Source organism: Mixophyes fleayi, chromosome 5, assembly GCF_038048845.1.
Source record: "Mixophyes fleayi isolate aMixFle1 chromosome 5, aMixFle1.hap1, whole genome shotgun sequence".
NCBI classification, from domain to species: Eukaryota; Metazoa; Chordata; class Amphibia; order Anura; family Limnodynastidae; genus Mixophyes; species Mixophyes fleayi.
The window spans coordinates 194,813,939-194,958,117 of record NC_134406.1 but is presented as its reverse complement, the minus strand read 5'-3'; the positions used below and the strand labels follow the sequence as shown (position 1 = coordinate 194,958,117).

General features: G+C 40.4%; 1 protein-coding gene across 1 annotated transcript; it reads right to left on the bottom strand.

Annotated features, from left to right (window-relative positions):
- Window positions 1-41,859: 41,859 nt before the first annotated feature.
- On the bottom strand, window positions 41,860-119,231 carry DIPK1C (divergent protein kinase domain 1C). The gene is made up of 4 exons (XM_075213231.1): window positions 119,053-119,231; window positions 86,883-87,560; window positions 53,967-54,131; window positions 41,860-43,527 (listed from the first exon to the last, which is right to left on the bottom strand). The coding sequence occupies exons 1-4, from the start codon at window positions 119,227-119,229 to the stop codon at window positions 43,342-43,344; spliced, it is 1,206 nt and encodes a 401-aa protein (XP_075069332.1). The 5' UTR covers window positions 119,230-119,231; the 3' UTR covers window positions 41,860-43,341.
- Window positions 119,232-144,179: the final 24,948 nt, after the last annotated feature.

The following is a 144,179-nucleotide window of genomic DNA, read 5'->3' as shown; positions in this document are numbered from 1 at the left end:
GTTAAGGGGTGTACTCCTCTGGCTCCTGTTATTGCTTCCATCTTGTTATTCGTTGGATTCAGCAACCAATCTGCAGATCGTTGCACATCTCCTGTGATGCTGTTCCAGGGCTTCCAGGTCATCAGAACCTCAGCACTTCATCATCCTACAGCCTTGCTCTTTTGTGCATACCTGACTCACCTTTTCTGCGGTCTAGACACTGCTGTCTCTCTCTGCAGACCATTGTGCCTCTCCTCAGATCCTACTCCAGGGTCATCCTGTTCACCAGAACCTCGGTGCAGCAGCACTCCATAGACTCTCTGGGGGTAGTGTCCACCTGAGCAGACTTCGAGGCCCATCCTGAATCTGATTTTGTGACACATATGTTCAGAGGATGGAACTCCTTGCACAGTTCACTGGCATTACATCTCTAGGCACCACATGTAATATACAACGTTCTCGTGTCCCCTCACTCTCCTCCTGATTAATTTAAGGGATAATCCAAGCAGTATTTTCTCCTAAAAACTGAAAAGTGGTGAAAGGTTGTACTTTCAATGTGAGATATACACGTTTGCACACTGTGCCTGCAGTGTGCAAAAATGCAGTGCATTTCTAGCTTTTAGAGATGTCTCCTGTCAACAGAAAGTAGACATGTACCTTGATGTGTGCTGGGTGGTCCATCTAGATGCACTAGGGCTAAACCAAGGAGTGCTGTGAACGAGGTCCACTTAGTAAGCGAGGACATATGCACATTACTGGTTTTTAACACACCATTCCAATATTTGACAGAACAAGGTAGGACAGATGAATACTGTTATAGTGATCATTGATCTATATGGAAAGACAGTCTTACAGTGCACACTGACACTTTACAGAGGTAAATGACAAAACGGGAGGAGTGTGCTCTTTTCTCCACCCTTCCTATTTTGCCATCTATAAACATCTTTTGTGTGTTAAAGATCTGCATAAACAAACAGACATGTTGCAAAAATTGAATGTAGAAACAATTTTTACATAAGTTTCCAAAAATGCAAATGTGCCAGTGAATCTGATAACACTATAATATTTGTATAAACAGTAGCAGTTTCAATACAGTACAGGGGCAAACGCAGGATTTGAGGAGGGGGTTTTCCTCGGCACACCATCAGTGGGCGTGACCAGCATGCATGGGGGCGTGACTATAATTTTAGACAGTGCTAGGTAGCTCTCCAACTCTTCCAATCCCCCTTTAAATACACAAGCAATGCTGCGTGCACTACTGTTAGGTGCATGCAGCTCCCCCTTCATGAGCAGAGCAGTGTGAAGTGGGACATACCTCCCAACTGTCCCTGTAGTCGGGACAAAGTCATGACTGAGTGGGTTAGTCCCCAAACTCAGGATTGCCGCACCAGAATCAGGACAGTTGGCAGACTGTCCTGCTCTCTCCTATCTGTTCTTCCAGCTTTCAATACTTGATGCTGCTGCTCGTGTCCTAAGCTCAGTTGTGCTTGTCTGGATCCTGGAATGTTGGGTCCCTGTTTGGAAACAGAATAGGTACATGAGATATAGAAATACCAGCAATGAGTGAACACAGCAGGCCTCCCTGCCTCTATGCAGTCCGATATTAAATCAAAGTAACTCATGTTTTATTATTAGTGCCCCTTTCTTGTAACCAGCCCGACTGTAAAATAATTGTATTCACCTTTAATAAAAAGACCTATTTCCCCCAAACAACCGCAAAATTAATTGTAATCACATTTATTAAATAAACCTATTTCCTACCATATATTAAATAACTTGCATTCACTTTTAAGAACTAGCAATCCTTTTTCCAAAACTCTGCCACACATTTAATTAATAGCACCCAAACCACCCGACATTAAATGAATCATCCCACCCTACATTAATAAGTCTGCAGCAACCCACTATTAAATTAAATTGCCCCACCATAACCACACAAACAAAATAACACCCATTAATTAGACCCACCTCACACTACATGCCACAAAACCTCTTGTGCCATCACACACTCACTATATTACCACAAGCCCCGTGCCATCACAAACATACTACAGTGCCACAAGCCCCGTGCCATCACAAACACACTACATTGCCACAGGCCCCGTGCCATCACACACACTACATTTCCACAAGCCCCCTGTGCCATCACACACATTACACTGCCAAAAGCCCCCTTGTCAACACACACACACACCTCTCACTTACCTTTAAGTGCACTTCTGCTGCATCCCTCCTCACTGCTCAGACAGGAAGTGAAGTGAGCACTTCCTGTTTGAGGCCAGACAGCAACAGGCAGCCTCACGATTGGCTGCCTGTTGCTGCCACTGACCCCAATAATTTGATTATCGCCCCCCCCCTGGTCGTGGCAGACCCACCCCCCCTGGTGGAAACTCCGCTCGCGCCCCCCCCCACCCCCTTCCTCCAACCGTGCCGGGTGAGGGGAACAAAAAAAAAGAGTCAGGCACACTAGGCAGGACAGGGGGTTCCAGAGACTAGGGAACCCACCTTGTGTGCGCCCCTGCAGTATATTAACTTGCTAATGCAAAGTTGTTTGCATAATAAGCATAAATTGCTAAAAAAAAGAACGCATAAAAAAAATACCCATATGCAGAGCCGTATACATCTCGAGATGCATCCATCTCTACTTCTGCAACATATGTACCTAGTATACGGAAAATTATCATGATCAGTGTATTTGTAGCAGGTGCAAAATATACATCTCCTAACAGGTGTATATGAGTCTCATTTGCATAAACACACCATTACTGTACTCAGCCTATGTTAGAACGCCTATTCTCTACCCTGTCCCGCTCTCCAGATGCATGCGAGTGTAAGTGCCAGAATAGAAAATTTGCATAGGCACATATGCGTACACTTTCTAGGCATACATAGAGGAGAATGTAATTCGGATCAAGGTACCACTATGTATCCCTGGAACAGGCCGGAGAGACACATTGCGGCAGAGTTTTTACTCAAATCTCTACTCATTTTCTCTTGCATCTCACAGAGATGTGAGAAGAAAATGAGCAGAGATTCTGTGCCGTATTAGTCGGCAATATGAGCAGTCCGGCAGCAGATAATTTAATTCACTCATTGAGTCATTTACTGGCAATCAAGAACATTTTCTGCTGTATTATAATATTGTATTTAAATTTCTCTAAGTGTAGTATTACAATCAATGTGGGGAGAGGGATTATAAATAAAAAGGTTTCAAAATGTCCCAAAACCTGTACAATCAAAAGCACCAGTTTGGTGTATATACATGTAATATAGTAGTATTTATAAGGAACTTCTGGATGTGGAGATTTGGTGAACTATCTTCCTTTTACACCTGGATGGGAGATACTGGGAGTTTTGCAGTAGAACAGTAGAATTTACAAAGAAGGGAAGAAAAATACTAATGGCAATCTCAGCAGATCATCTTGTTCTGGTCTCCCTCTGCCTCTAGATATGACATTTCAATTGGTCTTGTTGTGGAATCTGTGTTTAAAGTTCTTAAATGTTCAGAAAAAAACCACAAAGAATCAGTAAGATATTTCAAATGAATTTTATTTTATCTTAATTTCAGCATACATTTCTAGTTTTATATTTCTTAATTTAATAACAGGGTCAATTATGGCGCTTGCTTCATTTCATGTCTCATCCCCGCTTTTCTGCGGTGCTTTCGAATTCTGGTTGGTAAATGTATATGATAACAGTACTTTGAATGTTTATGTTTTGTAAATGAATGAACATCCTCAATATAATGTTTTAAATAATAAATAAAAATATAGTAGTATTTTAAGAATTTCAGATTTTTATTACCCTCTATTTCTCTTTCGTACTGACAGATCTAAATTTCCTATATTTTACTACTGACTGTCAATAAATGTACTAATGGTTGGAAACAAACTATGATGGTTTAAGGAAATTAGTAACATTAAATAGGACCAGGGATAATAATTATGTAATTAGTGCAAACTACTACTGAATGGTACAGTCATAAATAAAAATAATGACAAAACAAATTTAGCACAAGAAAGAATTCTGTTTTCTGTAGCTTTCATTCTGATTGATTTTTATAATGCAGAAAAGTCGTTAGAAAAATATTTTTATTATTTTTGTATATTCCTTATCTAGGATATATTGCAAGTAATGTTCTGGGGATGCAAAAGACATATTATTTATGAAGGATCGTAAATGCTGATAATATTTTTTTCAATGTTATTTCCATTAATTCCTATGTTTGTTTCCATTTTTCTCCATCTTGTATCAAAACACAGCTTAATAAACCTTTTTGCTCTTCCGAATTTATTAGAGGATTGATTTATATATTTTTTTAAAATAAAATGTGTGATCTTTTGTCTGAGCTGCAGTTTCCAAATTGGGTCTTTTAGCTTTTATTAAAGCTTTATGTTGACTGGTCAAGTGGATTGTCCCCCACAGCATTTGTCCTACAGATTCTGCTATCAAATAGTGTTGTGATGTGGGATGAAAATATAATTTCCATCAGAAAATACAGGAAACGTGGTACTGAAAACATCTTTTGTGTCAGGATAGTGTGCACCAGGCATCAATCACTACATAAAGTATGTTTCACCTTAGCTAACAACTTGTAAGGTAATGTTGCTATACATATTGAGATCTCTGTAGTTTTCAGTGTCATATTCATTTCTCCTCCAACCACAAATCTGAATACATGTGTCTTTCAAATCTGAATACATCCTTAGACTTTTGTGTTAGGTTTCAACAATCAGTTTTGGTATAGGATGCTAATGGAGGATAACTTCTTAATTTAAAGTGGAATCAGATGATTTTAGAAATTGTCGGTTCATGGGGCTAAATCTTTCTACTTATGAATTCTATAGAATTAATCAAATGTGCTATGACCATTTCTGTTTTTATTAATTTTATTACATATACTATAACATTTTCTGTATGTCAACATTGTGACATTTTGTCATATTACGCTTCACCTATTAACATCTTGTCTTTGTATTCTTAAAACTTTAACATGTCAGATATGCTTGGTTTTTATAGCGCTACATGTATGCAGGGAATTGTTTGGTTTACAGCAGGTGCTCCAATTCTCAAATAACTCTAACAGATCATGTTTTCAGTATTTCTTTAATCATGTGCAGATGAGTTAATCTACTTTGCTGGGTCAGTGATTATCACACTAGTTTACACAGACAGAAATCCTGAAAACATGATGTGTAGGTGGTAATTGAAGATTGGCATTATTTTACAATAACTGATTGAATTAAGTTGTGATTCCTAAATCTTAGTGGTGGCAAAACTAGGCATTTAATAGTGAGTAATTTCCAGGGATTTTACACAGTCCAGGTGGATTTGTTTTGATATAGCTTTTTATACCTACATCTCATGCATGCACAGTTGGGTCTTTTGTAGCACCTGGTTTTTAGTGTGTCCACATCACTGTGAATGATTGATATTGCTGCCCATCATCTGTCATCATCTTTTAAAATGCAATATCAAGATAATCTGTTTTCAGTATTTCTTGACATAGGATTGTATTGAATCTTCTATATCTCTATAGTCTTCGGACTTGCCTGGTGATGACTTTTTGTCTTCCACCTATGGATCTGATACCTCCGCACCCAACTGTAATTCCACTTTAGGTTAAGATCATGTCTACATCCAGAGGGTCCACCTTTGATAAATTACAGGTTGAGCATTACTGAGGTATGTGTCACGAGCCGCGGCAGTACTCACAGCCGCCGCGGCTCGCTTCCTGCCCGCTCCAGAGTCCCGGCCGTCACCATGACGACCGGGACGTCATTTCCCCTCAACCACCGACCGTTGCCAAGGCAACGGCCGGACGCCTCTTCAGCGCCGCGTCCCGGCAGCCGGGCGCGCACGCGCATGGGGGCAGGTAATTAGATTCAGCCTGTGGCTGAATTAGCAGGCATTAGCCTGCAAGTGTGACTCCAGGACTAAGCCCTGATTGGTGGTTTTAATATCTAGCAATTAGGCTGCAAGTGTGCTCTGTCTAGGGGTAGGTTCTGATTGGCTGTTGGCTGTATTTAAGGCAATGAGGTCTGCTGCCTCATTGCCGGTTATAGCTTCTGTTTGCCAGTCTGCTGACCTGCTCTGTGCCTTGTTCCTGTCTCTTGGAAATTCTATTGACTACCCGTGTATGACCCCTTGCCTGGATTTGGACCCTGCCTGTGTTTCTCGTGACCTTGACCTCTGGCTTGAATACCGACCACCCTGTCTGCTCGTGACCCCTGACCTCGGCTTGTTTATCGGATCTGCTATCTGCTGCCGGCCCTTGACCTCTGCTTGGACTCCACTCCGCTTGCCTGGGTTCTCCCCAGCCGGTACACACTTCACGACCCTCTGTCAGTCTGCAGCCCAGCCTTTCCCCACCATCAGGGGCTCCAGTGAACACCTGACTGGCAGAGTAGACTCCGGGTTGTGTTGTGCCGGCTGGAGGAGTTCCTAACAGTATGTTGTGCTTCTGTGGCTTTATGCCCCCTTTTTGGACATCTGGGGTAAATGCATCAAGCTGAGAGTTTTTTGGTGGGTTTAAAAAGTGGAGATGTTGCCAACAGCTGTTTATAGCTTAATATAGAACTGGTGTCTGGAGCACGTCATTTTATCTTTTTTTCTTTTTTTTTTTAAACATGATTTATTTTTGTGTAGTGCTCAATTAATCTTTGTAAATGTGTGATAATTAAGATTTGACAACAATGAATAACTTATGACAGAGACATTTTTTTTGTCAGGCATGTTTATACAAACATAGGTTAGCCTTCCATAACAATGATGCAGTAGAGTAGAGAATGTTTAAATATTATTTTATGGTTCAAAGGAAAAATCGGCACTGAGCCAGATTATTTCAGAAATAACAACATGCCACTTCTGAATTACAATTTGTTGACTCATTTTGTTACAATTACTGCATCTGCTCATTCATATTGGCACTCAGCTACAGTTTGGTGAATAGCAACACATTTTCTTGTCAGACATGATGCATTGCAGCAAAAAAAATAAGAAAAAGAAACTGTGTAAACTGTGGCCTGGCTGTCAAACCTGCACAATTCACTAAAAACAATCCCTGCTGCATATACTGAAATACAAATATCAGACTAGGGAAAATTGCACATTGGTACTATATTGTGCAGTGTTTTCCGTTTTCCCAAATCACTCAACTGATTGATAGGTCGGTGATACTTAGATCTCTTATGCACAGTAATACTAACAATGATACCATTTTTCTCAGGAAGAAGGGCTGCAAAGAAAAAAAATCATACTTTTTGTTGAAATTAGACTCACAATATTACTGCTCCCATTTAGCATGTTATTATTGATTGTGGGAAATATAGGGTTAAGAGAATGCTTGTTTCTTAGAACTCATTGTTTGTTAAAAAAACTGAGAATGTTTCCACAATTTCACTGTGTATTGGTAAAATATTAAACAAACATAATATCCATACAGTGGACTAAATAACCATGCTTGTGAAATGCTCGTGTAAATTTGCTGTACTGATATATCTAGGACTCATAAATAATCCAGCAAACAGTACCTTTCATTTTCTATTAAGAATAAGGTTAAATAACCAATAATCTTACTTTCTGTGCATAGTTCTATTATGTAATGCTTACTGATTTTTTATATCAATATAATCAGAAATCATGTTTTATGCATATCTACTGCATAATGCTTATGTGTTTGTTGTATAAACAAATAAGAGCCTTGTTGTATTTGTTTACTATGTAATGTCTATATCATTTTGTGTTGTGGTACAAATAGGAGCCTTACACTTCACACTGGCAGCCTCATCTTTGGAATGATGAGCAGTGTCAAAGGCTAAATGAAAGACTGTCAAACCTGCCAGGACCTGTGTAAGGTGTTGGGGATCCCTAATAACCATTTGTACCCCTAATCATTGATTCTTCCCCAAAACTAAGTATATAATATTTTATATTAACCTTTTTATTATTTAATTGTTGTGGTCTCATTACGTTAACTTACAAAAGTCCTGCTTCGGACACTATGAAAATAAATGCCACTTATGGAAAAGACTGCCAATAGGTTTAATTATAGCATTCTATAGGACTAAACGAAACACAAAATGATTAGCACGGTGGCTAAGTGGTTAGTACTTCTGCCTCACAATGTTGGGGTCATGAGTTCAATTCCCAACCATGGCCTTATCAGTGTGGAGTTTGTATGTTCTCCCTGTGTTTGCGTGGTTTTCATCCAGGTGCTCCGGTTTCCTCCCACACTCCAAAAACATACTAGTAGGTTAATTGGCTGCTATCAAAATTGACCCTAGTCTCTCTCTCTCTCTCTCTCTGTCTGTGTCTGTGTGTCAGGGAATTTAGTCTGTAAGCTCCAATGGGGCAGGGACTGATGTGAATGAGTTCTTTGTACAGTTCTGCAGAATCAGTGGTGCTATATAAATAAATGATGATGATGATTCACTACAACAATGAACGTTTAATGTGATATGCATGGTGCACCAAACTATTTCTCAAATTGTAAAATGTTTGTGTCACATATAAATGCATTAATACATTGAAGATAACATGTCTCAATCTTATAGATCTGATGGTGTGTGATATAAGGGTGAATGCACTGTCTGTTACCACAATAATGTTTGAATACATGAAAACATGTCCTTACATAAAAACAAAGTATATTTCCCCTCCAAGCAATTCCAAGCTCAGAAATGGCACCGGGAGTACACATCCTGGGGCATTATATAGATCTGGCCAGTGTTATAGTACAGATAAACCAATATATTTAAAATAAAAAATACCACAAATGTGTCACTTGAAATACTCCCTCAGTCCTCTTTCTTAGCAGTAACTACCTAATGATGGTTAATTTTAAGTTCAATTCAATTACAGTTCTTTTACCTAACTTTTCAGTTTGTGTGCAGAGTGCACATACCCAAGGCTCAAGAATAGAGCACAACCCTCTGGGAAAACATTCAGTTTAATGCAAATTCAGATCCTTCAACAAAAGTTAAATGACATAAATTCTTCAAAATGTTGCACAATAACTATAATGGGTAGAATAACTCCTAGTATATGTATAGAATAATGAATGGTAAACTGGTATTCCATTTTTCCCCTGTAATAAAGAGGATCCCTCATTCTTGCTTTGCAGGCTGTGAACTACTGGAGGCAACAGGAATAAAATTAAATCCCAAAGATGTGTGCAGAGAGATAGCAATTGTTTGGCAACAGAATCTGTCCAATCAGGTATCCTTTTCACTGCCCACTACTCTCTGACAACCATTTCAATAGCAGCGTTCAGGCTAAAAAAAATGTGTTGGTTCCAATAAAGATTTCCATGTGGAATACCCAGAGGAGGACCCCACCTCACAACTGCTTGGCCAGGACATGGGAGCTTCCTAAGGTTCTTTGAGTCCAAACATTTTAGTTAGGAAAAAACTGTGGAAAATCAGAACACATTGGAGCCATGGTAAAGAGATACAGAAACAATTCAGATGTATTTAACCTTTAACAATATTTCTTAGCCAAACAACATGCAAATCCAGAACTCATGACGTAAGTTCCTGCTTTCTTTAGATGAAACAATGCACATGCACAAATTTTCAAGTTTCCCAACTTTTATATCAACAGATGTGTGAACACTAAAATTAATATGCAGGTGCCAGGAATAAGATTCAGAACATTTGTTATATAGCAAAATATAGTTTTCTCTGAGACCTCAAGCTGAAAAAATGTAGAGGGAGAGTTGACAAATGACTGCTAGGAAAAGCCCTGAAAACTTCATGATTGCTGAGGTGTCTGAGATTTATGAATCCATATTTTACAGTCAATAATGAACTTTACATTTTTTGTCAGTTAACTTTATGGCTCGACAGTTAGTGAATGTACTAAATAGTCCTCTGGTCCAACCGAGAGACTCAGGTGTAACAGGGCATCTCAGTTTAGGTGTTGTAAATAGCTGCTGCAGATATAATGGCAGAAGGAATGTAGAAAGAAATAAGGGCACCAGCAATTTTGAGGTAGTCTTTAAATTCTTTACTAACAATACTGCAATATCTGTAGAGAAGAGTTCATCAGATTCTCTCTCTGGACCTCCATCCTAGCAATCTTTTAGGATCCTTACTCAGAACTGTTCTGTGTTGCACAAGGGCATTTTAGGAATTGCCTGAAAGCCAGCCCCTAGACTTATACATACAGGGACAGATTAAGGGAATAGAGGCCCCTGGGCTAAGGGGGCCCCCATTCCCCCCTGAGGCCCCCTACTGTTAGTTGCCCGCCACCCCGCTCAAGTGCTTACCTTCTCCTGTCACTATTGCCCTTCCGTGGCGCGCTGTAAGCTCCTTACTGAGGAAATCTCGTGACACTCTCAGGATATCTCCTCAGTATGGAGATTACTGAGCGCCACGGAAGGACAACAGTGACAGGCTCAGCAGCATTGATTGGGCTCGGGGGCACCCCCGACCCGATCAATAATGCTGCTGATCTCTGTCTAGGGCCCCCTGGTTGACCGAGGCCCCTGGGCTGCAGCCCAGTTAGACCTCGGGTTAATCCGGCCCTTTATATATACAAGGTTCCCTGCAACAGCTGTAACTCAAGCATGACTAGGCCTGTTTTGCTCACAAACTGACAGGACCCTGAGCATCCTCTGTGGCAAACAGACAAAACAAAAACGCTGCTGATTCCATAAGGGATATCTATCTGACATGGGTGAGTCACATTAGAAGAGTTCCACCTTGACCACCTATAGTAGTAGTAGCCAGTAGAGTATATTCCAGGAGCTTCATATGTGTCTCAAGGTTCATATTGAATTTACAATACATGTTGGAACAAAGTCTTGGAACAATATTTCCAATTGCAAATACACCCTATGGGACTCTACTCACTCGCTACTTACTCTATATAATATGTAGAAAGAACATGATCCTCTTACTATCTGATCTACTATGATCATTGCACATATCAATGGGGTTTATGTTAGTGTAAATGGGAGCTGAGAATGAATGTATTTTGGAGGTAACTAATATACCTAGCTGCTTCCTTGAATAGTGGAGACATTTCAACTCCAGTGGTCATAAATATTCCAGTAGGATTAAGATATATATAGTGCACATGCACAAGAAATCCTGGAACCAGACTAATTAAGAAATAAGATTATTCCACTAGCTTTAAGATCTAATAATTTTCGAGCTATCACTGAATACTCCTTTATATGGAACAATAAGGAGACTACACTATGACCACATAAACAAATAGTTGTGGATTATTAGCTACTATGTATCAAGATGTAGCAATAATAATTAAAGAAACAGCATTTCAAGCATTTATATCCTCTCCTAGGACATGAATTAAGAATTGGACAATCCGTATAGTTGCCAAAATTCTCCTGATAAATTATTATTGAAAATTACATCTCATTATAAAAACAATAACAAATTATATCAGGGGATTGAACTCATTGGAATGTAATATCCATTAATGAATTTTGGATATTAGCCAACGAATACTGAATATTTAATTGCACTATCTCAGTTTATGCCCTAGCATTAAATACTACACGAGTGGTGTTACTGGAATTTATCAGCGGTGTGAACATTTTTAGAGGATCTACATTCAAACATTTGATGTATGGAAGTAGTGGCATGGCTAGCAGTTTAAAACTGCCTTTTTTTAACAGTTTCCATGTATTCATGGTTGCTACTGTCAAAGTCGAATAATTGGATGAAAGAAAGTATATTGATTAATATTGTTTTACCGTGCAATTGCGATCAGTACGCCAAGTGTCACGACGCAAATGCACGATAAATAATGCACGCATACACTTACACATTCACTTATATATATTTCAAACTTACAATAGTTCCAATCCACAGTCGTTTATGAACAAATTGTCACTCACCGGACTGTGAGTGCCACTTCCCGTGTATTCAGGAACCGTGGCCGTCCGCCATCCTGAGGGTCTGCGCATGTGCAGCCCTTTCAAACCTTCAGTACCTGTTGCTTTTTATTGATTGGATGATCAGGCAACCCTTCCTATTTAAACCACCTGTGATCATTACCTGGTGGCCTGATCTTGGAGTCTCATTCCTCATGAGCCTCTGAAGGTGTTCCCGTGTTCCTCGTGTATTCAGCTCCTGCTGATTCCTGTTTGCTGCTATTGTGGTTTCCAGACCACTTCAACTCTCCTGTGTTCATCGTGTCTGCACTCAGCTGATTCCTATCCGCTGCCTCCGTTGCTTCTACAGAGTTCCTGCTCACTTCAACTCTCCTGTGTTCATCGTGTCTGCACTCAGCTGATTCCTATCCGCTGCCTCCGTTGCTTCTACAGAGTTTCTGCTCACGTCAACTCTCCTGTGTTCATCGTGTGTGCACTCAGCTGATTCCTATCCGCTGCCTCCGTTGCTTCTACAGAGTTCCTGCTCACTTCACTCTCCTGTGTTCATCGTGTCTGCAATCAGCTGATTCCTATCCGCTGCCTCCGTTGCTTCTACAGAGTTCCTGCTCACTTCAACTCTCCTGTGTTCATCGTGTCAGCGCTCCGCTGCTTCCATCTCTACTACTGGATACCAGACCGCCTCAACTCTCCCGTGTTCTTCATGTTTCCAGTTCCACTTACTACTGCTTCCTGAGTATTGCTTCGTTCATTCTGGTTAACCTGCCGTGCGCTGCACCAACCTGATTACTGCTTCCACCCTCCAGTGTTCTCTCCCCCAGCCGGCCTTCAGCCGTTCAGGTATCCCTGCACGCCTCTCTGACAGCCTGCTCTCCTGAACCGCGGTATGCATACTTCCCATTGACTTTGCTTGTGTATTGCATATCTATCTGGACTGAGTTGTGTTCTCCTCCGGAGCCTCCTATCCACTGAGGCTATTGTTACCATTGACTTTGTTTCCTATTGCCTGGATTGTTATTGTGACTTTGTATACTTAAGCAGTGCTGGTCAGTTATCGTTGTATTGTGGATATCATCGTGGGATCAAGTTCTGTGTGCCCCGTGTATACTCTGCATTACATTCATCTCCTCGTGCCCCTCCTCACATATATATAGCAGTGGTACAACTTGCTGACGCAGACCACTGACTCCTGTTCCCTGTGACACCAGTTTCAAGTATCCTCTCACATAGCAGTGGTACAACTTGCTATACGCAGACCACTGACTTCCCTGTTACCTACCTTCACCTGGATTCCTTTCCTTCACCTAGACAGCGGTACAACTTGCTATACGCAGACCACTGACTCTCACTACCTCCTCGCTACTCCTGGACATTCCACTTCACTATAGCAGTGGTACAACTTGCTATACGCAGACCACTGACTTTCCTCACGTTCCCTTGTCCATCTGGTTCCTCGTGTACAATCATTTACTCATTACCAGTTGCTGCTAGTCATAGACTTTCCTCGAGCATTCTCTCACCATCTGCTGTTTCTCCTGTTCCGTTGTCACCCTGCTACCAGAGAACCATATTACCAACTGTATTACTCTGGTAAGTCCATCATCTGGTGACATTCTGGGTAAAGACTCCTAGTGCCCGTGACACAAATGTAGCAGAGTTTATGGTGAAATATTATAATGTTATATGCACTTTAGTGAGATCTAAGGTTCAGGTCACAGGAAACATATCATGTCTGATATCATTCTAATCCCCTATTTATCCGCAGACGTCCATTTTAATCGCCTAAAGGATTGCACCTTGCGTATGCTAGATATGGAATACAGGGAATAAATGAATCAGAAGGGTATTGTCTGTGTAATGTAAATAGATCAGTTTGAACTAGTTCTTGGCGCGAAGATTAGTATGCATCTTCTGGAGAGCTGATCTCCACCCTTGGATGGCATCGTTTGAACTAGCCAATGACCTGCATTACACTGGACCTTCCTGAAGCCTGACCCTATGGAAACATGCCAAATCATCTGTATTGTTTTCACTGTATCACTGAGTGTATATAAGCAGCACTATAAGGGACGAAAGAAACAGAAGTCTTTGAAGTGTTTTAACTGCCTTAAAAAGGCACACATGAGGAAGGATTGTAAAGAAAAAATAAGAGCGAAAGCAAGGAGATTGGGGCCACATAAGGGTAACTATTAATCTGAGACAAGAGTCATTGTTCAGGGTTAGAGAGAAATTAACTTAAATGTATACTTTCTTGTTGTTACTTGTTTGTTTTATGTTGTCTTATGTTTACTTTCCTGTCGCTGGTCGATGATAAGGAATGAAAATGTTTGTTTTTCTTTGTTATATAAAACTAACTTTGTTTTGCTCCTCTCTTCACAAAGAAATATACTTAGTAATTAATGGGATTGATAGAGGAGTACAAAATTTCTCTTGAAAGACAAATTAACAATGGGTCATTGTAACACTCTTTCTTCTATTTGCACTGCAGTGTCCTATGATAACATATTTGGCTGAGATTCATTATTTAAAATGAAGTGTGCACATACTTCGCTCTAATGTTGGTTTAATGTTGGTCTAATGTATTTCAGGAGGACACACATGGGAGATACAGAGTATGTGTTACAAAGGGTTAATTTTGCACTTCTCCATTATAGTCATGAAAGTCTATCACAAAGGTATATAGTTAGTGTGATCAGAAAATACAGAGTTCCATACGAGCTAAGGATGGACAACACTGGATTGGATGGGTGACGTAACTCCCAGTTAAACTTGAGAAGAATGAGGAGGGGTCATAGTTTAGTGAATAGCTAAAGGGGATTAGTGGAATAGTAGAACCATTTTCCATAGTGTTCAATCCAGCTGTCATTTTGCTGTAAAATCTCCTGCTCTGCTTTTCTACTTTTCTGTTTGTCTGCAAATCCTTTGTTTTATTATTCTTTACTCTCCTATCTCTCATCCTTTACATCTCTGTCAGTATCTCATTCTTTTCTTATAAAGAGATACAAAAACACGTAGACATAGTCTCACTCATGGGGCTAAGACATTTGTGACATCAGACAGAATCAGAGCCACACACACTACATTGACATAGTCTTGGAGGTAGCTAGGATTTGTTTTTATGTTTATAGAAGCTGCTGATTTTATGCAGGAGTTTTGTTATGGAAATATGATTCATGTTTTATAGATTGCATGTGGTATCTGCCTTTTTGTCTCTTGTGTAAGGTGTGCCTCTATATGCACAAAGGATGGAGACAGGAAACTCACTGAAGGTAAAGTAGGTGGACATACAGATATGCATCTCTGTGTAGAACACTGGAGTATGATTTTTTGTCACAAGACTTGACATAAGTGAAACCCTAGAAAATGTAAAAGTTTCCTATTTTTAGATTTTTCACCGTTAGACAGACATGTACTGGATATTGTTATAATTGACGGAAAGTGTTATAGAAATGGACCCCTTTGCCCTCCTCACTTAGCCAAGTAGCTGAATGTGTGGGATTGAAAATGGCATGTGAATTGACAGAGGGTAAATCAATTGATATACATTGGTCTTCAGTATTTTTCTAGTATAGGGAGCGACGTTGAGGCGACTGAAGAACTGACAATGGCAGTACATAAGTAGAACACTCACATTACATGTAGGACTTGTGACAGTGACACAGTTACCAACTGAAGTAGCTGTTAGTTAACACTTACACACATGACTGTACATGACTTTCATAACAGGGCGGACATAGCTGTCAAAAGGACAGCAGGGTTTACGTGACTACAGACAAATCAATGTTTTGTTTTTCTTTGTATTGTTTTAAATTGTACACACACAAATTAGTTAATATATGAGATTTGTGTTACCTGAGAAATAAGCAATCTGGAAGGTGAAGAGATGTGGTCAGGAGTCTGCTGCACGCTGGAGAGATGGACAAGGTAGGCCTGTGGCTTCCAAAGTGTATTATCCAGGCCTAGCTGAAGCAGCACCTGGTCTGACTCAGCTGGGCAAAGAAGGTATGTGCAAGCGGGTAAGAGAATATAGGTGTGCATCAGACGTTTCTTCTCAGGCTAGTAGGAAGGCAACATCCTATCTTACTTGATTGAAAGAAAATGTCAGGAAGACTATACCAATAGAGCCATCCCATACCCCTCCTACAGATGGACTTTCTCCAGGTAAAACAAATCCACTATATCCAATTACCACCTTGCATGATCCTCGAATATGTACTGGTGTACCGATGAAATATATCTGGGTAAAGGTTTATTGAAATGTTTCTAATGCATTGCTGTGTCATACTCAGGGTTTTTTTTAGTAGATGTGGTATCCCTAGAGTTAATGAAAGTGATAAGTGATAGGGGTATTCAGTTTATTCATAATGACTTTATAACGTATGAGCAGTAATAGCAAATTGCATACTTTTCATTAGCCACAAACCAGTGGGAATATAGAGTAATGGTACTAGCCAGAACAAATTGAATAGAATGAGGGTTGAAACTTGATTGGAGTGGCTGGTAGCTTCGGCCACTAGTCTTCCCCACTATAAAAATCACTCCTAAATTTAACCTGTCATCTTTTGAAATGTTTTTGACTTTTCTTGTGATGACTTTGTAACGGAGAGACTGTTCTAGATCTTGAAAGGAAAAGTAAATATCGAGACAGGAACAAAGAACGTTCAAAACACTGTCTCCTGAGGTGTTATGCTAACTGTTTTGATGTTGGATTGGGAGAGTATGTTGTGGAACTGTAATTTCCTATGCTCAGGTTGTTTGACAGACAGGTACCAACTGTTGACGACCAGCATCACATCCTTAGGGGTAGCAGAGAGACACTGCAGAGGAGTAGTAGAATATTCTATATTGTTGATACATGTCCTATCACACCCTTGAGGGACATACAAAAGGGTATCTCCAAGCTCCAGAGGTATATGTTCCATAGTAAAAGTAAACTGTTTCTGGGATTGTGATTCACTTTTATGGTAACCTGACTGATATCTACAGACAGTGTGGTCATACGCAAAGGGGGACATACATTGCAGAACAATGAAACATACTACTGAGATTTTGCAATAAAATCTTTAAGGTGACAGTTTTGTGCAATATCCAAGGGTGGAGCTGTCAAAGTCAAATAATTGGATGAAAGAAAGTATATTGATTAATATTGTTTTACCGTACGATTGCGATCAGTACACCACGTGTCATGAGCCAATCGCACGATAAATAACGCACGCATACATTTACACTTACACATTCACTTATATATATTTCAAACCACAATCCACAGTCGTTTATGAACAAATGTAGCAGTGTTTATGGTGAAATATTATAATGTTATAAGCACTTTAGTGAGATCTAAGGTTCAGGTAACAGGAAACATATCATGTTTGGTATCATTCTAATCCCCTACTTATCCACAGACGTCCAGTTCAATTGCCTAAAGGATCGCACCTTGCGTATGCTAGATATGGAATATAGGGAATAAATGATCAGAATGGTATTGTCTGTGTAATGTAAATAGATCAGTTTGAACTAGTTCTTGGCGTGAAGATTAGTATGCATCTTCTGGAGAGCTGACCCCCACCCTTGGATGGCATCGTTTGAACTGGCCAATGACCTGCATTACACTGGATCTTACTGAAGCCTGAACCTATGGAAACATGCCAAATCATCTGTATTGTTTTCACTGTATCACTGAGTGTATATAAGCAGGCGCTCTGGGACCAGCATGCAGTCACTTTGACCACAGACTTCAGGACTGAATGACTGCATAGCTGAATCCAGCAGAGCGCAGCGTATGTATCGGCTGTACTTATTGTTGAAGTCGTATAATTGGATGAACGAAAGTATATTGGTTTAATATTGGTTTGCCGTGCGTATTGCGAAGCGTACGCCACGTGTTACGTAGTGTGGTGCGTTCGCACGGTAAAATACGCACACACTCTCATTACAACATTTAGTTATTCATATAATTTCATATTGGTTCTGTTACACTGTAATTCAGGAGCAGATAGTATTCGGTTTATTATTAGTCTATATACATATATATATATATCGCGTCGCATAAAGCAGGAAAGAACGTAATACATTTAAGACCTGTGGTTCACTGTGTGTTGCGAAACCGAATGTCCGTTGTTGCATAGACTGAAGGAAGGCTAATTAGAATCTAGGGACAAGAAAGAAAAATGTTTCTTTTTATTGTCGTTTTATGTTTTAAAGGGTACTGCATTGCCTAGTGTATGTGTGCTTCCTGTTTAGTGTGTATGAACTTCCGGTATTGTTGCCACGTGTGTAAATAGTCATGATCACAGTCTATTAGCTATGCATAGTGTAATCACTTGGTAAAATCTCTGAAAAGATAGTGCCATTGTTTGGGAAATTTATTTTCTGTACAGAAAACAAAGGTTATGTGTGTGTATGTGAATGAATATATAAAGGCAAAAATATACTGGTAACTATAGGCAACTATAGGTTTTTACACGTGTGCCTAATACTAATCACGATGTTCACAGATAACTGGTATCTCTGAGCAGTGCGGTTGGACCGCATGGCAGGGCCTTGATTAAGTATTGGGAGGGCAGTGTGGAACTGTTGAAAATTGATAGCGCTTTTGTTCAGGTGTGTCTGACGGGGCATGGTACAAAAGGTGACCTGACAACAAAGGTTCTGTTCTAGGGCTGAGCAGGATATAAAGAAACCTTTGTGTGAGTGGTGTTCTGTTCTAACAAAGAGCAGGTGATAAAGAGACACCACAGAGTATGCATGGCATACTCGAAGCGAAAATAACAGGTTTTAGCAGCATTCCCAAATATTAATCGCAAGGCTTACTGATAGTTAGTATCCGTAAGCGGTGCGATCGGACCGCATGGTTGATTTAGTGCAGCCGTGATTGCGACTTGGGAGATGTGGGAGGAAATACGCTGCAACCACTGATATTCTTAATTGATATCGGGTGCTAACAGTGGTAAAGTACTCAAACTAGGAAGGGCATTGATATCTTTAAGGGGACGTGCCTGTTGAAAACGTCCATGAATAAAAAAATCTCTAGTAAGTTCTGTTTGAAAGGAGAACAGGTAAAAAGTCTTTTTGTGTAGCGTTGAGAAATAGGTTGTTTTCACAATGGATACGAAGCAAACGCTAGAGATAGTTCATGCTGTGCTGCCTAATGAATGGCTGGTTGGTTCGGCAAAATATGTTATGTATAATAAATACGGTGCGTATGCTACGGCATATTGCGACAAATGGGTCAAGATGACCCGGGAGTGTGTGAAACCTTTCCCAAACATAGGTACTCTTGACTCAGAGGTGTTAAATAATGTTAGAGATAAAGTGCGATTGATTAACAAAAACGAGAATTGAACATGATGACTGTTTAAAATTGTGGCAACAAGAAGGGTACACGTGGCAAGGAAGCACGCGCTCAGCGGAAGTAAGCGTACCGGAAACAAGCATTCCGGAAGTGTGCATTGCAAAGCGTGGCGAACTGAGCGCAAACACGCCCCCGAAAAATTCGGTCGGGGCGGGAAGTACAGCCAATACCAAAAATGTGAAAACTGTAACTAGTAAGTTGTATGATGTCTTAAGTAATGTTTTAAAGGAAGAAGATGTACCCACAGTCATTTCAGCCATTGCCCATGCCAGTAACATATACAGACAAGGAAAGGGAATGGTTCCAGCAGGGGCAGTAGCGGAAATTGGTAAGAATAATGAAAAGGTTATCGAAGGGGGAGACATTCATTATACTGCAACAGCGATTCCAGCAACTAGGTCAGAACAGAGTGATTTGGTAGGCTTATATCCTATCCGCAGAACAGCAGTTCCCAATGGGAAAGCGGACAGAGATGGTGTAGTTCCCATGAAACAGGTAGCAATGTATTCTCCATGGACTAAGACGGAACTATTTACAATTATGTCTGATTTCCCTGATCCTAGAAAAGATTTGGCCAAGTGTCAGAAATTTGTTAGACATTTAGGTAATGCACATGAACCTACTAATAAAGATTGGCGAGTGTTGTTTAGAGCTTGTCTTCCTCTCGATACTGATATACAGAAGTTCATTGAGGGTTGTAGTTTGGAGAAGGATAAACCCTTAACTGAGGATAACAATCAGGATAATATTGGACGTATAATCAAAGAGTTGGCCGTATATTTTCCAGTGACTATGGAATGGGGCAAAATATACAACATCAAACAAAAAGGTAATGAGAATACAACTGATTATTTTTCAAGGGCTCTAGAGGCCATTATTAAGTACACAGGAATATGGGATATAAGGGTAAATCCACATTACAGGGAGGTAGCTGTTGCAGTACTAATGGACGGCCTCCGGGAGGATCTAAGGACCTGGATACAAACCTCTTTTCCTAATTGGAGAGGTCTCACGGTAAATGATATTAGAGAGCATGCTATAGAACATGATAAAAATATATGTAAAAAGGAAAAAGCACAGAGTGATAGGTTAATGAATTTGAGTATCCAGGCATTAGAAAAACTACAACCACAACCTCAGAATTATAAAAACCACTATAAGGGACGAAAGAAACAGAAATCTTTGAAGTGTTTTAACTGTCTTAAGAAGGGACATTTGAGGAAAGATTGCAAAGAAAATATTAGAGCCAAGGCTAAGAAAATGGGACACGAAGCAAAGAGACTTGGCCCATCTAAGGGGGAATCACACAGACACCCACAGAGGCGGTGCACACAAGTCTCAGATATTTCTCAACAGTTTCCTGTGCACCTCATAGCAGCCAATGCCTTGAGAACCATAGCCAGCCCTAGAGGTTAGGTCAGACCTGTAGTCCTACAACCAGGTGGGGATTAAACTGAGGTAAGTATTAATGTGCAAAGTGTAGAAAGAAACTTATTTTTAAAAAAATAATCTTTGTTGATTTTGTTTGTTTGCTTTATGTTGTCACATGTTTGTTTTCCTAAATCGCTGGCCGATGACAAAGAATGGAAATGTTTGTTTTGTTTGCTGTTTTAAGATAACTATCTTGTTTTTCTTCTCACAGGTAAAGGGGACACAAAAGGAGTATAGACTTAGTGATAAAAAGAGGGGAGATAGAGAAATAGAAGAATCACTCTTGAAAGACAAATTAACAATAGACAATTGGAACACTCTTTTGTTTTAGGCTGCAGTGTCTCATGATAATTTGTTTGGCTGAGAATCATTATCCAAAAATGAAGTATGTACATACTTTGCTCCAAATTTTTCATTTCTCTATCATAAGTTAGAAAAGTCCGTTGAAAAGGTATGTAGTCAATAAGATACCGAGTTCTTAATGAACAAATGACGGACGACACTGGATTGCACTGTTAAGACCCCCTAGTCAAGTATGAGGAGGGGTCATAGTTAGCAAATAGCTAAGGGGAGCAGTGGAATGAATACAGCCATTTCTCCATAGAGTCAGAGTCCAATCCAGCTGTCATTTTGTTGTAAAAATCTCCCTTTCTACATGTATGTTTGTATTCAAATCTTTGTATTCCCATCATTCATTGCTTTCCTATTTCCCATTCTATACACAAACGCTAGTATCTCTCTCTCTCTCTCTCTCTCTCTCTCTCTTTCCCACCTCTCTCCCTCTCTCTCTCTCTCTCTCTCTCTCTCTCTCTCTCTGCTCTGGTAGAGATAAAATCAGACACAGTCTCAACAATGGGGCTAAAACATATTTTATTTTTTTACATAATCAAATTCAGAGATACACACACTAGATTGACATGAGTTACAGAAACAGTTAGGGGTTTTGTTGTGGAAATACGATTCATGTTTTATAGATTGCATATCTGTTTTGTTTTATGATTCGTGCCTCCTGTGCAAAATTGTGCCTTTATATGGATGCACAAAGGGTGGATAGGAGATTGCTGGAGGTTAGGCATACAGATATGCATCTCTGTATAGAACATTGGAGTAGGATTTTTACCACAAGATATGACATAATGTGAAACCCTAGAAAATGTAGAATTTTCATGTTTTATATTTTTTTCACTGTTAGACAGGCATGTACTGGATACTGTTATATTTGAAGAAAGTGTTATAGAAATAGACCCTTTCCCACTTAGTCAAGTAGCTGAATGTGAGGTACTGAGAATGACATGTGAGTTGGCAGAGGGAAAATCGATTGATATACATTGGTCTTCAGCATTTTTCTAGTCAAGGCGGTGATGTTGAGGTGACTGAGAAATCGTTTTATAGCAATACCAGCACATGATTAGGACACTACATAGAGGACTTTATACAGTGACACAGTTACCAACTGAAGTAGCTGCTAGTAAAGTCCACACTTACACACACGACCATACATGGCTGTCACACCAGGGCGAACATAGCTGTTAAATAGACAGCAGGGTTTTATGTGACAGTTAACAAATCTATGTTTTGTTTTGTTTTTCGTTGTATTGTTTTAGTTTTAAAATGTGAACACACACACACACATGCACGCATACACATATTGGTTAATATAGGAGGATTTGTGTTACCTGAGGGATAAACTGTCTGGAAGGTGAAGAGATGTGGTGAGGAGTCTGGCGGACTCTGGAGAGATGGACAAGGTAGACCAATAGAGCCATCCCATATCCCTCCTGCTGATGGGTTTTCCTCCAGGTAAAACAAATACACGTCATCCAATTACCACCATGCAGGATCCTCAAGTATACACTGGTGTACCAATGAAATATGTCTGGGTAGAGGTGTATTGAAATGTGTCTAATGTACTACTGTATCATACTCAAAGCTTTTGTTATTCAATGTGATAGTCCTAGAGTTATAATAGATGATAGGGGTATTCATGTTATTGATAATAGAGGTATAATGTATGAGTAGTGGTAACAAATCACATACTTTCAATTAACCATAAACCAGTGTGAACATAAAGTAGTGGTACTCGGTAGAACGAATTGAATAGAATAAGAGTTGGAACTTGATTGAAGTGACTGATAGCTTCGGCCACTAGTCCTTTCCCGCTACCAAAAGATCACTCCTGGGCAGACTCCTAACCTGTCAGTTTTTGAAATGTTCTTGACCCCTCGTGAGATGAGATTGTAACTGGGAGGCTAGGTTAGATCTTGAGAGAAGGTAAATGAAACGTGGTACTGAGATCCTGCATATAACATCTTTAAGGTGATAGTTTATTTTACTATCAAAGGGTGGACTGTTGAAGTCGTATAATTGGATGAACGAAAGTATATTGGTTTAATATTGGTTTGCCGGGCATATTGCGAAGAGTACGCCACGTGTTACGTAGCGTGGTGCGTTCGCACGGTAAAATACGCACGCACACACTCTCATTACAACATTTAGTTATTCACATAATTTCATATTGGTTCTGTTACACTGTAATTCAGGAGCAGAGAGTATTCGGTTTATTATTAGTCTATATATATATAAACATATATATATATATATATATATATATATATATATATATAGTGATTATATGTACATTGTAGTGTTATTAAAGGTTTAGGTTATAGGAAAGGTGTCATGCCTGATATCATATTGAAGCCCTAATCATCAGCAGCTGTCCGGTGCAGTCAGCGAAGAGATCACACTTTGCATACTTTAGTTATTGATATTAGAGAGTAAACCTTTGTATGATACTGGCTATGAAAGGAGCAGACCCCCTGGAGAGAAGACCCCCACCTTTGGATTCCTTAGATTGAATCAACCTATTACCTGTTTGGCCTGGACCCACCCAACGTCTGGACCTATAGAAACAATCTACGTCACCTCTATTGTTCAAGTGTAACACTGTACTGTATATAATATAGCTGCGCTTCCTTTGGTTCTCAGTCTACTCTGACCACAGTTATCTAACAGATACACTGTTCCATTGGGACCCATGGAAGCGCAGCGATTGCAGCGGTATGTATGTATGTATGTATGTAACTTTTGGTATTGGCTGTGCTGTACTGTTGTCACTCACCGGACTGTGAGTGCTTCTTCCCGGACATTTAGGAACCGTGGCCGTCCTCCATCCTGAGGGACTGCGCATGCGCAGCCCTTTCTAATCCTCCAGTGTATGTTCCTTTAACTTAATTGGCAGATCAGGCAACCTCCCTATATTAAGCACCTGTGGTCAACACCACGTTGCCTGATCTTGGAGTCTCATTCCCCATGAGTCTCTGAAGGTGTTCCTGTGTTTCCTCGTTTATTCAGCCCAGCTGATTCCTGTGGTTTCCAAACCACTTCTACCTCTGTGGTTTCCAAACCACTTCTACTACTGTGGTTCCCATACCACAGTTACCCTTCTGTGTATCATCGTGACTGTGAGCTGATTCCTATCCGCTGCCTCCGTGCACTACAGTCTTCTAACCACTTCAACTCTACCATGTATTATTGGGACTGTTAGCTGATGCCTATCTGCTGCCTCCGTGCACTACAGTCTTCAACCTGCAACTCGTCTGTGTTTCATCATCGTGACTGCTAGCTGATTCCTATCCGCTGCCTCCGTGCACTACAGTCTTCAACCTGCAACTCGTCTGTGTTTCATCATCGTGACTGCTAGCTGATTCCTATCCGCTGCCTCCGTGCACTACAGTCTTCAACCTGCAACTCGTCTGTGTTTCATCATCGTGACTGTTAGCTGATTCCTATCCGCTGCCTCCGTGCACTACAGTCTTCAACCTGCAACCCGTCTGTGTTTCATCGTGACTGTTTGGCTGATTCCTATCCGCTGCCTCTGTGCACTTCAGTCTTCAGTCCTTGTCTACTCTCCCGTGTTTCCTTGAGTCTGCTGCCACTATTGCTACCCGCTACTCTCCGTGATCAACAGTTCCAGTTCAACTCTGCTCTCCCGTGTCCCATCGTTACTGCACCTGCTGGTTGCTATTGGCTACCTCCGTGTTCCCGCAGAGACCCGCTGCTGCTACTCCTCAGCGCTACTCATCCATCTACTGCTGATCCGCTCTCCACGCTTTCCTGTGTGCCCTGCTGGTCTACCTACCTGTGCGCTGCACCTACTAGATCACCGCTTCACCCATCCAGGGACTTTGCATCCTGCCGGCCTCCTGCCGTTCAGGTATCTCTGCACTCCTGTCTGACTGCCTTCTCCTGAACCACGGTATGCATACTTCTCATTGACTGTGCTGTGTATTGCATACCTTGCTGGACTGTGTTGGTTCTCCTCTGGAGTTTGCTATCCGCTGAGTCTATTGCCATCATTGACTGTGTTATCTCGTGCTGGATTACTTCAAGAGACTTTCTATATTGGCAGTGTTGTTCAGTCATATATACATTTATATTGTGCATATTACTGTGGATCAAAGTCAAGGTGCCCGTGTATATATTGTGTTGCAGTCTCTCCCCGTGCACCTCCTCACATATATATATTCAGTGGTACAACTTGCTAGTGGCAGACCACTGACCCCTGTTTCCAGTTTCACCTGTTCCAGTATCCTCTCACATAGCAGTGGTACAACTTGCTAACGCAGACCACTGACTCCCCGGATACCTCCACTTGGATTTCATTCCTTCACTCAGACAGCGGTACAACTTGCTATCCGCAGACCGCTGACTCTCATCACCTCCTCGTTTCTGTTGGACATTCCTCCTCACTATAGCAGTGGTACAACTTGCTACCGCAGACCACTGACTACCTTCACGTGTCCTTTGTCCATACAGTTCCTCGTGTATTACTACCTCCATATTGCCAGTGCTGCTAGTCATAGACTTTCCTGAGCATCTCATCATCTGCTATTTCCTGTTCCGTGATCACCCTGCTACCAGAGTACCATATTACCACCTATACTGCTCTGGTAAGCCTATCACCTGGTGATCCCTGGGTAAAGACTCCTAGTGCCCGTGACAGTAAGATCAGGCCATGACAGACCCAGATACGGAACCTACCGCTAAAGAGATGCTGCAGCATCTGGTCAGCCGTGTGGAGCAACAGGATGCTCGCCAACAGCTGTTACTTCAATGTTACCAATCATTAACCTCCCAAGGAACATCTGGACAGACTGTTACAGCTAATATTGAAGCTCCTGTGCTTTCCTCCGTTTCCCCAGTGCCATCCCAGGTGTCTACAGTTCCTACGCTTCACCTGCCTACTCCGTCAAAATATGACGGGGACCCCAAAACTTGTAGAGGTTTCCTTAACCAATGTTCAGTCCATTTTGAACTCCAACCTCAAAATTTTTCTACCCATCGTTCTAGAGTGGCCTATCTTATCTCATTGTTTTCTGGACAAGCCCTGGCTTGGGCCTCCCCTCTGTGGGAGAGAAACGATCCAATTCTACAAGATAGTGCCAAATTCATTTCCACGTTCCGAAGTGTGTTCGATGAACCAGGTCGTGTGACCTCCGCTGCTTCCAGCATTCTTCGTTTGCGACAAGGCTCCCATACAGTAGGACAGTATGTCATTCAATTTAGGATCTTAGCCTCTGAACTTCAGTGGAACACTGAAGCATTAGTTGCCGCCTTCTGGCAGGGGCTCTCCGATAAAATTAAGGATGCACTGACTACCCAAGAGCTTCCTTCGTCACTAGAAGATTTGATCTCTCTTTGCCATCGTGTAGATATGAGATTTCGTGAAAGAGAGTCTGAGAAAACAACGGCTGTCAAAGCACCTCTTCGTTCAAACCCTCAATTTCGTCCAGCTCCATCCTCTGCGATTCCCATGGAGATAGGACGTTCCAAATTATCTTCAGAGGAGAGGAAACGAAGAGTAAAGAATAGACTCTGTATCTATTGTGCTGATTCCACGCATATGCTCAGCTCTTGCCCTAAGAGATCGGGAAATGCCAGGCCCTAACTAGTTCTGGAGAGGTGAAGTTAGGGTCCCTGGAGTCCTCTCCATTGTCTATGAAATCTAAAGTCTGCGCTTTTGATGTTACGATTTCCTTTGCTACCAAATCCTTTGAGTCACAGGCATTGATTGATTCCGGAGCAGCAGGAAATTTCATTTCTAAATCACTAGTGAATCAATGGTCCCTACCAGTGATCACTTTAAAAACACCCATTACTGTGACGGCTATAGATGGATCACGTCTCATCAATGGTCTCATCACCCAGAGTACGTTTCCAGTAACCCTTCAGATTGGTGTACTACACCATGAAGAAATTTCGTTTTTAATTCTTCCAGTTACGACAAGTCCGATTGTCTTAGGCCTTCCATGGCTTCAGTGTCATTCTCCCCAGATTGACTGGCGCACCCCTCAAGTTACGTCTTGGGGGTCTGAATGTCACCATCGTTGTCTTTCTCAAGTTATTCCTCTTAAAGTACAGCAATCTTCCATCTCATCTTCCTCCCCGGGACTCCCTCCTCAGTATGCTTCATTTGCCGATGTGTTTGATAAAGCTCAGTCTGAACGTCTTCCTCCTCATCGTTCTTGGGATTGTCCGATCGACCTTCTACCTGGCAAGACTCCTCCCAGGGGTCGGGTCTATCCTCTCTCGTTACCTGAAACTCAAGCCACATCTGAGTACATACAGGAGAATCTCCAGAGTGGGTTCATTCGACCTTCCACCTCTCCCGCTGGAGCTGGGTTCTTCTTCGTCAAAAAGAAGGATGGATCATTACGCCCTTGTATAGATTTTCGTGGACTTAACGCCATTACTATCAAGAATCGGTATCCCATTCCGCTGATCACTGAGCTATTTGATCGCATCAAGGGAGCTCGGATATTTACTAAGTTGGATCTTCGTGGTGCCTACAATTTAATTAGAATCCGTTCCGGTGACGAATGGAAGACCGCGTTTAACACCAGAGATGGGCATTACGAATATTTAGTAATGCCCTTCGGGCTGTGTAATGCCCCCGCTGTTTTCCAGGGTTTCATCAATGAGATCTTTCGGGACTTATTATATGTATGTGTCGTTGTCTACCTGGACGACATATTGATCTTCTCACAGGACCTGCCTTCTCATCACCAACATGTGGCAGAGGTCCTCTCCAGACTACGGAAAAACTCATTGTTCTGTAAATTGGAAAAATGTTCATTCGAGTTACCCCAGATTCCATTCTTGGGGTATATAGTTTCCGGAGTTGGCCTGAAGATGGATCCAGACAAAGTAAATGCTGTACTACATTGGCCTCAGCCAACTACTCTTCGTGCCATCCAGCGTTTTGTAGGTTTTGCCAATTACTATAGACGCTTCATTCAAGACTTTTCATCCATTGCATCTCCTATTGTGGCCCTAACTCGGAAAGGGGCTAATACTAAGCAATGGTCATCTGAGGCTCTCCAAGCCTTTCAAATTCTCAAAGAGTCCTTCTCGTCTGCTCCCATTCTTCGACAGCCTGATGTGACACTCCCCTTCTTCCTAGAAGTAGATGCCTCTAATGTGGGCTTAGGAGCCATTCTCTCCCAACGCTCGGAGCAACAAAAATTACATCCTTGTGCCTTCTACTCTCGGGGTCTTCTGCCCGCAGAGAAAAATTATACTATCGGGGACAAGGAGTTGCTGGCCATCAAAGCTGCATTAGAGGAATGGAGATACTTGTTGGAAGGAGCTCGCCATCCGGTGACGATCTTCACGGATCATAAGAACTTGTCATATTTGCAATCTGCCCAATGCTTGAACCCTCGTCAAGCAAGATGGTCTCTTTTCTTTTCCCGTTTTGAATTAATTATAACCTTCAAACCAGCCGCTAAGAACAAGAAAGCTGACGCTCTATCTCGAGCTTTTGTGACGTCCTCTGACGTAGAAGAGGTTCCCAACCATGCTATTCTAGACCCCAAATGTATTTCTCTGGCTGCTTCATCCACCAAAATGCTACCATTTGGGAAGACCCTCGTGCCTCCTACTCTGAGGAGGAAAATCCTTTCGTGGTTCCATGCCTCTCGTTTTTCTGGACACGCCGGTGAACACAAGACCTTTGAGATTCTCTCTCGAAGTTACTGGTGGCCTTCAATGAGGAGAGACGTCAAAGAGTTTATTGCTTCCTGTGATTTATGTTCTCAATTCAAATCCTCCCGCAGAACTCCAGCAGGGTTGCTGCGACCACTACCCATTCCGTCCAAGCCTTGGACCCATATTAGTATGGATTTCGTTACTGATTTGCCACCAAGTAAGAATCACAATACTATTTGGGTAGTGGTAGACAGATTTTCGAAGATGGCCCATTTCGTCCCTCTGTCCGGTTTACCTTCCTCGTCTACTCTGGCTGAACATTTCATTAAAGAAATCTTTCGCATCCATGGATGTCCGTCTGAGATTGTGTCAGATAGAGGAGTACAATTCGTTTCCAGATTCTGGCGGGCCCTTTGTAAAACCTTGGGCATATGATTAGCACTCTCATCTTCTTACCATCCGCAATCTAACGGACAAACGGAACGAGTCAATCAAGATCTTGAGACCTTTATTAGGATGTTCTCTTCAGCCAACCAAGACAACTGGGTAGAATTGCTCCCTTGGGCTGAATTCGCCCATAACAACATGTACCATGAGTCGTCATCCAAAACTCCATTCTTTGTGGTCTACGGTCACCATCCGTCTTTTCCGGAATTTCCTGCCCTCCCGCCCACCCAAGTTCCTGCTGTGGAGACTGCTTGTCAGACCTTCAAAAATATCTGGTCTCAGGTCAAAACCTGTTTAAAGAAGACATCTAACAAATATAAGTCTTTCGCAGATAAGAAGAGGCGGGCTATTCCACCACTAAAAATTGGAGATCGTGTCTGGTTATCTACCAAAAATATTCGTTTGAAGGTTCCATCTATGAAATTCGCCCCTCGTTTTATTGGTCCATATAGGATCATTCAAGTTATCAATCCAGTATGTGTTAAACTTCTTCTTCCTAAGAATCTTCGGATTTCCAATGCCTTCCATGTGTCCTTGCTCAAACCTCTCATCATCAACCGTTTCTCGACTCCTCCCTCAGCACCGCAGCCAGTTCAAGTTCATCAGGAGGAGGATTTCGAGATTACTGAGGTATTGGATGCAAAAATTTCGCGAGGAGTCCTCCGTTTCCTCGTTCATTGGAAGGGCTTTGGTCCTGAAGAGCGTTCATGGATCAAAGCTGAAGATCTTAATGCTCCTGCCCTTCTGAAGAAGTTTTATTCCAAAAATCCGGACAAGCCCGGTTCCAGGCGTTCTGTGCCCACCTTTAAAAGGGGGGGTACTGTCACTCACCGGACTGTGAGTGCTTCTTCCCGGACATTTAGGAACCGTGGCCGTCCTCCATCCTGAGGGACTGCGCATGCGCAGCCCTTTCTAAACCTCCAGTGTATGTTCCTTTAACTTAATTGGCAGATCAGGCAACCTCCCTATATTAAGCACCTGTGGTCAACACCACGTTGCCTGATCTTGGAGTCTCATTCCCCATGAGTCTCTGAAGGTGTTCCTGTGTTTCCTCGTTTATTCAGCCCAGCTGATTCCTGTGGTTTCCAAACCACTTCTACCTCTGTGGTTTCCAAACCACTTCTACTACTGTGGTTCCCATACCACAGTTACCCTTCTGTGTATCATCGTGACTGTGAGCTGATTCCTATCCGCTGCCTCCGTGCACTACAGTCTTCTAACCACTTCAACTCTACCATGTATTATTGGGACTGTTAGCTGATGCCTATCCGCTGCCTCCGTGCACTACAGTCTTCAACCTGCAACTCGTCTGTGTTTCATCATCGTGACTGCTAGCTGATTCCTATCCGCTGCCTCCGTGCACTACAGTCTTCAACCTGCAACTCGTCTGTGTTTCATCATCGTGACTGCTAGCTGATTCCTATCCGCTGCCTCCGTGCACTACAGTCTTCAACCTGCAACTCGTCTGTGTTTCATCATCGTGACTGTTAGCTGATTCCTATCCGCTGCCTCCGTGCACTACAGTCTTCAACCTGCAACCCGTCTGTGTTTCATCGTGACTGTTTGGCTGATTCCTAACCGCTGCCTCTGTGCGCTTCAGTCTTCAGTCCTTGTCTACTCTCCCGTGTTTCCTTGAGTCTGCTGCCACTATTGCTACCCGCTACTCTCCGTGATCAACAGTTCCAGTTCAACTCTGCTCTCCCGTGTCCCATCGTTACTGCACCTGCTGGTTGCTATTGGCTACCTCCGTGTTCCCGCAGAGACCCGCTGCTGCTACTCCTCAGCGCTACTCATCCATCTACTGCTGATCCGCTCTCCACGCTTTCCTGTGTGCCCTGCTGGTCTACCTACCTGTGCGCTGCACCTACTAGATCACTGCTTCACCCATCCAGGGACTTTGCATCCTGCCGGCCTCCTGCCGTTCAGGTATCTCTGCACTCCTGTCTGACTGCCTTCTCCTGAACCACGGTATGCATACTTCTCATTGACTGTGCTGTGTATTGCATACCTTGCTGGACTGTGTTGGTTCTCCTCTGGAGTTTGCTATCCGCTGAGTCTATTGCCATCATTGACTGTGTTATCTCGTGCTGGATTACTTCAAGAGACTTTCTATATTGGCAGTGTTGTTCAGTCATATATACATTTATATTGTGCATATTACTGTGGATCAAAGTCAAGGTGCCCGTGTATATATTGTGTTGCAGTCTCTCCCCGTGCACCTCCTCACATATATATATTCAGTGGTACAACTTGCTAGTGGCAGACCACTGACCCCTGTTTCCAGTTTCACCTGTTCCAGTATCCTCTCACATAGCAGTGGTACAACTTGCTAACGCAGACCACTGACTCCCCGGATACCTCCACTTGGATTTCATTCCTTCACTCAGACAGCGGTACAACTTGCTATCCGCAGACCGCTGACTCTCATCACCTCCTCGTTTCTGTTGGACATTCCTCCTCACTATAGCAGTGGTACAACTTGCTACCGCAGACCACTGACTACCTTCACGTGTCCTTTGTCCATACAGTTCCTCGTGTATTACTACCTCCATATTGCCAGTGCTGCTAGTCATAGACTTTCCTGAGCATCTCATCATCTGCTATTTCCTGTTCCGTGATCACCCTGCTACCAGAGTACCATATTACCACCTATACTGCTCTAGTAAGCCTATCACCTGGTGATCCCTGGGTAAAGACTCCTAGTGCCCGTGACAACTGTACTGTATTATAATATGTTAACGTATTGAATTGTTGACTATTTACATCTGCTAAAATAAACCACCATGTGCTTTGGACACACATACAATTGATTGAGCAATGCTTATTTTAAAACAATAAAATTACTTTAATGTTATTTATTTAATTGTTATTCTTTTGCTTTTGCTAATAATTTGCTTTGTGCTTTGGAATCACATAAATCGCGTTGACAATGATTATTGGTAAACGATAAAATAACTTTAATACTACATTTCATTTCTCTTTTTTAATATTTCGCTAGTATATTTGATATTAACTAATATGACATTTTAATGCATACCAATAAAGCAATAATGTAAGTTTTATTCAAATGGTCTAGGAGTGTCTCAAGGTTACACATTTTTCTTTTCTCCTTCTTTGTATTTGCAAACATTAGCGACCAGTCCAGACAATATCCAGGCAAATCCCTCCAGCTGCAGCAGCTCGTGACCCTCCAGCTCCTGCAGTAGGGGCAGCTGCTTCCACTTTGAGGTTACCGTCTCCACAGAAGTTTGACAGTGAACCAAAAAATTGTTGCGGGTTCATTAACCAGTGCTCAATTCAGTTTGAGCTGCTTCCACAGAACTTCCCCTCTGGTTGCTCTAAAGTCGCCTATATCATCTCCCTGCTCTATGGACAGGCGTAAGCCTAGGCATCCCCACTCTGGGAATGGGATGATCCCATTCTTCAGGACTCTGCAGCCTTCATCTCATCTTTCAAGAAGATCTTTGATGAGCCGGGCCGTGTCTCCTCTGCATCTTCTTGCATACTCAGACTTTGCCAGGGCTCCCAATCAGTCTCTCAATATGTCATCTAGTTTCGGACCCTGTCTTCTGAACTTCATTGGAACAATGCGTCCTTCTGGCAGGGACTTTCAGATCGAATAAAAGATGTTCTTGCGTCTCAGGAATTACCTACAACATTGGATGCTTCGATCTCTCTTTGTCATCAAGTAGATACTTGCTTCCGAGAGAGATGTCCCTTGACATACTACGTCAGATTGGCACCTCGGTTCCTACCTCCAACTCCCACCGAGGAGCCAATGCAGATCCACTATAAAAGGCACCCCCTGCAATAGAAGGGTGTCAGATCTTCAGGTCTCTCCTCCTGGTTAGACATGTCCGAATCCTGGCTCCTGTTCTCTCCTGGTATCCTGTTGTGCAGTCTCCAGAGCCTTACGACATTGTACAGCAATCAGCTCCACAGGACCTCTTTGGCAGCCGCTACTGCAGAACATCTTACTGCGCTGTGTCCCTGACTCATAGGTGTTTCTCAGCTCCAGAGGACCTTTTTGTCAGCCGCTGCTGCAGAACATCTTACTCTGCTCTGTTCCTGACTCATAGGTGCTTCTTAGCTCCACAAGACCTCTCCGGCAGCTGCTGCTGCAGAACATCTTACTCCGCTGTGTTTCTTATTTATAGGTGCTTCTTAGCCTCACAATTGAATTGTTATTAAAAGCAATTTTATACATACTTTCAATGTTACAACTCTAATATTGTACAAAAACGAACAAAAATATAGAAGAGCGCTGGTTATGGTGAAAAGATTATTAACTCTCGTATTTATTAAAAATAAACATTTTATAAAAATGTATATTTAAATCTCATAAAAATAGTTTAATAAAATATATACACCCTGATTATGGCAAATTAAAATGTCAGTTATAGACAAATCCAGACTCCTATCTTAATAAATAAGTACAGCCGATACTTAGTAGTGGAAATTAAAATTATTAAGTGGGAATCAACATGGATTTTTGAGGGATAGGTCATGTTAAACTAATCTAATTAGTTTCAACGAGGAAGTTAGTGGGAACTTAGACCAGGGCAGGACAGTTGATGTGATCTACTTAGATTTTGCAAAGGCCTTTGATACAGTGCCACACAAGAGGTTGGTTTACAAAATAAGGGAACTGGGTCTTGGAATCAACATTTGTACTTGGATCGAAAACTGGTTAGAGAATAGGGAACAGAGAGTTGTGATAAATGGAACATTTTCTAATTGGTCAAAAGTCTTAAGTGGAGTAACTCAAGGTTCCTTGCTGGGGCCACTCCTTTTTAATATATTTATTAATGACCTTGGTGATGGTTTAGAGAGTAAAGTTTCTATTTTTGCAGATGACACTAAACTCTGCAAGGTAATAAAAACAGAGCAAGATGTAGCTTCTCTACAGAGGTACTTAAATAAACTGGTGGATTGGGCGGCCAAATGGAATATGAGGTTTAACACAGATAAATGTAAGGTTATGCATTCAGGGAGCAAAAACAAGAACGCAATCTATAAATTAAATGAAATTCATTTAGGAGAATCTATAATGGAAAAGGATTTGGGAGTGCTCATAGACAGTAGACTTAGCAATAGTGCTCAATGTCAAGCAGCAGCTGCAAGGGCAAACAAAGTATTAGCATGCATAAAAAGGGGCATAGATGCAAGGGAAGACAGTGTAATTTTGCCACTGTATAAATCGTTGGTAAGACCTCATTGAATATGCAGTACAGTTCTGGGCACCACTCTATAAAAAAGATAATTTGGAACTAGAAAGGGTTCAGAGAAGGGCAACAAAATTGATAAAAGGTATGGAGTTATTAAGTTATGAGGAAAGGTTAGCCAGTTTAGGCATGTTTACTTTAGAAAAGAGGCGTCTAAGGGGAGATATGATTACTATGTACAAATACATTAGGGGTCAATACAGAGAGCTTTCATGGGAACATTTTACCCCAAGGACCATACACAGGACACGTGGTCATCCCCTAAGGTTAGAGGAGAGGAAATTTCACAACCAGCAAAGGAAGGGGTTCTTTACAGTAAGGGCAGTCAAGATATGGAATTCATTGCCAGGGAAGGTTGTGATGGCAGATTTAATAGATATGTTTAAGAAAGAGTTAGACAAATTTTTAGCGGAAAGGTGTATCCAGGGATACGACCGTTAATTAAAATGAAGGATAGTAGTGGATATAGGGTAAAAATAGGACTGCAATATTGAGTCTGGGGGGATTTTCACAATTGAAACAGATTGGCGGTTGCTTACTCTGGATCAATTTCAAATATAAGTGCAGGATCGCAGGAGATCCAAAATAGGTTGAACTTGATGGACTGGTGTCTTTTTTCAACCTCATCAACTATGTTACTATGTTACTATGTATGTAACACTATTATTAACCAACTACAATTAATAACCCTTATGTGCACATATACACGTAGCCACAAGTATTCAATACGTGGTTCAAAAAGTTCTATAACAGTTACTATTCATGTAACCAGGACAATATAGACCCCTAATCGATTTTGTGGTTACGATGCATTGTTCAAAAACAATTCCATATAAAACAATCCAGTATTATGCTGAGTGTCAGTAAGATTGTTTAATCAATATTTAAATAACTGTCCACAGTTATTATCTTAGATGAAAAAATAAATATGACATAATACATCAATTAGGCAACAATTCGAAGCCAAGAAAAATTCCACTGTAGATAGATGTACTCACTGTCATACCTTGATTCCAATGGAGCGCTCCAAATTCTGTGCAGTTCAATTCAATAGCCAGAAAAATTCCACTTTACTGTTGATATGAGTTCGAAATTTCAGTCTATTTGCCACTAATATCACCTGACACCTTTCTCCGCCTCTAAAGGGGGCGGTTTCACCAGAGGTCTCTCTAGGTAACTCTAATATTGGTTTGCACTGGAATACTCAAGCACAAAATATAACTTTTGCACAAATTTACAACTTGGTAACCATTGTTTTTTCACACAATGAGTAGTCATGTAGCCAGACAGCAGCTGAAAATGTACAAGAGGACTGCTATGGCATCGTCTGAACTGTGGCACAATGGATTGGAGCAAAACAATCCAAACATAACTAACAATCCTATTTATTAGAGAACTGCAGTGTCAAAGAAAAGCCAAAGTGTACACAAAAAAATTGGGTTGTGACAAAATCATATTTACGTGTTCATTCTATGTTACTTAGATTGTTAAATGTGCCTGCTGTACGAAGGGGCACTTAACACGATGATGGTGATTAAAAAATATAATACTCTCCAGCTATTATAATGCAGTGGAATACTTGAGACAACATTAATAATCATCATCTTCAAGTTGATGATGATGAGTGATGATGAATAGCCATTTAAGGTGTAAAAAATATTTTGTGCTTGAGTATTCCAGTGCAAACCAATATTAGAGTTACCTAGAGAGACCTAAATGAGGTTTTCTTTTTTTTTACTGGCTAACTGCAATGATTTTTCAATAATTTTGGAAGTGTATGAACATAATTGTTTTGTTTTTGTATTACAAATGTTTTGAATCTGCAAATAAAGGTGTACATTTTGCTGTAATGTTTATTTTATGTCAATTATCCCACTTATGGTTTTTGTACGCCTTTTCAATTATCCATCTGGTGTATTATTGCCTATGCGACGTTGAATATAAAATAATAAAATATTAATCTTTTGTTTCTTTTTTTACAGGTTATGTGTATTTCAATTCATATCAAGAATTTCAATGCTTTCTATACAGTTAAAAAATATTCTTCTAAATCCACCTTTATAAAAAAAGTGATCACCACTTATGCTTAGGAATTTTCTAAGACTCCAGTTGTAAAGCAAAAAAGAGAGCAAGATAATGAAGGGAAAAATAGCGATACTGTTGGATATGTATGTGGTGCAAACCATTCTGGTATAGGAGAAAGTGCAGTGTGCAAAACAGCGGAGGAGGTGGGTAGCACCATAACTGAGGCCCTTCTTACCCATATTGTGCAGTTCAGGAACATATAGTACATTACAGCTGGCTATGAGCCACTATAGAGTTGCTACATTGAGTGTAATTGATGGTAGCCATGTGTCTCTACAAAGGCCAGATAAGGAGAGTGAGCATTATTACTGCAGTAAAGAATATACTTTTATTTGGTACTTCAAGCAGTTGTTGATTCCAAAGGGTTTTTTGCAGATGTATTAAGGTTATCACAGCAAAACTGAACAAGACTGCACAGCTCCTCTATTTAAAGATCAGGGACCTTTTCAACCAAAATCAGAGACAGTAATAGAGAGGGTCAATGTCATACCTGTAATTATTGGTGATCCAGCTTAACCAATTCCACTTGTTAAGGTGTATCCAAAGAGTTGTAATCCTTCCACTGGGTATTTCAACATCAGATACTCACAATGCAGTCAGTTAGTAGAGAGGGTCGTTGGCAGACTTCAGTCAAAATGGCAGAGCATTGAAGAAATGATAGTTACATGCTGCATTTTACATTGTTTGTGAGGTAAATGATGAAGCTTTCACTTGGCAAGAACCTATAACTGCTGATTCACCTGATACTGATATAGCCATATAGCCATATAGCCATACTCAGGGCACGTGAGATAATTAGATAGGTTTATATTGTCAGGTATGCTTACTGCTCCTTTCTACAACACTTCCCCCTACTGTTTAAATGTTTAAATGTTTAATTTTGATAAATTTTCCTTTTGATGATACTTGTGTACATGCTTGTGATGTGTACAAATAAGCATGCAGCGTGTTTCAAAAAGATGGACCCAATTTGAAATTGCAAAGATGACTTGCCCATGAATGAAACTAAAGGGGCATAGAGTTTCAAATAAATACCTCTCGATGCCTCTCCCAGTGCACCAACAGCCACTAGCCTCAGTCATTCGCAAGATGGCGACCGCGCAACAAAAGGTGTTTTGCATACTTCTGTTCAGCAAGACTGAATCTGTAATTGCGGTACAGCGTGCATTTCAACAGCATTTTGGCATTAAATCCGCCAATGCCAAAAAGCATTCATCATTGGTTCTGAGGCTTTGAGGAAACAGGATGTTTATATAAGGGGAAGAGAAAAGGGTGACCACGCACTTCAGAGGAAAACATGAGAAGAATTCAAGAGAGTTTTCTGCATAGCTGGCCCCAAGATCCCGGGACATTACACCCTAGAACTTTTTCTTGTGGGGACATGTAAAGAAAAACATGTTTTTGTGCCACCATTTACGACTAATCTGAATAACCTCAAAAACAAAATCAATGCAGCGGTGAATTCAGTGGAAGAAGACACTCTGAGAGGTGCTTGGGACGAATTCAACTATCATCTCGATGTTGTCCGTATAGTAGGTGGAGGGCACATAGAGCATTTATAAAATAGTAAGTAAAATTTGATAACTCGTTAAACTGTTTGTAACTTTTTGTGAAATTGTAACATGTTACCATTGTATAATATATTGCTTTGAAATTGGGTCCATCTTTTTGAAACACCTTGTATTTTTCAAAAAATGGTACCTTTATTTACAACACCAAATGAATATATTTATTGTAGTTATTCCTAAGGCGTTCTTGTTGCTTGAGAATAAAATAGTTTACAATGTAAGCTTTACATATATTAACTTATTTCTCAGGTCAACTCTTCATGTTTCATATTTGCATAAGAAATAGGAAATTAGTTTGATATTTGTAAATATAACTGTAAAATCTGCAACTGCAAATATCTTACAAAATGACAGTATATATTGTCATGTACATTATCTGTTGCCCCACTTTTGATTTTATCCTTTAAATGAAAGAATAAGAGAGCTTTGAATGAGAATGGGAGTATAAAATAGGGGTAGAGGAATGGTAAAAGGAAGAGAGGATATACCGAACCGTAAAAAATATTGCAACATAAAGTGATCCAAACTTTTCCTCACTTGCTCCAACTAAAAAAAAAAAAAACATTGTTTTAAGCCAGCTAAATGTGTGCTGAAACTTTCTATTGCCTAAATTACTGTTTCCAAAATCAGGAATCCACAGAACTCTTACTTAAAAGTCATCTGTGCTAGAGCTCGTGTTGACTGAAATACTTATACTCATGCAATGATATTCTTAAAAAACACTGAACAGCAGAAGTTCAGAAAAAGGTCGTTTTGTACATTTAGTGCAGTGGTTTTGATGGTTGGTCCTTAATGGTAAATAGTTGTAAAGTAAATTCCTGCTACACAAAAGGTGGTTCACATACAATTTATAAGTATAACCAGCCTAAGTCCGAACAGGGATATCTTTGCAGATGCATGTGAGTAATATGGGTTCCTAATTTGAGTTTATGCATTATATGTAATACTGATTTTCAAAACATTGAAAAGATAAAAGCATCATTGTGCTTGTTTGACAAAATTTAACACCAAAGAGGAGCATCAAAATATAAAATATAAGTGTAACCATGTTTACACTTTTTAATTAAATAAACTTTTTAATTAAACTTAAAAAATAAAAATTACCATTGTCTCAACTCTGTAAAAACAGCATTGTAAAAATAAAGCTTAGATGTTATTTCTATTTTAAAAGTAATCGATCTGATTATTTTTATATTTTCATGAATAGGTGGTATTTATATAAATTCCTTTTTTTAGAACATGAATTCCAAAATGGTAAATGACTGAATCAATGCAGCTTACTTAAATGTTCTGTGGATCACATATTTTTTAGTGCCAAAGCACACTCAGAATTATCATAAGGCAATCTTAATTACTGTGTAAGTGCAATCCATTTATGTTAATAGAGCTAAATGTAATTGACTGACAATTTAACTTTTGGGGGCTATTGAATTTCTTCGCACTCCAGTTTTTTATGCAAGCTCAGCAAAGGTTTATACAGACTTGTTCTTCTTTATCATTAAAGGACAGAACCAAGATGCAAGACTTCCCTTGTTCTTCATTAAGAAATACAACAGTGGCAGTTAGAGATGGCTACACTCTAGGTCAGCTCTTTGCTATACTTCCGACATCATTATTGTGACATAAATATAAAAACATTTAAAAACAAATGTGAGGCATATCACACCAAGGACAGGGTACTGGAATATCCTCTCAGTTCAGCTGCTGGACCCAGAGAGTTCAGCTGTCGTTGCTTATGCCATTTTAGCTCCTTCTTTGGTGAACTCTGCAGCCTCCTTGGTGGCAGCAACTACTGCCACATCTTCTGTAAACATGGGGAACAAGCCAACATCTGTCCTGGCTCAGTGTCCAGCAGTGAACATGTCACCAAAGAAGTATACCAGGCACGCTGATATTCTACAGCAGCAAGAAAAGAAAGTCTTTTCCAGAAGCACAAGAGGAAGAAAGTTTGGTTAGTATAAATGGTGAAGGACAGTTGCGGTTGCCACCAGCTGACTGTTTAGATTTCTACACTGACTAGTTCATCTTTCATGTCTCCACTTTCCACTGTCACCCTTCATATGAACAATACCCCACCACCGGTAGCTGCACAATAATACCTGTTGCCAACAGCTGCTTTAATATCTATGGCTAATAATGCATTTGCCTTGCAGCAGCCACACACACTTTCAGGACCGGATTAAGGGAATGGAGACTCCCGGGATAAGGGTACTTTGAGCCCCGCCCCCTCCCCCCAATATATATAATACAGCATAATATAATAGCTCTGCTCCGTTCCTCCTGTGCCCCAGAGCGCTTACCTCCTATTCCTTGTGGTCCAGATTTGTCCTTTCTTCACTGCGGGCTGCAGCAGGCGTTCTTTTCTTTTTTTTAATTTCTGTGTACCCGCTCATTTCTGGGCACATAGATATTGCACCCCCAGTAATAATAGTAGTTCCACCCCTGAGAATAGCTAAGCATTTTATGAACAGCGTCAACAATAATATCTATATTTGTCTCTCTCTCTCTCTCTGACTTCCCTCCCTCCATTTAGGAATTTGTTTGACCAATATAACGGGGAGCCAATTTTTGAGAAGGTACTCTCAACTTAAGGTTACGTGTGGATAACCATACTTTGTCCTGAACCTGTAAAAGAGGAACCAGTCTCCGATGATGGTCAGCTGCTTGCTTATAGCGTTGGGAAGTCTCTTGGAGTCTAGCTTTCGTGTTAGACCAAATCTGAGAAAAGTTCCGCATGACATCCTCCACTGCGGGAACTGACGAGGAACCTTGGCTGGAAAAATCTGGGAGGGTGGGTTGGGAACCATAAACAATAAAAAATGGAGAGGCACCAGTGGACTCGTGATGATGAATATTGTGAGAAAACTCCGCCCAGGGTAAGAGATTAGCCCATTCTGCTTGGTTATCTGAAGAAAAACATCGTAAGAAGACTTCGAGATCTTGGTTAACCCGCTCTGTTTGACCATTGGTTTGCGGATGATAACCTGATGAAAACTTGAGGTCATACCCAAGTATTTTACAAAAGGCCCTCCAGAATTTGGAAACGAATTGCACTCCACGGTCAGAGATGATCTCACGAGGACATCCATGAAGTCTAAATATTTCTTTAATGAAGATAGAAGCTAACTGAGAAGCAGATGGTAGAGCAGACAAAGGTACAAAGTGGGCCATTTTAGAAAATCTGTCCACAACAACCCAAATAGTGGTGCATCCATTGCTGGGGGGAAGATCTGTGATGAAATCCATGGATTTGCCAAGGGAAATCTGGAATGGGAAGTGGTTGAAGGAGCCCAGAAGGGGCCATTCTGGGGTTCTTACAACGGGCACATGTATCACAAGAAGCCACAAAACTTCGTACATCTGAATGTAGTGTCGGCCACCAATATCTCCGACGAAGAAATTCAAGAGTTTTCTTAACACCAGCGTGTCCTGCCAATTTAGAGGAATGCGCCCATCAGAGAGCTTTAATTCGTAAATTAGACTCTAAAAAGGAATAGCCCCTTGGGGGTGTCTTGGCCGTGGTTTTGGTAAGGGCGATAACCCTGGTCGCAAGAGGTGCGGAGTCTAACGTGTTCCTGGTTTTCACCAGGGACCCCCGCAAGGAAGTGCAGGTAATACACAGGAAGCACTGGAAACGGTACACAGGAACGCTGGAGCTAGGATGAGACCTAATACTCTGGCACTCTCCATGTGCCAGAGTGAGGCTTTTATACAGATGCAGTCCAATCATTGGCGGTGGTGACGCTAAACACCACCGCCGGAGTTACTAGGAAGCGTTCCGTTGCTAGGCAACGGAACGCGCGACCGCTGACCCGGAAGTACGCTCGGTTGCCTGGCAACCGAGCGCTCTGTCACAGAAGCAGATGTCCGTCTCTGTGCGGCAGGCATAGCACGGAGACGGCATCTGACAGTACTCAATCTGTCCAGTGCTCTTTGAAATAGCTAAATAGTGCTCTTCTGTTCAGCCTCATTGAACAATGACTAGATGTGTTGAGTACTGCTGTGCCTATAACCGCAGAGCAATATAGGAGGCAGTGACTTTTAAATGTTTGAGGACAGAGCTGCATGTGACAGTGTCATGATAAAAGGAGAGGAGTGGAGACAAGCTGGAAGCCACAAACTGACAATTATTGGGGTGGAAGGTGCGGGGTCCCCAACACAAAGTGGTGATGTTAAGCTCCTGTCATTCTTATGCAAGAAAATATAGTGTGAAATGTGCATCTGTGGGAAGCAAAGTTCAAGTATCCAACCTGTTGTAGTTATAGGTGGACTTTGCCCCAGATTATCCAAGACAGTAATCTTTAATTTGGAATGTTTATTTCCCTAGAATTAACATTACTGATCCATTTGTCTTAACCAGATTAGTAGCGATATATACCGACAGCTGTTTTAATGCACATGAACAAAGATAGGAGTGACTTGGATTGCTGCAGTAAAACATGAGCCATACTAATAGGTTGAAATAGGTGGAGTTGTTATTGTTCCAGTCTTGATACAAAGAAAAAAGAAGGCAATAAGAATCTGTATAATTCAGGACACATGTATTGTAATTATACAGCTGTATGTGAAAATAAGGACTTATCCTGTTTGAGTGCATTGTTTGGTGATGGTTGCCTAGCTTTTACATGTGATGTTATGATAGGACAAATTATGAGCTCATACCTGCACAATTCTCCATTTTGTTCCTTAAAGGTCCACTAACCCTGTGTGGAATTTTATTAAATCAGTAAAATATAATCCCAATCCTATAGTTCTAACCAATTAATTGCTATATATAATCTCTGGTAGAATGTACATAGCACTTAAATCTCTTGCAGCTCCTGCCATCTTTTTTGGACCTGTCGTGCTGAGTCCTCTATCTATGGAAGGACAGCACAACATCGGCTTTGAACAGAGAAGTGCAACTCGGTACTGCAAGCCCATTAAATATGACAGGAGCTGATGATGTAAATGCTATATGCACTCAGTGCACTGTAAAAAGCAACTGGATACAGGGATTATATATTTAAAAATAGACCTTTTTTGACTATCTTGCACAGATACCCCTTAGACAAAAGCCCACAAAAGTGGACTTAGGGTTTAAAATGACAGAATTTAAAATGCAGACCAAGACAGTATGTAATATGATTAAACTGTATGAAGTTTACAATTTTTCTGAGTGCAAATTATAGACTGCTTTTATCAAATAGTACATAATAAGTCGCATTTGTTAATCTTTAGTGGTCTTTCAAAGTTAACACCCATTAATGCTTACCAACTACAAACAAGCGAGATGAACATATGAAACAAATGTAGCAAGATGTTTTGCAAGTAGGGCTTTATGATCCGGTAGTAAACATAAGATACTTGTTGTTTCCACCTTTTTCAGAGGTCCTTCAAATATTTCTGCAACTGCACATTTCATATCTGTAGCTGTTTTTGAATAGCACTTAATAAACTGTATAATTCTGAAAACAGTGTTTCCTTATTGGTAGACTGAGCACATTGTTTCACAGCTTTATGCAGCTCAACTTGATGGGGAAAGGGACCAGTAGACTCCATAATGCTCAGAGTGAACCAGTGACGGAATATCTTGTCACAGATAACCTAGAAAAAATGAACAGGAATTATTGTCTCTGCAGAAAGGTAGCAGTGGTTTTGGACAAACACACAAACTGATCTGGCTGCTGGTCCTTGTATATATATGTGCCATACTTACCTGTGTGTAATCACTCATTTTAAAAATGTATCTTTCAAGATGGAACCCAAAACAGAAAATAGTCACAAAGACACCCAATTATGGAGATTTGTTTCCTTTTCTCTTTAGGATAATGTTTATGAGGCACAGATTTAGAGAGCTTTTGTCACTTTAATAACTGGGTTCCACAGAATAATAGGATAGAAATTATTTCTTTATCTGACAAGTGTCAGTCCTCTGCCCTTGTCTCTTCAAGTTATACAACTCCACCCCAGGTAAACTAATTAGCTTCTTTGGTCTGCAGTACCACCTTTATGCCGATGACACCCAAATGACTCCAGTACCACCTCTATGCCGAAGACACATAAATCTACCTGTTCTCCCCTGACCTCTCCCCTTCCCTCCTCTCTGGCATGTCCTCTCTGCCACCTCTTAATGGATGTCTCAATGTTTTTGTAAATGCAACATGTCCAAAATAAAACTCATCTTCCTCCCTCATTCTACAGTCTCCATACCTCCCCACCCCTCCTTAAAGGTTGACAACACTACTCTCTCTCTTTAGTTCTCTTTTTCCACAAGCAGGGTGTCATCCTCGACACCCAGCCTTGACTCCCTCTCCTACACTGCCCCCAAGTAGTCCCTCTCCCAAACATGTCGTTCCCCCATTTGCAATATTTCCAGGATTAGACCCTTCCTCACCCATGATGCTACCAAAACTCTCTTCCACTCTCTCATCTTTTGCCTTGACTATTGTAACCTCCTCCTGACTGGCCTCCCTTCACCTGCCACTCCTTTTATAATCCATCCTCAATGTCGACAAGATTTTCTTCTCTCGCTTATGACTCCCACTTCTGCCAATCCCTTCAATGCCTCCCTATCCCCTATAAAATCCAATTCAAACTCAACTACAAAGCCCTCAGCTGTTCCTCTCCCCACCCCTACATTTCCAAACTCATCTCCATTCACATTCCCTCCCACCCTCTCCACTCTGTTAATGACCACTTACTCACCTCCCCACTGATAACCATGTCATACACTCACCTCCAAGACCTCTATCATGCTGCTTCACACCTATAGAACATAATCCCATTTCCAATCAGATTCTCCATAAGCCTCCAATATTTCAAAAGCTCCATATAAGCTCACCTGTCCATTAATGCCGGCCAGTCCTCCCCTAAAATTCCTCCTCCACTACCCACCCTCCCTACACAAACATCCTCACTCCATGTCACCATCTCTTGTATCAGCCCCTCCCCTTTAGACTGTAAGCTCTCAAAGCAGAGCATGCCTTCCTCTTGTCTTCTTGTTGGCTCAAATCTCGTTCACCTGTGAGTCCTTATCATGTAACTCCTGCATGTCTTCTGTGTCACCTATTATTCACCTCACCTATTATGTCTTATGCACTGTATTTTGATTTTATTCTTCAAGTTTTTATGCTGTATTATGCTGTTATCTTTCCAGTATGTCCTGCTCTTTTCTGCTTGTTATATAATTTATGTTATATATGCTTTACTTCCCCATTTTATGTACGTGTACGTGTAAATGTTCAAATAAGTTCATGGTTTTTATGTTTTTTTCAAACAGAAAACTGTAACATAAAAGTTATATATATATAAATATATATATATATATATATATATATAAATATATATATATAATATTTTTATATTGTGTTAATATATTATAGATATACTATATATTATATAATAATATATATCTATAGCAGGAAAAATGGCACTCATTATATTTAGGGGTCCATTTATAAACCATTGCATATTGCTCACGTTAATTAGCATTTCTTATTGGAATGATAAGAAATGAACTACTGTTGCAATTTATTAAAATTGATTAGCTGGGACAGTGGCTCCAGACTGCAGTTTTCGGGGAATTTACAATTATAAAAACCATAAATAGGCACAGACATAGAAAATTGAACACTATACAAAGTCACTCCTTGTGGATTCTTCAATCCTCAGATCATTATGTTATATATTATGTGGTATATTATATAAAAGAAAAGAACACATCATAACATAGGCACAATTTGTATTACTTTCTTTCTTAAAAGACACCATGTGGAACCACCGCAACTCAAAATGAAACAAAGTTAAACAAGGGACTTATTATTTTAATTAAAATGCCTTTTCTAGGTGTCTTTTTTTTTCCATTCTATTAGGTAATATTGTGTGAGAACATATACCAGAGGGCCATGGCTGACAAAGCATGCTGTATATTGTAGCTCCACAAGTTCAAGTTGCACTTGCATCCACTGGCAGCCATGGGTACACTGTACTTGTAGTTTCATAAGTGCCAGCATGTCCAAGCAGTCAACAGCTGCCAGGTTACTGGGACTTGTAGTTCCACAATGGTATTTAATTGATTTACACTATTATTCTGACACCCACAGGCAATAAGAAGAATACCAGTGCTATTTAGCATGAGGCTGGATAACCATAGAGGGCTTCGTTTTTCTTTTTTGAACAACACTTTTTATTGATTTTTACAAGGCAAGATGAGGATACACAGCAAGTCAACAGGTACATGGGTGTTACATTACTTAAAAGTCAAACAAGCCTAAACAATTAGATAAGCAGATGTGGTGAACCTATGAGTACCGTGGGAGTATCTTGATGCCATGGATTAAGGGGCAGATATACAATTGGGGGGAGGGGTGGAAGGCAACGAGGAGGGGGAGGTCATTTAGGTAAGGAGTGAGAGAGGCAGGGTAACACTAGGTAGCTTATAACTTGTTATTGTTGCAAGGACGGATGGGGAGAAGTTAGCAAGTGGGAACATGTTGTGGTTAAAGGAGGGGCAGCTCTCTAGTGGGTAGTCCATTGCGACCAAACAGCTTGGAAGGCAGTGGGGGTATTGTGTAACGTGGCTGTTATGCTCTCCATGCGGTATGTGTCCCATACACTCCTCTTGTTTCAGCTGTGCCCTCTTCCACTTAGATTCTAAGCTCTATAATGAGCAGGGCCCTCCATACCCTTTGTTTTCATGTCTGCATTTATTTTGTCTGCCTTGTATGTCCTTGTTTCATGTATGTCTTGTTCCCCACTGTACAGCGCTGAGAAGTACTGTGGCGCCTTACAAATCTACGATAATAATAATAATAGTACTGGACATGTTAGGTGGGACTGTATTTTTCCAGTTGGCAGCTATGAGCAATTTGACACATTTACTATGTGTCGGATCAATTTCTGTTAGTGGCGAGGGGCATCGGGAACGGGTCTGGACAACAGCGTATATCATAAGGAGGTGGGCATACGAACTTCAGCGATGGACAATATGAGTGAGCGGATTTCTGACCAAGGTTGGGCTGGATTCACATTAGGACAGGGGGACCTCTCACTGCAGGTCTACCTGTTACTGCTCATGTTTGTTGCCCCAACTGCTTTAGTGGTAACCAGCCCAGGCTACATTAAAAGACTCATTACATGAGCAACAGTACTATATTTTTTAATTATTGTATCAATGCTGTAAAACTAGTGTTGATTGACTTAGGCTCTTAGTCAGGAGGTTTTGCAGAGGAGCAACCAGTGAATTATGTACCTTTCCCTTCTGAGTGGGCAGTACTTCGAGTTTGACTAATAGGGCAAACGATTACTAAAGGAGGGAGACGCTTGTTATTAGCTAATAGTGCAACAGCCCGAAAAGCGATCCTTCAATTATGGATCCAAAGAGATACCCCACTTTATCTTTGTTTAAGGACAAACTATCCCATATTTTCCATATGGACTGGGTAGAGACAGCATTAGAGAAAGAAAAACAGGCCAAGCCATTGTTTAAAATGTGTGTTATATCAACACCCTTCCACAGTCAACTAGGAATCGGATTGAGAAATGCCTTTAGCATACAACTTTTTTTGAACTCTGTAATGTCTCTGTGACCCCCCCCCCCCCCCCCCAATGCAATTTTGAAGTGGAATTTTTTCTCCCTCCAGTTTGGAGCTGTGGTACACTCACGCATGATTCTAGGCACCCACTGTTTAGACAGCCCACCCCTCAAGGATAAAAGGGATCAAAAGTAACTAAGACACAGCAGACTGATTCTGAACCAATTCCGTTAGTATAAACTGATGTTAAATACAGATTTTTGAAGTTCTTCTTTAATCGAATCTCTTTACCAGTGGTTAAATGACATGATATTACATCATCGCTATATCATGTGTTAATGTATTTTTATTTTTTTTTCAATATTCCGTGCTTTCTGATTGGACTTTATATTTTACCTATGCATTGTGCATATTCTAGAGTGTGTGTGTGTGTCTGTCTGCATATGGCAAGTACTGTATTGGCAAAGTGTACTTCAATTGGAAATGTTTCTTCATATTCCCTTGTACTTGAATACAGGCTTAGATGTGGGCAATTTCTCTTCATTTTAAAAAAAGGCAAATTGTGTTTATCTTGTGTTCCTTCATGAATCAGGTCATAGATGCTCATAGTCTTCAGTGTCTTCCCAGCTCAGAACACTAATTGGTTCAAAGCAGGAAGGGATCCGTAGCCAGTAACTAGTTAATACAACTGAGAATCCTGGTAAGAAGAAGTGAGGTGCACTGCTTATTGCTCCTAAAGTACTGCCAATCAAGCATTTCCTGTCTGGCAGCACTGAAATGAATAGTAAGCAGGCCTGGGTCATGTGACCAGTATACACTCTCTCTCTTCCTGAACATTGTGGATGTCACCACTGAGGGACTGCTTGTGTTGTGTGGACCAACAGACTGTTACGACTGAGAGGAGGACACTAGCCAGTATTGGCACTGCTGAGCAGGAGGTGCGGAGTCTAACATACCCCCGGTATTCACCAGGGACACTCGCAATGGAGTTTGGGCTTTGCTGTAAGGGGATGCGTAGGTCGCGGTTCTCCAAGACACCCACCAGCGTAGTGACAGAAGAAGACAGGAGAGGTCAAGCAATCCAGGTCAGAACCAGCCAGGTGGAGAGGTACACAGGGATAATCCGAAGAATAGTCAAAAACAAGCCAAACGTCAGTAACCGGAACAAGCAGCAAGGTAACAGAAATGAGATCCAAAGGAAGGTCATGAAGAAGCCGGGTCAGTAACTAGGTAGTAGCTGAATACAGGAACAAGTGCTGAAGTTGGTGTGAAACAGATACTCTGGCACCCTAGTGGTGCCATAGGCTTCCTTAAATATACCAAGGTGTCCGTGCCTGACCGCCGAAAGGTGAGTGGCAGAGCTTCCCGTTGCCTAGCAACAGGACGCAACAATTCTATTGCGCATGCGCGCACAGAGTAGCCGGGAGAAACATGGAAGTGCCCCGTTGCCGCTGGGGAGTTACAGGCGGCCGTCTCCTGCACACGTAGGGAGTGCGGAGACCACGCCTGACACAGGCAACCTAAAGTGTATGAGTTAACTTGTTATAGGGGATACCATCAGCCATTGGTCCATATATTATGCAGTCCTGATCAAGGGTTAATTTCTTAAGAGGTACATACTTTCTCCAAACTTATGCATTTTAAAAACAGCATTTAATCGCTCCTAAATAGGGATATAGTAATGTACACAATTAGAAAATATTCCGTTTTCTTCTGTTTGCTCATTGAAACAAATACCTCTTTACTAAACAAGCAGACAAAAACAAACAAACATACTTTGCCATGATTGTCCTCATAGTTACTTTCAATCAGCTAGTACAGAAATTAATCCCACATTGTTATTGGCTAGCATTACTGAGTATAGTAAACCCAGTTATATGTAGTTATTGGTGGTCCTATGAAGTCATGCTATCCAAGAACAAAGTAACTTTTTTAGTTTTAAAAGTTTACTTTCCCCGCTATTGGTATGCCCCATCATCACACACGTACGTTTGCAGAAATACTTATTCTCTTCTCCCCTCTCTCCCATTGCCTCAACCGGCTCCTCTTGTGCCTGGTCTGTCAACCCTCCCTTAGGATGTAAGATCGAATGAGCAGGGCCCTCTTCCCTCCTGTCTCCTCACCTGTTCTTCGGCTCCATGCTTATTGCAGCAGCCTGCCTGGAGTTTCTGAAGTATTGGTATTTTTGTTTCTTGTTCTGTACTGTTTCACCCTGTATAGTCTACTGTTTGTACTGTGTACGGCGCTGCGGAAATCTTGTGGCGCCTAACAAATAAATGATAATAATAATAATAATAATACTTAGGGTGCGAAAAATAGTAGGCCAAGGGGTGAGCAGACACAAATTTGTTGGGATGGTGAATTAGTGATCACATGTATTTTGCATGTTACATTCTTACATGGGCTACTGTTTTGTCCTAAATATACATTTAATTATTTTATTTCCAAACAGCATAATATTTCAACTAATATATTTTATAATATATTTTACCCTCATAACATTGTTTATGCCAATGGCCTGATTTCGTCTCCTTTATCTGACTTTACCACAGCTTTTTCTTTCATCCGTCACCTCTATGCTGCTGTCTATTCGCATCTAGTAAAACATTATTTATTAGTTACATGTTTAAGAAGCATCACTTCCCGCCTGAGAGGGGCCTGCAGATCAATGTTGAGCCTCTGCATAAAAGTAGAAATTAACCTTCCAATGATAATATAGTACACACCAATGCACAGCTGGTTTAAGTCTGCAAAGCAAAATGTACTGAGTATGTGTTATACCTCACACACAGATAAAATAGCCTAGGGTCAGCTTGAGGAATATAGCGGCTGGAATGCCAACCATAAACATAACTAATGGCATTTTAGAGAGACAAATTATCGATAACAGAAAAATCTGAAATCATATTTTTATGGTCTGTTGGATTTATGTCATACATAAACTTACACTGACACAAAACATTTAAGTATACAAACAGGGAATGTGGCCTAAGCAAGAGCTTGGTTTTTAAAAAAATCAAATACAATATAACAAATAATAAATGTTAGCAATTATAGAAAAACAGATATAGTTCATTATTTATTCATTTTTTAGCAGGACTCTACATTTCATCAATATTTCTATCCACATATACCAGAGTCAATTAATTTATAGCCATTTATATCCTGATATGTTGAAGTTTTTGACTATAATTGTTTCATATGTGCTAATGTTTGCATTTACATGGGTGAGAGACAAGCCATCCACTGTGAAAAGATGTTACAAAACAGCAATGTTTGAATTTTTTTTTTCTTTATTCCAGAAATGTCTGATTTCTGTACTGTCCAGGGCCGGATTAACCATAGGGCTAACTGGGCTACAGCCCAGGGGCCTATGGCATCCAGGGGGCCCTTGAAAGTGCTCAGCAGCAGTATTGATCGGTCGGGGCGCCCTTCTCCGGTGCACTGTATTCTCCTTACTGAGGAGATCTTGTGAGTCTCACTCTCACGAGATCTCCTCAGTAAAGAGCGTACAGCGCGCCGGAGAAGGAGGTAAGTGCCGGGGCGGGTGGGCAGCTCGGATCACAGGGTTCAGCTTGGATCACGGGGGGGGGGGAGCTCGGATCACGGGGGGGGGCCCTCACAGGGGAATGGAGGCCCCCTTAGCCCAGGGGCCTCCATTCCCTAAATCCGGCCCTGGTACTGTCCCACTATATATGATAGTACGGACTGATTCATCAGGGCACACTTTCTGAGCGCAATCCGCATTTAGTATTAGACGCACGTATGTCGGCTTTGCGCACTCCCAAGTTCCTCAAAGCACGGATCTGAAGATACATGCGCTAATGAATTCGGGTCTAGGTCTGCTGTGTTCTACTATACAAGACACTGCAGGACACATTCAATACCTCTGTGGATTATAAATTTGCATAAGAACACATAAATAAAAGTTTTAAAAAAAGTGTTCTTTTTTATTTTTATGCCCATTAAAAACATTTATTAGGATGATATTAATGTCTGCTGACCATAAAATACATTTTAACAGTTGATTGTGATTGCAGACATGTTAGAGCATGCATACAATACTGACATCACTACTGATCAGGACTTAGACAAGCCTTATAGCTGGTGCAAGAGATACGGCAGAAAAACAAGTAATTTTCAGATGGCCAGAGCTTGATTCGGATGTGGCTACGTGCACTCAATATTGCCACATCCTTATTGTAAAATGGCTATGGAAAACCGCCCCTTCCCCGCCCCGTTCACTCCCCAAATTCATTGGCTGTAGCAAGTGACTTTTTGCATACGAAGAGGAAGCGGAAAGGGCTGCGCTTAGTGGCATATAGTCCGGTTCTGGGCATGCACAGTTTGATCTTGCATATGATATGCTCAAAATCAGCAGATATTTGCCTTATGTGTCTAGAGAGTTACATCCTCTTAAACAATGTGCAGAGGACAGGTTTTGAAAATGGTTTTACCTACATTTCAGTCCACTAAGGGTGTGTTCATGCAAAGGTGCTTGAGGTAGACCAGCACAAGATGCATATATGCCTGTCAGGATGTGTACCTTTTACACCTGCTAGAGGTGGAAATATACAGTCGCCAGCACTAGCTAGCCACTTTTGACTGGCTAATTGCGTGTTCACCTCTCAGGTTCATTGGTGTTTTCTGCATTGACTGTGCATGTGTAATATAATTTTGTTGGAATATTTTTAAAAATATATGTTTTCTCTACTTTCATTCATACTAAGGAGTATTTTATCTGCTCTATTATATCACACCTAATAGCGAATGTGTTTTTCACTATCAAAACAAATGTTAACAGACTTTTCTTGTGCTTATGACCTGGTTGTATGTATGCCTATGTGGGTGTATGTATGAATGATATTTTGTATATACTGATTTTTGGCACAAAATTCTCAAGTTTAATGTTAACTTTTAACTTTATTAAAGGACCTCAAATAATTAAACAGCTTGTTTTTATTGGTATTTTTGATAATTATCTTAAGCTATTAACTGTAGAGTAATAATGGGAAAGGAAGGATGTTTTATTTGCAGCTAAATGTAAAGTGTCTTGTATGAAATATCACCACAGGCAGCTAATGGCAGCTAATAACAGAGCTATTTCTATACATCTGGGCTGATTTCCAAACAATTTCAGTACTCTTTGGAGAAAAACTGATTTTAATATGATGTTAAACAAAGCCTGGAAGCCAAAAATACAGTGACTGTGTGCTGAAGAAAATCTTTAATTTACAAACAGCTGGAACTGAAGTGATGAGTGGGAAGCGTAATGGCATGATGCTACGTACAGTTTTACTTCTCCACAAGCTGCCAAGGTAAAGTAATATGAGCTTTGTTATAAGCAGTCATGTATATTTGCAATGTCCAGATCAATAGATTTGTCTATCTCACATCTAATGTGCTTTATTGAACAGTGCCAGCAAATTGTGAGATTAAAAAATATCTTGTTCTTTACCAGCCATGGGAAGTCATTTATGAATTCTAGAAATATATATCCTTCCTCTGCCCAGATTTAAAAGGGTTTTATAATTAAGGTTGAGAGTGGCATGTCCATAGAGTTTCACTGTTAAACAATAAAACAAAGTTACTTTTGTATGTAATAATAGCTTTAATGTATTTTCTATATACCTATATGCAGATAGCACAAAAAGTTGTTTCTAATTACAATTGTGGAGTGTATATATGTCATAAATGAAGAAATCACAGTTACTGGGTGTCAATAGCTAGGAAATCCTGCAGAATAGTGGTTGTCAGAATACAAGGCTGGATTTATAATTAGGCACCCAAGGCTTGTGGCTATAGGCACTCAAAGCAAAAAGGTGAATTATCTCTTAAGCAGCCTCACCTGCTTAATCACTTGTTCTGCCCATTTAAAGCCAGAAACACTACCTATATCTAGTACTTTTTGAGAAATCTCTTCTCATATTCCTAGTTTTTGCTGTTATTTGCACCCATTCAAGTTTGGCCAAGGAGGACCGAGGACCATTGATTCTTCTATATGTGTAAACATTTAATTACGCGCTACTTCTCACAGAAGCATAGTTGCTGTAGTCTGGCCAATGGGAAGCTATCACCTATCCTTTCATGTAGATTTTATAATCATCCTGATAGTTTTTAGCCTTAGTTAACATCAAGCTGACATTCAGATCTAACTATTAACTATTCACCTAATATTTAGGTATTTTATCTCCCAAATATGTACAATCTTTGCTTTCAAGACTGTCAAACTCTTCTCAAATATTGTCTGTAAGGCAAATTATCATCAAAGGAAATGTAATATATTGCTTTTGTAATATATTTGCATTGAGACAATAATATAAAAGCCCCTGACAGTCCCTTGATTAAAAGCTGAGGAAAGGGATTAGGTTACCTTTAATGATTTGCACATTGTAGTCAAGTGACTACTTCAGTGAAGACTGTATATATAGATTAGTGAGTCATTTTCATGGAAACAGGCAATGTGAAATAATACAAAACACATCTGTTCTCTGCTTGTGAATCACTTACTTGTAGATTGTTGTTCTCTCTTTTTGCTCCACACATGTATGTCTTTAAATCACACGTTGAAAAACAGTCAAAGAAATTGCAGTCCTTATCAGATGTACATTTTTGCTCCAGTATGTTACGCATTTTGGGTTCAAAAAATGCCATATCCATATCAATGGCAACCACCTGAAACCAATAAAATAAAATAAACACAACAAAGATAGTAAATTTAATTCATCATTACTAACTTTACATATCACATTCCTTACCAAACTTCAGACGTATGGTTGGTGTTACAGTTATATCTCTGTTGTATGAAATGAAAGGATCAGTGTGTTTTGAACTTATGATGAAACTGGGAAGCCCAAACTTGGGTCTATTGTGTTTATTAGATTGTATATTTAGTACTTTGTTCAAGAAGAAAAATCCTGTTTGATGAAATCTGGAGCAAAAACATTACTAAATAAAATGTAAATATTTTCTCAAATTTGTTAAATAGCTATGAGTAGTCCAAATCTATCCATGTATTTGTTTGTATACTGCATACAGTGAATTGTAATAAAGATATGGGCTCTATGTACTAATGTATATGTATCACCTAACAGAGCTCTTCTCAAACAGGAAACCAAGCCAACCGCCATCACCCCAGAGATGACAGAGGATTTTGGTGCAAGGAGGAAATGGGAGTGGCCTAATGCGCCACATGCTAATAATTGATTTTATTACCAATATGTGCACGTCGCTGGTCTTCCTCAACTCCACCATGCCTGAGGGCAGCCATGGAAAACATCTGTCCGATGGCAAATATGGAGTAAAGACTGGAAATGTGCTGCTTTTTCCTCCATATTTGCCTTGATAAATTGGTGTTCTGGTGGTCAACGTATGTGCTTACCAATGAAAATTATTACACACATTTGAATATCCAAATGAGATAGATCCCGGAGTTCAGCTCAGACCAAACAACGAACACATTTGAGAGCAGTTGGTCAATAAAACAAACAGACTGCAGTCCCCAGATGTGTTTGTTTTTTTACCAGAAATGCTATGGATTTTTAGTTGTTCTTAGAGATTATGGAAGTTCACAAACACATTGATTTCAGCCCAGATTTGGTCTCCGATACAACGGCTATATTTATATTGCTGCTTATCACAGCAACAGCCTTCTATTGCCATGATTCTCTAAGAATATATCACTGTGGCAACTGAGTGATACGCAGCTGACCAGCGATTGCCAGGCCAGTCTTGGTGGATCTGCACATGCATATGGTTCACGCATGTGTTGTAAAACTGAAAGCCCTAGCTTTTATTATTAAACAAAAATGAATGCACACCTATAAATAGTGAGACATACAGACAAGGCCATAATCAGAAATCATAGGGCCTAGGACAGATGGTAAGAACAGGATCCCCTTATGTCCTAAACCCATACTTGGACACTATTGCCGACACCCTTCAGTTCCTACCAATCTGCTTCCTACCCCTGACCCAACTTCAGTCTTTAACCCCATTCCACGTTACATAGGAATATCACTTTGCATCCATATGAATCTTCAACAAAAATCCAGATTTACAACTGTATATTTTAAAATTTGATTTGTTCTACTAGCAACAGCAGGTAACTTTGTAATTAGCCATTATTATAGGATATTGAGAAAGAAGCCTTAAATAAAAATATATAGCAGAATGTTTGCAAATTAAAAAGTGCAAAATATAGCATTAGATGGAGGAAGTCTTCTCCCTGACTTCCTCCGCCTGAGGCTATAATATCAAGAACCAGCTAAGGGCCGCCCATTCAGTCTTCCCCAGCACTGGCGGGAGTTCTGGACACTCTACTGTCTAGGCCTCAAAGTTAATTAATACCGGCACTGGCAGCTAGCGGCATGGCCATGGAGAGACTAAGAGGAGCAAGGGGGGTTTGATGGGGGAACATGTAGACCCTGCAACACTGGCAGCAGATGACAGCAGTACCTCTCTTACTGTCCCAACCCCTCCCTCCATGGTAGTGGCCAGGCATGCAGCAATAACCAATGGTACAGTACATATTACTCTACAATCTGCATTAAAGTTGCGAGGCATGGTACAAAAGTTGAATGAGTGCTGCCATACATTATATTGACTATTTTAAAAAATATACCCGAGCAGCTATATTATATGTAATCCCTTAAAACAATTATAAACAAAGCTTCAAAGAAATGAAAAACATAACACAATAACAATAAATTGTGTGTGGCACAATTCTGCAGTATATCTTGGAAAGCATCAGAATTATTTTTAATACTTTACAATGTTGACAACTTCCAAGTAAAACTTTCAAAAACACTTCACATGTATGATTACCATGGGCATGTATGAGTTCCAAAACAGAATACGGCTTTGTACTGTTATTTTGATGACTCAATTTTTTGTGCAAGTACATACAATATAACTCTCTGTGTTTACTATAATGGTTGATGTCAATGGTTAGTAGCATATTTTCAACAGTAAAGTGCCAGAATATCATTCTAATTTGGGTATATGCTATAAAAAGCACATAACTTCCACACTGAACATACTCCTCTTTTCCTGAAATAATATTCTAAACCAGTAATACTGCAAGAGTGTTAGAAATATGGCCCTTTCCTCTCCTACAGCCAACACCATGACAAGGAGTGATAGTCATATGGTTAGTATAAAAAAGGATCAGTTCTCTATGCTACTACTTTACTCTGACACTATGAACACCATTCTACCATAGACACCATGAAATATTGCTTTAATTCTGTATATAAATGGATGCACATAAGAGTGGACTGTAAAAAGAAAAGTTAATCCCAGCGAATTTTTATCAGAATGACCTATGGGGTTATAAAAAGAGCACCCCATGTTAAAATTCTAATTATATTATATAATATCAATAAGAAGTGTGCATATTAAAATCTAATGTTTATTTTCAAGTTAAGATTTTGACGTCAAGTCAGCAGGGCACCCTCCCAGAATGTCTGTTTTTATTTTCAACTGTTGTTCCCACCTAGAATGGTTTAGGCGGGCAGTGTCGGACTGAGACATGAAGGACCCACTGTAGGAATGCAATGGTAGGGGCCCACTACATTGAGGTGTGGCCAACTGTAAGGGGTGTGTGGTAAGTCATTAAAGGGGATGTGGTCAGCCCATGGATTACAACATATAGCAACATAGTGTGGTCCATAAAGAAAAAGTGGATATTGAAAATAAGGCCAAATTCACATGTATCATGCAAAAGAACTAGAGATGACATGTGTTTTCTAGTAGAGCTTGTTTTTTATCATTTGTGCACTGGCTATGTTAACTTTTTTATTGTGTCACAACTCCCCCACCCAAGCCGGGGATTGGTAAACGAGGAGTCAATACCATAGAATACAGGATTTGAAAAATATCACAGGGGAGCCAGAGATCCTAGGAACAGGTGGGAGTCAACAAGGAGTCAGGGGGGTAGTAACATGTTGCTCTGACACTGCTACAGTGTCAGAGTGCAGTTTAAATTACGCCAGCATTTGAATTACCCACCTCTGACTTGGTCATGTGACCGGCTGAACCCAGAAGTATCCGGCACATGCTGCAAGAGAGTGGATGCGAACAATGCTGGAACAGGGAGAGAGGTAAGAATCATGACACATATAAATTTACATACATTTTACTAGCATTCTGCATGCTAGTAAAGCGCATGTAATTAACACCAATGGGTATGAGACTCATATTATGCAGAGGAACAAATATTCATTTTTCCAGCAGTGTTTATTAAAATGTGTTCCTGATCTCATCAATTTCATATGACAGATGTGGCTTGTATTTTTGGATGCAAAAGGACTATGTGATGTTATATGAATAGAAGGAGCAAGATGGAACTGACCTGTCCACAAGCCAGATGCCAGTTAATTGGAGGAGCCAAGTGGAATGATCCCTATGTAAGGTTGTCTTCATATATAGGAACATATTTAATTTGCTGTTTAGTAAGTTTGGCAATATACAGCTCTATACTTTTTGTCATACTGAAAACAATTCAATTGCATTCATAATTAGTATACTTCTGCACTATTATGTGATTTTGCCTGTGACAACTTTGTAATTACTATACTAGTATTTGGCTATGATAATGCTATGTTATGTACTTGGCTGTGTGGGGTCACAAGTTAGACTGTCCAAGATAAGCAGCTGAGATTCCAGAGTGCTGACAGCATGTGAAGTGAAGAGATTTTCCTCATTACGTAAGTCACATTCTGCTTTATCTGCGGTTAATGTGTACACAATTCCAACATTTTTTACAAGTTTATGTTAAGTTTTTATTATGTTTTTTGGGACTTCACACATCTACATTCCTTACAGTTAACATGTGTAATAAGCATCCTGAATTGTATTTATTGAAGCAAAAAAATTAATTCATAGTCCATTCTAAGTTGCTTGCAGGAGAACTAAGCATATGGACAATCAGTATTGTTCAGCTCAATTTGCAATGTGATTTACATATGGTCAATGTATCATGAGGGGATATAATCCTTTTACATAGCAAAGTTGTCAGACTATAGACATGTTGGATGCATTAATATTACCTGCAGGGCAGGACTGGGACTAAAAATCAGCCCTTGGCATTTAAATCACACAGGCCCACCTGCTGCGGGATCCATGCACTATATTGTTGCACGCTGATGCTGGCGCAGTGCGTGTACCTGGTGCAGTACAACATGATGTAGTATGAGAGTGTGTTGGGGGTATTTATTTCTCCTAAAGACCCTCAACAATACATTGTTAGCACCCTTATTACATCAATAAATACCACGACAATACATTATTAGTACCCAAATTACAGCAATAAATAACCCACCCTACACATTCATACTACATGAATACCCACCCACATTACAGCATCCAGCATCACCCCCCACATTACAGCATCCAGCATCACCCCCCACATTACAGCATCCAGCATCACCCCCCACATTACAGCAACCAGCATTACCCCCATATTACAGCAACCGCATCACCCCCACATTACAGCAACCAGCACTATCCCCACATTACAGCAACTAGCATCACCCCCACATTACAGCAACCAACATTACACCACATTACAGCATCCAGCATCACCCCCACATTACAGCAACCAGCATTACCCCACATTACAGCAACCAGCACTATCCCCACATTACAGCAACCAGCATCACCCCCCCACATACAACAACTAGCATCACCCCCACATTACAGCAACCAACATTACCCCAAATTACAGCATCCAGCATCACCCCCCAGTGGGGGGCTGTCATGTGGGGGGCCCCCACATTACAGCATCCAGCATTACCCCCACATTACAGCATCTAGCATCACCCTCACATTAGAGCATCCAGCATCACCCCCCACATTACAGCAACCAGCATCACCTCCCACATTACAGCAACCAGCATCACCGCCACATTACAGCAACCAGCACTATCCCCACATTACAGCAACCAGCATCACCCCCCACATTACAGCAACTAGCATCACCCCCACATTACAGCAACCAACATTACCCCACATTACAGCATCCTCCCACATTATGTGGTGCCCCAAAACCCTGTTAAACAGCACAGAGGAAGTGCATAAACGCTTTTAAAATGCAGGGCTACAAGGGGTTACTAGAAGCTGAGGAAGACACAGTGGGAATGACAGTTGACAGTTGAACTGAAAGTACGTACCCAGGAGGATGTGCAGGAAGGAGGAGTGTGTGATATAGCAACAAGAAAGGGGAAGCTGACATAAGAGACTGATCTGCTGCTCGAACTGGTGACATTGCCAGCACACACGGCTGGAGAACGGCTGGGGACACACAGTGGGGCGTCCAACACAGTCTACACGAACTGCAGAACCTTTTCAAGGTAAAATCCTAGCCTGCAGTGTACTGCACACATCCCAGCGTCAGAGGGAAGAGTGATGAGAGAACAGCGCCATCTTGTGACTGAATTGAGCAACAGTCCTGTGTTTTGTTATAATCTTTAACACTGCCTACAGTTTAACATCTACCTTTTAGAGAGCAAGTACAGAGACTTAATCGGGATTATTAACCTTTCTGGAAACCTCTGCAGGATATTTAAACACTACAAAATTCCTGTGCACAGTTTAACCCAGGACTGAGTGTAAAATATGGTAATGTTACCAGGGATAATATTGGTGCATCAAATGTTTTAGATGAATGTTAAGTGATTTACCTAAAAATTGATTTATTGATATTGAAGATGTTATTGCTATTGTGCCTTATACTCACCAGGTGTATATTATATGTTAAATGCTATTGTGCTATATGCTGATCAAACGATTATTTTGTCATTACCATTGAGCTGAAGGGGTCAGTGGCGCGGTGGCTTACCAAAATTATCCTTACCGCATTCTTAATAAACCCAAGTTGTTTGACCAATCCTTGTCCCTTTCATTGAAGTATTTATCTCCTGACCACCGGATATCCGAACAGAAAAGAACCTGACTCGTGTCTGGAGGACAAGGTAAGGAAAGGAAATCCCATCCGTCTCGACCATCACAATAACAGCAACCAGCATCACCCCCACATTACAGCAACCAGCATTACCCCACATTACAGCAACCAGCATCACCCCCACATTACAGCAACTAGCATCACCCCCCACATTACATAAACCAGCATCACCCCCCACATTACAGCAATACCCTCTCCCACTTATTAGCAATACTAACCTCCAAAGACACTACAACATTGCCACCACCACGCAACCCCATACTACAACAATACCACCAATTATACAGGCACCACTATAGGAAACCAATGTTCTGCTTTTTTCAAATCTCCCACAAAATAGCAACAACAGAGTACATACACATATATAATTAACAGGTACCATTTTCCCTCAATTAAATAGTAGTTGCAGAATTTTCATGTATCATTCCACACAAAACAAAACTCTAACAAATATATCAGAAAAAACATAGCTGATGAATGATCACCTGAACACACACTGCCGCATTAAAAGTATTTTTATCTACAGCAAAATGTCAGAGGAAAATATTTTTTTCTCTACAGTAATTCGATATGTGTCTTTTCTTGTCATTTTAAATAACACAGTGTATAAATTAGGAGGATAGAGGAGGTGGGTAAGAACTAATTGGATGTGATCCATCAGTTTGATTAGATAGGAAACATTTAGATTATTTACCTGGAGACGTCTACCCCCTTGACTCACAGGCAGGGCAGACAAGAGGAATTTTGGGCCCTGGTACAGCAAGTTCTTTGGGCCCCTGTCATAGTCAACAATGAAAGATTTACCTTTGGCATAAGTTCATATTATGCCACACCGTAGTGCCCCCAGGTCATATTATGCCACATTGTATTACCCTCAATTCATATTAGGCCATAGAGTAGGGCCCACAAATCATATTATGCCACACCAGTGCCCACAAATCATATTATGCCACAATAGTGACCCAAAATCATATTATGTCACACTAGTTTCCCCAAATCATATTATGCCACAATAGTGCCCCTAAATCATATTATGCCACACTAGTGCCCCTAAATTATATTATGCCATACAGTAGTGCCCCCAAATCATTATGCCATACACAGTAGTGCCCCCAGTTCAAGAAAGGATGCACATGAGAAACACATTGCACACGAGAAAATATATGAACCTACCTGATTATGGCATCCTGTGTTCTGTTCTCCTACTGGGTGCGGCGGGCGAGGAGGGATCTGCAGCTGTCAGTTCACACAGATAGTCGGGAGCAGGGACAGAGGGCATTGGTCGAATTGGAAATTTAGAAGTGAGGGTATGGAAAATATAAGTGAATAGATTATGAAGGCTTGATTTTTTTATATTTTTTAACACTTGTCCCCTCTGTGCATTCCCATCCTTCATTACTACTTTGGTTTTATGGTGGCTGCATCGCTGACGTTCCCATTCTTAAGATGTCTCTCCATTTACACTTCCTTTTACCTATCTCCCTGCACCATTTTCTCCCCTGTACCTCTCACCCCACTTCCTACACCACCTTCTCTCCTGGCGCTCTCACCCCTCTCCCTGCACCACCTCCTCCCCTGGCACTCTCGCCCCTCTCCCTGCAACACCTCCCCTGGCGCTCTCACCCCTCTTCCTGCACCACCTCCTCCCCTGGCACTCTCACCCCTCTTTCTGCACCACCTCCCCTGGCACTCTCACCCCTCTTCCTGTACCACCTCCTCCCCTGGCACTCTTACCCCTCTTCCTAAACCACCTCCTCCCCTGGCACTCTAGCCCCGCTCCCTGCACCACCTCCTCCCCTGGCACTCTAACCCCTCTTCCTGCACCACCTCCTCCCCTGGCACTCTCGCCCATAGGCGCTGGTACAAAAAGGTGATCTAGGGCCCTTCTCATCTGTCTGAACCACACTCTCTGCAAACTCCAATGCCCATTACGTTCCGAGTGTATAATGTAGATCTCAAGACCATTGTCCAGTGCAAACCACATAGCTCACTGTACGAATGCAGACCAACTCTGGCATGGTATGTTGAGACTTAAAACTGCTGAAGGTTGCCTTCCTAATGTATAATGCAGATCCCAGAATAAAATTACCCACCCGTTCTTCCTGTGACTGGGCCACCTCTCATTGAAAATTATTTTACTCTGACTCCAAGTACTATTCTGCCTACAAGCAGTTGTGAGTGTTCAATAACTGAACACAATCTGCATTGTGATGTCACTTTATACTACGAATTTTTACTCTTATCTACTCATTCTTACAGAAAGCAAGGCCTATTTTAATCTATTTGCTAGTCAAAAGGCTTAATGAAGCCATATGTTCTGTAAATTTAAAGAATACACAACTAAGGATGGTTACACTTATTAGTGATATAGCTGGTCACATTACTAGTTTCATGGAAACATTCTGTTAAAAATATACGGTAACTACAACCACAAAACAGAATAAAAATATTTCTTCCAAAGAACGTGCTTGTGCATTTGTGTAGATGAAAAATCGGGGCTGGAAAAGTTCTCTGCATACACAATATTTCATGCATGACTGTCCATTTAAGGACCACAACATAGTTATCGCACTCCTCCTTCCATTTTGCATTTATAACCATAACATTCTTTATGTTCAGTATGTGGCACAGACATTGCAAATAAAAAATATACATTTGCATGGAAGATTGCAACGTCTGCTTTATGTTTTAGTTTCATGTCACTATTTCACTTTGCTATTGGAATTCCCATCAAATGCTTATAAATGTGCCCATTTACTCTAGATGCTATTATTATGCTATGTCTGCAGGTTAACTACATATTATTTTAAAATTACTTAAACTACGGTTCTTACATTACTGATACATTTTACAGACTTTGCTCTACATTAGTGGCTAATGATAGATCTTTTCCCATTCAAAGATAGGACTATTGGTTCAGGTCTACAAGTACAGTATGAATAATGTTTCAATTAAGCAATTGGAAAGTGGATTTCTTTCTGTTTGGTAATGAATTTCTTTGATTACAGATGAAGGAAGACAAATACAAGAAGTGAAGCCAGGGACCGTCTGTAATGTGTAACAAGAAATATGCTAATTACTTAAATCAAAAAATATCTTCAATCTTCTGATTTTCCTTTCAGCACAGTAACAGCAAACGATGTGCCATTCTTTGGTGTGGAACCATACAAACAAGCTGGTATACAAAAAAATCCCTATTCTTAGTAGCACGACCACATTTATCCTAACTCCTTTGCAACCCACAGACTGCTGTCCTGATTTCCTGGTATATATACATTTCTGAATCACATTTAAGGTCCCATAAGCTTATAAAAAACTTACCTAGGCTAAAATTTTCCTCTCACTTCCATGATATTATTTTGAAAATATTAATTATTTGTCCCCTATTCAATAATTTGATTATCTCCTCCACATGTGACAATTTCTTGTGACATGTAGAATCCACACATTTACAGAAGCGCCCTGCAATGGCCTGGCGAGCGGTAAGTGTCATCTTACTGCTGAACTTTTATTGATAAATTGGGTGGCCGAAGATTTTCTTTCACAGCGATAGACAGAAATAGAAATTCTTCAATTTAGAGGAGTCTTGATATAGAGACCCCTAGGTCTGAAATATGCTTATTATTATTTATGTTTATTATTATGTTCACTATTGATAATGAATTTTAAGGCTGTGTAGGAGCGAGTCCTAACTCCTATACATGCTCCCCACAATTATATAATCACGGGGGCATAGTCAGCCACCATAGATCTTCTCTGGGAATCTCTGGTGTAAAGGCCGCACTGCTCACAAACAAGTTGGCACTTGACCAGTGCCACATTTGGACTGCAGATGGTCCTGACCACTGTTGTTTTGGGTGGTTAAACTGCCACATACACAAGGAGGTACCTGTCCCATTATTGAGGACCTGTTTGAAAGGATAGCTAGGGATTTGGTTGGACCTCTAACAAAGTCTGCCCGTATCAGTATATTCTGGTGATAAGTGCCGATGACAGACAAGGCAAATAAAAAGACATTCAGAAAATTCAGCTTCCACCGTGGGGGTTTGGGGTAAGGCTGAAGGGTGGTAAGGAGATTTATCCTTACATTGGCCATACCCTTCCATTCTCTGTGTGGCAAAATCTTCAGCCACATAAATGGCTCTACTCAGCTCGCAATGTGGCAGCTCAGGCACTATTAGTACATTAGCACATAAAGGCTACAAAATTTAATTCCTTAGTTATTATGGTAATTCTTTTATTTGAAAGCAGGATCATGGCTGTAATAATAGAGGTGAACCAAATAGAATTTTGTTATTTACATGCCCTGATAATAGTATGGAATAATTTGCACACCAATTAAATTTAGACTAAGGCCGGGGCTTGCCACAAACAAACATACATGCAATTTGAAGTCCAAAACTACCAAAACAAATGTGAATACTCTCCACTCCCTTCCTCTACCATTACTATCTGGTATGGCACTATACTATTTCCATTATATAGTAGATCATCTACACTATTAATACATGTTACCTACTACTTAACATTCTGAGTTATACCTTAAGTGCCAACAGCTTCAGTTCTGTACCATTCTGTGAGTATACAACATACCCTCGCTACCACATTATTTCTGACAGACCACTTTTCATGTGGCACTATCTCTGCACTTAATGTCCAGAAATAACTGATAATTTACCAGAAGAAATAAAACCATACTTGCCAACTCTCCCGAAATGTCCGGGAGAGTATTGCAAAATCCCGCATCTGGAGAATTAGTGCCAAAATACCTCGATTCTACGGGAATCGCTGCATTTGGGCCCCCCCCCCCACTGTAATATGACGCGTTTGCGTCATGACGTCACAGGGGCCAGGTCCAAAATGACGTGAATTTGGAGCCCCGCCCCCCGTACGCCCACCTCCCCCACGGCAGCTCCCGGAAGCAAGTAGCAGAAAGTTGGTAAGTATGAATAAAACAAATTTTGTCTTCACACCACCCTGCATTTTCCCCTTGGACCTCCCCTCCGGGCAAGTATGGCAATAAAAACTTTCCCAATATATTGCAGCTTCCACACACTCTATTTGTCTATAGTGAACAGACATATAATGGTCACATAATTTGATGTATTAATTATGGAGTGTCCCGAAGGCCACACTACAAAAAAACACAAATTAATATATACTGGGGCTTCATTTTTGTCATTTGCAAACCTTTTATTTATTAACTGTGATAGATGGAAGGTGAACAAAATACCTCTTTCATACACTGAAATAACTGCTCTATAAAGAAGATGGGCTTAGGGAAATACATAGTTTAATTCACAGAGGAGCCATTCCTGCATATCAAGCTTTTTACAGCTGCTTATAAAGAACAAGTTAAACAATTGGACTAAACCCAAACCAAACATCTGATCCCCAGCTGGAATTGCTTAGTCTTATGGTAGTTTAATCACACAAAATTAAGCTCAAAGTGATCTCCACATTTACAGGTTTTCACAGGCTGTTATCAGGACTAAATATCCTTATAAAGCCTTTACCTCTCTTAGCACCTGAAATGTAGTGTATTTATTATAATGATGCCTTTAGAGCCTTTAAATACCAAGACAGATTAAAGTGTAAACCCAGTTTCTAAAAATATAATATCTTATCTACCTAGCCTAAATAAAATTATGCTGCACTAGAATAGTCTATCACAAGGCGGAAGGAACTGAATGTATGGTTCTCTGGACAACTGGAAATAAAGGAAGAGACACAAGACAGCAGATACAGTATGGGTCATTCCACATCAAATCAACACAATTTTAGAAAAAATAATACCTTACATTCTCTAATTTCAATTAAATTTGGTATAATAAATGCTGCCATGGGTGTAATGAAAACTCCCAAATATTAGGCTGATATGTGCACCAGTTTTGAAGTTATATGCCTTTAGAGCTACAATTTTTGAATGAAAAATTTGCTTTTAATTTTTTTTTTTTGCCTTTGTAGCTCACATGATTGAGCAAGAGAGTTGGGCAAGGTTTCATTTTAAACCTCTTTTTATGGGCTTTCACATGATATATAACACAGCAGTATGTTTCAATAGAAATTAAAAATGTAAAATTTTCAAAATCAGCATTTTGATTTTCTCAAAAAGCCATATTTTTAAATTTTTGAAAAAAATATCTCAAAAGTTGAGTGTTCATTGTCGAAGTCGTATAATTGGATGAACGAAAGTATATTGGTTAATATTGTTTTATTGGTCAATTGCACTCAGTATGCCACGCTACACGTGGCATACGGCGATCGCAAGGTAAAATACGCAAGTACACACTCGCATTACAACATTTAGTTATTTATATAATTCATATTCATATCGGTTCTGTTACACAGTAATTTATGAGCAGATAGTATTTAGTTTATTATTAGTTTATATATTATGATTATATGTACACTTCAGTGTTATTTAAGGTTCAGGTTATAGGAAATGTGTCATGTCTGATATCATTCTAATCCCCTATTCATCAGCAGCTGTCTGGTTCCATCGCCGAAGAGATCATATATTGCATACTCTAGTTATTGATGTTAGGCAATATCTTGTCAGATTGATATCAGACTGTAAAATGCTAATGGACTAGTTGTAACTGGTTTCTGGGTGGGAGATTCATCTGGAATGTTGACCTCAGCCTTTGAGGGGGTTGTTTGAACTAGCCTATGTTCTGTTTACCCTGGACCCACCTGAAGTCTGGACCTATAGAAGCAAGCCACGTCATCTGCATTGTTCTCTCTGTAACACTGAATGTATATATGATCATAGCTGCGCTCCCAGTCTTCAGTCTACTCTGACCACAGTGTTCAAGGGTGAACTACTGTTCACTGGTGCCCGTGATAGCGCAGCGGTATGTATGTATCTTTTGGTATTGGCTGTACTGTAATGTATTATATTATAATCTTGTATTGAACTGTTAACTATTTACATCTGCTAAAATAAATCACTTTGTGCGTTGGAAACACAATACAATCGCCTATGCAATGCTTATTTGAAAACGATAGAATTACTTTAAAATCATACAACACATTACATTCATTGCCTGTTTTATAAACATATAAGTTATTGTGTGTGTATGTCAGTTTTTGTATTAAGGGTGGGTGTACGCCCACGGGCTGTCCTCAATTTCAAGCATTCAACAAACAATCAAACATTCTAATACCTCAAATACCATTTATATCCCATACTACTCACATTCATTATACCAGTTATTCTCATATTATTTTATTTCACTTATCTCAGTCAAGGTCCAAAATGTGTAGTGTAGACTTCATTATGCTGTCACGAGCAAGGTAGTAGGAAGGCCTTACCTGCTGGTATTTGCGCTGCTACGCAAGGAGGCGTGGAGTCTAACCACGCCCCAGGTCTTCACCAGGGAACCCCGCAAGGAGTTTTGGACTTAGCCGCTGACACATGTCGGTCGTGGTTCTCCCAGGTAGCTACCAGCGAGATTGCGTGAACAATCGTAGTGAACAATCCGAGGTCAAATCCGTGCAGGCAACGAAGTACTGAGGAGTCAGGCAGGAGAGTCGTCAGGAAGCCGAGGGTCAGAACCAGGAGATCAAACAGGAACCAGGGAGAATCCAAGAGAGTAGTCAAAACAGGCAGGGGTCAGAATCCAGGAGATGCAGGCAGAATGGATATATATATCACAGGGGAGCCAAGAGAAAGAATATGAGACTAGATACTCCGTCACCCTAGTGGTGCCAGAGTCTGGCTTAAATAGTGGCTAGCCCCTAATCATTGGTGGGAGTGAAGGTCGGCGGTCAGCTGGTCTGACCGCCGACAGGAAGCTGCTCAGAGCGTCTCCGGGCGCATGTTCCCGAACATCGGATAGAAGACTGGAAGTGATGTCCCGTTGCTTAGCAATGGGACGGGTAACGAAGCAGGCGTCCGTCCCAGCACCAGGTAAGAGTGCGGGACGGCGCCTGACACATGCATTGCAGCAGCCATTACACACTGTCCACATTCCACCTATCTCACTGGGAAAGATATTACGTATCTCACACAGGAGCCATTTTCTCCAATCATGGTTATCATATTGCCTTTAAAGTTACACTTTTTTTAACAAAAAATTTGCTTTTAACGGTTTTTTAAATTGCATTTGTAGCTCATCTGTTTGAGCTAGAGAGTTGGGCAAGGTTTCATTTTAAACCTCTTTGTATTTCATATGAAGTATGTTTTAATAAAAATTAATTTTCAGGGTTTGAGTCTGTGTTGATTTGATGTGGAATGACCTGTATATATTACTGTACCTACAGTATATTTTACCTTTATCTTAATAATATCTAAATAGATGGAAATTATTATTATTATTTATTTATTTAGAGGGCGCCACAGATTCTGTAACACCGGATACAAAAGCAAGTAACAAATAGATGAGGTAATACACAGTATTGCAGATGAGTGTGAGTAATGATATGGGTACTCACATAGGGTGCAGCAAAATACATGACAGGACGTACGAGGGAGTCAGACAGTAAACCGACATGGGACAATAGGTAGAGAGGAGCCTAAACACAAGAGCTTACATTCTAGAGGGAGGGGTGGTGAGAAACACTAGGACCAGCTGGGAGAAAATGGAGATGGCAGGCAAGGAAGAAGAGCTGATAAAATGGTTAGGTGGTAGGATAGGCGAGCTTGGATAGGTGAGCTTTCAGTGAGTGTTTTAAGGACTGAGGGTTGGGGGAGAGTCGAGTGAGATGGGGTAGGGAGTTCCAAATAATTTGGGAAGCATGGCAGAAGTCTTAGAAGTGACCATAGGATGCGGTAAATGATACCACTGCATCAAAACCCGGGTTATTGCCGGGGCAAGCACAACAAACCGGGTCGAGGCTGAGAGTGAACGGGTCGCCTGCTAATTTCCGGGTCGGAGGACTTGGGAATTAGACCAGGGTCTTTTGGAGGGTTCTGCCCGAGTCCGAGTGGTTAGCCTTTAGTCAGCATGTCAAGCGTGTTTGCATTTGACATGCAGTGTCACTGGCATTTGAACTTACATTATTAAACGCAAATCAAACGCTACTGGGTATAAGGCCACAGGCAGCAAAGGCAACAATGACAAGAGAAAACACTAAACCGCATCAACTAAGATGTTTACAGATTTAGCTATCATGTTTAAATGTTACAATATTAAAAATGGAAGGGTCTGAGTTTTAGGCAGAGGAACGTTTGTAACATATGTTTTTTAAACATAGATCCCATTGATAAATGTAGATTTGTGCTAGCAGCTTTTCCCCTCTGCCTTTACATTGTTGCACAGTGTAACATTCTATACAACAATCTGCTGCAAAAAAGACTACTTCAGCGAACAGTTCTCTCACAACTTCATTTGCATTTGAACTTCACAGAAGTGAGGCAGGGTCATACCCTCTATCACTCTAGCCAGCAAAAAAGGAGAAGAGGTAAATTGTCTGCAGCAATCTAGATAATGTGTTACACAACATTTTTTCTTTTAATGTATTTATTTATGAGAAAGGTTCCTGCAAGAGCTGATATGCTACCTTATTATTTATTCAAATTTAATAATTGCAGTAGCAGCAGTGTCTTGACACGTACGGTATCTGGTTCTGTCACAGTTGCTTGTGTGTAAGGTTAAGTCAGGCTGATTTGTTAAGCCACAAGGCACCTTGCAGGAAGCCTTAAGCTGACTAAGGCAATAAAGTCATTTATCTCTGCCAAAAGTTACTTTGCAAGCTATTTTGGTTAGAGGCTGTATTGTAAAGAATGCTGTTTTTTGTCCATGTATTATGTAAGAATAATATACATTCATCTAATATAAAGAAGATGAGTAAGACAAACAATTTGCAAACATAGAGGTCATCTACTTGACACTGCAGGAGAATTTCATTCTGGAAATGGTGATTTCTGCACTAAACACAATGGTCAATTGTATATTTAACAGGGTAAATATTTTATTTTGCAGTATTTCCGGATTTTCCATTTAAGGGGCTTGAAACTGGGTTGTTATCACCGTAATATGAAGGAAATGGCAGTGATTATTAACCTGTGTGATAACATGCACTGTTGTTACTCCCAGTTTACATACATGATGTGCTATAGTTCTAGACTGGGTGTGCTACAAGAATGTAGGTGTGACACATATGTGAGAAGTCTTATAAGTGAGTGAATGTGTATCGGTTTTTCACTTAAAAATAAATAATCTACCTAATTAGGAGCTAAATTAAAGTTTGGTGCAGATGCAGATGAGCAAAATTTGAACCTAGGAAAAATATTTCTGTACTAATTTGTCCAAAGGCGAAAAGCTAGTTATTTGAGGGTTTTTTTTATAGAACAAGTTTCTATTAACGTCAAACCTACTTGAATATGGCACCCCCCAAAGTCTCCATCTCGAAACTATAATTGACTTTCGATATAATCTTAGTGGGGGGAGGGGTTATGATTGCTTCCAGGATTGGGCTATAGCTGTCCCAGTGGCTATAAAAATGCACCTCATCACATGCTTGTCCCATTATGGGGTAGAGGGTGGATAGTGGTGCAGAAGCTCTTGGGAGGTAGACACAGGGTACCAGAAGATTTTACCAAGCAAGGCTGCAGAGCTGGACAGGACCAGAAAATGTGGAAAATATCACCCTTTCCTGAACAGTTACACCAACAGGATGGAGACACAGAGGGCCACATCTTGCGTAGCTTCTCAGGGGTGACATATAACCTGTTTATGAGCTTAACTAACATTTCTGTGTTGTTGGGACAGCTGGACATTTTAAAGGAATTCCAGAAGATACTTCTCCACTCCTCTCTGAAAAATTCCAGGTGGAGATCTGCCTCCCACTAAAGCTGGACCCTGGATTTTGACAAGTCACAATGTGTGGTCAGAAGGTTATACCAAAAGGTTATGCTGGCACGATTACAGCCACTTGTCAATTTGGCATAATATAATAGAGGGAGGGATCTTATTAAAAGCCTTTAAGCGGTGGTGCTGATAGCCAGTGCCTTAGCTGAAGGTATGTATAGAAATCAATTCTTGGCAGTTGACAGCGGTCACACAAATGAGCAATAGAGGAGAGAGCTCCTGATTCAAACAGGAATCCAAGGATAGAATCCCTCTGGAGACTCATGGGTATAGGTTTAAATCCGGAATCTGTTTGACTAATGCCTGTATTGATACATTAGCAGTGGGGTGGGAAAAGCTAGTTTTTGCAAGCGATAGAGCTTTTCTTGCTTCGCCATATGTAACAAAGGGTCACTCCCTGCTGTATGGTTAGCCAACGTATACTGTCAATGGCTTCCCCGGCCCATTTGCATGGGAAAGCCTAATTAACAAATACTGCAGTGGTAATGCAAAAATATCTATTCTATTAATGTCATCTCAGGATGATGCTACTAGATGAAAATCATTAAGAAATTTTTATTAATGTGTATGTTATTTTTTTTTATTTCACTATTTTATCTATTTATTAACTTATATTTTATTTATTTATTTTATTAGTCTTACTGACTGGGCTTTCAGTTCCATTGGGTATGTGTGAGCCGGCTAGCCTAGCATATGCATTTTTCAGAGACTTGCCCGATGAAGCTGCAAGTTAACCCTTACTACTCCTAGCCAGTATCACAGGGACACCTGAGTATCTGCTGCCGCAGCATTAAGATAAGGCATATTTTAATGTAGAACTAACTGATTGTCCATATCAAAAGAAGATTAAGTAATAATTGTTAACTTCAATCAATATTTCAGCAAAGGTTTAAAACAGCAGCCATCTAAAAGAATGTATACATCTCAGAAAGATTCAATTCAAAAGCATACATGTGGTTACAATTGTCTGATTTTTATAAATCTTTCGTAAAACAGCTTATGCATAATATAGTAATATTCAAGGCTCAGTTCTATAACAAGGGTCAGATCAAGGCCCTCTGCTCTTCTCTATCTATACCACTTCTCTTGGAAAAGTAATTAACATTTTTTGCTTTCAGTATCACCTCTATGGATGGCACCGAAATCTACCTATAATCTCCAGATAACTATATGTTTTGGCTGCATTACAAAATGCCTTGTATTTCATATTGCATGTGCTCTCGTCTCCTCAATCTTTCATAACTGAGCTAATAATCTTTCCAAAAGTCAAAGGACGTTACTCACTAATTATCTTTATTTCTGTTGGCACAACAACAATAAACTATACCATTCAAGTTAACTGCCTAGCTGTCATCCTTTACTTTTGTAACCAACATCCAGTTTGTCTCCAAGACCTTCATTCATGCACACATAATCCCCTGCATTGATGACTGCATTTGTCTTTTACTGGAATTCTCTTAATCAAGCTTTCAACCCTACAGTCTATTTTGAATCATTTTCTTCACCAAACATTCTTCAATTGGTGCTCTGCTCTGCCAGTCCCTACACTAGTTTCCTGTACTTTAGAGAATCTGATATACTAACATTCAAAGACATTAACCGCACAAACATACATCTATTTACTTGTCTCCAGGGGCGGATTGGTCATAGGCCCTACCAGGAATTTTCCCGGAAGGCCGATGACTGAATGAGGCCGCCTGTGTGCCGCCTGACGTTTTTTGGGTTTGTTTTATTGCATACTTTTTTTTTTAAAACAAGGAAGATGTCAGTGCTGTGTGTGAAGAGGGGAGGGGGGGGGTTGATGTCAGTGCTGTGTGTGTGCCTGGGGGGCTGATGTCAGTGCTGTGTGTGTGTGTGAGTGTGTGAAGATGGGGGGGTGATGTCACTGCTGTGTGTGTGTGTGTGATGAAGAGGGGACTGATGTCAGTGTTGCATGTGTAATGACAAGGGGGCTGATGTCAGTGTTGTGTGTGTGATGACAAGGGGCGTGTGACAATGTAATGTCTGTGTGTGTGATGGCAAGGGGCTTGTGGCAATGTTATGTGTGTGTGATGGCAAGAGGGCTTGTGGAAATGTAATGTGTGTGTGATGGCAAGGAGACATGTATTATTATTATTATTATTATTATTATTATCATTCATTTGTTAGGCGCCACAAGGTACCCGTAGCGCCGCACACAGTACTAACAGTAGACTATAAATGTGTATATAGACTATAAATGTAGAAATGTGTGTGTGTGGCAAGCGGGCTTGTGGCACTGTAATGTGGCTGTGAGTGTCCGATGGCAAGGGGGCATGTGGCAGTGTAATGTGTGTGTGATGGCAAGGTGGCATGTGGCAGTGTAATGTGTGTGTGATGGCAAGGTGGCATGTGGCAGTGTAATGTGTGTGTGATGGCAAGGGGGCTTGTGGCAATGTAATGTGTGTGAGGGCAGGGTGGTTTGTGATAATGTAATGTGGGTGTGAGTGTATGATGGCAAGGAGGCTTTTGGCAATGTAATGTGTGTGAGGGCAGGGGAGGCTTGTGGCAATGTAATATGTGTGTTATGGCAAGGGGGCTTGTGGCAATGTAATGTGGGTGTGAGGTAGGTGGTGGCTAATAGATGCTATTTTGTTTGTGGGGTTATGGTGGGGTAATTTAATTTAATAGTGGCGCCTATTAATTTAAGATGGGGTAGTTTGGGGGCTATTAATTGAATGTGGGGGTGAATTTGGGGAGAATGAGGTCTATTTATTAAATGTGAATATGAATTATTTAATGGCAGTGATGGTTGCGGGAAATAGGTATATTTTTATACGTAAATGCTATTAATTTATTGCCGGGTGGGGGGTGGTTTCTACTGTAATTTGGGTGGGAGGTAGGCTATTAATTTAAAGGTGGACAGGTTGGAACTAATTATTTAATGGTAGATGCTATTAATTTATTTGTGGGGGAATGATGTGGCTATTTAATTTAATAATGTGGCCTATTAATTTAAGTTGAGGTGATAGGACCTTTTATTTAATGGTGGGGTGGTTTGGGGCTATTAATTGAATGTGGGGATAAGTTTGGGAAGGAGGGATATTTACTAAATGTGAATATGAATTATTTAATGCTGGGATAGTTGTGGGAAATGGTTATATTTATTAAATGTAAATGCTAATAATTTATTGCTGTGGCTCTTGGAGAGAGGTTTATTTATTCAATGTGAATGCTAGTATTGTAATGTTGGGGCTGGAGGGAGGCCTTATCATTAAATGTGGGTTATTTTGATTTAACACCAGAGCTCGTTATAGTTTTCTACATTTCATGCAGTGCCGTAACTAGACATTTTAGTGCCCTGAGCGGGACCGGGCACCGGCGCCCGCCATCTAAGTGGGAGTGGCATTTGACAAGTGGGTGTGGCCAACCTAATGTGTGGGTGTGGCTAGCACTTTACTGAAAGAATTCTTATATATATATATATATATATTTATATACACAGTGGTGGGATTCCGATAAATTAACAACCGGCTCTCTGGCCTAATGACCATTTAAAGTGTGCAAAAAATATATAGCGATAGGTATTCTAATATTTTATGCACTTAATACTCAAATAAGAACAGCAAAAGTGTATGTTAGGGAATTTAGACTGTGAGCCCCAATGGGGCAGGGACTGAAGTAAATGAGTTCTCTGTACAGCAGTGCGTAAGAAATTCATAGGTTTAGTTGTTTTATGTAGAGGACAAAGTATATATTTATTTTAAAGTATATATTTATTTTACATAAACTGTACTGGGCATCAATGTAACTCAAATACTGCAGTATGTGTAGGTTTAAGTTACTTTAATATATTGTGTCAAAAATTGTCATGTCTTATCCTTGTCTCAAACAAACATGTAGTAGGCAGATGTAGTTGAAATCCTTTTAATATTATCGATTTGCCTCATATAATCAAATATGAATTAAAAACCAGGGATCTAACAGACACGTGTAATCTAACAGATGTGTTTAAAGGAGAGAGAGTTAGAGAGAGGGAGGGAGAGAGAGAGAGAGGGGGGAGAGAAAGAGACAGGGGGGAGAGAAAGAGAGAGGGGGGGGAGAGAAAGAGAGAGGGGGGGAGAGAAAGAGGTGGGGGAGAGAAAGAGAGGGGGGGGGAGAGAAAGAGAGAGGGGGGGGAGAAAGAGAGAGGGGGGAGAGAAAGAGAGAGGGGAGAGAGAGAGAGAGGTCAAACAGTTTGTACCTGTGTACATACCATAATCAAGCACATAGGAGGGTCCTAAATCAATAAAACTGAACTCATAATACTAAGGATAAAATGTGACAACAACATATAATTATACATTGTCTCGCATCATTATCTTATGCATCCTGGTAGAGCCACTTGTGGGGACAACATACAGATGAGGGCTGGCAAATGTTAGCCCAGGGGGCAAGACTTGACTCACCAGCCTATTAGGAACGTTTTAAAGGAAACAAAATGCAGCTTGCCCAGTGCCCCAGCTCAAGGTAGCCCACTATGGCACCATCCTGTGAGGCAGATGTCCCCCAGCAACATAGGATTTTACATTATTCTTGAAGAAAGGACAGAGAGCTTAAAGTCTTAGTATAACAGAACCAGAAAACAAGATACATCACTTAGCTTAGTGTACAATTCAAACTGTAGCCAAGGAAAGTTCACTGGGTCTGACAATGTGAACCAGTGATCCACTACATCTTGTGGAAATGCAGCTATATATATATATATATATATATATATATATATATATATATTACAGCCAATTAACCTACCAGTATGTTTTTGGACAGTTTTTGTTCTCTTGTTTGTGTCTTTCCACCCCTACTTGTGATAGTGTCATGCCGGCAGAGGAACAGTCAGCGTTTTAACTGTATATGTATCCTATTATTATTGTTGTTGATCGGTAAGGTGCCACAGTGCTCAAGAGCACCAGCCAGTTGGGAAAACAGGGCACATATAGAACAGATATATACAAGGTGGACAAAATAAATGCAGACAATAAAACAAAGGGTGTAGGGAGGGCCCTAATTGGAAGTTTACAATCTGATGAGAAAAGGGCACAGCTTAAACAAGAGGAGCAAGTGTGGCTCAGAGGGGAGATTAGAATTGGTGTAACGGTGTACCAGTAGGTAGGAGTACAGTCGGCACTGATTAATAAGTGGGTTTCCTGCATCTAAAGATCTGAAAGCTGTGGGAGAGTCTGATTGGACATTGGGGATAGCGGCACAAGAGAAGTCTTGTGGGCAGGAGTGTGACATGGTTACCAGAGACGAGGCAAAACACAGGAGAACAAGTACATAGATTTTTTGGCGTTACAGATACAGTAAACAAAACAAAATAGCACCCTTTAGCAACATAGACTAATTGCTTCAGGATCCAAAAGTTTTCCTGTGCTCTAGTTATAGAATAAAAAAAAATGTAAATGTTACTTTTTACCCCAACTTTCAGAGTTTTCTGTTTACATTACCTGTACAAATATCCCAGAATTTAAGCATGTCATGCCTTTAATACCCTGCACAAAACAAAAGATGACCAAGCAGAGGTGTCAGGTGATCTTTATCAAATTATTTAACAGGCAAGTCACTAAAATATTGCCCAGTGTTCTCTGAGAACTGCTATGGAAAAATGATTTTTTTTGTCTTAATAACGATGGTGCAATATGAACAGGCATCACATCTATAAAAGTCATCACCAATATTGAGAGCTTGGGAGGCAAGTACATCATTTTGGGTTGTTTTTTTTTTACATAGCTGCCCCACATCCATGCAAGATATGCGTTTTGGGTCAACATCTCTTTTAAAGTGGTTCCCTGCTGTTGCTTTAAATAGGTAATATACCTATAGAACGAAAGCGGAATGTACACAGGAAAACATACTTCTGAAAGGCAGTTCTTTCAAAAATATATATATATAGACACAGGAACAAGTTCTCCAAATAGTCTCTAACCTGTTACTGATCTTCACTTAGCCTCCAGTGTTCATTTCTTTCATTTACAGTCCACGCTGCCGTTTCCTGCAGGAGAGCTAAATAGATTGATACCACACTAGCCCCTCCCCCCTCTCGCGGCACCCGACCCCCCCACATTTTTTTTTAAAAAAAATTTAAATTATTTTTTTTTCAGCATGTGCCACAGAGGGAAAGGTAGCGGGCAGCTGCTGCGCCCACCTTGGGCTTGCGCCCTGGGCGACGGCACCGCCCGCACCACCCTAGTTACGGCTCTAAATTTCATGTACCCATTTTTTTTCCAGATAGGGCCCCCAGCATTTCAGGATCCAGACAAGCGGAAAACTGAGCAAGAGACACCAGAAACCACAGGTAGGGAAAGCAACAAGAACAGATAAGAGAGAGCAGGACAATCTGCCAACTGTATTTTTCTATATTGGCAGTTCCTTTGGACCATGTTATTAAATAAACACAAATATGTATAGTCATGGCCAAAAGTTTTGAGAATGACACAAGTATTGGTTGTCACAAAGTTTTCTGCTTCAGTGTTTTTAGACCATTTTGTCAGATGTTGCTATGCTATACTGAAGTAAAATTATGAGCATTTCATAAATGTCAAAGGCTTTTATTGACCATTACATTAACTTTATGCAAAGAGTCAATATTTGCAGTGCTGACCAATCTTTTTGAAGACCTCTGCAATTCGCCCTGGCATGCTGTCAATCAACTACTGGGCCACATACTGACTGATGGCCGCCCATTCTTGCCTAATCAATGCTTGGAGTTTGTCAGAATTTGTGGGTTTTTGTTTGGAAATCCACCACTTGAGGACTGACCAAACGTTCTCAATGGGATTAAGGTCTGGGGAGTTTCGTGGCCATGGAACCAAAATGTTGATGTTTTGATCCCCGAGCAACTTAGTTATCACTTTTGCCTTATGGCAAGATGGTCCATTATGCTGGAAAAGGCATTGTTCGTTACCAAACTGTTCTTGGATGGTTGGGAAAATTTGCTCTTGGAGGATGTTTTGGTACCATTTTTTATTCATGGCTTTGTTCTTAGGCAAAATTGTTGGGGAGCCCACTCCCTTGGCTGAGAAGAAACCCTACACATGAATGGTCTCAGGATCCTTTACTGTTGGCATGACACAGGACTGATGGTAGCGTCCACCTTTCCTTCTCCGGACAAGATTTTTCCAGATGCCCCAAACAATCTGATAGTGGATAGTGGACTTTACCCCAGTCCTCAGCAGTCCAATCCCTGTGCTTTTTGCAGAATATCAGTCTGTCCCTGATGTTTTTCCTGGAGAGAAGTGGCTTCTTTGCAGACCTTCTTGACACCAGGCCATCCTCCAAAAGTTTTCGCCTCACTGTTCGTACAGATGCAGTCACACCTGCCTGCTGCCAATACTGAGAAAGCTCTGCACTGGTGGTGCCTCGTTCCCGCATTCTGGAGTATATGCAAATTGCCATAATAAAAACTGAGACAGCAGACTTTGTGAAAAATAATATTTGTGTCATTCTCAAATTTTGGCCATGACTGTATACTGTGATGACTTTTTCTGTTACTGGTTTACTACTGCTAAATTTAGTTGCTCATGTTGTCCTACTTACTATGTATTAGTCAATGTGTACCCATCACTCGTACACAGAGAAGGCAGCCATTATGTGGGTGAACCAATAATCATACCACCCAACTGTCCCGATTTCAGCGGGACAGTCCTGATTTAGGGCTCTGTCCATACCAGGGATATGTTTGTCCCATTGGTGGTAATGTTGGGGGAAGGGTAATATGTAATGGGCAGTCTAGCACTTTACAGGCCTCTGGTGGCATAATCAACTTTTTACTAATCCCGCCTCCTTTTGTGTTTGCCCTGCCTACAATTTATATGGTCCCACCCACATGAGGCCACTTCTAGAAATTTTTCCAGGGCCACTTTACGTTCGCAATCCGCCCCTGCTTGTCTCAAAAAAATCTCCCAACTAGATCCAATAATTTTATACAAAATTTGCGCAGCTCATCCTTATTTATTAATAGCTCATATGCCAGTAACAAAAGTTTTTATGGGCTGCACCCACTCTATTTCATAAAGTGAAATTTCCTCCCTCGTTCAAGACTTTCCCCTAGCCTTTAAACCTTCATTTGTTCCCTGAAAATACATCTCTTTATCCTCAACAGTAACTACAATTTTTCTTAAAAAAGTAACAAAATAAAATATTTAGGGGTTAACATCACCTGCACACGAGACACTCTGTAAAAAGAGAACTTCCCTCCTATTATAAGGTCCAACAAGCTAGACCTGTTCAGGTGGCAAAAGCTGTTTAGATCTTGGTTAGGAAGATTTGTGTCCCTTAAAATTAATATACTGCCTAGGCTTCTCTACCTCTTCCAGATACTACCAATTCAAATTCCCAAGCCTACTCAATTATGAGTTTTTTCCGTGTCGTTCTTCATTTCTCACATTGGTCCTCTAGGAGCATTCGAATGGTGTCTGATGTCCTGGATAAGAACAATTGGGGATAATGAAAGATAAATTTGTGCTCCAGTTGGCAAGTCCCTTTCAATACCTACAAGTTAGGCATCATGTCTCTGCCCTCCCAAAGACTCACATTGCCTTCCGTAAAAGTCCTGCTGTTACCAAAGCGCCCTCTTTAAAGGTATGATATCATCACTCTATAATACACTGATAAATTCAAAGCTGTCTGCTACCCCAAAACACAAAATTAATTGTGAGACCAATCTGGTCAGACCACTCGATGAGGACACATGGTCTACAATCGGGGAAACGGTGTCAAAGTCTCAACTCGCATTAAGAAAACTTCTTACAAAATTTACTCTAGATGGTATTTAGTTCCTACTAGACTTCAGAGGCTATTTTGAACCACTTCCCCATTATGTTGGAGAGAATTTGGTTAACTGGGTTCCATCTACCACATTTGGTGGACTAGCCCTAAGATCGCCAAATATTGAGATAACATAACCACCTATTTATCCAAAATAACACCAATCATAAAAGAATCTTGGTCCTTTCTTCAAGGTTTACCAATAGAGGCAATAGAGACAAACCCTCACATCAGGGGCAGGCTGGTTTGGGGGACTAAAATTTACCAGCCTCATATGCTTTGGGCACACAAATTCTTAATGCAGCTAGGTGCCTGATAGCACATCATTGGAACAAACTAGAACCCTATTTCATGAAAAATAAAATATGGCACCTTGCTATCATTTAGAAAATTGAGCAAAAACAGTCATAAATTCACTCAAATTTGGAACATATGATATTACTACAACTCCCCCAGAAGATCAGATCTCCTTTGGTAATAACTACCTGCTAAATGCAATTATACTCTAACACAATTTGTTGGACTGAATTGTTTTTCGGTTCTAAGATCACTTACGAATTTGTTCTTTCTTTGTATGATCTAATGACTGTTATTTTGTGTATTGGTGTATTTGTAGTGTGAAAATGAAAATAGAGTCTTTAAACGAAAAAAAATACATCCCTTTATGCAAGCATATTTCATTTCAGGACTACCTTCTTACCTCTCTAGGCTATTCTACTAGTTTACCACCCCTCCACACAGTTCACACAAAATTTACATTTATACTCTGTCAGGTGCCGTCCCCGCTTGCTTCCTCCTGTGCAGGGACGGCCGCCTGATAATCTCGGCCGGGGGTGCTTGGATGCTAAGCAACAGGCGCGGCGTCCCCGGCCGTCATCTGCTCGCCGGTCTATCACGCTCTGACGCGTCCCATTGCTAGGCAACGGGACGCTTCCTGTCAGCGGTCTGCCGCCAGTCATCTGTGTCTGGCCCCTATTTAAAGCTCACTCTGGCGCCATTAGGGCGCCAGAGTATCAGTGTCCCTCAGTGTTCCTGCCTCTAGCTTGTGTGCCTCTGTTGACTGTTCCTCCCTATTGTGACCCGGCTACCTTGACTCTTCTCCTGCTACTACCTCTCCGTTGTGACCCGGCTTGCTGACTGTTACCACGATTGGCCTGTCTGACTTCTCTCTGGATTATCCTTTGGCTCCGTCTGCTCTGATTGGCTCTGACCAGGACCGTTTGACTCCTCTACTACTGCACCGGCAACTCTTCAGTGGGACCGCGACCTGCGTGCCCTCCGCAGAGAAGCCCAAACCCACTTGCAGGGGTCCCTGGTGAATACCAGGGGCACGTTAGACTCCTCACCCGCTGGTTCAGTGGCGTCAATACCGGTTAGTAGTTTCCGTATCTTCATACTCCAGCTGAGCCTGACAGTCTCTTTCTATACTCAAACTACTGCCCCCAAACTCCACATTGCTTTATGACTGGATCATGCAGATGCATTAAGAGCTTTTTCCCATAGCAGTCTGGCTGAACCAGTATGCAATCTGCGACATTTAATCTCTATGTATCAAACTACTATTTTCCTTTAGACTGTAAGCTTATGAGCAGGGCCCTCTTTATTTTTCTTAAAATATCTCCCAACTAGATCCAATCACTAAGGACTATTTATGGTTTGTACTCACTCTGTGAAATTTCCCCCCTCGTACAAGACTGTCCTCTAGCCAACAAACCTTAAAGTGATCATAAAGTCACATTAAGAGCTTTTTCCCATTGTAATCTGGCTGACCCTAAATGCAATCTATGGCATATAACCTCATGAATCAAAGTAATATTTACTTGCAGATTGTAAGCTTGTTTCCAGGATTCTCTTTCTCCTTTACCCAATCTTGTTTATTACTGTGTTTTACTCAATTGTAAAACTCTGCTGGTTCTATATAAATGTTAATAATAATATTTTTTGTTTCAGCTGTCATTAACTGGACTTAAAGTATTTTTTACTAATCATAAGTTAGAAAATTGCCTGTGTCCCATTACATCACAATAAATAAATGACCTTCATTAAATTTAAGGGTAAGAGCCAAGACTAAAACTGGTCACATTCAAATCTGTGTAAAATGAGGAAAAAATATGTAAAATAATATAAAATAATATTATAAAATAATGTAAAATATGGATAGAGAAATTATAAAAGATGTAGTTGTTTGGTAGCCTAGTTCTAGGCTCAACAGTCATTAGGGATCAGCCAATGACAGTAAACACAATGATTACAACCACTGGTTAATTGCATTTTACTCTAGAAAGTATTAAAATCAGTTAATGGTGGTCTGTGGATGTCCATACAATTTGGTCTAACTTGACCAAACTAGCTAGAAAAAATGCCATGTGTCTGAGTAATTTTAGAGTCAATCAGTAAAAGCTGGTATTCAGTGGCAGAACTAGGGAATGGAGGGCTTAGGTGCAAAAATATAATTTGGGCCTTCACTCCTCACCCTCGCAAAATGTAGAAATCAAATATCAACTTTCCTTGGTCCAAAGAGCAGCATACTTTAATAACGGCATAATGTGTGCAGTGGGGCAGCAGCAGCTGCAATGATCTACAGGACCCCACAGCTGCCAATCATAGAAATCTATTTGAAAGCCATGCCAGTGACATCATAAGAGGGGGGTGTATAAGTATTGAATTTAAAAAGAATGCAGGGCCCCAAGGCTCCGCACCTGCTGATAAGTACATGTCTGGCCTGGTAGTTTTATCAGGGGGTGCACTCACTATTATTATGATAGTTCCAACTATGCTGCTATACACACTAATGCGATATAATTAATAATTAATAATTAAAAAGATCTAACATTGCAAAATTTGGTAGAATTTCCTCTTAGAAAACATCTACATGCATTGGGGTATAAAGGTTTAATATCATATGTATATTCAAATCTGATGTCTGAATTTACGAGTGTAGATCTTGATGTTTTGAGAGGTAAATGGGAAATAGATGTTGTAAATGGGAAATAGACATAGGTAAAAGGGAAATAGACATAGGTTCCCTGACAGATAAGGATTGGGAGATTGTTTTGGATAGTCCAAGATATTTCACTGCGTCTCTATGATTTCAACAAATACAAATGTTTATTATACATAGGGCCTATTTGGCTCCTATAATATTTAATTTGTTCTAAATATTATATTTATAGGTTTTGAAAGTATAGTTTGAAACACGTCTTTTATTTTTCTTTACCTTATTGTATTATATTTGCGATACATGATTTTTCTTAGGTTATATCTATGTTTGCTTTGAAAATCTCGATATTTTTCTTTTTCCTTTAATTTTAAAATTAATAAAAATTATTTAAATAAAAAATGAAAAGAGCTAACATTTTATGACACTTGCTGACTACAACTGCAGTGTAAAAAGTCTTCATTACTCCATTATGCTATGTGGGAATAGATTTGTATTGACAAGTCCAATTGTTTGTTCTGTTGTGAAGCGGAGTAGTTTTATAATAAGTGCTTTATTTTTCTATAACAACATGTCTGATTGGTAACGTTTTTGTAGGTAATGAGTATGAGATACCACACATAAGAAGACATACAAAGGAGAGCGAAAGAATAAAACTTTCTTAAGAAATTAACATTTGTCAAGTTATGTTATTACATATATAAACACTGGTCTACAATAATTGTACCTTATTGCTTCAATAAAATATTACATTAAATAAGTAAAACAATTAAATATGTATAAAAACTCTGTAGAAGCTCATATATCTTGACAGAATTTAGGATTTTGCCAGCAGTCACTAGTGATCCTCCTTCCCCCTCTCTTCATTATATTGGAATAAAAGTGAGCACATACTTTGAGGATGATTCTTACGTTTTAAAATGCAAACATGTCACTTGAGCCAACAAAACACTGGACAAATCCAGTTGTAGGGTGTGGATCAAGAAGAGAGAAATTAAGTGATATATTCTGATTGTAGTAATTTTTACAAGGAAAACTTATGTAGTCATGACTGTGTGAGCCAACAAGACTATAACTTTGGCACAACTACTAAAGAGTTCAATCAAACTATTAAATGGGTTCAACTACAGTAACAAGCATTGCATGTTTTATTTATTTTTGTAAGTATCAAATGGAACAGTGTGGGTTCAATCAGAAATCAGAAATTTTCTAGATGTCTAAAAGACACATGCACCATATAAAGTATAATCAATTAAATGCAATAAACATGGAAAATTACATAGCAGCTAGCTTTATGTTTGTACTCCTAACTGACAACCTTCTTAGAACACAGATTTTTGACATTTTATAATTAGATCACTCTAGATGTGAATGAGAGGCTTCTATAAAGAAAATTCAAGTACTTTTGTGCCATTAGCATAGTTTCTGGTGAGATCATCAACTGTGTCGTTTGGACCCGTATGCCTTCTCCCTTTTATACAGTAAGGTGACACAGTGGCACAATTCATTGCATTGATGCCGCTCTTGCCCTTGGGTTAGATTCTGCTTCCTGTATTGTTTGAATGGTCTCCCTGTGCTCATGTGGGTGTGTGCCAGATGCACCATCCAAAGATGTATTGGTAGGTTAATTGGCATCTGACCAAACTGGCACTTGCGCGAGTATGTTTCCTGTGGTAGAAAAATTTAATTGTAAGCTCCCCTGGACTGAATAAAGTTCTGAGATTGCACAGTGTTGCAGAAATTGTTGTACACACTATAAAGAATACAGTTGTATGGAAAAGTTTTGTCATCCAGGGCCGGCGGCACCATTAGGCAGCTTTAGGGCAGCAGACACTGGGGGGGATGGCACTGTGACCGAGTACCCACACTAACAATGTCTCTGAATGAGACACTGTTAGTTAGATGGCCAGGGTGGTGCGCCCACTATTTCCCCATGCTGTTATCACTACCTGTAAAGAAAGGTGGGAACACCACCTTTCTGTATCCCTCCAGCACCAGGCACCCGGCAGTGTTGTGACGTCACGTCAAGAAGTAAGAAGCAAGAAGTGGAGAAGATGAGGAAAGGTATGGTAATTGAGTAATACGAAAAAAAAATGAGGGAGGAAGGGCTAGAGAAAATGTGGAGAGATGGAGCTGGAGAAAATGTGGAGAGAGGGGGATGGAGAAAATGGGGGGAGGGGATGGGGAAAGTTATGTTCAAAAATCCCAAATTACATACTATTAATTTAAAGGAACTTAAGGTTTGAGCAACCATTTATATTATTAGTATTTGCACACTTTATGGCTCTTTCCCATTGCTATCTATTAATAAAATGAATTTAAATTTGCAGCATACATTAACACATAAACAAAGGAAAGGAAAGCATACATACAGCATTAAGCTATTTCATTATTAAAATTTAGTGGGCAAGCGGGCATGTGAGAAAAAAGCTGTTTAGCAGGGGTGCATATTTGGAAAAAATGTGGTGGGCGGGGGGGGGAAGGGGGCATGTGGGGAAAAAAGCAGGCTAGGATGCCTAGGGCAGGAGTGCATGTGAAAGAAAACCTAATGGGCAGGGGGCTCGGGGCATGTGAGGAAAGCTGGTGCAATGGAGGTGGCATGTGTGACAAGAGCTAATGGCTACAGGTGCATGTGTGAGAAAAGCTGGTGGGCAGTGGGGGACATGTCAGTGTGTAACAGGGGAGTGATATTTTTTATTTTGTTCTGAAATCTAACATTTGGAGCCTGCCCTTTTAATACCCTACATTTGCTCCTGGGCGGCAGTGAAGCCAGGACACCATTCTGCGTCAGACATCAGTATATCTAAACATCAGTGCACATGCACAGCAGCCTTACCAGCCAGCCAGGAGGAGGTAAGAGTTACTGTTTTTATTTTACAAATGTCAAGTGTGTGAGGGGCTAGGAAGTGGGAATTGGTGGGGTAAGCGGAGACAGGCTGAAGCTTTGCCTAGGGCACTGAAAAACCTTGCACCGAACCTGTTGGCACCCCGGGCTAAATTGTATGTTTCAATAAATTTCTTAGTGAATATAAACATCTTCACATTATACAAAGTTAAACAAATAGCTTTCTGTAATAATCAATACAAAATTGTTATTTATTTGCTTATTTTAGAATTCAATAAAAATTGACTATGTCATGTCCAAGTTTTTATGACTTCCACCTGCTTTGTAAAAGTAAATCATCTTCATCTTCAAATCCTTACATCATCGTTAAGACGGTTAAAATGACACAGACAGCCTATTTAAATTATCAGGAAGACGTTGAGTTTTGGCAAGTTGCAGGGTACCACAGCCTTTAAATGAAGAAACGGATGTGAAACTTACACTGAATTGAGGTGGTGAAAGTCATCAATTTTCCAATGATGTAGAGTTGGATGCAATTTACACTTATAATGTAAGTGTAAATTGAGCCTCTTACTTTACCTGGTATTCCAAAACACATGTATATTTAATATGTGCAACTTGAAAATAGTACACAAAATGTGTATCATCCTCATCACAACGCATCATACAGTAAGGGGAAAGCAGCGACAACAGATAGGACTCCTAGAAGAGTATCTGCAGCTATTTGCCCCTCAGCGTAGTGCACACCCTTACTACAATATGCCTATATCTGCCGGCCCACTACATACCCGTACTGCCTCTCTAAGCGTAGAGTTACAAAGGAAATATACACCTTGCTGAGACACAGATCTCATGACGCTTGCTAGTCCTTTCGGTAATATGGGGATTTCCTATGAAACTGAAAGTGTGGGACATCCACATATTATAAATAGCCCTAGTGGTATAATTATCTCATAATGCTCCACTGTTGTGAGAGGATTCATCTATTCCAGCTGTAATTTAATTTCAAAAACTTTTTTCATTTATTTCAATTGTGCTTGGGAGAAAAAAAAATGTGTTTTCTTTGTCAGGGTCTGTAAAAATAAGATAGCAAACTTACAGTAAGGTCACTTCTAATGGCAAAGTTCTCCGGTTTGACATCACAAAGGTGGAGCCGATGAGAGAACTTGTTGTCAAACTGATGGACCATATCTAAGAAACTGATGGCGATATCAAGGAGAGCGTTCATCTTTTCCTCACCTGTTTTGCACTGTCCAACAACCTCCTCTAAGGAGAAGAGATTTTGTTTCCAAGAGTGTCCAGCACTCAGAAACTCTACTGCATAGAAGTGTCCACAGGTTCCAATTACATGTAGGACATGTCTGCTGAAGTCTTGCAGCAAATTAAAGAGCAGATATTCTTCTTGTTGAAATAAAGACCACATACTGGCAAGCTCCACTTTCCAGTTCTGATGATTTTTCCTTTCAATCCAAATGGGTACTAAGGTGTTATTTGGTAAGTCCAAACCTAGCACATTTTTAATTTCCACAGCTACCATCACAAGAAGTTCTGTATCTGTAAGAGTTTTAGGATCTGACTCATCCAACAAGATCGGTGCTTGGAATTTGGAAAAGACATCATTCTTTGACTTCAGGATTATTGAACTGCCGTGCCAGTCAGCTTGTATAACTTTTTTCCCCCGATGGTAGTAAAGACAATGCTTATAAATCAATTTGTGAGTAACACACAGATCTTCACATAGGTCTCCTGTCACAGCTCCATCGGTGTAATCATAACACTGAAGATGGAAAATAAGATATGTTATAATTTAGGTAGCATATATACAGCATACTTTCTATTATTGTATTAAAAAGATACAACTTTATTGTAAGAATTCAGGGTCACTCATAGTTACTGGATGGACTAGGTCACCGATAACAAGCCCCTTTAAAAGAAGGTCTGTTATGATGAAGTACTTTTTGGTGTATCGTGGGATGATATAAATACATTGATGAAAAGCAGAAGGAGGCCAGAGAGATAAAGCAATACAATATGGGAAGAATAAAAAAATATATTTTCTTCTCCACATGTGCATGGTTGTGGTGGAGGTGAATTCAGATCCATCAAAGTTTAAAGGTATATATTTTAGTAAATCAGTTTTACTGAGCATTTAGCTTGTTTTAATTAGTTAGAATTGTATTGATTCCTTCCATTGGCATAACTGCAGGAGTAGCAACCATTCCTCATGGACACTGACTTCTGGGCCGCTGGTAGCTGCCACCAATGCTGCTTCCTTCTGCAGTATCCATGGTCAGCAGGAAACTTAATGAGCTCCCAACACTGTATGTGCAACCAGCATTCTAATGTCCTCTTCCCCTCTGAGCAGGAAGTAAGGTGCAGAGCAGAACAGCAGAGGAAGAGGAGGTGGCTGACCATTAAGGTGAGGGGAGGGAAGAGGAGGGCATATGAGCCCCCCCTAATAACCTTGAGTCTACATCAAATATCTGCTATGGGGCCCCAAAAGTTTATATAATATAGAATCCTTATATTTAGATTGCATGCTTCTAAAATCCAAAGTGAGAGATTAATTGGTAGTACATTAATCATTTATTTAAGTCCACGGTGGAAACATTTCAGAAAAATGGTTGTGCCACCATAGGTAACTTAAATTGTTTAATTAATTAATAATTAACTATTATTTAAGATTTAAAAAAATGTAATTTCATTGAGTACATAAAATATGTAATCATCTGTAAATGTAAATAAAACTTAGTTTAATCATCTAGAATTATGTTCATTGTGATTATTTTATCTAATGAAGAAATATACCATAATTTTACCGGTTTAGAGACAAATAGCTTCCTTTGCATTCTATTTTTAAAAAGAAACATGAATTCTAATAAGAGCTGTTACTGTGAGGAGATTACGCCACTGCACTTGTAATGAGGAGTGTCAACAACACAAGTAGTCTCTTTGCTGGTTGTTTCCAGCAGTGAATTGTTTATCAGAAGGAAATTGTTTTGTTTGTTTTAGAAATATTCTGATTATTTGTGTATGCTGTATTTTATTTGGATATAATGTTTCATGTACATTGCATGTTACAGTCTTCAGGGTGGCTGGTTTGGCAGTCTTTAAGATTCAATATAAATGGATTTGTAAAAATACAGATTGACTTGCTAGTTCCAGGGAAGGAAGATGGAATGAACAGACTAGATCTAGACATCACTGTAAAGCGAGGCACAAACTACAGAAAATTTCTCCCGATGTGATATCTTTAACAATTTTACTGACTAAATGTCCTGATCTGCATGGGGATTCATGCTTACACACTTACGTGATTTTAGATAAAGTGATAAAAATGTTAGACTTCTACAGGCACAAAAAAAAGCAATGCAGCCCTTCCTTTCAAAGTTGTGTCACCTCCTATCTCCACTAAACAGATAACAAGAATTAGGAAAAGGATGATAGGCACCTACTTGAGTAAAAGCACAAAGAAAAAATATCAAATTTCAATATATATATAATATACAAATGTCTATATAAAAAAGTCTATCTCTGTTTCAAATCTAGGACAGAGGAGGGACATAAACTGATTTTGTAGATGGTTCGATCCAAGCGTTACTCACAGTACCGAGGATCCTTCCAGGGATAAAGACAAACCATCCACTTTCTTGCAAAGGTTGTGTGTAATACACTCGTGCTGACACTTTTATCCGTGTGTGTTCTCACCGTAGGTGTTTAACAGGATATGGGCCACCCAACATATGGAGAGGAAAAGAGATACACACACATAGTGTAATACTTACTGCTGATATAATTAAAAATCAATGGATATTTATTCCACTCACATTAAAAACATATTAAAAAAAAGTGTAAAAATTAACACTTCCTTGGCAATTCCATACATAGACATACAGATATCCGTACCAGATATATAAAGATATAAGACATCCACAATACACACAGCGCCTGTCCGCAATAAGAGCTGCTGGATCTGGAGCTTGAGGAATATTCTGTAAAGCTTATGAAAAATAATAATAATATATCTTCCCCATCAAAGCACCAACGCATTTCAACTCATAAACGAGGCCTTGAGAAAGACTCGTTTATGCTTTTTAATTATATCAACAGTATCACACTATGTGTGTTTCTCTTTTTCTCTCCAGATGTTGGGTATCTTGTTAAACACCAGTGGTGAGAACCCACACAGATAAAAGTGTCAGCACAAGTGTATTACACACAACATTTGGTTTTAGTGGATAGCGGATGGTGAATGGTTTGTCTTTATCCCTGGAAGGATCTTCTTACCGATTTGGACTGGAGAGAATATGTACAATCCACGGTACTGTGAGTAACGTTTGGATCAAATCATCTACAAATCAGTCTATGTCCCTCTTCTGTTCTGGATTTGAAACAGAGATAGACTTTTATATATAGACATTTGTATATTGATATTGAAATTTGATATTTTTCTTTGTGCTTTTATTCAAGTAGGCGCCTATCATCCTTTTCCTATTTCTTGTTATTTACTTACGTGATTTTGCACGCTTTATCTTCACATCTGTGCTCTTCATCTGTCATAACCATCTGCTGAAAAGATTGACTCCATATACTCTAGGTCTGCCTACATTGCTGATCATGAGTACATATACACTTTAGAATTTGTCCAACATCATTCCGTCATTTATAAAGATTTTTAGTCCAGTTATAAAATCAAACAAAACAATTCAATGTGCTTTGGTATGATAAAATATGATTGTGGGAGCGTACACACTAAAGCAATATCAGACTTAACAGTGGTTTATCGTGTGATTGGCACAATAATCAGGTGAAAAACCTGTAATGTGGACCTAGTTTAAGATTGTATTATACTCTGTATACCTTGTTGTTATTGTTTTGGAGTCTGAAGAAAAGGGATCTCTGTGTCATCAAGACACTATGTTAGAGGTGATAAAGAAGACCCAGGAGTTTCAACAAACAGCCCATTGGAAATCAAACTGTCCATACTTTTATTGAGATTGCAGGTCTGTCTGTAAATGCATGGTGGAAACAGGGATAATATGACTTCAAAGTCCATCCTACTTCCTTTTTAGGACCCCCCTACATAAAATTACAGTTTTCCATTTTATCCTAAAATATTGCCTAATTTAACCTTATTTAAGTCTTAAATAAATGAGATTGTTTATGACAGTATATCAGGCAGGGGCTGGCTGGCAGACTTTAGCCCGGGGGGCAAGCACACAAAACTGGCCCTTTAGCGCGGCCCATCCTTAAAGGGTGGTTTTCGGTACAATATATATTTATCAATATAAAAAGAGGCTATTTTAGTGTTGCTTAACCCAGTGATACTTTATTATAAATGATAAATCTTAAATAATGAAAACAAATAATGCAACAAAATACAGAGCTTACTTTATATTGCATTTCATTTTATATGTTCCTTCTTCCTACAACACTTTATTTATTTTTTTACACATACCTGGCTGATTATAATGGGTATAAATCATATACCAATATATTATATAATAATGTTCTATTACAGTACTGAACATAGGGGCTGATTTATCAAAATGCAAAAAGCCCTTTTGCTTTAAAAACTTGGGGTTATATTGACTAAACTGCAGGTTTGAAAAAGTGGAGATGTTGCCTTTAGTAACCAATCAGATTCTAGCTGTCATTTTGTAGAATGTACTAAATAAATGATCTAGTATCTGATTGGTTGCTATAGACGACATCTCCACTTTTTCAAATCCACAGTTTAGCAAATACACCCACTGATGTTTTTGTCAGCAAAAGGGCTTGTTTTTTGCTTAGCACTATATACTAATAGGGTTATTATTTGTTTTATGGTTACCCTAAAACAAATAATATGAGGGGGGTGCTACTAGGAGGAGGAGCAGAGCACTAGGTGTCAATCTGACACCCTAGCCCAGAGCTGGATTAAGGCCCCCCAGCCTAGAGCACTTTAGCCAGGAGAGGCCCTTTATGATGTAACATGGTTATAATTTTAGACAAATACACAGGCAATACTGTGTACACTACTGTTAGGTGCACGCAGCTCTGCGTTCACAGGTAGTACAGTGAGAAGCAAGACATACCTCCCAACTGTCCTTCCAGTCAAAGCAAATCCTGACTAATTGAGAGAGTCACCCAGATTCAGGATTGCCCCACCAGATTCAGGACAGTTGGCAGACTGTCCTGCTCTCTCCTACCTTTTCTTGTCACTTTCACCACCTGTGGCTGCTGGTGTCTTTAGATTAGTTGCTGCTTTTCTGAATATTCCAGGATCAAGACAAGAAGGAACTGAACTAAAGAAACCAGCTGCTACAAGTGGTGAAAGTGACCAAGACAGGTAGGAGAGAGCAAGACAGTCTGCCAACTGTCCTGAATCTGGTGGGGCAGTCCTGAATTTGGGTGACTGTCTCACTTAGTCAGGATTTGGTCCGACTGCAAGGACAGTTGGGAGGTATGTCCCGCTTCAAAACGTACTGCTTATGAAGGCAGAGCTGTGTGCTTCTAACAGAAGTGCCTGTGTATTTGTCTAAAATGATAACCATGTTACATAATAGGGGCCCTGCTGTCTTAAATACCCTGGGCCCCCTGAGCCTTAATCCAGCTCTGGTTAGGGGAAGGGTTCCCGGATAGCTGCTCCCAGTTCCCAGACAGGACTCAGACTGCAGAGCAAGCCGAGGAGCTCTAAGTATCACAAGATTTGGTAATCTCGTGAAATAAAGAGCTTCCTTGCTCACTCTACACGAAGTTCCCACCCTTATGGATGTCAGCAGAACCATAAGCATAGATAAGTACAGTGGGCTGGGATTGTCATAATGTGCCTAGGGGGTTGTCCCTACACTGTACCACACAGAAAATGGAAATGAACAGTGTCAAGAAACTTAATAGAAAGTTGGAAATTCACTCACAGTTAGATATCAAACTGTTAATTATAGTAGTATTTACTATGTGTAATAATTTTATCTGTCATTCAAGTTCCTGCGGATGTAAAATGAGAACAATTTTTTAAAGACCTAAAAGCATGATAATGCGGATTTTCAAAAAGGACTACCTCTCCCCTGCCACCTGCACTGACGCAGGTGGTACTTAAGCCTACACATTCTTTTATTCACCATGTTCACGATATCCCTGAAGAAGCTTGATAAGGTGAACGCACAGGATATAGACATCACAATCGCTTTCAAATCATTCTAACATCTATTGAACTACACAGATGCGCCAAGCTGTTAATTACCACGATTTGTAGTGGTGTTTGAAGCTGGCAGGAAAATAACATGCTAAGAAGGGGACTTGAGATAACAGGAGGACCGTGGAAACGGTAAACGGAATCCCCAATACTGAGGTCTGTATCATTCATTGCATGATTCATTAGTGTAACTTTTAAGTTGTGAATATGATGTCCGCACACTAAGATATTTTATTTCAGCACCTGAATAGTGCTCATGTCCTGGACTTATGCTGTGAATAATCTATGAATGAAGATTTCCCAATAGGATACTATTGGGAAACATACCATGAATAAGATACACTAGTTGTTCTATGCTGAGTTTGTAACAGTTTGTTTAAGTTGATACATTTAGGTCCAGCATTGTAAATTTATGCTTTTCATAGTTTATTACAGAGTGTACTTTTTTTTTACCATGGGGCATTACGGTGGTTAGCACTTCTGCCTCACAGCACTGGGGTCATGAGTTCAATTCCCGACCATGGCCTTATCTGTGTGGAGTTTGTATGTTCTCCCCGTGTTTGCGTGGGTTTCTGCTGGGTGCTCTGATTTCCTCCCACACTCCAAAAAAATACTGTAGGTTAATTGGCTGCTATCAAAATTGACCCTAGTCTCTCTCTCTCTGTCTGTCTGTGTGTGTGTATGTTAGGGAATGTAGACTGTAAGCTCCAATGGGGCAGGGACTGAGGTAAATGAGTTCCCTATACAGTGCTGCGGAATCAGTGACGCTATATAAATAAATGGTGATGATGAAGTGTCAAGGGATGTTAATGTAGGTCCAAAGTAGTAGAGCCTACCAAGCTTAATACAAGTCTATTGTACAAAGGCTATCTTGGCAAACTGAAAATTATGGCCTTACCTAGAAATTATATATCATCAAAAACTTCAAAACACACCTCCACCAGCTCCATTACACCATTGGGAATGACTCATCTCTCCTTGGTAAAGAGTTCATATTAATTGGATCACATGTTTCTGAATGCAGTGGATGCAAATTCAAAGTGGCCTGACGCTCACAAGTTGTCTCATCATTTGTGAAAATGATTGCTATTTTGAGAACTATATTCTCTACATATGGGATGCCTGAAAAAATCTGCATTGACAATGCATGTGGAAAGCAAACCATAAGGAAGGAAACGAACAACAATGAGCAGCAAGGTTAACAGTGAGGCAGGTATAAGTAGAGAGACAATCAGGTGCTGGTGATTAATTAGTGCAGCAAGGTAACTCCTAGTAGTAGGAAGAAACAAGCACAATAGCAGCACCTCTGGTAGATAAGAGTTTCTGCCGAAGAAACATTCAATGAACACAATCATAAAGTTCAATATATCGAGAGGCAGGAGCCGCCAAGATGAAGCAGCATGCTAAGGCGATGGTGCAGAGGAAGCAAGCCAGATCCTGACAGTACTCCTCCCCCCTTAGGGCGGATTCCCTATTACCAAAGGTGGTTAAAACAGTTTGAATCAAAGTATACCGTAAGGGGCCTGGCATACAAACCCTCGTCCAAGGGCAGAAAGGCAATGGAGATTATGCAAAAGGAAAGTTGAGGCACCACAGATCCTGCTCTCTTCTTTAGTCTTTTCTTCATTCCTCAGAACGTAAGCCTCAACCGATTGGGTGAAACACATTGATACTTCTGTATCACATTGACAAATGTACAGATGCCCTACAAGATGGCATAGCGGAAGATGTCACATACTGCAGATTACTGCCTCAGCAAAGAATTACGAGTCCGATATGACGGGATGATTAGTCTCAATAAATGGGTTTACCCATTCCAAGGCTTCCCTTCTAAAATGCAATATCAGAATCAGTACCTGTCTCTTTGGGTCATTAACGAGACTAGGCATAGAGGGAAATTGTGAAGCACAAAACCTCAGAAGGGCATTAAGTTGAAAAAGATGCCCCTCAAAGATAGGGGTTGGCTCAGACTGAAGACCCTCGGCAGGGGATGGCTCAGACTGGAAACCCTCGGCAAGGGACAGCTCAGACTGGACACACTTGAAGGACGGCCTGGACTGAACACACTTGGAGGACAGCCCGGAATGGGCACTCTTGGAGGACGGCCCGGACTGGGCACCCTTGGAACTGACAGCACTGGTAGAAGCCTCTGACCAGACCACACTGGGAGAAGTCTCGGACCGAACAGAACTGAGAGATGCGTCGGACTGGACAGCACTGAGAGGAGCCTCGCACCGGACAGCACTGAAATGAGCCTTGGACCAGATAGCACTGAAAGAAGCTTCAGACCGGACAGCACTGAGAGAAAGCTCAGACCGGACAGCACTGAGAGAAGCCTCGGACAGCACTGGGAGAAGCCTCGGATCAGACAGCATCAAGGGGTAACTCGGGGTTGAACTGTAACAAGTGTGACTCTGGCAGAGGCAGGCACCTCAGAACAGGAGGCAGAGGCTGGTACCTCGGAACTGGCAACAGGAGCTGGCACCTCAAAACAGGCGACAGGAGCTGGCAACTCAGGACAGACGACAGAAGCTGGCACCTCTGGACTGGCGGCAGAAACTGGCACCTCTGGAATGGCGGCAGAAATTAGAGTTGGTGGATTGGGCCGCATCCCATGGATCAGAACAGGCTGTAATTTGGAGATGGGAAGTGAAGCAGGGGTAAAAACAGAAGACGGTTCTGTAGGCTGTCGGGGCCTCCGGAAAAGACAGTCTCGTAGGAAGTGTCCAGTACTGGCACAGTAAAGACAAAATTAGTATGTCCTTCTTCGCCGCCGCTCCTCTTAAGTCAAATGGGGGCGTGGACCACCTGCAAACCTGGAGTTTGTTAGACAGTAGTTCATGATTAAATGCAAGTTTGTGGTAGCGCTATTAAAAGGTGTTTGCACAGATTCAGCAACATTAGAATTGGAAGAGACAAAATCTGACAGTCTCTTGAGTGGGTCCGTGACTAAAGCAGAAAATTGAGCCAGCTGAGAGCATAATAAAATTATGTCCATTTGTAGTGTCTGTAGCAGAGTATGTTCAGTCATTTGAAAGGCATACATATTTGCAGGAGAAAACAAATGGAAACAATTGCAGTGAGAGTCCCAGGAAAAAATTTGAAGCAGGATCTTTCACACGGCTCCAAAGCTGTCTATTTGGCTGGTCATACTGTCAGGCTTCAATATAAATCACAGCTATAGACCCCGGGATGTGATGAAGCATAAAGGTGTTTATTGCTCAGAAAATCCAGATAAAGGGTACAAACCCAATATAGCTGAAACTGCACAGGGAATACTGCAGACGCAGATAGAAAGGTAGGTGAAGAGAGATCCGAAGAAGTGGTTTAGCAGCAGAATGTGAAGTCCGAAAGCACAGGAGCAGCAGGAAGAACAAACCATAAGGAAGGCAACAAATAACAAAGACGAGCAAGGTTAACTGGGAGAGGCAGGTATAAGTAGAGACAATCAGGTGCTGGTAAGTAATTAGTGCAGCAAGGTAATTCCTAGTAGTAGGAAGAAACAAGCGCAACAGCAGCACCTCTGGTGGATAAGAGGTAGTATTGATGGAGAAATATTCAATGAACACAATAATAAAGTCCAATATATTGAGAGGCAGAAGCTGACGAGATGAAGCAGCATCCTAAGGTGATGCTGCAGAGGAAGCAAGGCAGATCCTGACAGCATGTTAGCTTGCTTCAGAAGAATTCCAGAGATTTCTGAAAAGTAATGGCATAAAGCACTGACTTCAGCAGTATGAAGCCCAATGGATTAGCTGAAAATTATGTTCAAACATTCAAGATAGCTATCAAGGCCATGAGCCACTAGCAAATTACACTATAATACATCATTGTCTAATTCTTATTTGTTTATCAAAATACTGAACATGCTACTACAGGACAAACTCCAGCAATTAGGCTCCTCAGCAGAAACCTTAGATTTTATTGGGACTTATTGAAACCAGATCAAACATAAAGAAGTCAATAACAAGCAATACAAAAATATGTATCAAAAACTGACTAGAATTTCAATGTTGGTCAAGAAGTGTTAGGACAACATTATCGGGAGGACAAATGGCAACCAGTAAAAATCAATTCAAGGTCTGGCCCCTTAATGTTAACTGTCGGTGTTGTAGAAGGCTTATGGCGTTATCATGTAAATCAAATCCTTAAAGCAGAAGAGAGAAAGGGCACAGGCTCAAACATCAATCCAAATAAAAAAAACCTCTAAGGTTGTTGAATCAATTCAAGAGCCAAATGTTAGTTCAACAACCTCAAGTTGCTTCCACAGAAATGTCTATTCAACAAGACGTAACTCCAGAGACTTTAGTAGCTACACCAGCTACCCAACAACAATGTACACCATCAACTGTACTTGGGAAAGTCCCAGAGTCTACAAAGTAAATATAAGACACAGAGGCCTGTGACCCAGGGTTTCACGGCCATTATCCTGAAAGGCAATAGAGACCTCCTCAAAGATTTAATTTATAGTCTTAATGAATTAATATAATTAAGATATTTGTGTCTAATTATTTAATTGCATACTTATAATATTGTATTTCTTGTCTAAAAAGAAGGAGTGTAGTGGATTACTTTATAGTTTAGCAGAGGTAAATACTAGGAGTGTGTTCTAAAAAATGTATTTATATCATGTGCCCAACTGTCATCTTTTGTTTTATGCACATGAGCCCTGAAGTAAACGGTTCAGTGGCTGTTGTTCCTAACAGAACAAATTGGTCAGCATGTTTAGTCAAAACTACACATAACATACCTCCAAACATTTGACATTTCCAGTTGGGACATGGCCATGCCTTCTCCGGAATTAAGTGATAAGCACTCACAACATTTGTTTTTTTCTCTTAATAAAACAATTGAATTGCCACATGCAACACAAGACGGCTGTAACGGTGCATTCAAATTGCGACTGTGCTGCCAAAATCGGGACAGGTGGGAGGTATGGTTTTGGGGATTTAATAATGTGGAGGGGGAGGGAAAATGTCCTGTGTTTCTTGGATTTGATGAGGGGGGGGTGAATGTATAATGTGGACTAGGGTTTTGACAATGTGGGAGGAGTTTATTTTGTGTTTAGGGGATTTGATAACATATGGGGGTTTACTGTGTTTTGGGTATTTGATGATGGGGTAAATGTTTTACTGTGTTTCAATATTTCACAATGTGGGTGGTGGTGTCTGATATTTAAGATTCATTTGGTTAAAATTGAGGGCTAGGGTGCGGCAGTTTTCCTTATCGCCCCAGGTTGCTAGAATTTTAAGTTACGGCTCTGGTTTTGGGCTTTGATTATGTGGGATTTTTAAATATGTTTAGTTAAGGTGTGTTTGATTTTTTTAATAAACTACAATCAACATATATTATAAAAGATAGTTAAAAAAAATAAACTGGTATAACATGAATGAGATTAACAAGGGCTTACATTGCATGTAGAGGTCACACAATCATGAAGGCAGTGTCACGGTCGTCTGAATTTCTTGATCCGATTCGGGACCCTTGGGACTAGCTGGAGCAGGAGTGAAACAGAACTTAGCAGCCTGGATGAACTTCTTGCTCATGTTCGTGCTGATTGTAGAATATAGCAGGGGAATTAGCAGTCTGGAAATGTAGACAGGAACACTGCACTTGTAATGCAGTCAGGAACACTGCACTTGTAATGCAGTCAGAAACACTGCACTTGTAATGCAGTCAGGAACACTGCACTTGTAATGCAGTCAGGAACACTGCACTTGTAATGCAGTCAGGAACACTGCACTTAGGAGTGCAGACAGGATTACTGCACTTGTAATGCAGTCAGGATTACTGCACTTGTAATGCAGTCAGGAACACTGGAGCCAAGAACTATCCTCTGGAGAGAAGTATGTTGTTCTGGCAATGAACAGATCACAGCAGCAGGTTTAAATAGGATGTCCCAAACAACTATTGGCTGATCAGTTCATGTGATCACAGCTTCTGAATCTGGTTGGTTTGGAATGATCACCTGACTGCATCCAAGATGGCCGCGCCCATGCTGCAGGACAGACAGTATGTGTTTGTTTACAAATGAAGGTGTGGAGAACGGGAATGCTGCAGATGACCAGAAGGGACCCAGGTAGCCGTGATATGACAGCGGCGGATGAGGTAAGTGCGGCTAAGATCCCGATTTGTGACAGTACCCCCTCCCTTACGAGTGGCCACTGGACACTTAGATTGGGGCTTAGTTGGAAACTTGCGGTGAAATTTTTTGATGAGAGATGGAGCGTGAACATCGGAAGCTTTGATCCAGGCCCTCTCTTCTGGACCATAGCCCTTCCAGTCGACTAGATATTGTAAGGTTTTATGTCGAAACCGAGAGTCCAAGATCTCTTTAATTTCATATTCGTCACCATGTTCAGTCTGCACTTCAGGAGAAACCAGTTTGGGTGTATAAAACCGATTTAGCACCAGTGGTTTCAAGAGAGAGATATGGAAGGTGTTGGGTACCCTGAGGTAAGATGGTAGATGTAATTTGTAGGACACTGGATTGATGACTCGGGAGATGTTAAACGGTCCAATAAAGCAAGGAGCGAATTTCATAGATGGAACTCTGAGGCGTAGATTGCGAGTAGACAGCCAGACTCTGTCTCCGGGTTTCAAGCTTGGAATGGCTCGTCGCTTTTTGTCGGCCTGAATTTTGTAGCGTTGGGACGCTTTAAGTAGAGATTCCCGTACCTGGCGCCAGTGGCCTGAAAAATTCTTTAGGAAAACTTCAGAGGCAGGTACTGAGGCTGTAGGAAGTGGAGTAAACAAGGATACCCTGGGGTGTAGGCCATAGACCGTATGAAATGGAGTGGAAGCAGAGGATTCGTGATAATGATTATTATGAGCAAATTCTGCCCAAGGAAGCAGATCTACCCAGTCGTCTTGAGAAGAGGATATGTACAAACGGAGAAATGTTTCTAGGTCTTGATTAACTCTTTCCGTTTGCCCGTTGGATTGGGGATGATAGGCCGAAGAGAAGTTTAGTTTGATCTGTAGTGCTTGGCACAAGGATCTCCAGAATTTCGCCACAAACTGAACTCCTCTATCTGAGACGATTTCTTCAGGACACCCATGCAAACAGAAGATCTCCTTTATAAATTACTGAGCCAGGATAGGTGCTGATGGGAGTCCACGGAGAGGAACAAAATGCGCCATTTTAGAGAATCGGTCAACGATGACCCAGATGGTATTGAAATTATTAGAATTGGGCAAATCGGAAACAAAGTCCATAGAAATATGGGTCCAGGGTTTGGTGGGAATAGGCAGAGGCAAAAGTTGACCAGCTGAAGATTGTCTTGAACTTTTATGTTGGGCACAGCTGCCACATGCGGAAACAAATTGCTGAACATCCTGATGAAGCGTAGGCCACCAGTAGCTTCTCAATATGAAAGATTGAGTTTTGCGGATGCCAGCATGACCGGCAAATCTGGAACAATGTGCCCATTGGAGCAATTTTTTACGCAGATTCTCAGGAACAAAAGTTTTCCCCTGGGGAGGTGTATTGTCGGGTCTACTGACTGCGATGCTGAGTGGGCTGATAATAGGCCGTGGATCCACAATGATGGAATCTTCTTCTTTTACCATAGAACGTGACAGAGCATCGGCCTTGCGATTTTTGGAACCGGGACGGAAGGTGACATGGATATCGAATCGAGAAAAGAATAGTGCCCATCGGGCCTGACGTGGATTCATGCACTGTGCAGTTTTAAGGTAGAGCAGATTCTTGTGATCCGTGTATATTGTGACAGGATAACGAGCTCCCTCAAGTAAATGTCTCCACTCTTCAAGCGCCAATTTGATGGCAAGCAGCTCTTTGTCCCCTATGGCATAATTTCGTTCAGCTGGTAAAAATTTTCGGGAGAAGAACCCGCAGGGATGCCATTGCTCATCAGCTGGTTTTTGGGAGAGAACTGCCCCTACTCCGACAGATGAGGCATCAACTTCCAAGTAGAATGGACAGGTTAAATCTGGTTGCCTCAGTATGGGAGCAGAAATAAATGCTTGTTTCAGAAGTTGAAAAGCAGATTGGGCTTCTTCAGACCACTTGGCAGGATTAGCTCCTTTCCTGGTGAGGGCGGTGAGTGGTGCTACTACAGTAGAGTAGCCACGAATAAATTTTCGATAGTAGTTAGCAAATCCCAGAAATCGCTGTACTGCCTTTAGTGTAGATGGTTGAGGCCAGTTAAGAATAGCTTGCACCTTCTCTGGGTCCATACGGAGACCGGTGCCCGAGATGATATACCCCAAGAATGGAATGGATTCAACTTCGAAGGTGCATTTTTCAAGCTTGCAATACAGTTTATTCCTTCTGAGACGGCTGAGGACCTCTTTAACATGTCTGCGATGGGACTGGATACCAGAGGAGAAAACGAGGATATCGTCCAAATATACCACAATAGTATGGTACAGTAAGTCCCGAAAGATTTCGTTTATGAAATTCTGAAAAACCGCTGGGGCATTGCTCAGACCGAATGGCATGACAAGATACTCGTAGTGCCCATCCCTGGTGTTAAAGGCGGTTTTCCATTCATCGCCACGCCTGATACGGATCAAATTGTAGGCCCCGCGGAGATCCAACTTCGTAAATATTTGCGCACCTTTGACTCTGTCAAATAACTCTGTGATGAGGGGCAGAGGATACCGGTTCTTGATGGTAATGTCGTTGAGACCTCGGTAATCGATGCAGGGACGTAATCCACCATCTTTTTTTTTTACAAAAAAGAACCCGGCTCCTGCCGGTGAAGAGGATGGGCGAATAAAGCCCCTTTCCAAGTTCTCTTTTACATATTCAGACATAGATTTTGTCTCAGGGATAGAAAGAGGGTAGACTCTGCCACGCGGTGGGGTTTTACCCGGAACAAGATCAATGGGACAGTCCCAATCCCGATGAGGTGGTAGAGTTTCAGCGGCCTGCTTACTGAAAACATCTGTGAACTCTTGGTAGGCAGAAGGAACTGGCAAAACTTCCCTATCAGAGGTGGAGCAATGTGGAAGAACACGTTGTAAACAGGACCCGAAACAAGTTGGAGACCACGCCAGGATTTGTGGAGTCGACCAGTCAATATGGGGGTTATGCGTTTGAAGCCATGGAAACCCGAGAACCACAGGGCTAGTGGCTTCTGGGATGACCAAAAAGGTAAGAGACTCGGAATGCAGAACTCCTATTTGGAGCGTCACTGGAGAAGTCTGATGCGTAATGGTACCCCCTGGAATACGGCTACCGTCAACCGCAGAGAGAAAGATGGTCACTGGAATTTTCTCTAGTGGAATGGCTAGTTCAGCAGCTAATCTGGCAGACATGAAATTCCCAGCTGCTCCAGAATCCAGCAGGGCTGAAATGTATTGGGAGCCTTGAGCGTGTTTCAGAGTGACTGGGATAATACAGTCCTTGCCTTGTGGGGAGCGAAGAGCCACTCCTAGGCTCACTTCCTCATTGTCAGCTAGGAGGTTGTGTTTACCCGGCTTACGAGGACAATGATGTAACAGATGTCCGGAACTGGCACAGTATAAGCAAAGTTTCTCTCTAACTCGCCGTTCTCGCTCGGTGGGTAAAAGACGTGCTTTGCCTAATTGCATGGGTCCTTCAGGGAAAGGAGACGGTACACGGACCCGTTGAATAGGGTGGAACTTGGGGTGTTTCAGCCTCCTCTTTTCTAGAGTTCTTTCTCTGAACCGAAGATCAACCCGATTGCAGGTGGTAATCAATTGGTCTAGCGTTGTAGGTAAGTCCCGAGACGCTAATACATCCTTAATGTGGTCAGACAGGCCCTGCCAGAAAACCGCAACAAGAGCATCGTTATTCCAAGATAGTTCAGAGGAAAGTGTTTGAAATTGAACGGCATATTGGCCAACAGACTGCTGCCCTTGCCGAAGGCGCAGAATATCTAAAGCGGCTGACGTTGTTCTTCCAGGCTCGTCGAATATTCTGCGGAAGGTAGACAGGAAGCTATCAATGTCAAATAAAATTGGGTCAGATTTTTCCCAGAGCGGTGATGCCCATGCCAGAGCTTGCCCTGATAGTAGCGAAACAATATAAGCAGTTTTGGTACGTGCAGTGGGGAAATTTCCGGGTTGTAATTCAAAGTGTATACTACACTGGTTGAGAAACCCGCGGCAATTCTTCGGATCGCCATTGTATTTAGCTGGTGTGGGAAGGTGGAGTCTGGATGAAGTAAGTAGTGAAGCAGGTATTACTGGCTCAGGAGTATGGGATGGTTGACTGCGGAATAACTGCAAGGTATCCATACGTGTAGAAACATCCTGCAGCAATCTCAAAATTTGCCCCTGGTTAGTTTCTTGTCTCTCAATGCGTTCAGCTAATATTTGGACAGAGTCCTCCCTCGGGGTATGTTCCCCTAGCGGATCCATTTGGCCAGAACAAACTGTCACGGTCGTCTGAATTTCTTGATCCGATTCGGGACCCTTGGGACTAGCTGGAGCAGGAGTGAAACAGAACTTAGCAGCCTGGATGAACTTCTTGCTCATGTTCGTGCTGATTGTAGAATATAGCAGGGGAATTAGCAGTCTGGAAATGTAGACAGGAACACTGCACTTGTAATGCAGTCAGGAACACTGCACTTGTAATGCAGTCAGGAACACTGCACTTGTAATGCAGTCAGGAACACTGCACTTGTAATGCAGTCAGGAACACTGCACTTGTAATGCAGTCAGGAACACTGCACTTAGGAGTGCAGACAGGATTACTGCACTTGTAATGCAGTCAGGATTACTGCACTTGTAATGCAGTCAGGAACACTGGAGCCAAGAACTATCCTCTGGAGAGAAGTGTGTTGTTCTGGCAATGAACAGATCACAGCAGCAGGTTTAAATAGGATGTCCCAAACAACTATTGGCTGATCAGTTCATGTGATCACAGCTTCTGAATCTGGTTGGTTTGGAATGATCACCTGACTGCATCCAAGATGGCCGCGCCCATGCTGCAGGACAGACAGTATGTGTTTGTTTACAAATGAAGGTGTGGAGAACGGGAATGCTGCAGATGACCAGAAGGGACCCAGGTAGCCGTGATATGACAGCGGCGGATGAGGTAAGTGCGGCTAAGATCCCGATTTGTGACAGGCAGAGGTTCATTGAAACTAGTAGCATCAAAGGACACAGCACTGGCCATCCAGTTATACACAAACAGACATATTTGTGTTACAAAGACATTCTCATTGGCAAGTCACCCCACCCAAAAGTCTAGCCACACTCCTGTTTTACAGCACAACTGATGTAGAAGCACTATATGCAACTCTTTCACAGCTATGGTGCACCCATATAACAGGGAACCAAGTTTTCTATTAAATGTGAAGTGTTACTATAAAAGCATTTAAAAAGTTGGAAAAGAGTGGGCCCTAAAAGGAGACTTACACAGCCATTTAAACCTGCATAATATGAAATATACATATGACCTGGGCATTGGACCTCCTCCGTTGTACTACAACAGGACAGGTGGTCACAGGTGAGGAAAACACTTTTTCATGTAGTTGTTTAAATTGTCTAATCTGCTACTGAATTATGTGCTTCACTGATCCGGAGTATAGAATATCATTTACTATGCTCTACTGGTGCATGTTTTTCCAAGATAAGCTTGAGGCAAAATAGTTTAATACATCCTGATTTATTTAGTGAAAGAAGAACAGTATGGGCTAAAAGTATGTGAAAAATGACATGAATGAGAATGGCCAGGCATGTCTGACTTTACATATATATATATCATCTTGTGTCATTCTGCTGATATTAACCACTTGAAACAATATTTTAATTCATTCCATAAATAAAGAAAGACAGAGATTAGATTCCCGCACTGGGCTTGCGAAAGATTTATCACTCACTCATACAATAATTCCTCCATGAATATTTTTACAAGTTACCTATTTCAGGGAACTTCTCTTCTTCAAACAGAGACTGTAAATCCACGTACTACATTTTGCAGAGATTAATTCATGAATTGCTTCAATCTGTGTATTCTAAGCAGTTTCTCTCTTAGAGACATTTTGGAAATCATTTAATACTAAATTTAGATAAAATGACTAAAAAAAAGTTAATAATATCCCAAACATAGTCTGTTAAGTTTTTTAAATACAGCTGTAGGAACTTTTAGAAACAAAAAATGCTGTAGGACAGTGATGGGCAACAGACGACCCCAGAGCCGCATGCAGCCCTCCGAGCCTTCACCTATGTCCCCAGCTCATACTTGATATATGCCCTGTTGATTCATTTTCCCTGATTTATGGCCTGTTGGCCCTAGCTCTTATTCTTTGCTTTATGCCCCGCTGAGTTTCATCCATGGCCCCAACTATATTAAATAAGATCTGGGGCACTGAGTGAAGCTTGGCAAGTAATAAAACAGAGATTAAAACTGAATTTGATCTGGAGCAGTCACCTCCCATATCACGCAACCTCCTCCACACAACTCAGGGAAGTCACAAAGTGCCAGAAGTACAACTGAGATCAGAGAAGGTGGGCTGTCCAGTCTGCACATGATATCCCTCCATTCTCTGTTGGAAGTTACATGATTCCTGCTTACTTCATTAAAGCAAAGTAAGGTATTTTAGTCAGGCCCTGGGTCTGTGCAAGCAGTGTGCTGCAAATATGTTGTCTGTGTTTGGTTCCAGAGAAATTTTCTATTATGTAGTATATAAAAACAACAAGTGCAACAGAATGCACGGTGGCTAAGTGGTTAGCACTTCTGCCGCACAGCACTGGGGTCATGAGTTCGATTCCCAACCATGGCCTTATCTGTGTGGAGTTTGTATGTGCTCCCCGTGTTTACGTGGGTTTCCTACGAGTGCTCCGGTTTCCTCCCACACTCCAAAAACATACTGGTAGGTTAATTGGCTGCTATTAAATTGCCCTTAGTCTCTCTCAGTCTGTGTGTATGTTAGGGGATTTAGATTCTAAGCTTCAATGGGGCAGGGACTGATGTGAGTGAGTTCTCTGTACAGTGCTGCGGAATTAGTGGCGCTATATATATATATATATATAAATAGATGATGATGATGATGAACGATGAAAACCTTCCTGCAGAATTGTGTTGTGCCTATTCCAGTCTTATACTTTACTTTCAAAAGTAGGTGGAAAATATGTTCATCCAGAACACATTGTATTTGTTTATTAAAGCTTGTAACACTTATTTATCTTACATGAAAATGGCTGATGATGTGTTATTACAGATTGATGTCTTTCTTTGATTGGACTAAAATGATTACTGAGATTAAGGGTAATGAAGGTTATCAGGTTGCCCATCACCGCTGTAAAAGGGTTTTTTTAGTCTTACAGTCACACTTGCCTACTCTCCCAGAATTTACGGGAGAGTTAGTGGGGCCTTCATAACACTATTTCTCCAGCAGAGGTAATCTTCTCATATGCAAAGCCCATTTGAATACTTGCAGATACAAAATTTCTAGCATTCTCTACCGTCAGCCACACTCTTAGAGACCTCACCCCTTTTGAACTCATTGCAGACGTCACCCTACATGCAAAGGTATATCACAAATTTAATGCATTGCCCTGCCTAGGCAAAGCTATCATGCGGAGGAATTAGAAACCTTGAGACCTTGACCCCCTTCCAGATAAGGAGGCCTGGGAGTACATGAGACTGGGAATCGCTAAGAGTTCAATTTACACTAAGATTAAGGAAACCTCATATATTATGATGATTATGTGGCGAATTATACCATCATTTGTGTAAGTGTATACCATGGTGTAAATATATGCCTATTGTCACATTTTTTCCTTGCATGACCCACTGTATAATCACGTGGATGGGTTCTTGACTTCACAAATCCCTTAAAAATCAGAGTGTAAAATACACGGGGTGTGTCTAAATAAGGGGAATATTACTTGATAAATTCTGATACATGTTTCCTTTTTATTTTTGAGGATATTATAGACCAGTAGGATTTTATCCTTTTAAGTACTGGTATTTGATTCCAGTATATATGGAGATTTGAAGCATCCAATGGGGATACATTTGAGCAAATTATTTGACTAATTCCTGGATCAAGTAATTATATGGACTCATAGACAGTTTTTGGACTTTACCATACATCCTTATAAGCAAAAGTTTAGCGCTGTATGTTATACTTTGTTTTATTATATGCTATGTTCTAGAAATCAGATGTATTCTAATTTTTGTATAATTAGCAGCAGCCATTCTATTTTGCGCGGACGTTTTTTTTTCATTTTTGTATATTATCTCCTACATATTACACTATAGGTGGTATCACACCTCAGTGAGGCTAAGTAGTATTTTTCTTCTGCCTCACCCAACTGTTGGATGAATTGTGGCTACAACGGCACCCTAATCCATAATTCCCCCCTACTGGGACAAAATCCACACATTCTTAAAAAGCTTATTTGAAGCTCTGGTAGCAAAGGGCGTTTCTTCTATGTTATCCTCACCAAGATCTTGATAACTTTCCAAACAAACTAGCTTCACATATCTTAGCAGCGGCTAGGTCCCTATTAGCTAAAAATTGAAACAATCCTCTCCCCACTCCATCTTTCTTAGGTCTTAAAAAGAAAATCTGGCATATAACAGCCAAGGAGGAAATTACTTATTACCTCCATAATAGAGGCCATGCATTTACATTGGTATGGGCTCCTTTGTAGAGAGCAGATGCTGGCCCTCCTCATTTACCCAAGTCTCCTCCTTGACTAATACACAGTGAGAAGATCCCCTACAGGCAAAGCCTCCCTACTAGCACCAATAAACTTGCTCTCTCCTGGCCCTGACAAAATAAGGCATCCACCAATTTCCTTAATCTAGCATAATTAGGATTTCGCTTTATTCCTGCTTGTCCTACACCCCTCCCTCCCAACTCTTCATTCCCTACCTACTGTTCTCTCCTTCTTTTCTCCCCTTTTTCTAATCATTAACACTGATCATATTAATTGCTCTGTTGTATTGTTATTGTTATCCTTTACCAGGTCTGTTTTAGTTATATATTGGTCCGCACACTCAATATTGGTCTCATTATTCTATTGCCAATGTTTGATTGTCAAATTGCAGTGCCTAGAAATCTTTTCTTCTGAGATAAGCATTTTGAAAAAGAAGCCCCAATAATATGCAAATATAACTTTTGATTTGGTATTATCACTCTGTACCTTCTGACCTACATGTCCTGCTGTGTTCAATGCTATGATAACATATGATTCACTGAGTTGTCCTGTGTATTGAGATGGTTAATTTACATGATATTAAAGGACAAAAACAGACACACGCTACATGTAACAGAAACATACTTCCCAACTGTCCCTCAAATCGGGACTGTCCTGCGGTTTAGGAGTTTTATCCAAATTTAAACAACTGGTTGGTCTTACCCTCTAACAGATGCCCCTTCAATTCTGCCCATACAAGCAGGAGGTGCGCGCTGCACTGAAGCTCTGGACACATGCGTGGCTACTCCCTTTTGTAATGTGGGCTACATCACCTTCTCTTATGTTGTTCCGATTCCCCAACTTAAAAAACTGGGAGGTATACAATCACTGTAAAAACTACAGACCTTAAGTATTAGTCTATCAGCCCTCCGGCTAACTGATTCCTCACACCTACTGCACCGTACTCATCCCCTACTGCCCTCCCACACCTATTCATCCACTCATTGTGTGTACCCCTACCAGCTAGAGTGTAAGTTCTCACAGGCAGGGCCCTATTTGCTAGTGTTTTCCTCTTTCCTTGTGGTTTCCTGCCAACACTATACTCTCCACCTGCGCACCCATGTCAGGCACCTGCTGCCTGGTCTCTGAGTCTCCGCCTATAACGTTTCTGGTCTTGTTTGTGGCATGGTTAGACAAGTTTTTACTAGCTAACATTGCACCATATAGCAAATAATAGTATAAAGTAATTGGTAGTCTAACATTTACAAAAAACAAAGTCATAAAAAAATATAGTTAAGGCAAATAATACAGTTGCGTATCCATTCAGGTTTGACACATGACTAGTGCAAAAGGGCAGGCTGTGGAACGCTTACAAACAGGACCAAGAAAAATATCACTAAGATCTTTTGCCTATTTAGAAATTCAACCACAACACCACATTCCACAATTGCTCTGCGGGGCCTCTTCTCGAGCACAGAAAAAGATTGCACTTCTGTCCAAAATTGGTGTAGCAGAGATAGAACTGTAATTTTGCTATGATTGCACACTGTCACTGAAAGCTAAGTAAAAGGTTTTTTAGTTTTCCATCACTGTATGCTTTCTTTGCTGTAATAGAATGTCAAATAAATAAATACAAAATAATATTTGATATAATTATAAAAACAATTGAGCCCAGAACCTACAAAGTTAAAAATGCATGCAAGAAAAATGTACAGTCTTACACATTTCAAGAAGGGTCCAGTTGTACAACACTAGAATTTGCACCGGGTGTAAATCAGGAATAACAAGTGTGTGTTAGGAACCACAACAACCAGCAACGCAAAACCCGGAATCTACTCAGAAGTCTGGAGTCTGGAGCCCCTAGTGGTGGGGACAGACATGGCCGCAGACAGCAGAGGGTCGTGAGTTGCGCACTGACTGGGGAGAACCCAGCGATAGTGTACAGGAGCGATTCGCAGGGTGAAATCCAGGCAAGGGTCGAGGGCCGGCAGCAGACAGAATATCCAGTACACAAAACTGAGGTCAAAGGTCACAGGCAAATCAGCAGCGTAGGAGTCCAGGCAAAAGGTCTAGGGGCACAGGCAATCAAACAAAGTCAGGTATCAGGCAAAGGTCCGCAACAAATAATCAAATCCACAGGAGCAAGAAATATAGCAGGCTAGTAGCAGCAAAGCAGGAACTATAACCGGCAGGGAGGGCTTGCCCCTTCCTGCCTTATATATGTGATGTGGCCCAATAGAATAATCCCTCGTATCAGAGGGAAGGACAGCCCAGCTGGGCACTGAGTATTAGTATTGCGCGCACGCCCGGCTGTACTGGACGCCGTGACGCAGCGATGTAGCACAGAGCGCCTCGACCGTTGCCTTGGCAATGGCCGGGACTCAGCGGAAGTGACGTCCCGGTCGTTATGGCGACGGCCAGGACTTCGGGGCACAGCAAGAATTGAGTCGCGGCAGTGCCTGAAGCCGCCGCGGCTCGTGATAGTACCCACCCTTGAGGAGGGATCAAGGAGCCCCAACAACCGCGGCTCATGACAGTGTGTATATCTTTGCCCAATGATATAGTCAAGATAGCATAGAGAAAGTGTAGAGATGTGGCTCAACAGTGTTAGTAGTAAATCGAAATTGCCGTACCCTATTTATAAAATAATGTATTGAAGTGTCATATACACAAGAGTGTCTTGACAGACATAACTAAATGCATGTTCCAAATAAAATGTTATTACATACAAACATGAATACAAATTAAATACTTAAATAATATTTGTTGTTTTCCCCTTAAAAAATCAAATGGGAATCTTCTTTCCTGCAGTATTCCAAATGTACTAAGAATAGACAAAATAGCTCTATACATCCCATCTTTTATCCTAAATCATAAAAGTAAAAAATACATAATTATACTTAAAAAAATGAAATAACATTTTTTAAAAAGTAAATATGGCTTCTTGCAAGCCAACAAAAAATATTTTCCCTACTCTCTGTAAAATTTATGCATTTTGCATGAGTGTCCACAATCATGCAGAACTGCATGAATTTCACACTGAATGCATGTGTTCCCCCATCACCCCGATATATCTCCGCTCACTCATGGCCCCACCTCTACTTACTCCCACCTTAAGATCTTGTGCACATGGGTTTACATCCATATGCTGTCGCTAGATACTTTTAAGTTACCAGCTTTCACACAACTGTAATGTTGTTATGCCTTTGTAATGCATGAATGACAAGGTAGTATTTGTGTCCAGACATGCAATTTGACACAAAAGATAAAAAGACAACATAATGCTACGTCTGACACCTGCTTGACCTTGGTGAGCCAGTACACATTACTTATGTATTAGCGACCGCAGGCTATACATTTTCCTGTTTGTACAATACCTCAAGTGCTGAAGATAATAAAGTAACATTTAAGGTTTAATATGCACCAAAACATACTGTTTATCAACACAGCTCCCATTACTAACTCTTGCCAACTCTAAATGCCTAACTCTAAATCCATTTACTGGGAAATATTCAATTGTTAGCGAGTTTTTTTTCCCTGCCGTGTAAAAGAAATAAAAATCTCCCGTGGATTTTTGACGGCAATAACGACCGTTTTGAGTTAGCGCAGCGGGAAAACTCGTGCAATTCAATTGAAAAAGAGGGAACGCTGCCCCCGCGTGTTAAAAATTTTGCTTGCGAAATTTTACGGGAGTGAAGGGGAGTTTTAACGCAGTCATGTATAACACAAAAAAAAAAGGTTTTGCATACATTTCCATACATTAGATTGCATTACACATTGATAATATCTACATTACAGTACTTTCTTTAGCATATTTTTTAATTGAACTATTATTTACCATACAATCATCTATACCATGTCAAAACACATTAATACATTCATATTTGTACCAAAAACATACATAAATATAATTAATTAGTGATTTGATTTGATTTTTTTATTTTTTATTTCATTATTTTTCCACAGGAAAATCAACTTACACAGGCACAGACATTAATGATAAACATAAATTTATCTTTTTTTCCACATTTTTACATGATTTCAAATACTTTTCAGAGTTTTTTTTATTTTTAACACACCCCAAAGAGGTGCGAGATAAAACAGCATATTTTCCTGTTTTACCCGCCGCGTTAAAAAAAATTGATTAGCTTTTAACGCGGCTGCCTCTCGCACACCCTATACTTTCAATAGACCTTCTATTGGAGCGTGAGAGGACAGTTGAAACAAAATGTAGTGTTAAAAATGGAATTGAATTGGGTAAAGTTAACCCGCTCAAAAATTATAAAAAACAGCGTTAAAATGACTTAACGCGGTAAAAAAAACAACTCGCTGACATTGAATACCCCCCTCTTAATTTATAGCAAAGATTACTCTTGGTGTAATATATGAAAATACTAAATATTGATAACAATTTATTAAATGTTTCCTGAAACTTTTAGGTTACTTTATTTATGTATCCTATTTAATACATGATAGGTATTGTGCATATTTATTATGTGTAAAAGTATTTAATGGCAAACAGCTGACAGCAGTGATAGGTTCACATTCTATGCACTATATAGCAATAAAATATATTCCCTAAATTCCAGTTCTTAATATTTAACCTCTCTACCTACTGCCTATTCTAAACATTAAACCAGTCTGGACACTGCTAACAAGAAAAATGTGTAGATAAAAATTCACAGACTGTACTGAAATTAGGAAAATGTGCTACTTTAACTATAGCACTACTGTAGACTAACCACAAGGTTGTGGTAACATTTCTATTAACTGTTTCTCCATTGTATTTGAGGTAAATATGTTTTTTTCAGGTTTTCAGAGAGAGATTAAGGGGTCTATTTATCAAGACCCTGCATTTCTGAAAGTTTCCTATCATTATTCGCACAAGTTATCCAATAAAGGTCGCTAAAGCATCTTCCTGGCAATACTATCTGGCAGTGGTAAAAGATGTCTTACTGCTAACTGGGCCAGCCTGGGGTCAATCTGCACATGCCTGAGCCGGCTTGCACATGAACTTGAGACCTGACCTGGGCTTCTAGATTCAATAAAAAAAAAATATGTTAATTAAAAAAATAAATGCTTTATTTTAATAATAAAACATTTTTTTACATTGCTGAGCTTGTTAAGTAGGCTACCGCCTGTGATAGTCCTTATCGTGGGCTTTTAGAAATAGCCAATTTTTTTTAGCCGGATTTATGACTTATCTCCCTTTGATAAATAGACCTCCTAAAGATTTGAAAGCTGGGGATAGTCTAATCAGGCATGGTTGGGATTTTCTAAGTGGGTAGTGGCACAGGAGAAGTTTCATAGGTGTGAGTGAGAGGTGGTCATCAGAGAATAGGTGAGGCAGAGCTAAGTGGGTGTGAGGTAGAGTATTTTCGAGATGAGGTATGAGATGTGTGAAGGGGTATGTCGAGGGCTTTGTAGATGAGGTTGAGCAAATTGAAATAGATTCCAGGCTATATAGGGAGCAGATGTAGGGTATACTTATTCTATTGCATTCTTAAATATCTTAAAATGTTCACCACATCACACACTAATGAATACAAAACATATCTCTCAGCAATAGTAGTGTTTAGTAAGATACAAGAGATCCCTATGGAGTCCATTTGATCTACTTATACTGCTGAATTCAAAGTTATGATAACATGTGATGAATTGTATCACTGTATCACTGCGCTATGGAAAGAAACAGGATGTTTGCCCTATTGCACTACCCACAAGACAGGTTGTTGGTAGTTGTTCTGTGCAATCACATTTCAAAAAATACTGTGCTATGTTCTCTCTTATAAAAAATATTGGTAAGAGATCTATTTATGATTGGGTGAAAAGCCCTAAATCTAGCGAAAACCTTCACCGTATTTAACAAAGCCCCTTTGGTGGTGAAAGCAATTGCAAGGTATCACTGTGTTATGCTACACCGGAGGCCTCCAGCAAACCTTACTCATGCAAGACAAGTAGACAAGTACCACTGCCGTACTCCCTATTGCTATCGCTATCGCCATCTCAGGATGGAGATAGTCACAGTGCCAACCATGACAAATGCTTTATAGCATTATTTTTTAATTAAATAAAGTTTATTTTATTTTATTTTTTCTATACAACTTTTTTTGTTGTTGAATTTGGAACAGCAAGCCATTCCAGATTGACCCCAAACTGGCCTGGTCAGGGGTAAGAGTTCTTACTGCTGCCAGCCACTATGACTGGAGAGCTGAACATCACTGAACTGTCCTGGAAAAATTTTAATCTTAAATTACTATGAAGAAGATTCATCTTCCTTAACACCGATTCTCTATAAATAGACCCCTATGAGTCTGATTTATAGTTATAAGTAAATCCATCTAGAGTTGCAAATTTGTCCATGTTGTCCTGCAAGGAGTACAAATTTAAAATGTGCAGACAAATTTAGAATTGAGACCCGGGCACTTTCTAGATGCGCTCTAAAATGCAGTATAAAAATAAAGCTGCCCAATGCAAAAGCAGGCAGTATTGTCCATGTATGCAGTAAAAAAAAATATTTGCAGTCCTTGCATTGCAACATTGTTTGTACAGGTGCAAATTTGCACCTAATAACTTAAACAGTACCATTTGGGCCAGGCATACATCAAGTGTATCATACATCAGGTGTAAATATTTTACCGATAGTGTATTCACAGCATATAATTGTGCCTTTACAGTGTTATTAGTAACTGCATTCTGCTATTTATACACAATATAATGATGGAATGAAGTATTACACATGATATACACAAGAGATAATTGTCTTGACAGTTATTATCAAATGCTAAACTTACATTTTCAATATAACATGAAATTAAACACAAAAAATACAAATTAAATGAAATACAAATAACTGTTACTTTCCTCTATAAAACTTAAATGGGAAACTTCCTGCAATAATCCAAATTGAAATGTCAAATAACTAAAGTGAATAGATGGCTGCAACTTCTTATAAAATAGTCTGCAAAGCTAACTGTAAGTTCTATCAACTGGAGGCTCCTAAAAGTTGTACCTGTGGATCTGTCCACTTGGAATTGTGTCTCAAGTACGTGAACATGCCTTTACGGTACTTAGTCTATGCTAGCCAGCTCCTGCCCGCACCCCTTCCGGCATAAGGACATCCAAGATATGTAATAAAAAACTGTGTACCCATTTTTGGTGCTCATGAGCAGTATGGGAATACAAACCTACCACCAAAAAAAAAATTACATACTACCAACTGTAAATTACTCTCTACGTAACCCAGTGCATGAGCAGCGCCTTCCAAATTGTGTTTGTTGTCGAAAGCCAGCTGACATCCTTTCGGAGTTACCAGTAATTGCCTCCAGATTGGGGAACACTGTTTCCCTGCTTTTCTCAGCAGTTATCTAATACTAGCTATTACAAATGACCTATTGCTACAGAGATGCAGGCAATACATGTTATAAATTAGGTATCAATATCTACCCATCATTTCCCTCTACTTGCCTTCTCCTTGGACCTCTCCTCCTTATAATCAAACATACTTTTATATAAACAAGAATGCAAGTGGGCCGAACATTGCCTTATATTATATCTACCTTCTCCCACTCTAAGGAATTGTGTAGATGGGTGACCTGCTTCTATGTATAGTTGTCTTTAAGAGGAAAAAACGTTCCTAAAACTGAATTGTAGTGCACCTTGTTTCTGGACCCTATAAGCTGATCACAGGTACATTCCCGGAGTTAGACTAACTTGCCTGAAAGTAGTTTGGGAGGAATCAGGAAAGTGTAATTGTTTCTTATATTTTCCAATGTTCCATAGAAAACCCATCAAATAAATTTGTAAACTATGCTAGCTCTAATATCCTAGTGAATATTATATATATATATATATATATATATATATATATATATATATATATATATATATATATATAACATTTGCTTTAAAAGGTTAATAATATGTTATTCCTGATGAAACTGCATCTATGAAACATAACCATAATTGACTGACTTTAGAACTTTTGCTCATTGTGCTCATTACCAGACCTATTTTACAGCTATTTTCTGAGGTGGGTTGAAAAAAATGACCATACCTAGCATACCCCTCACTGGGGCCCCAGGGACTGATCTCTGTACAGGGGTTGCCAACTCTGAAATGAAAAACAAGCAACCGCTTATTGAAAAACAAGCCCAAACCAACCCTAAACCAATCCTAAAGAGCCCAAAAAAGCCAAGCAGGGGACCGTCCTTTTCTATAACACTAATTTCTACATCCATTTAGAAAACCTTTATAAAACACAAGAGGACACATTTATACACTGATATGGCAAATGAAAAAGCAAATGCTGTAATTTAGGACACTGGTATGTCTATACCACACAGCCCCATGATATAACAGTATAAAATAGGGCTCTGAAAGCAGTTTTCTGACATGAGCAGATTACTGAATGGGAGGGGAGGGTGTTATATAGCAGTGTTACCTGCTATAAGTGCAGCAATCGTGTGTCTGTCACAGCACTTATTTCAGTAGGTTGTTGTAGATCCGTCTTTCTGTGATTTATTCCACGTCCTCCTCTGACTCCACCCACCCACAAAGCGCCACTTCATTGGAGGAATTCGCTGCACAACCCGCCCACAAAAACTGAATGCACCAATCACAAAATGGTAACAGAGGAAAAAAAAAAACAATTATGCAGCCTGAGGACTTGGAGAACTTGTCCAAGTCCAAAAACAAGCTACCCGCGGCAGTGAAAAAAACCCTGCAACTTCACAAAAAAAGAAGCCCAATTCTGCTTGTTATAAGCGGAATTGGCATCTATGTCTCTATAGCTGTTTTTTGTCAGAACGTTTGTCTACCTTCCCGTGTTGAAGCTGGAGGAGGGTGTAACTGTGTGGACCAATAAGAAGCCGCAATGACTGAGAGTGCAGCTTCTTATAGGTCCTCCTGTTTACTTCCTGCCTCCACACCAATAATAAAGTTGTGAGCAAAAAAAATAGACTTGTGGGGGCTATTGTACAGGAACTGAGGAGGTTCAGTGTGCAATACTTGGAGCTTCACTATGCAGCAGGTAAGCAAAAATGTATCAGGTAAGTGTAAATGCTGCTTTAAGTTGTGTAAAAGCACACTAAAATATTTTTGTGGAAGTCATTTCCACATTCCAAATCATTGACTTGACTGTATGTCCCTATAGATCTATGTTAATCTCCTTTAACTGCTCACATGTCACAATTTAACAAATGGATATAGCTGAGTACTTTCCAGGATAACAGAATTTTATTTGCTCTCAGTATACAGATCACAGTACCTCCACTTTAATAGAGGTAATCACGGCAACTGCTAAGCAATGAAGCAGTGATTGTAGAACTCATGTAAATCAGTATATATTACCATTTTATCAAAACCATATGTATGTGTCTCATACATGGAGTTCAGCTTTCAAAAAACGTTTATATTTTTAAAAGCACTGGGCTTATTTCAGTAGTCAGATTTCAACCATAAAAAAATACATAAAAACAAAGAAGTAATTTATTGCACATAGACATATAGAATGTTACACACCAACAACACTACCAATTTCTAGAACTCCTGTATTCTACCTATAGTCAACAAGCATCATAGAATGTTTCTCACCAATTTATCCCTTTTCTTCGCTGATCATGGGGTCTATTTATTATAGGGAGATAAGCCCTAAATCCTGCAACAAAATGTTTTTCTAGGATTTAGGGATTCTCACTATTTACCTAAGCCCTCGTCCTGTAAAAGGCTATCCAAGGCTTGTAGCTATGGGTTTCTTGGAGAAGCCTATTCACCAAGGACAACAGCGGCACAAGTACCCCCTTTGTCCTCTGTTTGCTAACAGCATCTCAGGGTCAGTTATCCAGGGGCACCCACAGGAAAAAATGCTTTAGTATTAAAATAAAGCATTTTTTGTTTTTATAAATTATTTATTTTCTGATTTTTTTATTTTTTTTATTTTTTTCTAGCTTTGTTTTCTTGTAGAATCTGGAACTGGAAGCCCAAGTACTGGCTTGGAAACTAGTAAGACTCCTCTTACTGAGTGACAGCCAATATCACAGGGGGAGCTGAACATCGCTCAATTGCACCGGTGACATTTTCTTAATAATTTGCCCAATGACAGATTTTCTATTGCTACAAAACAGTCAGAAGTCATGAGAGTGGGAGTGTAGGTGCCTGCCTATGGGGCCTGGCCTGTCTGTGTAATGGGTGGAGTCACCAACCTGGTGTGGTGACACCCTTTCGGTAGCTATGGAAGGGGCTACAAGAAGTTGCTGTCTTGGGACAGAAATTCCTCCAGGCGACCCTGTACACAGCGATTGAAAATCTAGTTATCGGAGTGGTCTTAATAAATAGACCCCAAAGAGTCCATGAACTTCCAAGTTATCTGTGTTGGGATCTTGATGCCCAAGAGATGTAAATGCAACAACCTCTTTACTTACCAAAATGCACCAAAAAGGTAATAAATTTACAATGTAAAACAAACCTAGAGAACGTTAGAAAGAGTATGTGTATTACCTCACCCAACCTCATTTTTATTTCTTCTATTCTAGTTTTCTCTTAAGAACATTTCCCATTAGATTTTCCATGCTCTTTTGATGCAATGCCTCTTCAGCAAAGCCCACTTGACACATATTGACATGTACAATCTCAGATAATTGGGGGTGACCCTAGGCATGCATCATCTTTAATTTTCTGTGTAACCTGTCTAAGCTCTTTTGACACTTTAATTTTCTGTCCAGCGCATTTGTGCTAATTATACAACATCATGAAAATAACATTAATATTAATAATAATACTAATTGTGTAGATGATACAAAAAAATCTAACAAAATTTGATTATTCCATATATGTCAAAATATTTTTACATCACTGCAAGGATATACACTGTAGAGTTTGCACTTTGTTATAATATGTCAAGTTTGCCATGCTCTTGTGAGATACTAAATAATATGAAATGCAACATTCTATAACTGCTTAGCATACTGTATTTAGAACTGTGAATCAATAAGTCTTAGAACAAGCTCTGGCTAATACAATATGCCATCTCCATTAGAAACTAAAGCCAGGGACTCCTCTTAAGGAACATGAATCAAGATGAGACTTTAGCATTGAAAAATAATACATTTCAAACTGAGTTGTGCAAAATATGGATTATTAATAATCCAGATGTTACTGTTTATTTTATCAGCTGTGCACACATACAGCATAATAATTATAACCTCTACATTAAAAATGAAAAATATGAATATGTTGTCCTCATATTAGACTGATACAATATATAATTAGGGAACTGAACCCAGAAAGTGAAGCATATAGTACAGCAAGTCAGTGGAATAGTTTTGTTGTCCTAGCGACAAGGAAAAGAAAAGTGTCACGACTAAGACTATAGTGAGTTGACACAGCCATAAAACGGATTTATGTGGACAATACAAGCCAGTACTGCATTATTGGGATTATAACTACGGTATTATCACTAAAATGTGACTATTGCGTTAATCAACTGTACTTTCTTACATACCAGTCCTGCAAGAATCTTCCTACTTTCCTCATCGGTGCAGTGATCTGAAAACATGCTCCGGTGAACAAACAGAAAAGTATTCACGAAAATCCAGCAGGAAACCCAGAAAAGCAGAAAAAATAAAGTGTTTTTCTTCCAGATCTTTAACCTCAGCCATTTGACAGTGAATATCCTCATGGTAGAATCAGTACAATATTGCCATTCTTTGATGGTAATCCGGGTTCCTGACCGTTTTCTGCTGCCTTGTAGCACTTTTTAATTCATAAATAGAGAGTCTGTGAGAAGCACCTACAAAGTAGCAGTGGGGTCACAGGAAGCCCCCTGCTGGCGGGCAGCCCCCCTCTGCTGCCGTAGCATCCCCACCGCGTTCTGCAGTAACCAGCTCTGCTTTCTACATGGGCAACTGGACCTGTTTAACTAATGTGCTGGGGCTTCTGCGAGAAAGCTGAAAACTGCTATTGAATTGAAGCCACGTAGTTCCGCCTTCTTTCTCATGCTCTCTGCAGTGTAAACTAGAAATCCCACTTAACAGGCAGCCTGTTAGGTTCACACAGGAGAATAAAGGGAGTTTTGAGCCCCTGGGTAGAGCTCCACTTGTCAGTCTCCTCTGTGTAGATGGCCGCATGAGGAGACGTGTATAGAGATGTCAAGGAGACTGATGGATCTGGCAATGAATTCTTCTGAGTCTGTGCCCACAGATATCAGTCTCCACACAATACTGCTATTATGTTACTCTACAAATGCTGGGGACATTACCACATGCATTTTATGTCTTTAAAACTGCACACAGTTTTCTTCTGTATTAAAATATACTGATGGTGTTTCTATTGCAGTGCCTATGGTATAATTGAGTTGCTTTTTTTTAAAACTATTAGCTTGTAGGGATGTTAATGAACTGCTTTGATTATGTATTTAGCCTCATTAGTTGGAACTGGAATGCAATTATTCTACAGACACAGTATTTTCTAAAACCTTGAATGTGTGAAAATTATATTTGTGCAGAGATTAAATCACATAAATATTCCTTCCCAGTAAAAAGAATGCTCAGCGTATGCCAACAGACTTTTGGGAGTTGGGAGAAATTCATAAATGAATAATATACTTAGCTCCTTTACTGCCCCTGAGTGGTACAGAGCATATTATTATTGCTTTCTTTGTACAATATGTATTAAATTACACTTGCTTATTTATTTATTTATATATATAACATATGTATACATATATATACTAGTGATGCTCACTGACCCCCGTGTTTTGGTTTTGGTATTGGATCTGGATTACCTTTTGGTTTTGGTTTTGTCAAAACCGTCCTTGAGTGTTTTGGTTTTGGTTTTGGTTTTGTTTTGCCATTTATTACAAAATTCCATTTTTTGGGCTAAAATCACATAATTTAGGTATTATTTTGTACCTACATTATTATTAACCTCACTAACACTAATTTCCAGTCATTTCCATTCAATTTTTACCATCTTACAGGTCACAATGTGCTTTTCATACACTTTCAGCCAAATAATGCAGCGAGCTGGCTGGATGTTAAGCGACAGAGCAATGAGACATCTAGAAAACATTGCCACACACCAGTGTCACAAACTCACAATAGAAAAGTAATACAATATGGAATTGTCCTTCTGGCCTCCCACCCACTCATATGTTGGATCTTACAAAGGACATTGACATCTCTAACAAACCAAGCACTTCAGGAACAAGGGCTGCCACTTTTGTGGCTGAAGTGCTTGATTTGTTTGGGCCCCCACTAAACCAGCTATCAATGTCATAAAGGCATGTTAGCCCAACAGTGCTGTCAAATGAATTCTACACTGTCAAGATGTTGTCGTCATCATCTTCAGCATCATCCTCACCCTCATCAGTGTGTACATCATCATCACTGACTATTAATTCATCTCAGCTGGAATCCGCCATTATAAAAGTGTCAGTACTTGGATGTATTAGCCGGTAAAGGCCTTCCTCGTGGAAGATGTAGTTCATTTTGATGAACATCATCTTTTCGGCATTTTTAGGAAGTAACCTCCTACGTTGATCACTGACAAGGTTCCTGGCTGTGCTGAAAACTCTTTCTGAGTACACACTGGAGGGTGGGCAGCTTAGGTATTGCAAAGCGAGTTTGTACATGGGTTTCCAAATTGCTTGTTTTTCTTCCCAGTATGGAAAGGGACTGTCTGACATGTCGATTTCAATGAACTCTTGAAAACAATCCTCCACCATCCTTTGCATGTTAATAGTAGGATCGGATAGAGTTATGGCCGAGGTTACACTTTTTTTGCTAAATTCTTTCAAACCAGACCAAATGTTAAACTGTTATGGTCTGCCACCTGCATCATCTCTGCTTCTCTTTGGAAAGTGCAATTTCTTCCGAGCAGCAGCTGCCTGAGAAACTGAAGGAGGAGATGCTGTCAAGCCACGGGCCACTTGAGCGGTCAACTTGCTGACCAGGAACTCCTTGCATCTCTTCAGATCACGGTCAGTTGGAAGCAAAGAATCTACGTAGGTCTTAAACCTAGGATCAAGCACAGTCGCCAAAACATAGTGATCCGACTTCAAGATTTTATTAACTCTTGGATCATGGCGAAGCAAATGAAGTACTTGATCTACAAGGCCAAAATACTTTGTGGAATTGCTTTCTTTCATCTCCTCCTTCAGTTCTTCAAGTTAAGGGAATGACTTGGCTCAAGCTAGCAGTGTCTGAACTCACTTCACATGTCACAACTTCAAATGGTTTCAGCACCTTGCACAACACAGAAAGGATTCTCCACTGTGCAAGACTGAAATACATTTCCCCTCCTTTCCCAATGTCATGGCTTACGGGCCACCAAAAGCATCTCCTGCACCTCACGGTTATTTCTCAAGAAGCTCTGCACCACCAAGTTTATTGTGTGAGCAAAACAGAGAATGTGATGGAATTCACCCAGCTGTAATGCTGTTATGAGCCGCGGCGGCTCCGGGCACCGCCGTGACTGACTTCCCCTGCAGGCTCTGCGTCCCGGCCGTCGTCATGCCGACCAGAACGTCATTTGCCCCTGGTCCCGCCCGTTGCCTAGGCAACCGAGCGGCTTGGATGCAGGACTAACTCCGATCGCTAATGAGGATATTGATGAGGATGGTGTTGTCGGTGTCGATTGCAGGAGCCGTGATCTAGATGAGAGCAGGACTGCTGGACTGCTTGATGTTATTTTGTGGGAATAAGTTTTGGATTTACCCAAAAGCTTCCCATGAAGTCTCTTCAAATGGCGTAACATGTATGAGGTTCTCAAAATGGTTTATGTCCCTAACTCGACTGACTGTGGATTTACAAACGCTACATATGGCTACACAGCTGTTGTCAGGATTTGGGTAAAAATAATTCCAGACATAAGAGGTGGATTTTTATGTATTCTGCCCAAGCATGACAATGGGCTTCTTGGTATCACTGTCAACAACTGCTTCCACCGGTACAGCACTTACACAAACAACGTCATCGTCATCAACATCCTCATTAGCGCCGTCATCAGCTTGAGAAATATCCCCCTCATCCTCTTGCAATTCCAAAATAGCATCCTCAATTTGGGTATCATCGGCTACACTTGGCCTGCTCATGCACACATCAGAACATATACTGACAGGGGGCTTCTTTGTGAGTACTGTATCAAAAAGGAAAATACTCTCCTCAGGTATTCGTGTCATATCTGGATCAGAACCAACATTTTCTTATAAGGCATTGCTACTTTCTTCCTGCTCTGCTTTTACACTTAGAAGTATTTGGGCACCACTTTTGTAGTCAGAATGACAAGGTCTTCCATTGTCATCACTGACCTTACAAGATGTCTGAAGTACATTTGCAGAACTAGCACTACAAAGTAAGGTGAAAGCCTGAATCTTTCCTTACCACTGCAGGTGTAGAATGGCATGTTGGCAATTTTTTTTCGGCACTTAACTTCTTGAGTAAGGGTGATTTTTTCTTTACTGAGGTAAAAGGTGTTCTCTTACATTTCTGTTTCCCAGACTTACAAACACTATGCTTTAGCAGATGATGTAGAGGTAGAGGGATTATTATTATTATCATCGTCATCACTAGTGCCAGCAGCTGCTTGGTGCTCCTGTACTTCTGGTGACTAATGGGAATCCATAGCTCTGACACAGTACAATTTGGGTGCAAAGAACAATAGTAGCCTATTAAATTTTTATAAAGAAAATGCAAAATGCCAACTCTCCTAATTGTGGGCGAGCTCTGGCATAGTACACTGTGAGTGGAGACTGGAAAGAACAATAACAGCATATTGAACTATAAAGCAAAGCCCTGTGCCACCTCTCCTAATTCTGGCTGAGCTCTGCAACAGTACACTGTGAATGAAGACTGGAAAGCACAATACCAGCCTATTAAACAAAGCCCACTGACACCTCTCCTAGTTGTGGGTGAGCTCTGGCACTGGCAATGTGACTTGAGACTATCATTATACTAACCCTGCCTAACTACACCAGAGCCTATCAAAGACGCTGCTATCCCTTCTCTGTCTCTCTGTGAAATGGCGACGGAGCTCCTTTCGGGCGTTATTTAAGGAATCAAAATCTTGCGACATCCGACAAGACAATGATGCTGTTTTGCATCGTTTCCATGCCTGAATGCACACGCCAGTTCCAAGCCAGCTCGGATGCCTACCATTATGTTTTTGTAGTGTGAGAGGAAACTGGAGAACCCAGAAAAAACCCACGCAAACACAGTAACATACAAAGGCCACATACAAACTGCCTCACAACTCCAGTGCTTTTGATGCTTGCATATAAAAGAGGGTGTTTCCTTACTAATTTCATTTATACCCTTTGGTGGGAAATATTTGAGACCCCCAAGAGGCAGCACCTATGCCACCTCCCAAGTATTCCTGTGTAAGAGACATGGCGTCCTCTGTCCACAAAAGACTATACTCATTACACAGCAGGCATGATTTAGCACAATTTGCATTGGATGAAATGGCATTGACATTTGCCACTCAGCGATATAACGATCATGATATTAATGCAACAAGAGAAAAATGCATTGATCTTCATCAACAAACCCTACTTAACTATACAAGCAAGCCCAAATGGGTTGCTTTATTTTTATCTTTACCTCCAATAGTCCACTCAAAAAGTTCATACATCAATATTGGAAGATGCTTTCATTGTTTGGATGTTCCACCTCCAATCAAGGACTATAACAGTGGTCTCAGGCATGGTCAACCAATGGCTCAGTTTTGGTCACCTACCACCATTGAGATGCTACCGCTGTCCAACTGGTGGCACCAGCAACATGTTATTTACAGCTCATATTATTCCCATCCAGACACAAATAAACAGGCCACATTAAACAGATTAAGTTTTACTTTTTAATTTGTATTATGTACATTTTGGTGTGGTCTTGTGGACTGAAGTGCATAGTTAAGATTTAACTGAACCTTCTTATATGTCCCTATTTCCAAATGCTTATACCTTTTTAATAGTGCTATCTCATGTTTTCTGCAGCAACTCTAGAACACTGTTTTCAGGGTTTAGTTCTTTTCAAACTAACAGTTTATTTCCTAATATGGATTCTCTCAGGAAGATGTCACAAATTATGCATTTATTTATCTTTAGAACCTCCCAACTCGGATATTGCTAGACTAACATACCCAAAACCAGATCTACATAAACGTTGGCTTAAAAACTATTCAATCAAATCAAACATACCTGGTCCAGATCTGCTCAATATGACTCTCTTTCCCCAGGAACAACACTCTGTGCTCCCAAACTTCCCACTTAGTTCCCTAAGCAATAGTAAGTTGGAAGTGAACACATTATGCACCAGGTGGAAGACACCACATTGGAGGGTCTGCAAACCCATGATTACATCTCAAATACTAGAAAACTGATCACTTATACCTCTTTTAGGGAAGTTTTTTACAATGTTGCTTCTGATATCAAAAGAGAATTATTACAATCTTAGATTACATTAGAAAAAATTATAATAATAAATTATATTAATCTTACATGGTTCTTAATGCAATCATTTGTACATCAGACTGAGGAACTGTATCATTCATGTCTAGCTTTCAAGTCAATAGTTGCTCTTTGAAATGAATCCAGAAAGAATCATGGTCTAATTACAAAATGCAATTTAACAAGCTAAATTCAATTGAAAGTTTTAATCAACACAAAAATCTTTAGCAAAAAACTCAACAGACATATAAATGTTAACAAAGCAGAAAGTAAGGAAACCTATTCGTTGACCTCAGCAGAACACCTTCGATAAGCAGATCCTTAAATATGTTGACCTTGTTATTCTACAATTGTTTTCCTATGCAGTCCCTAAAGTACATATTGTAAGATTAGAAAACAGTGCATTAAACTTCCTAGATCTTTTGTTTCAAAATCCTCATTCAGTAACTGTAATAATTCAACTTCATCCCCTTCTTGCTCAAAACATATTACAAGATCATCCACCTAGATTAGTAGAAAAATCCTTCTGGCAGTTATTCTTTTCGTGTATAAGCAGGGGTCTGATTTGCTTCTCATAAAGTCCTTCTGTATGAGTGCTTTGTTTATTTTCGGGTTCCAGGCTCTTGCTGCCTGCTTCACACTATATATGCTTTTCTGGAGTTTGCATACTAGGTTTGGTCTTTGAAGATCTTTAAATTCTGGTGGCTGTTACATGTAAATATCCTCCATAAGTTTAAGATGCAAGAACACTGTCTTTTTTTCAAAGTGTCTTACTTGCATACATTATGTGGCTGCTACTGTAAGTAGAGTATTGATAGTAGTGTGTTTTACTACTGGAGCAAATGTCTCATAGTAGTCCTCTCCGTATTTTTGTGAATAATCCTTTGCTACTAATCTGGCCTTGTATTGCTCAGTTTTTACATCCATGTTGTATTTGACTTTGACTGTCCATTTGCAGTCTATGGTTTTCCCTCCTACTGACAGTTCCGTTAGTGTCCATGCCTGGTTGTTATGCATGGATTTCAGTTCCTCTTTTGCTGCTATTATCCATTTGTCAGCTTCCCTTTCTGGTAGGTCAAATATTTCTCCAAGTGGTGGGTTCACGTATATTAATTGTGCTAGCTCTTTATGAGAGGTGCACAGGTGCTTTACCTTTCTTTTCTTTGGTTGAGTACATTACAGCTCAATACACTAGTCTCTGCCCTTTGGCTCCCCACATTCCACCACTCATCTCCATAAGCTTTCAATCTGTCTTGGCGTAGACTGTACCCCTTCTCCCAGCGACTGCTTCCGAATTCACTTGTCACCTTCCCTTTTTGGTAGATCAGATTCCTTCCCTGGATGTTTATCCATGTTTTTTGGCTGATTTAGCTCTATATGAGAGGCACACAGATGCTTTACCTTTGTTTTCTCTGGTTGAGCATATTACTTCATCTGCCGTGCATTCCTGTGTATCTTCATCTTTGATATCTGGTTTGCAGCTGATTTCAACCACTTGTTCAGTAGTTGCATTGCTTGTGTCTTTGGATTTAGTGTTTTTTTCTTTATCTGGATCTGCTGGGATCAACACTTCATTCCTTAGTTCCTTAACAAATGTCACACTAAAAAAAAAATATTTCCAGAAGCCCAGTTACAAGGATATAAGCAAGAAACATATCATAATCAGCACAGCAACTATGAGTAACCCAGTATTTTACCTCAGAGGGAATAAAGATATACAAACAGGGAGGAAAATGACAAGCAGCACAGATTTTAGACTAGCAGTGACCAGGCTGTCTAATGATACTATAAACAATGGAAATTAAAAGTTGAAATGCTGTTGTCTAATGAAGACTTATGGGAAGTTATAACCACAGACAGACCAGAGATTAATAATCACAAATTGGACAAGACAATGTTAGCAGATTCAACGCTTTTCTTTAATAGACTCTCTTAAAAGGCATATACTGGGACATTCTTTGTGGTATAACTATTTATAATAAACTGTTTAATTATCAGTATACAGGAATTACAGGATCTTACATGAACAACAGCACATGCTACAACATTCCTGTACAAAAGAGTACATTTCCATAATTCAGAAATGTGTATTCTGCAATTGTTGGAAGAAAGGACTCATGCTAATCGCATGCTAATTAGACCTTTTGATGTGTGAGGGTCATAGGAAGATGTAATTAGACTTGCTGTCAGATGTCCACTGTGTGGTTTTAAGATATCACAGATAAGCGTAAATATTGTTAATTTTGCAATGCATGTAAATCTATGTTTTGGTAAACAGGTTACATCCTGATTCTAAAAATAGCCTGTAAGGATGTGTCAAAAATAGTATAATAAGGGAGCCCTTGTAAACTGAAATGTATCATTCTGATGTTCCATCTGACCTAACCACTGATACCTTTAATCAGTGGAACTCTCCTTGAGCGAAATAAACATCACTCTGCTTCAAGACGCTGCTTGGCAACTTCTTTAATATTGCTGTAATCCTGTGACCTACAGATTAGACCCTAAATCTAATCCGTTCTCTGGCTGTTTCTGAGGTTTGGACCCTGCTCTCCTGTACCACCGCTCTGCGCTACCCAGCAGCTGGCCAGTGTGATAGGCCAGGGGGATCCATCCACAGCACCCTGATCTTTAGTAAGCAGTCAGGAATACCAGCCCAAATGTACCAGCACAGGAGTACACTAGCAGCGACAGTTACCCAGAAGGAATGTCGTTCTGGGTGCCATAAAAGAGCCCAGTGGTGGCAGCAGGCTCCTCCTACTGCAACAGGAGGGGCATACTTGGAATAACGAAAGGCAACAGTGGCAAAGTAAGCCTAACTGATTCCCAGCAACAACAGACAGGGTGGCATAGGCGGTCCATCCTGTCACATGCTTGTTCCTGTAAATATCTAAAGAACTAGGACTTCACATCGATGTGTTTGGTTCATGGATTGGCACGTTCTGTTTGTGCCAACACGAGACCTCCCTGGTTATCCTCAAAGATTTCTGTAGGTTCTACTTGTTGCTGTCTCAGATCAGTTAACAATTGTCTCAACCATATGAACTCTTGGCTTGCATGCACTGCTGCAACATATTTTGCTTCTGTGGAAGAAAGTGTAGCAGATCATTGTTTTCTACTTCTCAAAATGATTAGTCCTTTGCCAAATAGAAATAGATAACCACTTGCGGACTTTCTGTACATTTCTATAATACAGAGAGATAACACATTTAGTAACAGCTCCACCTGCTGTCCCCTCCAGTGTAGTCACTCAAATAACATTAAGGGCTAGATTTACTAAATTGCGGGTTTGAAAAAATGGAGATGTTGCCTATATATCAGATGCTAGCTGTCATTTTGTAAAATGTGCTAAATAAATGATAACTAGAATCTGATTGGTTGCTATAGGCAACATCTCCACTTTTTCAAACCCACAGTTGCTAATATATAAATGCTTAGTGGCGTCTGTCTGTCTGTGTGTGTGTGGAAAAAAAAACAAGTTTCAGCGCCACCTGCTGGGCAGAGTTATACACTGACCTACTAAATTCTTAGTGTGTGTGGGGAAAAAAATTCAAAAAGGGCTGAAATTTGGTAGGGCTCAAACTCATTTTCGTGAGGTAATTTTACCTCATGAACACACATGTGTAGAGGCGTGCGTTAGTGTGTGTGTGTGTGTGTGTGTGTGGAAAAAACTATTTTCTCAGAAAGGGCTCATCCAATTGACCTGAAATTTGGTATACTGACATTATTTGACAAAAAAATTAGACTAGTCAAGTCAGTTAACTTCCATCATCCCCCCTTCCCCCCGTGGGAGGGGTAGTAAAGGCTAAATTTACGAGTTGAGGGGTCAAACTCATTTTCGTGAGGTAATTTTACCTCATGAACACACATTAAAAAGGGCGCTTGCGTCGGGAAGTATCGATCTTCCCCTGAGGAGGCCTGGGCTAGGCCCAAATGCATGACAAGAACCTTTTTAAGACCTTAAGTATCTTGATTTGACTAGAATGCATGAGTATCATGCACGGGTTAACTTGTAGTAAATATACCGCTAAGTCTCAATCAGTTGTAATATCTCAACATTATCCAGGGGAAGTGGGTGGTGTCAAATTCAGAATGGTTAAAGGCAAGATAGAACTGGGGAGAAGCTTAGGGTTTAAAAGACTGGTATTTGCTGTGGAGGGGGCAATTGATGCTGGGCAAGCTGGCCGATCTAATAAAGAGGTAATCTATGTTAGATTAGTGCTAGAAATTGCTAAAGTTGTTTCTTTTTTTGTGTAAGTTGTCTGCCATCCTGATAAATAAACCAGATGGCTATTGTTTCAGTATTTATTGTGCCTGATTCATTAAGGAAAGTAAAGCAAAAACAAGGAGTAACTTTGCACATTGGCAAAACTATGTTGCATTGGAGGGGGGAGGTAAATTTAAAATGTGGAGACACATTTATAGTTGGGTTCGGGAATGTCCTAGATCAACTCAAATTTCAGTGTAAAAATAAAGCTATCTAGTATTTGTGTGCTACATGAAAAAACAGTCAGTATTTTCACTATGTCCAAAATAATAAACTAATTTGCACCCCCCCTTGCATTCTAACATGGTTTGTCCAGGAAAAAAATTACTCCTTTTTTGCTTTCCTTTCCATAATGAATCAGGTCCATACACTGCATGTATTGAATGAATGTAGAAAAAAATAAATGATAATACTGACATACAAAGATTATTTTGGTGTTGTCCAGAAATCCTCACCTTCATTTTTTCTATTACAAAAACATATACACTTCTAATGTATTTTGGAAGCAAGTGGAAAGATGAAGTTGCTGTTGACTTTATTCAGCTCCAATATGTTGGAGAAGAATGTAAGTTGGAAGAAAGCTCTCTCCTTACTTCCCCCTTACTCCCTCAAGACACTTTTGTGTAGCCAAAAATGTATTTTGTCTGCTTTACTAACTGTTAAAACTTTATATAAATACCATGCACGCATACAGTACATTTTTATTACAGTTAGTTCTTCATCTTTAACTACAAATTCTACCACATACAGTATAATGAGTACAGTATAATTGGCATCCCAAAGGACATTACCAAGATATTTTGCCACTATACTGTCAAAAATATGCTGTCTCTTTTCATTGCTCTCTCTTTCCTGGGAGTATTTATGTATTGAAACACTATTGAATTATTCTCCCATACCACCACTGATGTGCAACTTTAACTTTCAAAATGTAGCACTAACACAACAATTAGTGGTGGGATTGTATGAATGAAGTACATTGAATCAATGTACTCCATTGTGGCTAAAACTCACATGGGGTTTAGCTGCTCCTAACCAATCAGAACGGCTTTTTAAACACTCTGACCAAACAAATGAAGTTGCTCTGTTTGGGAAGACTGTTTTAAGCAGAGCAGTCCTCTCGTATTTTTTAGCCCTTTATATTGCAAGCCTGCAAACAAGAAGAGAACCACCCTGGATCTAGGTGAGAAGTAAAGTGGCGAACGAGGATGTGAGGCGGTGATTTTATTTGTAACTCAGAGCTTTCCTCCTGGTGCAGGGGCTGGCTGGCAGACTTTGGCCCGGGGGGCAAGCACAGAGCACTGGCCCATAAATAGCGACCTATCCCTAAAAGGTGGTTTTTCGGTACAATATATACAGCACATTTGTTTTTTACATAACTGGCTGATTATAATGAGGTGTATATAAAAATATCTTTTATTTGATCATGCTAGTAACATGATAATATTAATAGCAATGGGACCAACAGATAAATGTTCATGGTATGCCACACAGTAGTATACCCAGTTCATATTATGCCACACAGTAGTGCCCCCAATTCATATTATGCCACACAGTAGTGCCCCCAATTCATATTATGCCACACAGTAGTGCCCCCAGTTCAAGCAAGGATGCTTAAAAAGTAATCAAATATAGTTTGCATATTAGAAAATATATTAACATACCTGATTATGGCATTTATTGACCTGTGTTCTGATCTACTACTGGGCACATCGGGCAAGGAGGGGTCACAGCTGTCAGCACATTGATCCCTCATCTTGTGAGCTCCTCTGTGAGATGTCAAAACCAAAGCCAGACATCACTGCACCGACTCAAGTGCACAAACCCCTCTGGAGAACACAGGATAATAGATATCAGTGTGAAAAAATAAAAGCAAAGCCCAAAAAGTTTTTCAATAAAACGGTATGAAATCACTTCACTGTCAAGACTCCTGATCCTTTGGTCTACAAATTTTAGTTCTGCATTGCTGCAACTAGATTTACAATTGGGTATAGCTCATTACAAGAAACACTTTAACTGTCCACTTTACAGGCTAGCTCTGTGCACATTTGCAAAAGCCACCAGTCTACAATAACTAGATACCATCTTTGGTGCATAACCAAACAAACAAAAACATTAAAAACAGACCATTTCAGCTTTTGTGCTCATGTACACTGCTCCCAGCCATCATTAGTGACCTTATGACTGTGCCCTTGTATTATTCCCATTTATGTAGCAAAAACTTATAAACACCAACTTGCACAAGCAGCAGCTTTCATAGTGCAAAGACCATAAATTGTGCTTGTTTCTAACTTAGAAAAGAAACCTTTTACATCTGATTCATTAACACTCCAAATATCAACATTCACTTCTTATACAACACTATCCAGCATCCTTATTCTATATGCACTTTTAGCTGAGTTATAAATATTTATAAATGTGAGTTATATTCTGCCACCAGCCACTGTATTATTTAGTGTTCCTTTTACCCATATTATTTTCATAATTTTCATAGTATTGAGTTAAGGAGTAAAGGATCACGAAGGGGAGGGATAGTTTTTGCGCACCTTACATGTAGTTAGGTGGCTAGTTCCTAAGGAGGAGCTAGCCACCTGGAATCCAAACAGTAACAGGGCCGGCCCAATAATAATAATAGGCTAGTGCCGAGGTAGGCAACCTGCGGCTCTCCAGGTGTTGTGAAACTACAAATCCCAGCACGCCTTGCCACCTATCTGCTGGTTATCTACTGGCAAAGTATGCTGGGACTTGTAGTTTCACAACACCTGGAGAGCCGCTGTTTGCCTACCCCTGGACTAGTGCATTGGCCCAAAACAATCTTTGGCTGTCCTAGTGTCTGTCTGTTTATAGTGTGCTGGGGGTATCATAATGTATCTGGGGGGTGTCATAATGTGTCTAGGGAGTGTCATAATGTGTCTGAGGGGGTGTCATAATGTGCCTGGGAAGTGTCATAATGTGTCTGAGGGGGTGTCATAATGTGCCTGGGGAGTGTCATAATGTGTCTGGGGGAGTGTCATAATGTGTATGGGAAGTGTCATAATGTGTCTGAGGGGGTGTCATAATGTGCCTGGGGAGTGTCATAATGTGTCTGGGGGAGTGTTATAATGTGCCTGGGAAGTGTCATAATGTGTCCGAGTAGGTGTCATAATGTGCCTGGGTAGTGTCATAATGTGTATGGGAAGTGTCATAATGTGTCTGAGGGGGTGTCATAATGTGCCTGGGGAGTGTTGAAATGTGTCTAGGGCAGTGTTATAATGTGTCTGAGGGGGTGTCGTAATGTGTCTGAGGGAGTGTCATAATCTGTCTGGGGCAGTTTCATAATGTGTCTGAGGGGGTGTCATAATGCGTCGGGTGTGTGATGAGTCTGAGGGAGTGTCATAATATATTGAACAAATATGAACCGCACTAGTTAAGTCCTCAAGGAAAAACTGATGACACATCTTATTTAATACGTAGGGTGAGAATACATATTATTACACTGGTGTACTTGTTTATGGTCAACAGAAGTGGTGCATTCACACAGTATTAGAGATAAGTATCAGATTGGAGAGAAGAAAAACTGTTTTATGAGGAGTGTCATAATGTGTCTGGGGGGTGTCATAGTGTGTTGAGGTAGCGTGATGTGTCTGAGGGGTGTCATAATGTGTCTGAGGGGGTGTCATAATGTGTCGGGGTACGTGATGTGTCTGAGGAAGTGTCATAATGTGCCTGGGGGTGTGATAATGTGTCTGAGGGGTGTCATAATGTGTCTGAGAGGGTGTCATAATGTGTCTGGGACAGTGTCATAATGTGTCTGAGGGGGTGTCATAATGGGTCTGGTGGGATGTCATAATGTGTCTGAGGGGTGTCATAATGTGTCTGAGGGGGTGTCATAATGGGTCTGGTGGGGTGTCATAATGTGTCTGGGAGGTGTCATAATGTCTCGGGGTGTGTGATGTGTCTAGGGGGTGACATAATGTGTCTGGGGGTGGTGTGATGTATCTGGGGAGGGTGTGATAAATTAAATGAAAAAAGAAAGAAGAGCCGACATAGATTTGTGCACTACAGTCTTGTTATATTATTAGAAAATTTGTACTGTAAATACCCCTTTTGTAAATAAAACTTAATCTTTATTAAATGTTGCTAAAAATGTTTTTTAAAACAGCGAAATATAAAGTGCTTGGTGAAACAAACTGTGATAGATATGATAAATGTAATGTTTTTTTATAATTTATCCTTGCAGCCAAAGGCAGCATTTGAAGTCCTATACAGCTATATAGAAATATGAGCTTCAAATGAAAATGTGTTCATAGTTCATATTTTAGGAAATCTGAGTGCACTCAATACTGAGGAGCAGATATCACACCAGGGTTGTGAATGGCAGGTACTGGCGGTAATCGGGAACAGCTATAATCAAATATCTTTGGGAAAGGTATGTCACATTGTCATAATTCCATCATGTTTGGTATTTAGGGGCTCAATAGGCTTGCCAACTTTTCAGTATATTATTCTGGGAGATTTTTTCAGAACATTCAAACCCTTTTTATTAAAACGTTTAGGTGGACTAATCACCTCAGTATCAGCTGTTATCTGTACATGCGATCTTGCTGTTGCAAAATCATATCTTGACCTTGACAAAAACAACATATACATACTAATTGTACATAAGTGGGTGAGTGGCTGTGCTTTGCCTGGGGTCCTATAATGCTGTTAAGACGGCCCTGGTCATTAGGCAAAACCAAATAGCACAAAATGCTATTCTCGTTACTCAGGTCAAACCCAATGACACTGACTTTGTGAGACACAGGTGGGGACAGCTGTAGACAGAAGACTGTATATCCCCCTCATCCTGATGCTGCAGTACAGGTAAGAACCAGGTAAGATGATATTGTATCTAATAACAATAATATATCGGACAGGGGTTAATATAGAAAAGTAAACCTTTTGGACCAATTTTGCACATTTAACCATTTAACAATTACAAAACTGGAAAAATAATGCATTATTCTTAATTGCTTAACAGACGCAAATGAATAAACATAAACTATGGTATTAAAAATAATAATTCAGGATTTCTCATTATTTAGTTAAGGTAAGTAAGGACAGACAGTCACTTATGAATCATTCAGAAATCTTATGCAATACTCCCCCTTGAGGATTTTTTGGGAAAATATGTTGGGTTATTTGGCATAAATGTGTAGATAATGTTGACTGTCTTTGATAAATAACTTGCTTGGAAAAGTAAAAATCAAAAGTAATCTGCCATGACTTTATTTTATATAAATTCTGTCCTTCAACTTTAACAACAACAACATGGTAATTTAATTGTATTTGGCTGAGTATACTACTGCAAACAATTATATCAATGTTCAGACCATTATTGCTTTAATAGCAAATATTGGTAAGTGAAGAATTACAATACAATTATGATCTTTACAAAATTAAATGGGCAGTTTCAGAGTAGTTTGAGGGTAAGGTAAAAGAGATCTTCTTTGTTCCCGGTGTATATTGTAGTTTGGTATATTTTATACATGATATATCATAATCTTTTATCAGAAGGTTGTTGTTGTTGTACATTTTGTTTCCTGACCCTTCGCACCCTCAATGAACCTTCTCAATAAATTGAAACTTGGTTACATATGATAAAATAGAATTCTAAATCAGATTAGTTTCTGTCCTGCCATCAGGGTGTGTGATTTAATTAGCAGACATGAATTTGATAGGTGCCTCCTTTACAATGCAATCCGGTCATTCTGGTTTATAGCCTGAATACAATGGCGTCAATAATTTAGTAATTCAATCACAGAAAGTTGCTGGGTCAGTAAATAAGGACATTGCGAAATCCCTGACAAAAAGTATACTGAAAGAAAATAAAACTGGCCAGTGTATTATTCATTTTTTTTATAAATTTTTATTTATAGGGCGCCACAAGGTGTCCGTGGCGCCGTACAGGGACAAAACGAATTACATTACAAGGTGAGACAGCACAGTACAGTAAACAGTAAGCACAGTAACTCAGTAAGCTCAATGCACAGCTAGAGAGGGCGGGGAAAGGGGGAGGGAGGATCAGCAAACAACGGAGCCCAAGAAGGAGGGCGCGGAAGACAGGGAGACCCCCAGAGGGGACGGGGGGAGGAGGGTCCTCGAGGAGGAGGGCAAAGTAGCTGGAGAGCAGAGTTAGAAGTGGTGGAAACAGGAGGAGAGATGGCCTTACTCAGACGAGCGTACAATCTAAGGGAAGGGGTGGACAGACAGAGATACGCATACACAGTGTAATAAGTGTTATATGATCCAATATTTAATGTAAATACGTATAAGTATGGAAGAGCACATATATGTGTAAATTGCACACAAATCCCATGAAGCACTTATCAGACTGCAATTGGATTGTTTATTTTGTATGCTCACATATTCTACAGCTGCATTCATACAAACACGCTTCGGTTTGCGGCCAATTAGGTTTAAAATATTAATTTGGTTATCAAAATTGAAGCATGTATGGACACTTTAAATCTGGTAGGCCATTATCTTCCATTGACCATGTGCATAGACATCAAATGAACCTGCAAATGCTACCAATTAGATACAGCCACTCGGCCTGAATACCAAATAGACTATTCAGATTTGGTCACACACATATGTATGGCCAAATGTGAGAGATATTACCTTTGAGCCTGACCACTGATGACCGTTGCTTGGCCTGTGAATGACCACCTAATTATTACCAATTATTATTATTATCGCTTATTTATAAGCGCCAATCATATTAAGTAGCGCTGTACAGAGAATATGTAATCATTCCAATCATATTAAGTAGCGCTGTAAAGAGAATATGTAATCATTCACATCAGTTCCCGTCTTATTAGAGCTTACATTTTAAATTCCCTAAATTTACATATACAGAGACTTTAAAATAATTATTAATCCAGCGCTGCGTACAGTACAATTTTCACGACCAAAGATTGAGGACATCTTAGCTGTTCTATCAGTAGGAGACTGCTGTACAAAATTAGATCTGGTACAAGCATTGCTTACAAATATGCAAAAATTGAATATACGTCAAAGAAATACTCAGTGATGCATCAATAATATTTTCATTACAGGAAAAAATTATGAAGATCACTTAAACTAGAGATGGGCGGGCTCTGTTCACCGAGATCCGAATTCATCCGAATTTCGCCTATCCGAGTACCGAGCCGAGCAGGCTCGGTACTCTCCCATCCATTCAGAATCAAAATCGAGGCAAAACGTCATCGTGACGTATTCGTATTTCTGAGCTCAGTTCTCGTGAGATTTGAAAAGCATAAATACACGCCTCCACAGCAATCCATCGCCATTTGACAGAGGGAGAGAGCAGGGTTAGGTCACAGGCTATATCAGCGCAGGGACAGAGCAATAATTGGACACATTATTGTTTCTATTCTATACAATTCTAATATTAATACCAATTATTACAGCAGTAAGAGGAGGATAGAGGAGGGTTTTTTTTCAATTTCTGGCACTCCAAGTGCTTTTGGGGTGTCCCATATTACCCAGTGTGACACACTAATTTTTCTGGCTGTCAAAAGTCATATTTGTCAGCAGTATCTAAAACAATATTTAGCACTACCAGTGCTTTTGGGGTGTCCCATATTCCCCAGTGTGAAACACTAATTTTTCTGGCTATCAAAAGTCATATTTGTCAGCAGTATCTAAAACAATATTTAGCACTATAAGTGCTTTTGGGGTGTCCCATATTCCCCAGTGTTTAACTGTAATTTTTCTGGCTGTCAAAAGTCATATTTGTCAAGTATCAAAAAAAATATTTAGCACTACAAGTGCTTTTGGGGTGTCCCATATTCCCCAGTGTTTTGCAGTAAGTTTTCTGGCTGTCAAAAGTCATATTTGTCAGCAGTATCTAAAACAATATTTAGCACTACAAGTGCTTTTGGGGTGTCCCATATTCCCCAGTGTTTTACAGTAATTTTTCTGGCTGTCAAAAGTCATGTTTGTCAGCAGTATCTAGCTAATACAATTTTGGCCCTACAAGTGCTTTGGCCTCATTAAAATGAATTCAAAGCAGTCCACATATGAGCAGAATCAGCAACCCGGTTCTGTCACCAGTCCTGATGGTAGTGTTCCTAGTACCTCATCTGGGAAAGGCGATGTCAAAGAACATAGTCTTTTTAAATCAGAGAAAAAAACACACACCAACAAAAAAATGTCTGTGTTGAAGCGAAAAAGAAGTGTAACTTAGGAAAGTTAAGGGCCGATAAAAAAACAATTGCCAACATGCCATTCTACACACGCAGTGGCAAAGAAAGAATGAGGCCTTCGCCTTTCTCTATTAGTGGCAGATCGAAAAATGTTACCAAGCCTTCTTCTTGTACGGTCACTCGTGAGCAAGCAAGACAAAGTAATTTGGAGTCTAAAAGGGGTGCACTACTACTGTTACGCGTCAAAGCCGAGCTGCAAGAAAACAGTAAGGCATTAGAGGTTAATGTATGCTCAGAATCAGAAATTACACCAATCCCTGTGGAGAGTCCATCCACCAGTGGTGGATATACCAGTGGTATGTCTAATCGTGAGCAATCTGATAATGTACCCATAAAGAAGGGCCCTTTCAGCAGTTCTGCTGATGTGTGCCTGAACAGCCCGAGTGTAGCCGGTGATACACCAAGTGAGGATGACACTTTGGAATTAAAAGAGGATGAGGGGGAGATTTGGATAGCCGACGAGGGCGCTGATGAGGATGCTGTTGATTGTGTAAGTCCTGCACCAGTGTTGCACCAGTGGCAGCAGTTCTGGCATGTGAGGTTCTGGCACCAATTTGCACTTTCCAAACACAAGCAGAGATGAGACAGGTGGCAGACCACAACAGTTTGACATCTGGGCTGGTTTGAAGGATTTGACAAAAAAATGTGTGACCTTGCCCATAACTCCAACCAATCCTACTATTAACATGCAAAGGATGGTGGAGGGCCTAGCAGGGATTAAACTGTATTTTTCCTAATTTGCACTAATACGGTTTAGGTGTAATATACACCCAAAGTCGAGTGCTCAATTGCTAAGAGTCATTGATGAAGAGGAAGACAAGCAGGCTTGTCTGTAGAATTTGCAGGCAAATTCTACTGCGTTATACAGGTAACACCCAAAGAGAAGAGCTCCATTGCTAATTGTAATTGCTGAAATAGAAATAATAGGGCTGACACTCTTGGTCTTAATCTGCAGTTACATTTTATTGTACCATAGCTCACTCAGAAACAGGAGAGGTGTCAGGGTTCAGTACTAATCTTCCTCAAACAATACTAATTCATCCCACCATCATAGAAGTCTGTGTACTATGATGTAATTGCCGATAATGGCCTTCAAAATGGAATTAGTAGTTCATTTTAGGGCAGAGCTGTCACAATTTTTGGCCAATTCTTTTACAGCAGAGCAAATATCTAAATGTTGTGCGGAATCATCTGCATCACCACTGGGTGTCTTGGATAAGCAATTTTTTGTACAACAAGCAGTTGCCAGAAAAACTGAAGGAGAAGACGTCTAAACAAGATGTTAATAGGTCTTGGATCCTTGCGAAGCAAATTAAGTATTTCGTCTACAATTAAAATATAGTTAGCACATTTACTTTGTTTTATGTCACACGTTAAATTTCTGTAGTTCCTTGTCAAAATGTATTATTAAGGCAATCACTTGACTCAAGCTAACCGTGTTTGCACTCTCTTAACAGGTGACTACTTCGCTGGACTAAAGTATATTCCCCTCAAATGCTAGTCTTCTTGCAGCTGCTGCATTCTCCTACATGCTGTTGCAGAAAACAGAAATTGCCCCTAAATTTTTCCGGACACAAACAGCATCTCCTGCATGTAATTTTTTAAAAGTTCTGTAACACCGAGTTGATTGTGTGTGCAAAACAGGAAATGTGATGGAATTCAAACCCACTGTAATGCTTGAACAATATTGGGGTCGTAATCAGAAATTACATATCCTCAGGAGAGTCCAAGCAGGATTAGCCATCTTTCAATTACATCCCTTAGTTTTCGGAACAGATTGTCAGGTGTATGCCTCTTAGTGAAGCTACTGATACATAGATTAGCCTACTTCTGAAAAATGTGACATACTTGGGTACATACTGCTGCTGTCCCTGCTGGTGAAGGCAAAACCCAGTGGGCTGTCACAGTCATATAATCTTTACTTTGACCAGTTCCGCTTGCCCACATATCTGTGGTTAAGTGTACAGTGGGTAGAATGACATTTTGTAGCCCAATGATTAAATGTTTGTCAGCAGTATCTAGCTAATACAATTTTGGCACTACAAGTGCTTTGGCCTCATTAAAATGGATTCAAAGCAGTTCACATATGAGCAGAATCAGCAACCCGGTTCTGTCACCAGTCCTGATGGTAGTGTTCCCAGTACCTCATCGGGGAAAGGCGATGTCAAAGTACATAGTCTTTTTAAATCAGAGAAAAAAAACACACACCAACAAAAAAATGTCTGTGTTGAAGCGAAAAAGAACTGTAACTGAGAAAAGTTAAGTGCCGATAAAAAAACAATTGCCAACATGCCATTCTAATGTGACATACTTGGGTACATGCTGCTGCTGTCCCTGCTAGTGGGCTGTCACAGTCATATAATCTTTACTTTGCCCAGTTCCGCTTGCCCACATATCTGTGGTTAAGTGTACAGTGGGTAGAATGGCATTTTGTAGCCCAATGATTACATTTTTAAGAACTTTCGGTACAGGTGAGGAATAACTTTTCTAGTAAAATGGTGTCGTGATGGAATTTGATAATAGGGACAGAACACCTCAAGTAACTGTCTAAAACCAGCTGCATTAATAATGGACATTGGAAGCAGATCTAATACTAGCATAGTCCTTATGGCGTCTGTGATCCGCTTTGCGACTGGGTGACAGATTTCGTACTTGCATCCTCTTGCAAAGGATTGTTTAACTGTAAATTATTGGTTCTGGGGATATTGATGATGAAGCTGTTGGGGGGTAGATTGCAGGTGCTGGGATGTAGATGAGAGAAGGGAGGCAGATGATACTGGACTGCTTGTTGTTATTTTTTTTTTAACCTAAGTTTCTGATTTTCCCAACAGCTTTCCAAGAACTCGCTGAAAATTGACGTAACATGGAATAGGATCCCAGATGGTTAAGGTTCCTACCTCTACTGAGTGTGGCTTTAAAAAAGATACAAATGGCTAGACAATTGTTGTCAGGATTTGTGTAAAAATAATTCCACACTTAAGAGGTGGATTTTTGGTCTTATGCCCAGGTATGACAATGGCCTTTTTCTTATCACTGGCAAGAACTGCAGCAATTTTTCTTTGAAAGTGTATGAAAATCATATTGTGACCTAGGAAGTTGTCAAAATTGAATGTAAATGACTGGAAATTAGTGTTAGTGAGGTTCATATTAATGTAGGTACATAAAAATACCTAAATTATGTTATTTTAGGCCAAAAAAATGTAATTTTTTAACAAATTGCAAAACCAAACCAAACAAAACCAAAACCAAAATACGCAATGGCGGTTAGGCAAAACCAAAACCAAAACACGACGGTAATCCAGATCCAAAACCAAAACCAAAACACGGGGGTCAGTGAGCATCTCTAATTTAAACAAAAAAGTGTACTCACAAGACTACATGAATATGGGCTGAGAGCCAGTCTAGATTAATGTGAATTCTTACTCTGGACATTTGATTAACAAAACCTGTCTCCACAAGTCCGAAGACAAAATTGAAGTAGTGCTGTGAGCACCACAACCACAAGCCATGGCTCAGTTGAGATCTTATATAGATCTAATGAATTAATATTCACAAATTGATTATGAACCTTTACGTCTTGTATGGGGAGTAAAGAAATTCCACCATATTGGTTACAGACCATCAACCTCTTTGTGACAAAATGAGTTTGATAACCCTGTGAGCATGTCTCATATCTCACATAATGTGGATTATAGTCCTTTTTATTGCCCATGCTGTTTGTTCCCCAGCTCACCAGACTACAACTGCATTGTCCAATAACATGTGGCTAAGGGGACATTGTAGTTCAGTGTACATATGTATATTGTTTATTGTATATTGATAACTTGAAGTAAGGTTGCTATTCATTGTCTTTAAAGTGAAGCCAGGGGGATTATGGGTAGGGATCAGGTTGCCATGTGCCTGAGTAGGAAAACTAATTAGTGTCCATTGTTCTCACCAGGCTAGTCCAGACAGGCCATCTAGCAGGGGAGGTTCTCTGAAAGGACAGCTCATCTTCACCCCCCTGTCCAACCCCCCCCCCCCCTCCCCCCACCCCCCTAGTCCAGCACTGACCAATGGTTAAGTAGAATAGATGCAGGGGTTTGCCCAGGGAGGGGAAAGACTGTGGAAATTAGACCTGTGATATATAAGAAACAACTCGAGGGGGGAGGGGTGTTCATGCTTGGATTTCATTCAGGAAGGTGCAAGATGGAGTTTTGAATTGTCGTTTTCTAACTCGAGTCTATATATGCAGCTGAGAGGGATCCATGGGTCATGAAGTCTGGACAGCAGGTGACTATATCTCCTTAAGTTATTGGGGTAAGGGACAGATGATGTGGTAAATCTGCCTGGCATTTATTTACTGTGTGTATATAATATTCTAGTGTTGTTTGTATGACAATAAATATACTGTTGTATGTTTATAACTGCATTTTGCCTGAGTGACCATACGAATCCTAGAAGGTACTGGGTAGCACTGGGCCAGATAAACCCGGTATCTTCACGATTTTGGTGGCAAGCAGTGGGGTCACTCAGTCCCAGGTCTTCTCTGGGTAGAGCTGCAGGGGAACTGTATCGTGATACATTCCAGGGCTCTGCAAAGCAGTTAGCACTAGAAACCAGTTACCACATTATCCTGAACTTACTCCTAAAGGCTTTAAGGTAGAAAGTGTCACGAAAAGCATTGTGGGCTTTAGGCGAGGGAAGATGCCGCCTAAGTGCCGATTTGATAAGGGGAAGCGCACCCCGCCAGAGGAGAGCGCAAGATGGAACCGTGTCTCGAGAGGAAATCACAGTGAGGTGATCCCTGGAAGTAAAATGGGTGTGAGCTCTAGGAACAAGAGAGCAGATCACAGCCCAGTGTTGAAAAAGTTTCCAAAGGAAGGGATGAAGCAGTCCAGTACAACCAGGAGAAAAGTGTACTGGGATGAAGGACTGTGGGAGTGTCTGCAGGATGGGGATATGGATGTGTTGCACCACCCCACCACAATGCAGCACATTTTGGATTATTGGGATGAGGAGTGCCCAAAGATTATTATGTGGGAAGGAGCCAGTCTACAGGAGAAATTGGAGAACCTGTTGGATGTGTTCCTAATGTTGAAAGAGGAGGCAAGTGCCTGTAATTTTCGGGATGAACCAGAATGGGATGATTTTACACATGAAGTTATTTGTACTATGCAGAATCTGGCCAAGGGAGAATCCAGATACAACAATAATCAGCAGTACAAACAAGACGTAAATGGACTATTACAGCACAGTGACATGCCTGATGAATCCCCTGCAAATGTACTAATACAATTTGTCCCATTAGCAGATTCTACAGATCCACTAGAGACAATGAGTATGGAGGAGCTGATAGTGGAATGCCAGATCCGGGGTGTACCTTACCTGTACTGCACGCACAGGGATATCCTCAAACGCCTTTTAAAAGATCAGAAGAATCTCATCAATGCCTTTAGTGTTTATAAGAAATGGATGCTCACTTTAGGTCCCCACATACCTCTCTGGGAACAAATGCAATGTCTGCAACAGAGTTTCGAAGAAGCAGAGGATGAGGTATGGCGGCAAGGATTTACAGACACTAAAATGTGGCAGGATCAGTGTTATTGAGTGAATACTGAAAAATGCCAATTGGAATATCTTTTGTCACACTCTAAAAAGATGGCTGCTCAGTCTGTTAATCAGGGGGAGGTCCATCCCAGTGGATTATACACAGTTGCCCAAGATACTATCTTGGGGAAGACTGGAGAAGAATTGCTTGGTGAGGATGTTGTACCTCTGACTACTCAGAAAGGATTAGGAGAAATCCTCCCATTTGGTGACTTGGATGGAAAAGAGCTACCAAGTAAGTACCATGTAGTAGCATCTTCTGATAATTTGCCAGTGTTATTGGCACCTGAGACTGTGTCTGAGTTAGAACAGAATTACAGAAAAGACCAGTTATCCATCCCTGTTGTGCCTGAAAATGTTTTGTTTAATAAAGTAACGCAGGATACCACATGTGTGCTCTCTGGGGCAAGTGATGTACAGCTGTACCCAATTGTGGCAGAAGATAATCATAAACTTGCTCAACATATGATCTCAGCAGAAATCATGATTACAGACTGTAGGACAGAATTAATGGGAGAGGATAGAATAATTGTCATGTCAGAGGCCACGATCATGGAGCCCTGGGAAAACTACACTTTTGCCTTTCCCTATGCAGAATTGGCAGATGAGGAGATGTTAACGGAGTGGGTGTCTGAGAGGGCTCCAGCACAGCAAGATTCACCAGCCCCACAAGCTTTGATGCATCGCACTCCAGCTCCAAATCTGGGAATCCAGAACCCAATACAAGAGGCCTGCACTGGACCATTCACTTTGTTTTACTGCCAGGAGGACAAGTATGTGTCCAATGAGGATTCACACTACCCCGATGCGCCAGAGGCGAGGGCAGTAGTGCCACAGTTGGATGTGATAGCAGGGGAGGGGAGATGCACACCAACATACTTACAGGGGCACCCACATGTGGTTTGGGAGGGGGACAGAGGATTCCCCATAAGCAAAGAATTAATGGAGCCCCCACGCTTGCCTGCTACTGGGCAGTTGTCCCATGAGTGTTTGGGGGAGGGGGGATTGGATCTTTGCCAGAAACAAACGGACAAAGAGCCAGAAAGTTTGCCTGCCACTTGGCAGTTTTCACTTGAATATGTGGTGGAGGGGAGCAT

Excerpts from the sequence above, each read along its gene's own strand:
- DIPK1C (XM_075213231.1), bottom strand. The coding sequence starts at position 119,229 with ATGAGGATATTCACTGTCAAATGGCTGAGGTTAAAGATCTGGAAGAAA. Across the intron at positions 87,561-119,052 it reads GGAAGATTCTTGCAGGACTG|TGTTATGATTACACCGATGG; the intron begins GTATGTAAGAAA and ends TTCCATCTTCAG. Across the intron at positions 54,132-86,882 it reads CCATTAGAAGTGACCTTACT|GTGGTTGCCATTGATATGGA; the intron begins GTAAGTTTGCTA and ends TATTGGTTTCAG.